Below are 144,179 nucleotides of genomic sequence, written 5' to 3' on the forward strand. Positions count from 1 at the left end.
TCTCATATAGTGGACGTTTTATAAAGGTGGATCAAACATTCAGGATTCCTCATATAGTGGACGTTTTATAAAGGTGGATCAAACATTCAGGATTCCTCATATAGTGGGCGTTTTATAAAGGTGAATCAAACATTCAGGAATCCTCATATAGTGGACGTTTTAAAAAGGTGGATCAAACATTCAGGATTCCTCATATAGTGGACGTTTTAAAAAGGTGGATCAAACATTCAGGATTCCTCATATAGTGGACGTTTTAAAAAGGTGGATCAAACATTCAGGATTCTTCATATAGTGGACGTTTTATAAAGGTGGATCAAACATTCAGGATTCCTCATATAGTGGACGTTTTAAAAAGGTGGATCAAACATTCAGGATTCCTCATATAGTGGACGTTTTATAAAGGTGGATCAAACATTCAGGATTCCTCATATAGTGGACGTTTTATAAAGGTGGATCAAACATTCAGGATTCCTCATATAGTGGACGTTTTAAAAAGGTGGATCAAACATTCAGGATTCCTCATATAGTGGACGTTTTATAAAGGTGGATCAAATCTTCAGGATTCCTCATATAGTGGACGTTTTATAAAGGTGGATCAAACATTCAGGATTCATCATATAATGGGCATTTTAAAAAGGTGGATCGAATCTTCAGGATCCATCATATAATGGGCATTTTATAAAGTTGAATCAAATCTTCAGGATCCATCATAGAATGGGCATTTTATAAAGGTGGATCAAACATTCAGGATTCCTCATATAGCGGACGTTTTATGAAGGTGGATCAAACATTCAGGATTCATCATATAATGGGCATTTTATAAAGGTGGATCAAACATTCAGGATCCATCATATCGTGGACGTTTTATGAAGGTGGATCAAACATTCAGGATTCATCATATAATGGGCATTTTATAAAGGTGGATCAAACATTCAGGATCCATCATATCGTGGACGTTTTATGAAGGTGGATCAAACATTCAGGATTCATCATATAATGGGCATTTTATAAAGGTGGATGAAACATTCAGGATTCCTCATATAGTGGACGTTTTATAAAGGTGGATCAAACATTCAGGATTCCTCATATAGTGGACGTTTTATAAAGGTGGATCAAACATTCAGGATTCCTCATATAGTGGACGTTTTATAAAGGTGGATCAAACATTCAGGATTCCTCATATAGTGGACGTTTTAAAAAGGTGGATCAAACATTCAGGATTCCTCATATAGTGGACGTTTTAAAAAGGTGGATCAAACATTCAGGATTCCTCATATAGTGGACGTTTTAAAAAGGTGGATCAAACATTCAGGATTCCTCATATAGTGGACGTTTTACAAAGGTGGATCAAACATTCAGGATTCCTCATATAGTGGACGTTTTAAAAAGGTGGATCAAACATTCAGGATTCCTCATATAGTGGACGTTTTACAAAGGTGGATCAAACATTCAGGATTCCTCATATAGTGGACGTTTTAAAAAGGTGGATCAAACATTCAGGATTCCTCATATAGTGGACGTTTTATAAAGGTGGATCAAACATTCAGGATTCCTCATATAGTGGACGTTTTAAAAAGGTGGATCAAACATTCAGGATTCCTCATATAGTGGACGTTTTAAAAAGGTGGATCAAACATTCAGGATTCCTCATATAGTGGACGTTTTACAAAGGTGGATCAAACATTCAGGATTCCTCATATAGTGGACGTTTTACAAAGGTGGATCAAATATTCAGGATTCCTCATATAGTGGACGTTTTACAAAGGTGGATCAAACATTCAGAATTCCTCATATAGTGGACGTTTTAAAAAGGTGGATCAAACATTCAGGATTCCTCATATAGTGGACGTTTTACAAAGGTGGATCAAACATTCAGGATTCCTCATATAGTGGACGTTTTAAAAAGGTGGATCAAACATTCAGGATTCCTCATATAGTGGACGTTTTAAAAAGGTGGATCAAACATTCAGGATTCCTCATATAGTGGACGTTTTAAAAAGGTGGCTCAAACATTCAGGATTCCTCATATAGTGGACGTTTTACAAAGGTGGATCAAACATTCAGGATTCCTAATATAGTGGACGTTTTATAAAGGTGGATCAAACATTCAAGATTCCTCATATAGTGGACGTTTTACAAAGGGGGATCAAACATTCAGGATTCCTCATATCGTGGACGTTTTATAAAGGTGGATCAAACATTCAGGATTCCTCATATAGTGGACGTTTTACAAAGATGGATCAAACATTCAGGATTCCTCATATAGTGGACGTTTTATAAAGGTGGATCAAACATTCAGGATTCCTCATATAGTGGACGTTTTATAAAGGTGGATCAAACATTCAGGATTTCTCATATAGTGGACGTTTTAAAAAGGTGGATCAAACATTCAGGATTCCTCATATAGTGGACGTTTTACAAAGGTGGATCAAACATTCAGGATTCTTCATATAGTGGACGTTTTAAAAAGGTGTATCAAACATTCAGGATTCCTCATATAGTGGACGTTTTACAAAGGTGGATCAAACATTCAGGATTCCTCATATAGTGGACGTTTTAAAAATGTGGATCAAACATTCAGGATTCCTCATATAGTGGACGTTTTAAAAAGGTGGATCAAACATTCAGGATTCCTCATATAGTGGACGTTTTAAAAAGGTGGATCAAACATTCAGGATTCCTCATATAGTGGACGTTTTACAAAGGTGGATCAAACATTCAGGATTCCTCATATAGTGGACGTTTTAAAAAGGTGTATCAAACATTCAGGATTCCTCATATAGTGGACATTTTATAAAGGTGGATCAAACATTCAGGATTCCTCATATAGTGGACGTTTTATAAAGGTGGATCAAACATTCAGGATTTCTCATATAGTGGACGTTTTAAAAAGGTGGATCAAACATTCAGGATTCCTCATATAGTGGACGTTTTACAAAGGTGGATCAAACATTCAGGATTCCTCATATAGTGGACGTTTTACAAAGGTGGATCAAACATTCAGGATTCCTCATATAGTGGACGTTTTATAAAGGTGGATCAAACATTCAGGATTCCTCATATAGTGGACGTTTTAAAAAGGTGGATCAAACATTCAGGATTCCTCATATAGTGGACGTTTTACAAAGGTGCATCAAACATTCAGGATTCCTCATATAGTGGACGTTTTAAAAAGGTGAATCAAACATTCAGGATTCCTCATATAGTGGACGTTTTAAAAAGGTGGATCAAACATTCAGGATTCCTCATATAGTGGACGTTTTACAAAGGTGGATCAAACATTCAGGATTCCTCATATAGTGGACGTTTTAAAAATGTGGATCAAACATTCAGGATTCCTCATATAGTGGACGTTTTATGAAGGTGGATCAAACATTCAGGATTCCTCATATAGTGGACGTTTTAAAAAGGTGGATCAAACATTCAGGATTCCTCATATAGTGGACGTTTTAAAAAGGTGGATCAAACATTCAGGATTCCTCATATAGTGGACGTTTTACAAAGGTGGATCAAACATTCAGGATTCCTCATATAGTGGACGTTTTACAAAGGTGGATCAAACATTCAGGATTCCTCATATAGTGGACGTTTTAAAAAGGTGGATCAAACATTCAGGATTCCTCATATAGTGGACGTTTTACAAAGGTGGATCAAACATTCAGGATTCCTCATATAGTGGACGTTTTAAAAAGGTGGATCAAACATTCAGGATTCCTCATATAGTGGACGTTTTATAAAGGTGGATCAAACATTCAGGATTCCTCATATAGTGGACGTTTTAAAAAGGTGGATCAAACATTCAGGATTCCTCATATAGTGGACGTTTTATAAAGGTGGATCAAACATTCAGGATTCCTCATATCGTGGACGTTTTATAAAGGTGGATCAAACATTCAGGATTCCTCATATAGTGGACGTTTTATAAAGGTGGATCAAACATTCAGGATTCCTCATATAGTGGACGTTTTATAAAGGTGGATCAAACATTCAGGATTCCTCATATAGTGGACGTTTTATAAAGGTGGATCAAACATTCAGGATTCCTCATATAGTGGACGTTTTATAAAGGTGGATCAAACATTCAGGAATTCCTCATATAGTGGACGTTTTATAAAGGTGGATCAAACATTCAGGATTCCTCATATCGTGGACGTTTTATAAAGGTGGATCAAACATTCAGGATTCCTCATATAGTGGACGTTTTATAAAGGTGGATCAAACATTCAGGATTCCTCATATAGTGGACGTTTTATAAAAGTGGATCAAACATTCAGGATTCCTCATATAGTGCACGTTTTATAAAGGTGGATCAAACATTCAGGATTCCTCATATAGTGGACGTTTTACAAAGGTGGATCAAACATTCAGGATTCCTCATATAGTGGACGTTTTACAAAGGTGGATCAAACATTCAGGATTCCTCATATAGTGGACGTTTTATAAAGGTGGATCAAACATTCAGGATTCCTCATATAGTGGACGTTTTACAAAGGTGGATCAAACATTCAGGATTCCTCATATAGTGGACGTTTTATAAAGGTGGATCAAACATTCAGGATTCCTCATATAGTGGACGTTTTATAAAGGTGGATCAAACATTCAGGATTCCTCATATCGTGGACGTTTTATAAAGGTGGATCAAACATTCAGGATTCCTCATATAGTGGACGTTTTACAAAGGTGGATCAAACATTCAGGATTCCTCATATAGTGGACGTTTTACAAAGGTGGATCAAACATTCAGGATTCCTCATATAGTGGACGTTTTATAAAGGTGGATCAAACATTCAGGATTCCTCATATAGTGGACGTTTTTATAAAGGTGTATCAAACATTCAGGATTCCTCATATAGTGGACGTTTTACAAAGGTGGATCAAACATTCAGGATTCCTCATATAGTGGACGTTTTATAAAGGTGGATCAAACATTCAGGATTCCTCATATAGTGGACGTTTTAAAAAGGTGGATCAAACATTCAGGATTCCTCATATAGTGGACGTTTTAAAAAGGTGGATCAAACATTCAGGATTCCTCATATAGTGCACGTTTTATAAAGGTGGATCAAACATTCAGGATTCCTCATATAGTGGACGTTTTATAAAGGTGGATCAAACATTCAGGATTCCTCATATAGTGGACGTTTTACAAAGGTGCATCAAACATTCAGGATTCCTCATATAGTGGACGTTTTACAAAGGTGGATCAAACATTCAGGATTCCTCATATAGTGGACGTTTAAAAAAGGTGGATCAAACATTCAGGATTCCTCATATAGTGGACGTTTTATAAAGGTGGATCAAACATTCAGGATTCCTCATATAGTGGACGTGTTATAAAGGTGGATCAAACATTCAGGATTCCTCATATAGTGGACGTTTTATAAAGGTGGATCAAACATTCAGGATTCCTCATATAGTGGACGTTTTATAAAGGTGGATCAAACATTCAGGATTCCTCATATAGTGGACGTTTTATAAAGGTGGATCAAACATTCAGGATTCCTCATATAGTGGACGTTTTATAAAGGTGGATCAAACATTCAGGATTCCTCATGTCGTGGACGTTTTATAAAGGTGGATCAAACATTCAGGATTCCTCATATAGTGGACGTTTTATAAAGGTGGATCAAACATTCAGGATTCCTCATATAGTGGACGTTTTATAAAGGTGGATCAAACATTCAGGATTCCTCATATAGTGGACGTTTAATAAAGGTGGATCAAACATTCAGCATTCCTCATATAGTGGACGTTTTAAAAAGGTGGATCAAACATTCAGGATTCCTCATATAGTGGACGTTTTATAAAGGTGGATCAAACATTCAGGATTCTTCATATAGTGGACGTTTTACAAAGGTGGATCAAACATTCAGGATTCCTCATATAGTGGACGTTTTATAAAGGTGGATCAAACATTCAGGATTCCTCATATAGTGGACGTTTTACAAAGGTGGATCAAACATTCAGGATTCCTCATATAGTGGACGTTTTATAAAGGTGGATCAAACATTCAGGATTCCTCATATAGTGGACGTTTTATAAAGGTGGATCAAACATTCAGGATTCCTCATATAGTGGACGTTTTATAAAGGTGGATCAAACATTCAGGATTCCTCATATAGTGGACGTTTTATAAAGGTGGATCAAACATTCAGGATTCTTCATATAGTGGACGTTTTACAAAGGTGGATCAAACATTCAGGATTCCTCATATAGTGGACGTTTTATAAAGGTGGATCAAACATTCAGGATTCCTCATATAGTGGACGTTTTATAAAGGTGGATCAAACATTCAGGATTCCTCATATAGTGGACGTTTTATAAAGGTGGATCAAACATTCAGGATTCCTCATATAGTGGACGTTTTACAAAGGTGGATCAAACATTCAGGATTCCTCATATAGTGGACGTTTTATAAAGGTGGATCAAACATTCAGGATTCCTCATATAGTGGACGTTTTAAAAAGGTGGATCAAACATTCAGGATTCCTCATATAGTGGACGTTTTAAAAAGGTGGATCAAACATTCAGGATTCCTCATATAGTGGACGTTTTAAAAAGGTGGATCAAACATTCAGGATTCCTCATATAGTGGACGTTTTACAAAGGTGGATCAAACATTCAGGATTCCTCATATAGTGGACGTTTTAAAAAGGTGGATCAAACATTCAGGATTCCTCATATAGTGGACGTTTTACAAAGGTGGATCAAACATTCAGGATTCCTCATATAGTGGACGTTTTAAAAAGGTGGATCAAACATTCAGGATTCCTCATATAGTGGACGTTTTATAAAGGTGGATCAAACATTCAGGATTCCTCATATAGTGGACGTTTTAAAAAGGTGGATCAAACATTCAGGATTCCTCATATAGTGGACGTTTTAAAAAGGTGGATCAAACATTCAGGATTCCTCATATAGTGGACGTTTTACAAAGGTGGATCAAACATTCAGGATTCCTCATATAGTGGACGTTTTACAAAGGTGGATCAAACATTCAGGATTCCTCATATAGTGGACGTTTTACAAAGGTGGATCAAACATTCAGGATTCTTCATATAGTGGACGTTTTAAAAAGGTGTATCAAACATTCAGGATTCCTCATATAGTGGACGTTTTACAAAGGTGGATCAAACATTCAGGATTCCTCATATAGTGGACGTTTTAAAAATGTGGATCAAACATTCAGGATTCCTCATATAGTGGACGTTTTAAAAAGGTGGATCAAACATTCAGGATTCCTCATATAGTGGACGTTTTAAAAAGGTGGATCAAACATTCAGGATTCCTCATATAGTGGACGTTTTACAAAGGTGGATCAAACATTCAGGATTCCTCATATAGTGGACGTTTTAAAAAGGTGTATCAAACATTCAGGATTCCTCATATAGTGGACATTTTATAAAGGTGGATCAAACATTCAGGATTCCTCATATAGTGGACGTTTTATAAAGGTGGATCAAACATTCAGGATTTCTCATATAGTGGACGTTTTAAAAAGGTGGATCAAACATTCAGGATTCCTCATATAGTGGACGTTTTACAAAGGTGGATCAAACATTCAGGATTCCTCATATAGTGGACGTTTTACAAAGGTGGATCAAACATTCAGGATTCCTCATATAGTGGACGTTTTATAAAGGTGGATCAAACATTCAGGATTCCTCATATAGTGGACGTTTTAAAAAGGTGGATCAAACATTCCGGATTCCTCATATAGTGGACGTTTTACAAAGGTGCATCAAACATTCAGGATTCCTCATATAGTGGACGTTTTAAAAAGGTGGATCAAACATTCAGGATTCCTCATATAGTGGACGTTTTAAAAAGGTGGATCAAACATTCAGGATTCCTCATATAGTGGACGTTTTACAAAGGTGGATCAAACATTCAGGATTCCTCATATAGTGGACGTTTTAAAAATGTGGATCAAACATTCAGGATTCCTCATATAGTGGACGTTTTATGAAGGTGGATCAAACATTCAGGATTCCTCATATAGTGGACGTTTTAAAAAGGTGGATCAAACATTCAGGATTCCTCATATAGTGGACGTTTTAAAAAGGTGGATCAAACATTCAGGATTCCTCATATAGTGGACGTTTTACAAAGGTGGATCAAACATTCAGGATTCCTCATATAGTGGACGTTTTACAAAGGTGGATCAAACATTCAGGATTCCTCATATAGTGGACGTTTTAAAAAGGTGGATCAAACATTCAGGATTCCTCATATAGTGGACGTTTTACAAAGGTGGATCAAACATTCAGGATTCCTCATATAGTGGACGTTTTAAAAAGGTGGATCAAACATTCAGGATTCCTCATATAGTGGACGTTTTATAAAGGTGGATCAAACATTCAGGATTCCTCATATAGTGGACGTTTTAAAAAGGTGGATCAAACATTCAGGATTCCTCATATAGTGGACGTTTTATAAAGGTGGATCAAACATTCAGGATTCCTCATATCGTGGACGTTTTATAAAGGTGGATCAAACATTCAGGATTCCTCATATAGTGGACGTTTTATAAAGGTGGATCAAACATTCAGGATTCCTCATATAGTGGACGTTTTATAAAGGTGGATCAAACATTCAGGATTCCTCATATAGTGGACGTTTTATAAAGGTGGATCAAACATTCAGGATTCCTCATATAGTGGACGTTTTATAAAGGTGGATCAAACATTCAGGAATTCCTCATATAGTGGACGTTTTATAAAGGTGGATCAAACATTCAGGATTCCTCATATCGTGGACGTTTTATAAAGGTGGATCAAACATTCAGGATTCCTCATATAGTGGACGTTTTATAAAGGTGGATCAAACATTCAGGATTCCTCATATAGTGGACGTTTTATAAAAGTGGATCAAACATTCAGGATTCCTCATATAGTGCACGTTTTATAAAGGTGGATCAAACATTCAGGATTCCTCATATAGTGGACGTTTTACAAAGGTGGATCAAACATTCAGGATTCCTCATATAGTGGACGTTTTACAAAGGTGGATCAAACATTCAGGATTCCTCATATAGTGGACGTTTTATAAAGGTGGATCAAACATTCAGGATTCCTCATATAGTGGACGTTTTACAAAGGTGGATCAAACATTCAGGATTCCTCATATAGTGGACGTTTTATAAAGGTGGATCAAACATTCAGGATTCCTCATATAGTGGACGTTTTATAAAGGTGGATCAAACATTCAGGATTCCTCATATCGTGGACGTTTTATAAAGGTGGATCAAACATTCAGGATTCCTCATATAGTGGACGTTTTACAAAGGTGGATCAAACATTCAGGATTCCTCATATAGTGGACGTTTTACAAAGGTGGATCAAACATTCAGGATTCCTCATATAGTGGACGTTTTATAAAGGTGGATCAAACATTCAGGATTCCTCATATAGTGGACGTTTTTATAAAGGTGTATCAAACATTCAGGATTCCTCATATAGTGGACGTTTTACAAAGGTGGATCAAACATTCAGGATTCCTCATATAGTGGACGTTTTATAAAGGTGGATCAAACATTCAGGATTCCTCATATAGTGGACGTTTTAAAAAGGTGGATCAAACATTCAGGATTCCTCATATAGTGGACGTTTTAAAAAGGTGGATCAAACATTCAGGATTCCTCATATAGTGCACGTTTTATAAAGGTGGATCAAACATTCAGGATTCCTCATATAGTGGACGTTTTATAAAGGTGGATCAAACATTCAGGATTCCTCATATAGTGGACGTTTTACAAAGGTGCATCAAACATTCAGGATTCCTCATATAGTGGACGTTTTACAAAGGTGGATCAAACATTCAGGATTCCTCATATAGTGGACGTTTTAAAAAGGTGGATCAAACATTCAGGATTCCTCATATAGTGGACGTTTTATAAAGGTGGATCAAACATTCAGGATTCCTCATATAGTGGACGTTTTATAAAGGTGGATCAAACATTCAGGATTCCTCATATAGTGGACGTTTTATAAAGGTGGATCAAACATTCAGGATTCCTCATATAGTGGACGTTTTATAAAGGTGGATCAAACATTCAGGATTCCTCATATAGTGGACGTTTTATAAAGGTGGATCAAACATTCAGGATTCCTCATATAGTGGACGTTTTATAAAGGTGGATCAAACATTCAGGATTCCTCATGTCGTGGACGTTTTATAAAGGTGGATCAAACATTCAGGATTCCTCATATAGTGGACGTTTTATAAAGGTGGATCAAACATTCAGGATTCCTCATATAGTGGACGTTTTATAAAGGTGGATCAAACATTCAGGATTCCTCATATAGTGGACGTTTAATAAAGGTGGATCAAACATTCAGCATTCCTCATATAGTGGACGTTTTAAAAAGGTGGATCAAACATTCAGGATTCCTCATATAGTGGACGTTTTATAAAGGTGGATCAAACATTCAGGATTCTTCATATAGTGGACGTTTTACAAAGGTGGATCAAACATTCAGGATTCCTCATATAGTGGACGTTTTATAAAGGTGGATCAAACATTCAGGATTCCTCATATAGTGGACGTTTTACAAAGGTGGATCAAACATTCAGGATTCCTCATATAGTGGACGTTTTATAAAGGTGGATCAAACATTCAGGATTCCTCATATAGTGGACGTTTTATAAAGGTGGATCAAACATTCAGGATTCCTCATATAGTGGACGTTTTATAAAGGTGGATCAAACATTCAGGATTCCTCATATAGTGGACGTTTTACAAAGGTGGATCAAACATTCAGGATTCCTCATATAGTGGACGTTTTATAAAGGTGGATCAAAGCCCCTGAATGTCTCGATTCACATGTCATGACATTTCCACCCCATGAGACCCCAAACTATCAGGGGTGAGCGGCTTCATCCTCGGTGTGATGTCGTCACGACACGCAAGGGAAGCCATTGTTAAAAAAAGGAGAAGAGTGAAGCCGTGAAAGTGGGAGTGAAATAGAGAGTGAAATGGAGAATGAGACGCGAAGGAGTTTAGGAGATGGAGATGTGCATTGTGAGGGTAAAATAACCAAGCTCCCTCCTCCCACGAGCATGCGCTTTGCCGTGCTCGGCCCGGATCATGGCTGCCCGGTGAAGCCATGCGGTGCGGCGCGGGATGCGCAAGCTCGCCCAACGAGGTGCGCCGCCTCCTCCTCCTCCTCTCGCCTCTCCCTCATCCTCATCCTCCCTCAAGGGTGCACCCGCACCGGCCCGGGGAACTAGCCGAGTCCGGGTGCTCGGACTGGGTCTGAGCTAAAGACAAAGCCTTAGGCCTGGGTTCGAGTGCGTTGTAATGATAAACACCTGATCGCACAGAATCGCTGGCTGTGCAGAGTTGCGCAACCTTTGACCTCCGGGGTGAGGAAGCTTTTCGGGGTCGCAAACGTTCCCAGGTGCGACGCGTAGTTTGGGGAAAGTTGTGACGTTTGTGTTCTCTGTGCAATGATTGCAATGGCGAGGTGTGAAGGAGACCCCGAATGACGTCATGATGTTTCACCCCGTGGTGTGTTACAGCAGTTATACTCGGTATGGTTCTGAGTGCAATATTGGGTGAGCAGCGGATGCAGCCAATCAGACGCTTCATTTGCGATGACCGGCTCATCGTTGCTATGGTGATGCAGGCCAAGATGGCGGTACTTGCTGCAGTAAGTGAACGCACCTTAACATGACGCACAGCACTCACCTCACAGCACACCTTTGTATATGCTTTACCTCACCACAGCACGTCTCACTACCTCGACAAGCAGCGTTCCTCACCATGGTATTAACATGATGATGCGCAGAACTCACCTCCATGTAGCAGCCTTCCTCACCATGGTATTCACATGACCCACAGAACTCACCTCCATGTAGCAGCCTTCCTCACCATGGTATTCACATGACCCACAGAACTCACCTCCATGTAGCAGCCTTCCTCACCATGGTATTCACATGACCCACAGAACTCACCTCTATGTAGCAGCCTTCCTCACCATGGTATTCACATGACCCACAGAACTCACCTCCATGTAGCAGCCTTCCTCACCATGGTATTCACATGACCCACAGAACTCACCTCCATGTAGCAGCGTTCCTCACCATGGTATTAACATGACCCACAGAACTCACCTCCATGTAGCAGCGTTCCTCACCATGGTATTCACATGACCCACAGAACTCACCTCCATGTAGCAGCCTTCCTCACCATGGTATTCACATGACCCACAGAACTCACCTCCATGTAGCAGCGTTCCTCACCATGGTATTCACATGACCCACAGAACTCACCTCCATGTAGCAGCCTTCCTCACCATGGTATTCACATGACCCACAGAACTCACCTCCATGTAGCAGCGTTCCTCACCATGGTATTAACATGACCCACAGAACTCACCTCGATGTAGGAGCCTTCCTCACCATGGTATTAACATGACCCACAGAACTCACCTCCATGTAGCAGCCCTCCTCACCATGGTATTCACATGACCCACAGAACTCACCTCCATGTAGCAGCCTTCATCACCATGGTATTAACATGTCCCACAGAACTCACCTCCATGTAGCAGCCTTCCTCACCATGGTATTAACATGACCCACAGAACTCACCTCCATGTAGCAGCCTTCCTCACCATGGTATTCACATGACCCACAGAACTCACCTCCATGTAGCAGCCTTCCTCACCATGGTATTAACATGTCCCACAGAACTCACCTCCATGTAGCAGCCTTCCTCACCATGGTATTCACATGACCCACAGAACTCACCTCGATGTAGCAGCCTTCCTCACCATGGTATTAACATGACGTGCAGGACTCACCTTGATGTAGCAGCCTTCCTCACCATGGTATTAACATGACGTGCAGAACTCACCTCCATGTAGCAGCCTTCCTCACCATGGTATTAACATGACCCACAGAACTCACCTCGATGTAGCAGCGTTCCTCACCATGGTATTAACATGACGTGCAGGACGCACATCTATGTAGCAGCCTTCCTCACCATGGTATTAACATGACGTGCAGAACGCACCTCTATGTAGCAGCCTTCCTCACCATGGTATTAACATGACCCACAGAACTCACCTCCATGTAGCAGCCTTCCTCACCATGGAATTCACATGACCCACAGAACTCACCTCCATGTAGCAGCCTTCCTCACCATGGTATTAACATGTCCCACAGAACTCACCTCCATGTAGCAGCCTTCCTCACCATGGTATTAACATGACCCACAGAACTCACCTCGATGTATCAGCGTTCCTCACCATGGTATTAACATGACGTGCAGAACGCACCTCTATGTAGCAGCCTTCCTCACCATGGTATTAACATGACGTGCAGAACGCACCTCTATGTAGCAGCCTTCCTCACCATGGTATTAACATGACCCACAGAACTCACCTCCATGTAGCAGCCGTCCTCACCATGGTATTCACATGACCCACAGAACTCACCTCCATGTAGCAGCCTTCCTCACCATGGTATTCACATGACTCACAGAACTCACCTCCATGTAGCAGCCTTCCTCACCATGGTATTAACATGGCCCACAGAACTCACCTCGATGTAGCAGCCTTCCTCACCATGGTATTAACATGACCCACAGAACTCACCTCCATGTAGCAGCCTTCCTCACCATGGTATTCACATGACCCACAGAACTCACCTCCATGTAGCAGCCTTCCTCAACATGGTATTAACATGTCCCACAGAACTCACCTCCATGTAGCAGCCTTCCTCACCATGGTATTAACATGACCCACAGAACTCACCTCGATGTAGCAGCCTTCCTCACCATGGTATTAACATGACGTGCAGGACTCATCTTGATGTAGCAGCGTTCCTCACCATGGTATTAACATGACGTGCAGAACTCACCTGCATGTAGCAGCCTTCCTCACCATGGTATTAACATGACGTGCAGGACTCATCTTGATGTAGCAGCCTTCCTCACCATGGTATTAACATGACCCACAGAACTCACCTCGATGTAGCAGCCTTCCTCACCATGGTATTAACATGACGTGCAGGACTTATCTTGATGTAGCAGCGTTCCTCACCATGGTATTAACATGACGTGCAGGACTCACCTCGATGTAGCAGCGTTCCTCACCATGGTATTAACATGATGTGCAGAACTCACCTCCATGTAGCAGCCTTCCTCACCATGGTATTAACATGATGTGCAGGACTCACCTTGATGTAGCAACGTTCCTCACCATGGTATTAACATGACGTGCAGAACTCACCTCCATGTAGCAGCCTTCCTCACCATGGTATTAACATGACCCACAGAACTCACCTCGATGTAGCAGCGTTCCTCACCATGGTATTAACATGATGTGCAGAACGCACCTCTATGTAGCAGCCTTCCTCACCATGGTATTAACATGACGTGCAGAACGCACCTCTATGTAGCAGCCTTCCTCACCATGGTATTAACATGACCCACAGAACTCACCTCCATGTAGCAGCCTTCCTCACCATGGTATTCACATGACCCACAGAACTCACCTCCATGTAGCAGCCTTCCTCACCATGGTATTAACATGTCCCACAGAACTCACCTCCATGTAGCAGCCTTCCTCACCATGGTATTAACATGACCCACAGAACTCACCTCGATGTAGCAGCGTTCCTCACCATGGTATTAACATGACGTGCAGAACGCACCTCTATGTAGCAGCCTTCCTCACCATGGTATTAACATGACGTGCAGAACGCACCTCTATGTAGCAGCCTTCCTCACCATGGTATTAACATGACCCACAGAACTCACCTCCATGTAGCAGCCTTCCTCACCATGGTATTCACATGACCCACAGAACTCACCTCCATGTAGCAGCCTTCCTCACCATGGTATTAACATGTCCCACAGAACTCACCTCCATGTAGCAGCCTTCCTCACCATGGTATTAACATGACCCACAGAACTCACCTCGATGTAGCAGCGTTCCTCACCATGGTATTAACATGACGTGCAGAACGCACCTCTATGTAGCAGCCTTCCTCACCATGGTATTAACATGACCCACAGAACGCACCTCTATGTAGCAGCGTGCCTCACCATGGTATTAACATGACGTGCAGAACTCACCTCCATGTAGCAGCCTTCCTCACCATGGTATTAACATGACGTGCAGGACTCACCTTGATGTAGCAGCGTTCCTCACCATAGTATTAACATGATGTGCAGGACTCACCTCGATGTAGCAGCGTTCCTCACCATGGTATTAACATGACGTGCAGAACTCACCTCCATGTAGCAGCCTTCCTCACCATGGTATTAACATGACGTGCAGAACTCACCTCCATGTAGCAGCCTTCCTCACCATGGTATTAACATGACGTGCAGGACTCACCTCGATGTAGCAGCGTTCCTCACCATGGTATTAACATGACGTGCAGAACTCACCTCCATGTAGCAGCCTTCCTCACCATGGTATTAACATGACGTGCAGGACTCACCTCTATGTAGCAGCCTTCCTCACCATGGTATTAACATGACGTGCAGAACGCACCTCTATGTAGTAGCCTTCCTCACCATGGTATTAACATGATGTGCAGGACTCACCTTGATGTAGCAACGTTCCTCACCATGGTATTAACATGACGTGCAGGACTCACCTCGATGTAGCAGCGTTCCTCACCATGGTATTAACATGACGTGCAGAACTCACCTCCATGTAGCAGCCTTCCTCACCATGGTATTAACATGACGTGCAGGACTCACCTCGATGTAGCAGCGTTCCTCACCATGGTATTAACATGACGTGCAGAACTCACCTCCATGTAGCAGCCTTCCTCACCATGGTATTAACATGACTTGCAGGACTCACCTCTATGTAGCAGCCTTCCTCACCATGGTATTAACATGACGTGCAGAACGCACCTCTATGTAGCAGCCTTCCTCACCATGGTATTAACATGACCCACAGAACTCACCTCCATGTAGCACCCTTCCTCACCATGGTATTCACATGACCCACAGAACTCACCTCCATGTAGCAGCCTTCCTCACCATGGTATTAACATGACCCACAGAACTCACCTCGATGTAGCAGCGTTCCTCACCATGGTATTAACATGATGTGCAGAACGCACCTCTATGTAGCAGCCTTCCTCACCATGGTATTAACATGATGTGCAGAACGCACCTCTATGTAGCAGCCTTCCTCACCATGGTATTGACATGATGATGCACAGAACTCACCTCGATGTAGCAGCCTTCCTCACCATGGTATTAACATGACCCACAGAACTCACCTCGATGTAGCAGCCTTCCTCACCATGGTATTCACATGACCCACAGAACTCACCTCCATGTAGCAGCCTTCCTCACCATGGTATTCACATGACCTACAGAACTCACCTCCATGTAGCAGCCTTACTCAGCATGGTATTATCATGTCCCACAGAACTCACCTCCATGTAGCAGCCTTCCTCACCATAGTATTAACATGACCCTCAGAACTCACCTCGATGTAGCAGCCTTCCTCACCATGGTATTAACATGACGTGCAGGACTCATCTTGATGTAGCAGCGTTCCTCACCATGGTATTAACATGACGTGCAGAACTCACCTCCATGTAGCAGCCTTCCTCACCATGGTATTAACATGACATGCAGGACTCATCTTGATGTAGCAGCCTTCCTCACCATGGTATTAACATGACCCACAGAACTCACCTCGATGTAGCAGCCTTCCTCACCATGGTATTAACATGACGTGCAGGACTCACCTCGATGTAGCAGCGTTCCTCACCATGGTATTAACATGACGTGCAGAACTCACCTCCATGTAGCAGCCTTCCTCACCATGGTATTAACATGACGTGCAGAACGCACCTCTATGTAGCAGCCTTCCTCACCATGGTATTAACATGACCCACAGAACTCACCTCGATGTAGAAGCCTTCCTCACCATGGTATTAACATGACGTGCAGGACTCACCTCGATGTAGCAGCGTTCCTCACCATGGTATTAACATGACGTGCAGAACTCACCTCCATGTAGCAGCCTTCCTCACCATGGTATTAACATGACCCACAGAACTCACCTCGATGTAGAAGCCTTCCTCACCATGGTATTAACATGACGTGCAGGACTCACCTCGATGTAGCAGCGTTCCTCACCATGGTATTAACATGACGTGCAGAACTCACCTCCATGTAGCAGCCTTCCTCACCATGGTATTAACCTGACGTGCAGGACTCATCTTGATGTAGCAACGTTCCTCACCATGGTATTAACATGACGTGCAGAACTCACCTCCATGTAGCAGCGTTCCTCACCATGGTATTAACATGACGTGCAGGACTCACCTCGATGTAGCAGCGTTCCTCACCATGGTATTAACATGACGTGCAGAACTCACCTCCATGTAGCAGCGTTCCTCACCATGGTATTAACATGACGTGCAGAACTCACCTCCATGTAGCAGCCTTCCTCACCATGGTATTAACATGACGTGCAGGACTCACCTTGATGTAGCAACGTTCCTCACCATGGTATTAACATGACGTGCAGAACTCACCTCCATGTAGCAGCCTTCCTCACCATGGTATTAACATGACCCACAGAACTCACCTCCATGTCGCAGCCTTCCTCACCATGGTATTCACATGACCCACAGAACTCACCTCCATGTAGCAGCCTTCCTCACCATGGTATTAACATGTCCCACAGAACTCACCTCCATGTAGCAGCCTTCCTCACCATAGTATTAACATGACCCACAGAACTCACCTCGATGTAGCAGCCTTCCTCACCATGGTATTAACATGACGTGCAGGACTCATCTTGATGTAGCAGCGTTCCTCACCATGGTATTAACATGACGTGCTGAACTCACCTCGATGTAGCAGCGTTCCTCACCATGGTATTAACATGACGTGCAGGACTCACCTTGATGTAGCAGCCTTCCTCACCATGGTATTAACATGACGTGCAGAACTCACCTCGATGTAGCAGCGTTCCTCACCATGGTATTAACATGACGTGCAGAACTCACCTCGATGTAGCAGCGTTCCTCACCATGGTATTAACATGACGTGCAGGACTCACCTTGATGTAGCAGCCTTCCTCACCATGGTATTAACATGACGTGCAGAACGCACCTCTATGTAGCAGCCTTCCTCACCATGGTATTAACATGACGTGCAGAACTCACCTCCATGTAGCAGCCTTCCTCACCATGGTATTAACATGACGTGCAGAACTCACCTCCATGTAGCCGACTTCCTCACCATGGTATTAACATGACGTGCAGAACTCACCTTGATGTAGCAGCCTTCCTCACTATGGTATTAACATGATGCGCAGAACTCACCTCGATGTAGCAGCGTTCCTCACCATGGTATTTACATGACCCATATAACTCACCTCCATGTAGCAGCATTCCTCACCATGGTATTAACATGACGTGCAGAACTCACTTTGATGTAGCAGCCTTCCTCACCATGGTATTACCATGATGCGCAGAACTCACCTTGATGTAGCAGCCTTCCTCACCATGGTATTAACATGATGTGCAGAACTCACCTCCATGTAGCAGCCTTCCTCACCATAGTATTAACATGACGTGCAGGACTCACCTCGATGTAGCAGCGTTCCTCACCATGGTATTAACATGACCCACACAACTCATCTCCATGTAGCAGCCTTCCTCACCATGGTATTAACATGATACGTGCAGAACTCACCTCCATGTAGCAACCTTCCTCACCATGGCATTAACATGACGTGCAGAACTCACCTCCATGTGGCAGCCTTCCTCACCATGGTATTCACATGACGCGCAGAAGTCACCTCCATGTAGCAGCCTTCCTCACCATGGTATTAACATGATGCGCAGAACTCACCTCCATGTAGCAGCCTTCCTCACCATGGTATTAACATGACGTGCAGAACTCACCTCTGTGTAGCAGCCTTCCTCACCATGGTATTAACATGACATGCAGAACTCACCTCTATGTAGCAGCCTTCCTCACAATGGTATTAACATAACGTGCAGACCCACCTCACCTCACATCACCTGGCCAACGGCGAATAAAAAACTATAACGGCACTCGGAGCGCATCCCTGCGTCAGGCTGAACAGTTTATGCTTTGTATCCCACTGATAGGCCGGATCTGGATTCGGACCTGAACCAAAATCTAATCGGCTTATTCTTGTTATCTAACTAACTCATTCCCCAAGTTTAGTCATAACTCGTCCATAACTTCTTCAAATATCATGTTGTATATCGGTTTTCACCTGATCTCTTAATGGTGAAGAATCATTTAAAAATTAAATGATTGTCGTATCCGAATCCATTTTCAGATCTTCACCAAAATCTAATCATTTCGTCCTGCTCACATACGCTACATCTATGCCAAATTTCATCCAAATCCGTCCACAACTTTTTGGAGATATCTTGTTCACAGACAAACAAACTAGAAATCGGTCAGAGACCGAGGACTTGCCGGAATGTACTTTTTTATCGGCCATTTTGGACAAATATGGCGGCCGAACCACATGACCGATGACATCATCATTATTTGTTTTCTAACCTAATTTATTCCTAGATTATGCTCAAGAAATTTCATCTTGACAGGATGAAGTTTTGTGCTTGTCGAATTAGGACGTCATAATAGAGGCACCTATGACATCATCATTAACATATTTTATTCCCCATGGAGAGTTCTTTACAATGAGCCATGTCTCAATTTTTTCTATTTAGCACTTTCGGAGATGTAGAGGTGCAAAGTTTTTTTCGTTTTTTCCAGGATGGCGGCCGAACCACGTGACTGATGACGTTATCATTATTTGTTTTCTAAACCAATTTATTCCTAGATTATGCTCAAGAAATTTCATCTTGATCGGATGAAGTTTTGTACTTGTCGAATTATGACGTCATAATGGAAGCACCTATGACATCATCATTAACATATTTTATTCCCCATGGAGAGTTATTTACGATGAGCCATGTCTCAATTTTTTTCTATTCAGCACTTTCGGAGATCTAGAGGTGCAAAGTTTTTCGGTTTTTCCAAGATGGCGGCCGAACCACATGACCGATGACATCATCATTTTTTTTTCTCCAACAGCCGACATAGCACTCAAGAAATTGCATCTTGATTGGATGAAGTTTTGTACTTGTCGAATTATCGAATTATGCCGTCATAATGGAGGCCTTGGACCGAGAGAGTTAAAAATTGGGCACAGTCTATTCCAGGGCAAGACAAATATGTGCGTAAAGTTTGGCAATTCAACGTGCAACGTAGGTGTAGACGTAGTACTGCGAACAAACAGACAGACAAACAGACAGATGAAAAATCGGTCAGAGACCGAGGACTTGCCGGAATGTACTTTTTTATCGGCCATTTTGGACAAATATGGTGGCCGAACCAGGTGACCGATGATGTCATCATTATTTGTTTTCTAAACTAATTTATTCTTTGATGATGCTCAAGAAATTTCATCTTGACATGATGAACTTTTGTGCTTGTCGAATTATGACGTCATAATGGAGGCACCTATGACATCATCATTAACATATTTTATTCCCCATGGAGAGTTCTTTGCAATGAGCCATGTCTCAATTTTTTCTATTTAGCACTTTCGGAGATATAGAGGTGCAATTCTTTCCGTTTTTCCAAGATGGCGGCCGAACCACGTGACCTATGACATCATCATTAACATATTTTATTCCTCATGGAGAGTTCTTTACAATGAGCCAGGTCTCAATTTTTTCTATTCAGCACTTTTGGAGATATAGGGGTGCAAAGTTTTCGGTTTTTCCAAGATGGCGGCCGAACCACGTGACCAATGACGTCATCAATTGGGAACAGTCTATTCCAGGGCAAGACAAATATGTGTGTAAAGTTTGGCGATTCTACGTGCAACGGTGTAGACGTAGTGCTGTGAACAGACAGACAAACAGACAGACAAACAGATGAAAAATCGGTCAGAGACCGAGGACTTGCCGAAATGTACTTTTTTATTGGCCATTTTGGACAAATATGGCGGCCGAACCAGGTGACCGATGATGTCATCATTATTTGTTTTCTAAACTAATTTATTCCTTGATGATGCTCAAGAAATTTCATCTTGATCGATGAAGTTTTCTACTTGCTGAATTATGACGTCATAACGGAGGCACCTATGACATCATCATTAACATATTTTATTCCCTATGGAGAGTTCTTTACAATGAGCCATGTCGCAATTTTTTCTATTCAGCAGTTTCGGAGATATAGAGGTGCAAAGTTTTTCGGTTTTTCCAAGAAGGCGGCCGAACCACGTGACCGATGACGTCATCAATTTGGCACAGTCTATTCCAGGGCAAGACAAATATGTGTGTAAAGTTTGGCGATTCTACGTGCAACGGTGTAGACGTAGTACTGTGAAAAGACAGACAAACAGACAAACCAACCGATCAACATACTTGTCGGAATCTTTTCCCGCAAGTAATAACGCACAAGACCATCCAATATACAGACAGGTGTGAAAACATAACCTCCATCCACCTGCGGTGGCGAAGGTAATGATCGCTTTCAAAGTTTTTATCAGTTTCCACTTTTGGAAACATCTCTTTTTTCATCTGAAAGTGAGATGGAAGTTTACACCTCACTCCCCACAAAGACCAAAAACACACTCATTGCCTTCACCCCTCTCTCAATCCAACATTCAATTCCTTTACTCTTCTCTCATTCCAATATTCAATCTTTTCATTTTTCTCTCATTCCAATATCAAATTCCTTCACTCTTCTCTCATTCCAATCGTCATTGCCTTCAATCCTCTCTCATTCCAATCTTCATTACTTTTTTGTTTCAAAGATCAAGGCTCGTGGAACAGCCATTACACTGAGCGGATCAGAAAAAAAAATCAATGGCAGGGGGTGTGGGGGTAGAGGGAAAGACATCAACAGCAGGGCTAAGGGACAAAAGAGAGGCAGACTTGAATAAATAAGAAATGTGGTTGAGAAATGAGGGGTACAGGAAGGCCCATGGGATGAAAAAGATGGATACAGAAACAAACTCTCAGGAAGGAAAAACTGGAAATTTGGAAGCAGGTGGGCTTGGGGTCAAATTTGGAAGCGGTGGGCCTTTCAGCTCCTGGATGGTGGGATTAACGGGGGTATAAAAGATCATGGTTTTGTATTGGGGATGATCTGATGTGGTGGTGAACAGCTAACTTAAAGACGTGGGAAAGAATGAGATTGAAGAGAGGCTGTGGAAGTTGGTTGCACAGGCCGGAAAAAAGAGGAACAAATCAGTGGAGGTGAGCAGTGATTATGGATATTGGGAGTTTCAACAAAAGGGGGTTGATGGTGGACCATGTGCACCCTGCAGAAACCTAGGGGTGAGACGGAGGGGGACAAAGCACGGAAATTGCAGGCAAGACCAGAAAGGAGGTGATAGAAGACAGAGAGACCACCGACCTGTCTGTGATGGAAAAGTGATAGGCCCATAGACTCGGCTTCAGTGCGGGAGATTCCAATAATCTTGAAAGCCTTGGTTTCCGCGACGTCAAACTGAGCAAGATGTGAGGCAGGGTCTCCAGGCCATTGGTGAGAACAGTACTCCGTGAAGCTGCAGATGAAGGCCTTGTAGGTGGATAGGAGTTATGGTGTGTCAAGGAAGGACTTTGTACGATGGAGGATGCCCAGTTGGCAGCTGGCTTTGGAGCCCAATTTTCAAATGTGGTTTACCCAAGAAAGATATTGGCTGATGTGAGACCCAGGAGTTTGAATGTCTGAACTTCTTCAAGGGGATTGCTAGGAAAGTGGATAGGAGAGTTTGTGAGATGGGACTTTCGGAGAGAGATAGTGAGAGTGTGAGATTTATCAGGATTGAAAGACACATTCGAAGTGTTTGACCATCTTGTGATTCCGTCAAGGTCTGAAGAGAGGGAAGTGGCTGCAGCCTGCCTGTCGTAAGGATGATGGATGTCACGGCAGAGAGTGAGGTCATCAGCAAATAGATAAGAGGATTTTCCAGAGAATCATAGAGATCGTTGTTGATGATCAGGAATAGAACTGGGTGCAGAACACTGCATTGGAGCACTCCAGCCTTAACAGGGAGGAGGGATGAAAGGAATCCATCAAGAGCTACACATTGGCTATGAGAGTAGAGTAATGAGGGGAGTTGGCCTTGGATTCCATAGGGAGAGAAGTTGGAGAGCAAGACAGGAAGCCAGACTTTATCAAAACCATGTTATATGGCCATTGAGATGGACCTGATCTCATGTCTGACATTGAGGGCCTTGCCTATTGTTGATGATGTCGAGTCTCCACGGGCAATGATGGCATTGCATTTTAATGGCTGGTACACATGGGTAAGTGTGTGGTATAGATGAAGGGTGGGGGGAGGGGGGTTGCCACTCCTCTCCGTCTCTCTGCTGGCCGTTGGGGAATTCACCTTCTTCCGCCCGTGCTGTTGGAGTCGGCTGGACTCTCATCCACCAGATGTGCACGGCCATCTGCCATTTAAACCGCATGGCTGCGGACCGTTACCCTGGCAGGGGGGGCTGACAGGTACTACACCTTGCCCACAGGTGACCTGGGGTTATGCAAGGCAGGGGCATCCATCTCCCTGAGGTATCAAAGACACCCGCATACCCATATTGTTCGGTGAGTAGAAGCAGCATGTCCAAGGTAGAGTAACCTGGTCTGAATCCAGATTGATGATTTCGGATGAGGTTTTAGGAGAAAAGGAATGATTTTATGTCAACTGCGATGATTGATTCCATGACCTTACTGATGTTTGGAAGTTAGGTGTGTGGTTTAGGGGATCGGTTTTTTCAGCTTTTTATGTAATGCAGAGATGCTGGCTGATTTCCAAGCAGATAGAAGATGACCCAGTGTAAATGACAGTGTAAACAGAGCAGAAAGAGGAAGTGCAAGAGCAGCAGAGTAGGTTTTTAGGACACGTGAGCTGATAATGTCAGGTTCAGGTGCAGAACAGAGTTGAGGTTCAAAAGAACCTTCTCTACCTTTCAGAAGCAAAAGATACAAGGTCCAGGAGCAGGTGGTTATGACTGGGTAGGGTGGGTACAGAGAGTGAGCGGTTCCTTCACTCTTCTATCCTCACAACCTTAATTTCCTCCAGTGCTTCCTCCCAACTTTCATTCCCTTCACTCTTCTCTTCCCATTCTTCATTCCCTCCACTCGCCATCAGCAACAGCTGGGATTTTGTGAATAAATGAAGTCATATTTTGTGCCAAATTTTGTCGACCATACCTTAATATCCACCTTACTCTATGACCTATAACCCTCAAGGGCAAAAGCAGTGCTGGTGACCTGATTGTGATGATCCCAAACTTCCTGCCGGATCCTCGCATCGCCTATGGATGGGCCAAGCTCCCGGTAGGCATTAGACGCAAATGGTGTCCCAATTCATTTGATGTTCAAAGCAAATGTGATTCCATCCCTCAACACAAGCCATTTCTGGCATTCCTTGATGGTCTCGAGTAGTCCCTGAGCTGCCAGTGAAAAATGTCTTCAAAAGCTCAATGCCAACTGGGAATTATCACGTTCTTCCTGCATACGTACTCTGTGCATAAATTTGCTGTATTCGGTGTCATGATCTACTCCACAGCAAATTTCCGGTGTCATGATCCAGTCAAAAGCACAAAGCACATTTCAACCAATCCGAATGCTTCGGTACAACACTTGCTTCTTGCCGAGGTCTGGTCAGTGGACACAATAAGCCAGGTTGAGGAGCCCTTTCCATCGTCTTTCATTTCATCTTAGTTTTTACTCCAAATGCTCCGATTTCATTTCCATTTCTCTACCAAGCTGCACACATCTTCTGTCTTCATCGATTCAAATCCTCTGTGCATGTCCATTCATTCGATCCACTTTAATTCCACCTGTGAAACATAACGTTTGTCCACACAATCCTGAAATTGAAACGAGGTGACCAGATGGCACGGAGAGTAACGGAATGGGGAAGAATCAGAGTGTGTCGAGGAGATGGTGGATGTGCATGGGAGAGCACATGAGGTATTGACGGGCAGGACATTTGAAAGAGTGAAGGAGAACGAGACGATGGGGTGAACAAGATGGATACAGAAGCAAACTCTCAGAAAGGAGACACTGGAAATTTGTGAGGGAGTTGGTGGTGGTGGTGAAGATGGGGGGAAGAGGGGTGGTTAACGAGAGTGGAGAAGATCATGGTTTGGGATGGGAGATTATCTGAGATGGTGGTGAACAGCTGCTTGAAGACCTGGAGGGAAGAATGAAATTGAGGAGAATGTGGAAGTTGCTTCAACAGGCGGGAGAAAGGAGGAACGAATGAGTGGAGGTGAGCAAAGATTCTGGATTTTGGGAATTTCACCACAGGGCGATTAATGGTGGACTGTGTGTGCCCTTGCAGAAGCTTGGGGGTGGGGGGGGAGGGGGTGGGGGACAAAGCACGGAAAGAGCATAAAGTGCAAGACTAGAAAGGAGGCGGTAGAAGACAGAGAGAGACCATCGACCCGTCTGCGATATGGAAGTGATAGGCCCATAGGGACTGGACCCAGAAGACTGCCTTGGAGAACTCCAATCTTTAAAGGGAGAGGACATGACAGGATTCCGTGGAGAGACACACGTTGGCTACGTGAGTAGAGGAAGTCAGTAAACCATATGCGGAGTTGGCTTTGAATGCCGTTGGCAGAGTTTGGAAAGTAAGTCGGGATGCCAGACTGTATCAAAAGCACAAGATACAGTCGTGGTCAAAAAAATTTCACCCCCGCACTTTTTTCAAATAACTCACAATTTTCCTAAAAAATAAGTTGAAATTGACAAAAGTATTTGGTCTGCAAAATTCTTTATTTCACTGTTAATATTACAGAAACTTTGTTTTTGGTTCAGAACTTAATAAATCCTTTTAAATCAGAAAATAAAAAGAAATGGTATTGACAAAATTATTGACACTCTCGACTTAATATTTGGTATCACAACCTTTGGACAAAATACCTGCAGTCAAGCACTTCCTATAGCCACGAATGAGCTTCCTCCACCTCTCTACTGGAAGTTTGTCCCACTCTTCTTGTGCAAACTGCTCCAGTTCCCCCAGATTTGAAGGGTGCCTTCTCCCAACTGCTGTTTTTAGATCTCCCCACAGGTGTTCAATGGGATTTATATCTGGACTCATTGCTGAACACTTCAGAACAGTCCAGAGTTTTATTTTGAACCATTCCTGGGTGCTTTTTGAAGTGTGTTTGGGGTCATTGTCCTGCTGCACGACCCATGATCTTCGACGGAGACCCAGCTTTCTGACACTGGGTTGAACATTGTGCTCCAAAATTCCTTAGTAATCTCCTGATTTCATGATGCCATACACACATTCAAGGTACCCAGTGCCGCACGCAGCACAGCAACCCCAAAATATCACTGAACCTCCTCCATGCTTGACTGTAGGGAAGGTGTTCTTTTCTTTGAAGGCTTCATTTTGTTTTCTGTAAACATAGAAATGATGTGCTTTACAAAAATGCTCTAATTTGGTCTCATCTGTCCACAGGACATTCTGCCACAAGGATTTTGGCTTGTTCAGGTGTTTTTTGGCAAACTTCAGTCGGGCTTTCTTATGTCTCTCTCTCAGCAGTGGGATCCTCCTGGGTCTCCTACCATAGAACCCCCTTTCATTGAGTTGGCGACGGATGGTGTGAGTTGAAACTGTCGTACCTATTGTCTGGAGGTCAGCTTGAATCTGTTTGACAGTTGATCGAGGTGTTTTCTCAATCATTCGAACAATCCATTGCTGCAATCTTCGATCAAGGTTTCTCTTCTCGCCACATCCAGGGAGGTTGGCCACAGTGCCATGGGCCTTAAACTTCCTGATAACATTGCGTACGGTGGACACAGGAACATCAAGGTCTCTGGAGATGGACTTGTAGCCTTGAGATTGTCCACACTTGGCTACAATCTTGTGTCTGATCTCCTCAGACAATTCCCTGGTTTTCTTTCTTTTCTCCATGCTCATTGCTGTACACACAGGGACACAAAACAGCAGAATGACTCCTTTTCTCTATACAAACTGGTTGAATGAGTGATTTTTATATTGCAGGCACCTGAAACTCACCACAGGTGCGTTCAATTCTAAGGTAAAGGAGAATCACCTGCTTGAAATCTAATTATTTCTAACAACTTCTAAAAGGTGCCAATAATATTGTCCGGGCCATTTTTGGATTTCTGTGTGGAATAAGCTAAGATTTAGTAATTTCTTCAGCTTTTTTTTGTTTTGTTCCACTGAAAACAAAAGAATACAAATGTGGAGACCAAAAAAAAATTTATTTCAACAATTTTCTGGAAGAAATGGTGAATTATTTGAAAAAAGTGCAAGACTGCCAATATTTCCGGACACGACTATATGTCCAGATAGACGGCCCTGATCTCATGTCTGGCACTGAGGGCCTGCATCCATTGTTGAGAGAGTGGAAGCAGCATGTCATAGGTAGAGTGACCTGCTCTCTATTATCGGTAGAATTGTCTGTTATTACCAATTGTCTATTTACTGCACCCATTTTCTCGTGATCCAAGGCTCAATGAGCAGCGTGTTCACCCATCGCATGTCGATGAGGACATTTGGAGATATTCACGTACTTTTACATGCGTTACAAGGAAATTGATCGACCAAGAACAAGTTTACTCTTTGATTACCTTCGATAATTGTGTAGTTCGGTATGTTGATTTATTTTATTTATTTGAATGCACTGTGTATCTATGTAAGTATATCTCATGGGTTCACTCTCTGTCCAACCAGGAAACGATGATAGCGGAAGAGATTTCTCAAGGATTGGCTGCTGTACTAGAGGTGCTGGAACCCGTGCCTCGACCAACTGTCGACTTTTTCTCTGCTGTATTGCGTCACCTTCGCACACTTTCCGCACTGGCCCGTCGTCTTTCCCAGGTTCCAATCGGTTTTCTCACCTCGAACATCAACTTCCATGGTGTTCTTTACCTGTTTCTTATGACACGGATCATACGCCCTAGTTTCTGTGCATACAAGTATGGATCCAGATCCATGACTGTGCTTCAGGTTCAGGAAGTTAGTTCAACTGTAGTTATCACCTCATCTGGCAGAACACACAGGCCTCCTCACTCAAATACACTGGTAAAACATTGGGGATGGTAAAGGAGTGGCAATGTAAGTCCAACTTGGACCCGGGAGTCTTTGTTGATGCAGGCTTTATGAGACGAGGAGGCAATGGCTTTATAGTCTTGGGGGGTTTGGAGGGGGGCGGCGATCGAGCAAGCCGTACTGTCCTCCCTTCAGACATTCGGGCTAACAATATGGCCGAGAGGTACACACACTCGCCTGTGAGCTGTGTAGACTAAATTCGACTCCAGACTCAACGATAAACTGTCGTCCTTGTGTTTCACAGTCACGGTGATTCGTCAATGTGTGTGTTGTCCGTTGCATGGGCGTTAAACGAGCGAAACGCCAGCATTCTTTGGTGAAAGTTGAAGATCTCGTGGTATCCTTCGCGAAGAGTCGGCGACCCATTGCTGGCAGTTAATGAAATTACCAAATCCTGGCCGAAGCAGTGGAAGTCATTGTATCAGCGGAATAGCCACCCCTCAGCCAATAATGCCACGTGCTGCATACGAATGAAGAAGAAGAAGAAGAAGCGGAGGAGGAAGAAAGCATTTACCTATCGTGTTCGGGTTGGAGATGCTAACAGACTAGACTGGACAGATCCAAACTGGGCACATGTGAGCTCGTGTTTGGGTTGGAGATGTTGACAGACTAGACGAGACAGATCCAAATTGGGCACCTGTGAGCTCGTGTTCGGGTTGGAGATGCTAACAGACTAGACTGGACAGATCCAAACTGGGCACCTGTGAGCTCGTGTTTGGGTTGGAGATGTTGACAGACTAGACGAGACAGATCCAAACTGGGCACCTGTGAGCTCGAGTTCGGGTTGGAGATGCTAACAGACTAGACTGGACAGATCCAAATTGGGCACCTGTGAGCTCGTGTTTGGGTTGGAGATGTTGACAGACTAGACTGGACAGATCCAAACTGGGCACCTGTGAGCTCGTGTTCGGGTTGGACATGCTGACAGACTAGACTGGACAGATCCAAACTGGGCACCTGTGAGCTCGTGTTCGTGTTGGACATGCTGACAGACTAGACTGGACAGATCCAAACTGGGCACCTGTGAGCTCGTGTTCGGGTTGGACATGCTGACAGACTAGACTGGACAGATCCAAACTGGGCACCTGTGAGCTCGTGTTCGTGTTGGAGATGCTGACAGACTAGATTGGACAAATCCAAACTGGGCACCTGTGAGCTCGTGTTCGGGCTGGACATGCTGACAGACTAGACTGGACAGATCCAAACTGGGCACCTGTGAGCTCGAGTTCGTGTTGGAGATGCCAACAGACGAGACGAGACAGATCCAAACTGGGCACCTGTGAGCTCATGTTCGTGTTGGAGATGCCGACAGACTTGACGAGACAGATCCAAACTGGGCACCTGTGAGCTCGGAGTTGGACATGCCAACAGACTAGACGAGACAGATCCAAATTGGGCACCTGTGAGCTCATGTTCGTGTTGGACATGCTGACAGACTAGACTGGACAGATCCAAACTGGGCACCTGTGAGCTCGTGTTCGTGTTGGACATGCTGACAGACGAGACAAGACAGATCCAAACTGGGCACCTGTGAGCTCGTGTTCGTGTTGGACATGCTGACAGACTAGACTGGACAGATCCAAACTGGGCACCTGTGAGCTCGTGTTCGTGTTGGAGATGCTGACAGACTTGACGAGACAGATCCAAACTGGGCACCTGTGAGCTCATGTTCGTGTTGGAGATGCCAACAGACTAGACTGGACAGATCCAAACTGGGCACCTGTGAGCTCATGTTCGTGTTGGACATGCTGACAGACTCGACTGGACAGATCCAAACTGGGCACCTGTGAGCTCGAGTTCGTGTTGGACATGCTGACAGTCTCGACTGGACAGATCCAAACTGGGCACCTGTGAGCTCGTGTTCGTGTTGGACATGCTGAGACTCGACTGGACAGATCTAAACTGGGCACCTGTGAGCTCGTGTTCGTGTTGGACATGCTGACAGACTAGACTGGACAGACCCAAACTGGGCACCTGTGAGCTCGTGTTCGGGTTGGAGATGCTGACAGACTAGACAAGACAGATCTAAACTGGGCACCCGTGACCTCATGTTCATGTTGGAGATGCTGACAGACTCGACTGGACAGATCCAAACTGGGCACCCGTGACCTCATGTTCGTGTTGGAGATGCTGACAGACTCGACTGGACAGATCCAAACTGGGCACCCGTGACCTCATGTTCGTGTTGGAGATGCTGACAGACTCGACAGGACAGATCCAAACTGAGCACCTGTGAGCTCGTGTTCGTGTTGGACATGCTGACAGACTAGACTGGACAGATCCAAACTGGGCACCTGTGACCTCATGTTCGTGTTGGAGATGCTGACAGATTAGACAAGACAGATCCAAACTGGGCACCTGTGAGCTCGTGTTTGTGTTGGACATGCTGACAGACGAGACAAGACAGATCCAAACTGGGCACCCGTGAGCACTCGTGTTCGTGTTGGAGATGCTAAGAGACAAGACGAGACAGATCCAAACTGGGCACCCATGAGCACTCGTGTTTGTGTTGGACATGCTGCCAGACTAGACGAGACTGATCCAAACTGGGCACCTGTGAGCTCATGTTCGTGTTGAAGATGCTGACAGATTAGACGAGACTGATCCAAACTGGGCACCTGTGAGCTCATGTTCGTGTTGGAGATGCTGACATCCTAGACGAGACAGAGCCAAACTGGGCACCTGTGAGCTCATGTTCGTGTTGGACATGCTGACAGACTAGACGAGACAGAGCAAAACTGGGCACCTGTGAGCTCATGTTCGTGTTGGTCATGCTGACATACTAGACGAGACAGAGCCAAACTGGGCACCTGTGAGCTCATGTTCGTGTTGGAGATGCTGACAGACTAGACGAGACAGAGCCAAACTGGGCACCTGTGAGCTCGAGTTCATGTTGGACATGCTGACAGACTCGACTGGGCAGATCCAAACTGGGCACCTGTGAGCTTGTGTTCGGGTTGGAGATGCTAACAGACTAGACGAGACATGTCCAACCTGGGCACCCGTGAGCTCATGTTCGTGTTGGAGATGCTGACAGATTAGACCCGACTGATCCAAACTGGGCACCTGTGAGCTCATGTTCTTGTTGAAGACGCTGACAGATTAGACTAGACAGATCCAAACTGGGCACCTGTGACCTCATGTTCGTGTTGGTGATGCTGACAGATTAGACAGGACAGATCCAAACTGAGCACCTGTGAGCTCGTGTTCGTGTTGGACATGCTGACAGACTAGACTGGACAGATCCAAACTGGGCACCTGTGACCTCATGTTCATGTTGGAGATGCTGACAGATTAGACTCGACTGATCCAAACTGGGCACCTGTGAGCTCATGTTCTTGTTGAAGACGCTGACAGATTAGACTAGACAGATCCAAACTGGGCACCTGTGACCTCATGTTCGTGTTGGTGATGCTGACAGATTAGACAGGACAGATCCAAACTGAGCACCTGTGAGCTCGTGTTCGTGTTGGACATGCTGACAGACTAGACTGGACAGATCCAAACTGGGCACCTGTGACCTCATGTTCGTGTTGGAGATGCTGACAGATTAGACAAGACAGATCCAAACTGGGCACCTGTGAGCTCGTGTTTGTGTTGGACATGCTGACAGACGAGACAAGACAGATCCAAATTGTGCACCCGTGAGCACTCGTGTTCGTGTTGGAGATGCTAAGAGACAAGACGAGACAGATCCAAACTGGGCACCCGTGAGCACTCGTGTTCGTGTTGGAGATGCTGACAGAAAAGACGAGACAGATCCAAACTGGGCACCTGTGAGCTCGTGTTCGTGTTGGAGATGCTGACAGACGAGACGAGACATGTCCAACCTGGGCACCCGTGAGCTCATGTTCGTGTTGGACATGCTGACAGATTAGACTAGACTGATCCAAACTGGGCACCTGTGAGCTCATGTTCTTGTTGAAGACGCTGACAGATTAGACTAGGCAGATCCAACCTGGGCACCTGTGAGCTCATGTTCGTGTTGGACATGCTGACAGACTAGACGAGACAGATCCAAACTGGGCGCCCGTGAGCTCATGTTCGTGTTGGACATGCTGACAGACTAGACAAGGTAGATTTAAACTGGGTACCCGTGAGCTGGTGTTGTCAGGTGCGACTTGCATTGTGCTCTCAGCTCTTTGCCTGACTTCCTGGTGAGTAAAAAGACCGATTCGACGATGGAAGCCCTCATTAGACACACTCTGTTCGTAATGCATTGGACATGCTTGTAGTGTAGTCAGGTGGGGTTACATTTCTGTGACACTGAAAATATTTTTAGTGGAGCGTGTTTTGAAGGTGGATTTAGTTACTCTGAGATTGTTTAAAGAAAATTATCTGTATATATATTTCACAAAATGGTGGTGAAATTTCACCAAGGGGGCGTTATTAAAAGTGGCCACCATGGGCACACTGTATGTTATGTTTGAGATTTTGACTTCTTACCCATGCAGTCCTGACCAAGGTATACGTATTTAAAATATATATATATATATATATTTAAATACAAGATCGAGGCTCGTGTAAGAGCTAACATTAATCACAAAAAACATAAACGGACACATAAAACCTATAATAAAGGGAGCTGGGAAGTCACTAAAGGGAGCTTTGGATGGGGGAAGATAAGAGATGGTGGTGAACAGAAGTTTTAAAGACCTGGAGGGAGGAGTGGGATTGAAGAGAGTGAGGGAGTTTGTTCCAGAGGTGGGAGAAAAGAGGAATGAAAGAGTGAAGGTGAGCAGAGAGTCTTGATTTTGGCAGTTTAACCATAAGAGGGTTGCAGGCAGATCTTGTGCAACCTGTAGGAGTATTTGGGGGACAGAGCACAGAGAGAGCTGGGGAAGCTAGGCCGGAGAGGAGTCGGTAGAAGACAGAAAGACCACCAACCTGCCTACGGTGAGATAGAGAAAGGCCCTCGGAATCAGTTTCATCGTGGGAGATTCCAATGAAGCGTGAAACCGAGCTAGGTGTGAGGCAGGAGCACCGGCCCAGAGGGGAGAGCAGTATTCCATTGAGCTGCGGATGAAAGCCTTGTATGTGGTGAGGAGCTCAGGTGTGCCTCGGAAGGACTTCGCACGACGGAGGATGCCCAGTCGGCGACTGGCTTTGGAGACCAGATTTGAAATGTGGTTTTCCCAGGAAAGATCACGGCAGATAGTGAGACCCAAAAGCTTGAGTGACAGAACTTCTTGGAGAGGATTGTTCAGAAAGTAGATGGGAGGGTTGTCCAGAGGGTCTTTTCGGAGAGACATGACATATTTTTGGAGAGTCATATTCGGATCGACGTTTTCATGGGTTTTTCAAGATGCCAATCTCATTTTACTATAAAAAGCAAGCCAAAGCAACACTAGAATGGCTTCGGAACAAGAATGTGAAAGTCCTTGAGTGGCCCAGCCAAATCCCAGACTTGAATCCCATTGAGAATCTGTTGAAAGACTTGAAGATTGCTGTTCACCGACGCTCTCCATCCAACTAGATCGAGCTTGAGCAAATCTGCAAGGAAGAATGGGAGAAACTCCCTAAATCCAGATGTGCAAAGCTGATACAGACAAACCCCCCAAAAAATCGAAGCTGTAGTCACTGCCAAAGGCGCTTCTGCGAAGTATGGACGCAGGGTTGAATACTAAAGTAAACTAGATATTTCTGTATTTCATTTTTAATTGTTTTGTAAAAATTTCTAAAAAAACAATTTCACTTTGACATTATGGGGTATGATGTGTAGATCAATGACAAAAAATCTCAGTTTAATCCATTTTAAATGCAGGCTGCAACAACAAAATGTGAAAAAAGTCAAGGGGTGTGAATACTTCCTGAAGGCCTATATCTGGTTGGCTTCGTATTCAGCCTGTGGCTGCTGGTTGCATCATTTTCTGAAGGCGTGGCTGCCGCTGATGCAGTGCCCCTGTTCCCAGCAAGCTGGTACTCATTTTTCCAACCTCAGAAAGATGACAGGATGAGTCAACCCACCTTGTGTTAATTCCAATGGCACGACAGGTGCTTGAACTCAGGGTTCTAAGATCTCAAGCCAGCCACCTTCACTGTCATGCCAACACCAGGCTTAGAAATATATCTTTACAACTTCTTTACAACATGGGCCTTGCAACACATTCACCAACCATCGATCATAAACACTCATCTGCAATAAGTTTGCAGGGTTTTATGGTATTTTAAAGGATAGGTACAAATTTAAAGGTTTTTATGGGTGCAGGTAGGTACAGGTGGGGAGTTTGATCACTCATGCCCAGTATTTGTGAAATGTTCCATTGCATGGCCACTTGAACATCCTAAAGAGCAATCTGATTAATAAGATGAAATTATTAAAATCTTCTACAAATCTCAATATTAACATAAAGTATAAAAATATGAAAAAGATGTTTAATAACATGCAGCCAAAAGCTTAAAGATTTTCTCTCCATTATAATTTCCCTTTATCTTTCACCCTTCCCTTTACCACCTTGCTGCCCCAGGTAAAGCTCAACAGAGAGCAAGTATCTGTGGGACTGTGCCGATTAGGGTGGGGAAAGGTATCGGGATTGGCGATGGAGATGGATTCCGATTCGGACATCTACGGAGATGAACAGCAAAAGGATGACAACAAAACAAACACAGGATGGGAGGAAATGCAGCATCATGTGAGAACAAGTAACGGAAGCAGCGAGGGGGTCGATGATGGAGAAGGTATCAGAGGAAAGGAGGAGATGAGCGAAGGGGTGATTGTAGGAGAAAGTGAGAGGGGAAGTGAAGATATAAGAAAAGGGAAGAATGACGATGCGGATGAGAAGGGATTAAGCGGCGGATTGAGTTTAGCTGAGAGGGACACAATGGGGGATGTGAGGTTGGAGGTGAGCGAGGATGCCAATGAGCAGGATTTGAAAGAGATGAGCGAGAGGATGAACGAGCGGACAGGTGAGACGAGTCGAAGCCTCGTTCAGGTGCTGCGGTTGTACTCACGTTTCCTCAAAGGCAAGGTTCGAATATACTTGCGCATGCATGCCCAGAACCTTTGCGTCCCCCAAGCAACCATAGTGACGAGTAGGACGTGAAGTGAATATTTCCTTTCACCTCTTATTTTATACCTTCACTACAACAAACAACATGCATTTTAAGGCCATTTTCCCTACTAGAGCGGGGGTTAGCCTTGCGGTCCCCATGACAATCTTCTCCATTTTGCCCTATTTTCTGCATCTCTCCTTGTTAACCCCCTTTGCCCGCATTTCTTCTTCCACCATCTTCAGCCAAGTCTTTCTCGGTCTTCCCCGTCCTCTACTTCCTTCTACATTCATTTCCATCACTCTTCTCAACCAGTCACTTTCATCCTTCCTAAACACATGACCAAACCATCTCAACCTGTTTCTCTTCACAGCATCCATCACAGGCTCTATTCCCATCATCTTTCATAATTCATCATTTGTCTTCCTCTCTCTCAACGATACTCCGCACATCCACCGAACCATTTGCATTTCCACCCTTTCCAGCCTTCGTTGCTGCTCTACGTTCATTACCCATGTCTCGCTCCCATAAATCATAACACTTCTCACACATGCAGCATACACCTTTCCCTTCAGCTTCAACGACACTCCCCACCTCGTCAGCACGCCACTCAGTTCCCGAAACTTCTTCCATGCACATCTCACTCGAGCAACCGTTGCCGAGTCTGATCCACCTTCTCCATTCAGCATGTCTCCTCGGTAGCAAAATGTTTTCACACCTTCCAGGTTCACGCCGTCTCCAAGATCCAACTCAACATTTCCTCCATCTGCAGCTCCCTCTGTGCACACCTTACACTTGAATGCAGCTGCCACACTGGTTAATGACCCTCTCAAACCACTACATTTTTGATGAACCCACTCGGCGCACATTGTACATTGAATGGAGTTCACTCCGACACCGTTCCTGCACACAGCACATGGCCACTTCCCAGTTCTTTCCACCTCACCACATGCTTTACCACTTGCCATCACCTTCGTTTTTCCGATATTCACCTTCAGACCTTTTGTCTCCATACATTCCTTCCACTTGTTCATCTTCTCCTTCAGTCCATCCATACTTTCCACAATCAACACCAGATCATCTGCACACAACAACTCCCACGGTAAACCCTCCTTTACATTCCGAGCCAGCACCTCCATCACAGCTCGGAATGTAAAGGTAGACATCACAGCTTGGAATAAATTTTATACCTTTATTATACCTTTTATACCTTTTTATACCTGTGTGATATAAAATGTTACTTCGCAAATCTCCGTCACTGCCTCTTTAAATATCGTAGACAATGCTCATGTGACTTGAGATAGACATTTTGTGCCACACCCAATCACACATAGTGTGAGGATAGGAGTGAGGTTTGGGCCCAGATATAGGCCTAACCCCTTGGTAGACGCTGGTACCTCGGCTTGTGTGAAAAATATGAATGAATGATCGTTTTAAGGCCATTTTCCCCACTAGAGCGGGGGTTAGCCTTGTGGGCCCCATGACAATCATGGTTCCCTGTTTGAGGCAATGTTTTTATGGACGGATGCCCTTCCTGTCGCCAACCCTTGGTCACGCTCTTACGATGCGCAGGGATACGGTGTACCTATTCTAAACCGGGGTACACACCGGGATCATTCATCCCAGCAAGCTGGTACTCAATTTGCCGACCTCGGAAGGATGACAGGCTGAGTCAACCCCCCTGGCGTTAATTCAGCGATCGACCGGGAGTCGAACCCAGGATCCTAGGATCCCAAGCCGGCACCCTAACCGCTAAGCCAACACCATAATGAATGTATAAAACTGAATGTATAGGTTCATGCTATGTGCAATTCTACCAATAATTTTAATGCTTTTTTAAACATGGTTTGCCTTATTAGGTTTAAAAACCAGGCTTAAACTTGTATCGTTAAGGAAATATTCGAGAGGATGAGGAGGATGTTGAAGCATTTTTATGACATCAGATTTGAAGGTGATTGCACAATATATCGGAGTGGCTGTAAAGCAGGGTTATAATAAAGATGCTATTTTTCTACCTCACTCCAGAAAACGGACTATTTGCTCCTCAGATCCCTCTTGGTTTATTCTGGAATCATTGTCAACTGTTTAAACTGCCGAGGAATAAGGAATGGAACATTTCGCACAAGTCTGATGTGAACGTGGCACAAATACCGTGAGGTCTCTCAAACTGACGACCCGGTCCTCCTACTCACTCTAAAATACACGTGCGGCCTGAGGTTTACAATCTTTACTCCACTACATCGCTGCAGCCAAGGAATGGAATTTTTTTGTTGCATTGAAAACTTGGGAGATCTTTTGAAGTTCATTACCCATCTCAATGAGAAAGATCCACAGCACAGGACATCAAGCACTCATGATCCTTTCAGCATGAAGACCACGATGTGGGGACGCAAAACTTCCTGCCATGCAGTGCGCAGGGTGTTGATAACATGCTATTTCAATTTTATTATTATTTTTTTGCATACAAGATCGAGGCTCGTGTAAGAGCTAACATTTGATCACAAAAAGACAAACTGCAACATAAAACACATGACTGGGAGACACGATGGAGAGCAGGGACATCGGGAGATCTGTGGAAGGGAGAGGGCTTGGGAAGGAGGAGGCAGGGGAAGGGGGTGGGGGGAGGTATAAAACACAAGGACACTGCAAGTACTTCCAGGAAAAAAGTCGGTATTTCAAAAAAGTGGATCTGGGGTGAATTAACGGGGGTAGAAAAGATCAAGGTTTTGGATGGGGGAAGATAAGAGATGGTGGTGAACAGCTGTTTTAAAGACCTGGAGGGAGGAGTGGGATTGAAGAGAGTGAGGGACTTTGTTCCACAGGTGGGAGAAAAGAGGAATGAAGGAGTGAAGGTGAATAGAGAGTCTAGATTTTGGCAGTTTAACCATAAAAGGGTTGCTGGCAGATCTTGTGTGACCTGTAGGAATATTTGGAGGAACAGCACAGATAGAGCTGGGGGAGCAAGGCCGGAGAGGAGTCGGTATAAGACAGAAAGACCACCAACCTGCCTGTGGTGAGTGAATGAAAAGCCCTCGGAGTTAGCTTCATCGCGGGAGATTCCAATGATTATGAAAGCTTTCGTTTCAACAGCGTGAAGCCGAGCTAGGTGTGAGGCAGGAGCACCGGCACAGAGGGGAGAACAGTATTCCATTGAGCTGCGGATGAAAGCCTTGTATGTGGTGAGGAGCTCAGGTGTGCCAAGGAAGGACTTCGCATGACGGAGGATGCCCAGTCGGCGACTGGCTTTGGAGGCCAGCTTGTAAATGTGGTTTTCCCAGGAAAGATCATGGCAGATAGTGAGACCCAAAAGCTTGAGTGACAGAACTTCTTGGAGAGGATTGTTGAGAAAGTAGATGGGAGGGGGTTGTCCAGTCGGTCTTTTCGAAGAGGCATAGTAAGAGTGTGAGATTTATCAGGTTTGTACCCTTCATCTTCATTTTTCATCTTCTTTTTTTTATTGCTCGGCTCTCACCTCACCTCATTCTGTCCTCACCTCCGTTTGTGCTCATTCTTCCCCTCACCCATTCTTCAATCGGGCCGCTGCTGTGTAAATGTACCATGCTGTTATTGTGTTTCCCCCCTCTCCATGGTGTTCTGTTCTATGCTCTTGCTCTTCCACGAGCTTCAACTTTTGTCTACAAAAATAAAACGCCCGGCGCATACAAATTGCACAGCATAACCATCAACCCAGCACACCCAGACCATCCGGCGTCACCAGACCATCCGGCGTCACCAGACCATCCCAAGTCACCAGACCATCCAGCATCACCAGACCATCCGGCATCACCCGACCATCCGGCATCACCAGACCATCCGGCGTCACCAGACCATCCGGCGTCACCAGACCATCCGGCGTCACCAGACCATCCGGCATCACCAAACCATCCAGAGTCACTAAATCATCCACCGTCACGAGACCATCCGGCGTCACCAAACCATCCGGCGTCACCAGACCATCCACCGTCACGAGACCATCCGGCGTCACCACACCATCCGGCATCACCAGACCATCCGGCGTCACCAGACCATCCGGCGTCACCAGACCATCCGGCGTCACCAGACCATCCGGCGTCACCAGACCATCCACCGTCACGAGACCATCCGGCCTCACCAAACCATCCGGCGTCACCTGACCATCCGGCGTCACCTGACCATCCGGCGTCACCAGACCATCCGGCGTCACCAGACCATCCGGCGTCACCAGACCATCCGGCGTCACCTGACCATCCGGCGTCACCTGACCATCCGGCGTCACCTGACCATCCGGCGTCACCTGACCATCCGGCGTCACCTGACCATCCGGCGTCACCAGACCATCCGGCGTAACCAGACCATCCGGCGTCACCTGACCATCCGGCGTCACCTGACCATCCGGCGTCACCTGACCATCCGGCGTCACCTGACCATCCGGCGTCACCTGACCATCCGGCGTCACCTGACCATCCGGCGTCACCTGACCATCCGGCGTCACCTGACCACCCGGTGTCACCAGACCGCTTGACGTATCTTGACCACGTGGCATCAGCAAAGCATCCAGGATATAACCATAGCACCCGGCATATCCCTTTTCCAGGAACTGCTTAATCAGGCCCAACGTGCTGCAAAGAAAGTCTGGTATTTGATGATAATTTTGATGGGAAGTTTAGCTTTCACCGCCATTGATGTAAGCACCTAGATTATGGTTATTTATTTACCGTCATGTGTGGATATTGTGCCTAAATTGTGGAATACCCTGATAATACTATCATTTCAATTCAAGCAGTAGATCTAAATATCAGGAAAATTAGATTGTGAAAAAATCCCCCATAAATGTTTTGAAATAACAAGCTTTATTTTATACATTCTGATGCAAAACTGGAAACGTGTTTTTTTACAGCCAAATCGAGTGGGCCCACCCAAAAGGTGAGAGCCATCGGCGGTGTAAATGTTACGATCTTGAATAACTCTAAATCCACACTTGTTGGATGATGGGTCAGTGGGTCACGGTTGTGGTTTTAAATTAGTTACATGTTTAAGGTAAGAACTGCAGGAGCGCTCCAGCAGAGTTAACCATGATAGAGCCTCGTATAGCAAGACCATGGATGGGCCTTCCCTGGAGCAGCAAAGATCGTATCAAGAATCCTCCTTCTCCTGGAACCTGCACAAGAGAGGATCACATTGCGTTATGACACAGCACGTCGTGCTTTCTCCATCGAGCCTCCAAACTCATCTCATTGCCATTGTAAAAAAAACAAAAAAACTCTCGAATATAAACAGGTCAATGATACAAATACGTGTAAATGAGTATGGCCTGTAACGCCCCTGATGAAGACTGTCCCATGACTGAAACGTGATTTCTACGCTGTCTGTTGTAGACAAAACCTCACATTCGTTGTGCTGGTGCAGGTGCTGACATGTTTCGTCAAAATCCCACAAATGACAAATAAAGACCGAGCAATGCACAGAAACAGCCAAGAACGACATAGCGCTGCTGTGTACTCGTACCCACAGCTGGCACACGCGTAGAAAACGGTCTGCCCTTCGTCTGCAGAGCGGGTCTGCTGGGTGTGGTACCGTGCCTGGTTGTGGCCACACTTCTTACACGAACGTTCCACCTACGACCATGACAAAACGAGGTGGTCATCACAGATTTAAATACCAATGGTAACGTGACGTGCACCCTCACAAGTGCAGACCTATGACCTAAGAAGTAACGAGAAAACAAACAAACCCAGTGGAAACAACCTACCAACAGTCCGGAGTCTTCATCTTTCGTGTCTTCAATCCGTACTGGCTTGGCCGAAGGGAAGGTCACACTGGAGGAGGTCATCACCTTCTGCAGTACTGGCACAGGTCACGGGAACTTGTAACACAAACTCGACAACTTCCCACATCTCCATGGACTTCCCCTCATTCTCTTCCCGTACCTGTGATGGGTTGTACCTTCCCGCAACGCCGACATACCAGCAAGTCCCCGAGCGTAGGCAGAGGTAGCACCGTGCCACATTCAGGGCACAGCTCCGGCCATGAATCGAATGCACCGTTCATGGTTCTACAAGCCAGACAATTAATTAAACAATTCATTAATTGATCATTAGACAGATAAAAGGAAGAGGAGAAGAAGAAGATAGACAGATAAAGAAACAAGAAGACGTCATGCGTAGCACGATACTTGCAAAATCCGCCCCCCCCCCCCCCCCAAAGTTTTCCATTGATACAGCAAATTGTCCATTTCATGAAGATTAAAAATGACAATCTTGATCAAAGCTCGGGTCAACAGGATGAAAAGTGACGATTTTTCAGATGAAAAATGATTTTAGAAGTTTGACCTTCAGTTGACCTTTGACCTTTTGACCTCCTAAATAGTTTGTTTCCCAATTCAGTGAGGCAATGCACAAATACTGTTCTATTTTCAGGTCAATCGGATGAAAATTGATGGTTTTTTAGATGAAAATTGATGATTTTGGAAGTTTGACCTTCAGTTGACCTTTGACCTTTTGACTTTAAAAATACATCGTTTGCTAATTCAGTGAGGCAATATGCAAATGCTGTTCAATTTTCAAGTCAATCGGATGAAAATTGACGGTTTTTCAGATGAAAAGTGATGATTTTGGAAGTTTGACCTTGAGTTGACCTTTGACCTTTTGGCCTCAAAAATAGTTCATTTCCCAATTGATTGACTCAATATACAAATGTTATTCAATTTTCAAGTCAATCAGATTTAAAATGGCGATTTTAGAAATTTGACCTCCAGATGACCTTTGACCTCAAAATCAATAGGCTTCTCAATTGGGACGACCTAGACAACTTGGTGAAGTTTCGTGACGATCGGTTTAGAATTGTGACAAACAGACAGACAAACAGACTAGAAATCGGTCAGAGACCGAGGACTTGCCGGATTGTACTTTTTTTTCAGGGGTGTTGGTTAGAAGGGAATCGGATAATGCTTGACAGTTATAAGTAAAAAAACAATTTTTGACCTTGAGTTTGACCTTTCAGGTCACTCAAGGTCAAAGGTCATGGTGCCAAATGAAATGTCATATGTGACTTTCTATATGTCAGTAACAGAAACTTGTCGTTTCTTGTCGCTCAAGAGACTTGTCGCTCAAGAAACACAAAGTGTATGCATGTCTCTTGTACTTTTAGAGTTATAGTGGTTTGAAATATATTTTAAATGAAAACTCGACCCCCCCTGATTTCACGTTTTGGGTGACCTTGAGCTCGACCTTGGGCCTAGATAGTTAAAAATTGGGCACAGTCTATTCCAGGGCAAGTCAAATACGTGTGCAAAGTTTGGCGATTCTACGTGCAACGGTGTAGACATAGTACTGCAAACAGACAGACAGACAGACAGACAGATGAAAAATCGGTCAGAGACTGAGAACTTGCCGGAATGTACTTTTTTTATCAACCATTTTGGACAAATATGGCGGCCGAACCACATGACCGATGACGTCATCATTATTTGTTTTCTAAACTAATTTATTCCTTGATGCTGCTCAAGAAATTTTATCCTGATCGGATGAAGTTTTGTACTTGTCGAATTATGACGTCATAATGGAGGGACCTATGACATCATCATTAACATATTTTATTCCCCATGGAGAGTTCTTTACAATGAGCCATGTCTCAATTTTTTCTGTTCAGCACTTTCGGAGATATAGAGATGCAAAAATTTTCCGTTTTTCCAAGATGGCGGCCGAACCACGTGACCGATGACGTCATCATTATTATCTTTTTCACCAGTTTATGCCGACATGGCGCTCAAGGAATTGCATCTTGATCGGATGAAGTTTTGTACTTGTCGAATTATGACGTCATAATGGAGGCACCAATGACATCATCATTAACATATTTTATTCCCCATGGAGAGTTCTTTATAATGAGCCATGTCTCAATTTTTTCTATTCAGCACTTTCGGAGATATAAAGGTGCAAAGTTTTTTGTTTTTTCCAAGATGGCGGCCGAACCACGTGACCAATGACGTCATCATTTTTTTTTTCCTCCACCAGTTTATGCCATCATGTCGCTCAAGAAATTGCATCTTGATTGGATGAAGTTTTGTACTTGTCGAATTATCAAATTATGACGTCATAATGGAGCCTTGGGCCGAGAGAGTTAAAAATTGGGCACAGTCTATTCCAGAGCAAGGCGAATATGTGTGTAAAGTTTGGCTATTCTATGTGTAATGGTGTAGACGTAGTACTGCGAACAAACAGACAGATAGACAGACAGATGAATGAAAAATCGGGTAGAGACCGAGGACTTGCCGGAATGTACTTTTTTATCGGCCATTTCGGACAAATATGGCGGCCGAAGCACGTGACCGATGACGTCATCATTAACATATTTTATTCCCCATGGAGAGTTCTTTACAATGAGCCATGTCTCAATTTTTTCTGTTCAGTACTTTCGGAGATATGGAGGTGCAAAATTTTTCGGTTTTTCCAAGATGGCGGCCGAACCACTTGACCTATGACGTCATCATTAACATATTTTATTCCCCATGGAGAGTTCTTTACAATGAGCCATGTCTCAATTTTTTCTGTTCAGTACTTTCGGAGATATGGAGGTGCAAAATTTTTCGCTTTTTCCAAGATGGCGGCCGAACCACTTGACCTATGACGTCATCATTAATATATTTTATTCCCCATGGAGAGTTCTTTACAATGAGCCATGTCTCAATTTTTTCTGTTCAGTACTTTCGGAGATATGGAGGTGCAAAATTTTTCGCTTTTTCCAAGATGGCGGCCGAACCACGTGACTGATGACGTCATCATTAACATGTTTTATTCCCCATGGAGAGTTCTTCACAATGAGCCATGTCTCAATTTTTTCTGTTCAGCACTTTGAGATATCGAGGTGCAAAATAGATATAGAGGTGCAAAGTTTTTCGGTTTTTCCAAGATGGCGGCCGAACCACGTCACCGATGACGTCATCAATTGGGCGCAGTCTATTCCAGGGCAAGACCAATATGTGTGCAAAGTTTGGCGATTCTACGTGCAACGGTGTAGACGCAGTGCTGCAAACAGAGAGACAAACAGACAGACAAACAGACAAATGAAAAATCGGTCAGAGACCGAGGACTTGCCGGAATGTACTTTTTATCGGCCATTTAGAACAAATATGGCGGCCGAACCACGTGACCGATGATATCATCATTAACATATTTTATTCCCCATGGAGAGTTCTTTACAATGAGCCATGTCTCAATTTTTTCTATTCAGCACTTTCGGAGATATGGAGGTGCAAAGTTTTTCGGTTTTTCCAAGATGGCGGCCGACCACGTGACATATGACGTCATCATTAACATATTTTATTCCCCATGGAGAGTTCTTACCAATGAGCCATGTCTCAATTTTTTCTGTTCAGCACTTCCGGAGATATGGAGGTGCAAAGTTTTTCGGTTTTTCCAAGATGGCGGCCGACCACGTGACATATGACGTCATCATTAACATATTTTATTCGCCATGGAGAGTTCTTTACAATGAGCCATGTCTCAATTTTTTCTGTTCAGCACTTTTGGAGATATCGTGGTGCAAAGTTTTGCCGTTTTTCCAAGATGGCGGCCGACCACGTGACTGATGATATCATCATTAACATATTTTATTCCCCATGGAGAGTTCTTTACAATGCGCCATGTCTCAATTTTTTCTGTTCAGCACTTTTGGAGATATAGTGGTGCAAAGTTTTGCCGTTTTTCCAAGATGGCGGCCGACCACGTGACATATGACATCATCATTAACATATTTTATTCCCCATGGAGAGTTCTTTACAATGAGCCATGTCTCAATTTTTTCTGTTCAGCACTTTTGGAGATTTCGTGGTGCAAAGTTTTGCCGTTTTTCCAAGATGGCGGCCGACCACGTGACTGATGACGTCATCATTAACATATTTTATTCCCCATGGAGAGTTCTTTACAATGAGCCATGTCTCAATTTTTTCTGTTCAGCACTTTTGGAGATATAGTGGTGCAAAGTTTTGCCGTTTTTCCAAAATGGCGGCCGACCACGTGACATATGACGTCATCATTAACATATTTTATTCCCCATGGAGAGTTCTTTACAATGAGCCATGTCTCAATTTTTTCTGTTCAGCACTTTTGGAGATATAGTGGTGCAAATTTTTGCTGTTTTTCCAAGATGGCGGCCGACCACGTGACTGATGACGTCATCATTAACATATTTTATTCCCCATGGAGAGTTCTTTACAATGAGCCATGTCTCAATTTTTTCTGTTCAGTACTTTCGGAGATATAGAGGTGCAAAGTTTTTCAGTTTTTCCAAGATGGCGGCCGAACCACGTCACCGATGACGTCATCAATTGGGCACAGTCTATTCCAGGGCAAGACCAATATGTGTGCAAAGTTTGGCGATTCTATGTGCAACGGTGTAGACGCAGTGCTGCAAACAGACAGACAAACAGACAAACAGACAAACAGACAAACGAACAGATCAACATACTTGCCGGAAAAATTTTTCCGGCAAGTAATGAAAAATCGGTCAGAGACCGAGGACTTGCCGGAATGTACTTTTTTATCGGCCATTTAGGACAAATATGGCGGCCGAACCACGTGACTGATGACGTCATCATTAACATATTTTATTCCCCATGGAGAGTTCTTTACAATGAGCCATGCCTCAATTTTTTCTATTCAGGACTTTTGGAGATGTGGAGGTGCAGAGTTTTTCGGTTTTTCCAAGATGGCGGCCGAACCACGTGACCGATGACATCATCATTAACATCTTTTATTCCCCATGGAGAGTTCTTTACAATGAGCCATGTCTCAATTTTTTCTATTCAGCACTTTCGGAGATGTTGAGGTGCTAGGTTTTTCGGTTTTTCCAAGATGGCGGCCGACCACGTGACTGATGACGTCATCATTAACATATTTTATTCCCCATGGAGAGTTCTTGACAATGAGCCATGTCTCAATTCTTTCTGTTCAGCACTTTTGGAGATATAGTGGCGCAACGTTTTGCCGTTTTTCCAAGATGGCGACCGAACCACGTGACTGATGACGTCATCATTATCACATTTTATTCCCCATGGAGAGTTCTTTACAATGAGCCATGTCTCAATTTTTTCTGTTCAGCACTTTTGGAGATATAGTGGTGCACATTTTTGCCGTTTTTCCAAGATGGCGGCCGAACCACGACACCGATGACGTCATCAATTGGGCACAGTCTATTCCAGGGCAAGACCAATATGTGTGCAAAGTTTGGCGATTCTCCATGCAACGGTGTAGACGCAGTGCTGCAAACAGACAGACAGACAGACAGACAAACAGACAGACAGACAAACAGACAAACGAACAGATCAACATACTTGCCAGAAATTTTTTTCCGGCAAGTAATGAAAAATCGGTCAGAGACCGAGGACTTGCCAGAATTTCCTTTTCTATCGGCCATTTAGGACAAATATGGCGGCCGAACCACATGGCCGATGACGTCATCATTAACATATTGTATTCTCCATGGAGAGTTCTTTGCAATGAGCCATGTCTCAATTTTTTCTATTCAGTACATTCAGAGATATGGATGTGCAAAGTTTTTCGGTTTTTCCAAGATGGCGGCCGAACCACGTGACTGATGACGTCATCATTAACATATTTTATTCCACATGGAGAGTTCTTCACAATGAGCCATGTCTCAATTTTTTCTGTTCAGTACTTTCGGAGATATAGAAGTGCAAAGTTTTTCGGTTTTTCCAAGATGGCGGCCGAACCACGTCACCGATGACGTCATCAATTGGGCACAGTCTATTCCAGGGCAAGACCAATATGTGTGCAAAGTTTGGCGATTCTCCGTGCAACGGTGTAGATGCAGTGCTGCAAACAGACAAACAGACAGATGAAAAATCGGTCAGAGACCGAGGACTTGCCGGAATGTACTTTTTTATCCGCCATTTAGGACAAATATGGCGGCCGAACCACGTGACCGATGACGTCATCATTAACATATTTTATTCCCCATGGAGAGTTCTTTACAATGAGCCATGCCTCAATTTTTTCTATTCAGGACTTTTGGAGATGTGGAGGTGCAGTTTTTCGGTTTTTCCAAGATGGCGGCCGACCACGTGACATATGACATCATTAACATATTTTATTCCCCATGGAGAGTTTTTTACAATGAGCCATGTCTCAATTTTTTCTGTTCAGCACTTTTGGAGATTTCGTAGTGCAAAGTTTTGCCGTTTTTCCAAGATGGCGGCCGACCACGTGACTGATGACGTCATCATTAACATATTTTATTCCCCATGTGGAGTTCTTTACAATGAGCCATGTCTCAATTTTTTCTGTTCAGCACTTTTGGCGATATAGTGGTGCAAAGTTTTGCCGTTTTTCCAAGATGGCGGCCGACCACGTGACATATGACGTCATCATTAACATATTTTATTCCCCATGGAGAGTTCTTTACAATGAGCCATGTCTCAATTTTTTCTGTTCAGCACTTTTGGAGATATCGTGGCGCAACGTTTTGCCGTTTTTCCAAGATGGCGACCGAACCACGTGACTGATGACGTCATCATTTACATATTTTATTCCGCATGGAGAGTTCTTTACAATGAGCCATGTCTCAATTTTTTCTGTTCAGTACTTTCGGAGATATAGAGGTGCAACGTTTTTCGGTTTTTCCAAGATGGCGGCCGAACCACGTCACCGATGACGTCATCAATTGGGCACAGTCTATTCCAGGGCAAGACCAATATGTGTGCAAAGTTTGGCGATTCTACGTGCAACGGTGTAGACGCAGTGCTGCAAACAGACAGACAGACAGACAGACAGATTAAAAATCGGTCAGAGACCGAGGACTTGCCGCAATGTACATTTTTATCGGCCATTTAGGACAAATATGGTGGCCGAACCACGTGACCGATGACGTCATCATAAACATTTATTCCCCATGGAGAGTTCTTTTCAATGAGCCATGTCTCAATTTTTTCAATTCAGCACTTTCGGAGATGTTGAGGTGCAAAGTTTTCGGTTTTTCCAAGATGGCGGCCGAACCACGTGACCGATGACGTCATCATTAACATATTTTATTCCCCATGGAGAGTTCTTTACAATGAGCCACGTTCCAATTTTTTCTATTCAGGACTTTCGGAGATATGGAGGTGTAAATTTTTCCGGTTTTTCCAAGATGGCGGCCGAACCACGTGACCAATGACGTAATCATTAACATATTTTATTCCCCATGGAGAGTTCTTTACAATGAGCCACGTTCCAATTTTTTCTATTCAGGACTTTCGGAGATATGGAGGTGCAAAGGTTTTCGGTTTTTCCAAGATGGCGGCCGAAACACCTGACCGATGACGTCATAAATTGGGCACAGTCTATTCCAGGGCAAGACGAATATGTGTGCAAAGTTTGGCGATTCTCCGTGCAACGGTGTAGACGCAGTGCTGCAAACAGACAGACAAACAGACAAACAGACAGACAGACAAACAGACAAACAAACGAACAGATCAACATACTTGCCGGAAATTTTTCCGGCAAGTAACAAACAGATGAAAAATCGGTCAGAGACCGAGGACTTGCCGGAATGTACTTTTTTATCGGCCATTTAGGACAAATATGGCGGCCGAACCACGTGACCGATGACGTCATCATTAACATATTTTATTCCCCATGGAGAGTTCTTTACAATGAGCCATGCCTCAATTTTTTCTATTCAGGACTTTTGGAGATGTGGAGGTGCAGAGTTTTTCGGTTTTTCCAAGATGGCGGCCGAACCACGTGACCGATGACATCATCATTAACATATTTTATTCCCCATGGAGAGTTCTTTACAATGAGCCATGTCTCAATTTTTTCTATTCAGCACTTTCGGAGATATGGAGGTGCTAAGTTTTTCGGTTTTTCCAAGATGGCGGCCGACCACGTAATTGATGACGTCATCATTAACATATTTTATTCCCCATGGAGAGTTCTTTGCAATGAGCCATGTCTCAATTTTTTCTGTTCAGCACTTTTGGAGATATAGTGGTGCAAATTTTTGCCGTTTTTCCAAGATGGCGGCCGACCACGTGACATATGACGTCATCATTAACATATTTTATTCCCCATGGAGAGTTCTTTACAATGAGCCATGTCTCAATTTTTTCTGTTCAGCACTTTTGGAGATATAGTGGCGCAACGTTTTGCCGTTTTTCCAAGATGGCGACCGAACCACGTGACCGATGACGTCATCATTTACATATTTTATTCCCCATGGAGTGTTCTTTACAATGAGCCATGTCTCAATTTTTTCCATTCTGCACTTTTGGAGATATAGTGGTGCAAAGTTTTTGCCGTTTTTCCAAGATGGCGGCCGAACCACGTGACATATGACGTCATTATTAACATATTTTATTCCCCATGGAGAGTTCTTTACAATGAGCCATGTCTCAATTTTTTCTGTTCAGCACTTTTGGAGATTTCGTGGTGCAAAGTTTTGCCGTTTTTCCAAGATGGCGGCCAACCACGTGACTGATGACGTCATCATTAACAAATTTTATTCCCCATGGAGAGTTCTTTACAATGAGCCATGTCTCAATTTTTTCTGTTCAGCATTTTTGGAGATATAGTGGTACAAAGTTTTGCCGTTTTTCCAAGATGGCGGCCGACCACGTGACATATGACGTCATCATTAACATATTTTATTCCCCATAGAGAGTTCTTTACAATGAGCCATGTCTCAATTTTTTCTGTTCAGCACTTTTGGAGATATAGCGGTGCAAAGTTTTGCCGTTTTTCTAAGATGGCGGCCGACCACGTGACATATGACATCATCATTAACATATTTTATTCCGCATGGGGAGTTCTTTACAATGAGCCATGTCTCAATTTTTTCTGTTCAGCACTTTTGGCGATATAGTGGTGCAAATTTTTGCCGTTTTTCCAAGATGGCGGCCGACCACGTGACTGATGATGTCATCATTAACATATTTTATTCCCCATGGAGAGTTCTTTACAATGAGCCATGTCTCAATTTTTTCTGTTCAGTACTTTCGGAGATATAGAGGTGCAACGTTTTTCGGTTTTTCCAAGATGGCGGCCGAACCACGTCACCGATGACGTCATCAATTGGGCACAGTCTATTCCAGGGCAAGACCAATATGTGTGCAAAGTTTGGCGATTCTCCGTGCAACGGTGTAGACGCAGTGCTGCAAACAGACAGACAGACAAACAGACAGACAAACAGACAGACAAACAAACGAACAGATCAACATACTTGCCGGAATCTTTTCCGGCAAGTAACAAACAGACAGATGAAAAATCGGTCAGAGACCGAGGACTTGCCGGAATTTACTTTTTTATCGGCCATTTAGGACAAATATGGCGGCCGAACCACGTGACCGATGATGTCATCATTAACATATTTTATTCCCCGTGGAGAGTTGTTTACAATGAGCCATGTCTCAATTTTTTCTGTTAAGCACTTTTGGAGATATAGTGGTGCAAAGTTTTGCCGTTTTTCCAAGATGGCGGCCGACCACGTGACTGATGACGTCAACATTAAGATATTTTATTCCCCATGGAGAGTTCTTTACAATGAGCCATGTCTCAATTTTTTCTGTTCAGTACTTTTGGAGATATAGCGGTGCAATTTTTTTGCCGTTTTTCCAAGATGGCGGCCGAATCACGTGACCTATGACGTCATCATTAACATATTTCATTCTCCATGGAGTGTTCTTTACAATGAGCCATGTCTCAATTTTTTCTGTTCAGCACTTTTGGAGATATAGTGGTGCAAAGTTTTGCCGTTTTTCCAAGATGGCGGCCGACCACGTGACTGATGACGTCATCATTAAGATATTTTATTCCCCATGGAGAGTTCTTTACAATGAGCCATGTCTCAATTTTTTCTGTTCAGTACTTTTGGAGATATAGCGGTGCAATTTTTTTGCCGTTTTTCCAAGATGGCGGCCGAATCACGTGACCTATGACGTCATCATTAACATATTTCATTCCCCATGGAGAATTCTTTACAATGAGCCATGTCTCAATTTTTTCTGTTCAGTACTTTTGGAGATATGGAGGTGCAAATTTTTTCGGTTTTTCCAAGATGGCGGCCGAACCACGTGACTGATGACGTCATCATTAACATGTTTTATTCCCCATGGAGAGTTCTTCACAATGAGCCATGTCTCAATTTTTTCTGTTCAGCACTTTGAGATATCGAGGTGCAAATTTTTTCGGTTTTTCCAAGATGGCGGCCGAACCACGTGACCGATGACGTCATCATTTGGGCACAGTATATTAGAGGGCAAGACCAATATGTGTGCCAAGTTTGGCGATTCTACGTGCAACGGTGTAGACGCAGTGCTGCAAACAGACAAACAGACAAACAGACAAACAGACAGACAGACAAATGAAAAATCGGTCAGAGACCGAGGACTTGCCGGAATTTACTTTTTTATCGGCCATTTCGGACAAATATGGTGGTCGAACCACGTGACCGATGACGTCATCATTAACATATTTTATTCCCCATGGAGAGTTCTTTACAATGAGCCATCTCTCAATTTTTTCCATTCTGCACTTTTGGAGATATAGTGGTGCAAAGTTTTCCCGTTTTTCCAAGATGGCGGCCGACCACGTGACATATGACGTCATCATTAACATATTTTATTCCCCCTGGAGAGTTCTTTCCAATGAGCCATGTCTCAATTTTTTCTGTTCAGCACTTTTGGAGCTATAGTGGTGCAAATTTTTGCCGTTTTTCCAAGATGGCGGCCGACCACGTGACATATGACGTCATCAGTAACATATTTTATTCCCCATGGAGAGTTCTTTACAATGAGCCATGTCTCAATTTTTTCTGTACAGTACTTTCGGAGATATAGAGGTGCCAAGTTTTTCGGTTTTTCCAAGATGGCGGCCGAACCACGTCACCGATGACGTCATCAATTGGGCACAGTCTATTCCAGGGCAAGACCAATATGTGTGCAAAGTTTGGCGATTCTCCGTGCAACGGTGTAGACGTAGTGCTGCAAACAGACAAACAGACAAACAGATGAAAAATCGGTCAGAGACCGAGGCCTTGCCGGAATGTACTTTTTTATCGGCCATTTAGGACAAATATGGCGGCCGAACCACGTGACCGATGATGTCATCATTAACATATTTTATTCCACGTGGAGAGTTGTTTACAATGAGCCATACCTCAATTTTTTATATTCAGGACTTTCGGAGATGTGGAGGTGCAGAGTTTTTCGGTTTTTCCAAGATGGCGGCAGAACCACGTGACTGATGACATCATCATTAACATATTTTATTCCCCATGGAGAGTTCTTTACAATGGGCCATGTCTCAATTTTTTCTATTCAGCACTTTCGGAGATATGGAGGTGCATAGTTTTTCGGATTTTCCAAGATGGCGGCCGAATCACGTGACCGATGACGTCATCATTAACATATTGTATTCTCCATGGAGAGTTCTTTGCAATGAGCCATGTCTCAATTTTTTCTATTCAGTACATTCAGAGATATGGATGTGCAAAGTTTTTCGGTTTTTACAAGATGGCGGCCGAACCACGTGACTGATGACGTCATCATTAACATATTTTATTCCACATGGAGAGTTCTTCACAATGAGCCATGTCTCCATTTTTTCTGTTCAGCACTTTTGGAGATATAGTGGTGCAAAGTTTTTCGGTTTTCCCAAGATGGCGGCCGAACCACGTGACTGATGACGTCATCATTAACATATTTTATTCCCCATGGAGAGTTCTTTACAATGAGCCATGTCTCAATTTTTTCTGTTCAGGACTTTCGGAGATATGGAGGTGCAAAAATTTTCGGTTTTTCCAAGATGGCGGCCGAACCACGTGACTGATGACGTCATCATTACCATATTTTATTCCCCATGGAGAGTTCTTTACAATGAGCCATGTCTCAATTTTTTCTGTCAGCACTTTGAGATATCGAGGTGCAAAAATTTTCGTTTTCCAAGATGGCGGCCGAACCACGTGACTGATGACGTCATCATTAACATATTTTATTCCCCATGGAGAGTTCTTTACAATGAGCCATACCTCAATTTTTTCTATTCAGCACTTTCAGAGATATGGAGGTGCAAAAATTTTCGGTTTTTCCAAGATGGCGGCCGAACCACGTGACATATGACGTCATCATTAACATATTTTATTCCCCATGGAGAGTTCTTTACAATGAGTCACATCTCAATTTTTTCTATTCAGCACTTTGGGAGATATGGAGGTGGTAGGTTTTTCGGTTTTTCCAAGATGTCGGCCGAACTACGTAACTGATGACATCATCATTAACATATTTTATTCCCCATCAAGAGTTCTTTACAATGAGCCATGTCTCAATTTTTTCTATTCAGTACTTTCAGAGATATGGAGGTGCAAAGTTTTTAGGTTTTTCCAAGATGGCGGCCGAACCACGTGACTGATGACGTCATCATTAACATATTTTATTCCCCATGGAGAGTTCTTTACAATGAGCCATGTCTCAATTTTTTCTGTTCAGCACTTTCGGAGATATAGAGTTGCAAACTTTTTCCAAGATGGCGGCCGAACCACGTGACCAATGACGTCATCACTAACATTTTATTCCCCATGGAGAGTTCTTTACAATGAGCTCAATTTTTTCTGTTCAGCACTTTTGGAGATATAGTGGTGCAAAATTTTGCCATTTTCCAAGATGGCGGCCGAACCACGTGACTGATGACGTCATCATTAACATATTTTATTACCCATGGAGAGTTCTTTACAATGAGCCACGTCTCAATTTTTTCTATTCAGCACTTCCGGAGATATATCGAGGTGCTAAGTTTTTTGGTTTTTCCAAGATGGCGGCCGAACCACGTGACCGATGACGTCATTATTAACATATTTTATTCCCCATGGAGAGTTCCTTACAATGAGCCACGTCTCAATTTTTTCTATTCAGCACTTCCGGAGATATATAGAGGTGCAAAGTTTTTCGGTTTTTCCAAGATGGCGGCCGAACCACGTCACCGATGACGTCATCAATTGGGCACAGTCTATTCCAGGGCAAGACCAATATGTGTGCAAAGTTTGGCGATTCTCCGTGCAACGGTGTAGACGCAGTGCTGCAAACAGACAAACAGACAAACAGACAAACAGACAAACAGACAAACGAACAGATCAACATACTTGCCGGAAAATTTTTCCGGCAAGTAACAAACAGACAAACGAACAGATCAACATACTTGCCGGAATCTTTTCCAGCAAGTAACAAACGAACAGATCAACATACTTGCCGGAATCTTTTCCGGCAAGTAACAAATGAAAAATCGGTCAGAGACCGAGGACTTGCCGGAATGTACTTTTTTGTCGGCCATTTAGGACAAATATGGCGGCCGAAACACGTGATAGATGACGTCATCATTAACTTATTTTATTCCCCATGGAGAGTTCTTTACAATGAGCCATGTCTCAATTTTTTCTGTTCAGTACTTTCGGAGATATAGAAGTGCAAAGTTTTTCGGTTTTTCCAAGATGGCGGCCGAACCACGTCACCGATGACGTCATCAATTGGGCACAGTCTATTCCAGGGCAAGACCAATATGTGTGCAAAGTTTGGCGATTCTCCGTGCAACGGTGTAGATGCAGTGCTGCAAACAGACAAACAGACAAACAGACAGATGAAAAATCGGTCAGAGACCGAGGACTTGCCGGAATGTACTTTTTTATCGGTCATTTAGGACAAATATGGCGGCTGAACCACGTGACCGATGACGTCATAATTAACATATTTTATTCCCCATGGAGAGTTCTTTACAATGAGCCATGTCTCAATTTTTTCTGTTCAGCACTTTTGGAAATATAGTGGTGCAAAGTTTTGCCGTTTTTCCAAGATGGCGGCCGACCACGTGACATATGACATCATCATTAACATATTTTATTCCCCATGGAGAGTTCTTTACAATGAGCCACGTCTCAATTTTTTCTGTTCAGCACTTTTGGAGATATAGTGGTGCAAAGTTTTGCTGTTTTTCCAAGATGGCGGCCGACCACGTGACTGATGACGTCATCATTAACATATTTTATTCCCCATGGAGAGTTCTTTACAATGAGCCATGTCTCACTTTTTTCTGGGCAGTACTTTCGGAGATATAGAGGTGCAAAGTTTTTCGGTTTTTCCAAGATGGCGGCCGAACCACGTCACCGATGACGTCATCAATTGGGCACAGTCTATTCCAGGGCAAGACCAATATGTGTGCAAAGTTTGGCGATTCTACGTGCAACGGTGTAGACGCAGTGCTGCAAACAGACAGACAGACAAACAGACAAACAGACAAACAAACGAACAGATCAACATACTTGCCGGAAATTTTTCCGGCAAGTAATGAAAAATCGGTCAGAGACCGAGGACTTGCCGGAATGTACTTTTTATTGGCCATTTAGAACAAATATGGCGGCCGAACTACGTGATAGATGACGTCATCATTAACATATTTTATTCCCCATAGAGAGTTCTTTACAATGAGCCATCTCTCAATTTTTTCCATTCTGCACTTTTGGAGATATAGTGGTGCAAAGTTTTCCCGTTTTTCCAAGATGGCTGCCAAACCACGTGACCAATGGCATCATCATTAACATATTTTATTCCCCATGGAGAGTTCTTTACAATGAACCATGTCTCAATTTTTTCTGTTCAGCACTTTTGGAGATATAGTGGTGCAACATTTTTCGGTTTTTCCAAGATGGCGGTCGACCACGTGACATATGACGTCATCATTAACATATTTTATTGCCCATGGAGAGTTCTTTACAATGAGCCATGTCTGAATTTTTTCTGTTCAGCACTTTTGGAGATATTGTGATGCAAAATTTTGCAGTTTTTCCAAGATGGCGGCCGACCACGTGACATATGACATCATCATTAACATATTTTATTCCCCATGGAGAGTTCTTTACAATAAGCCATGTCTCAATTTTTTCTGTTCAGCACTTTTGGAGATATAGTGGTGCAAATTTTTGCCGTTTTTCCAAGATGGCGGCCGACCACGTGACATATGACATCATCATTAACATATTTTATTCCCCATGGAGAGTTCTTTACAATGAGCCATGTCTCAATTTTTTCTATTCAGCACTTTCGGAGATGTCGAGGTGCAAAGTTTTTCGGTTTTTCCAAGATGGCGGCCGAACCACGTCACCGATGACATCATCAATTGGGCACAGTCTATTCCAGTGCAAGACCAATATGTGTGCAAAGTTTGGCGATTCTACGTGCAACGGTGTAGACGCAGTGCTGCAAACAGACAGACAAACAGACAAACAGACAGACAGACAAACAAACGAACAGATCAACATACTTGCCGGAATCTTTTCCGGCAAGTAACAAATGAAAAATCGGTCAGAGACCGAGGACTTGCCGGAATGTACTTTTTTGTCGGCCATTTAGGACAAATATGGCGGCCGAAACACGTGATAGATGACGTCATCATTAACTTATTTTATTCCCCATGGAGAGTTCTTTTCAATGAGCCATGTCTCAATTTTTTCTATTCAGCACTTTCAGAGATATGGACGTGCAATTTTTTTCCAAGATGGCGGCCGAACCACGTGACATATGACGTCATCATTAACAAATTTTATTCCCCATGGAGAGTTCTTTACAATGAGCCATGTCTCAATTTTTTCCATTCTGCACTTTTGGAGATATAGTGGTGCAAAGTTTTTGCCGTTTTTCCAAGATGGCGGCCGAACCACGTGACCGATGGCATCATCATTAACATATTTTATTCCCCATGGAGAGTTCTTTACAATGAGCCATGTCTCAATTTTTTCTATTCAGCACATTCAGAGATATGGAGGTGCAAAATTTTTCGGTTTTTCCAAGATGGCGGCCGAACCACGTGACATATGACGTCATCATTAACAAATTTTATTCCCCATGGAGAGTTCTTTACAATGAGCCATGTCTCAATTTTTTCTGATCAGCACTTTTGGAGATTTTGTGGTGCAAAGTTTTGCCGTTTTTCCAAGATGGCGGCCGACCACGTGACTGATGATGTCATCATTAACATATTTTATTCCGCATGGAGAGTTCTTTACAATGAGCCATGTCTCAATTTTTTCTGTTCAGCACTTTTGAAGATTTCGTGGTGTATTCAGCACTTTATAGGCCATTTAGGACAAATATGGCGGGCGAACCACGTGACCGATGACGTCATCATTAAAATATTTTATTCCCCATGGAGAGTTCTTTACAATGAGCCATGTCTCAATTTTTTATATTCAGCACTTTCAGAGATATAGAGGTGCAAAATTTTTCGGTTTTTCCAAGATGGCGGCCGAACCACGTGACTGATGACGTCATCATTAACATATTTTATTCCGCATGGAGAGTTCTTTACAATGAGCCATGTCTCAATTTTTTCTGTTCAGCACTTTTGGAGATATCGTGGTGCAACGTTTTGCCGTTTTTCCAAGATGGCGGCTGAACCACGTGACCTATGAAGTCAACATTAACATATTTTATTTCCCATGGAGAGTTCTTTACAATGAGCCATGTCTCAATTTTTTCTATTCAGCACTTTTGGAGATATGGAGGTGCTAAGCTTTTCGGTTTTTCCAAGATGGCGGCCGAACCACGTGACTGATGACGTCATAATTAACATATTTTATTCCCCATGGAGAGTTCTTTACAATGAGCCATGTCTCAATTTTTTCTGTTCAGCACTTTGAGATATCGAGGTGCAAAATTTTTCGGTTTTTCCAAGATGGCGGCCGAACCACGTGACCGATGACGTCATCATTTGGGCACAGTATATTAGAGGGCAAGACAAATACGTGTGCAAAGTTTGGCGATTCTATGTGCAACGGTGTAGACGTACTGCTGCAAACAGACAAACAAACGAACAGATCAACATACTTGCCGGAATTTTTTCCGGCAAGTAACAAACGAACAGATCAACATACTTGCCGGAATTTTTTTCCGGCAAGTCACAAACGAACAGATCAACATACTTGCCGGAATCTTTTCCGGCAAGTAACAAACCAACTGATCAACATACTTGCCAGAATCTTTTCCGGCAAGCAAAAAATCGGTCAGAGACCGAGGACTTGCCGGATTGTACTTTCTTATCATCCATTTTGGACAAATATGGCGACCGAACCACGTGACCGATGACGTCATCATTATTTGTTTTGTAAAGTAATTCATTCTTTGATGATGCTAAAAAAATTGCATCTTGATCGGATGAAGTTTTGTACTTGTCGAATTATGACGTCATAATGGAGGCACCAATGACATCATCGTTAAAGTATTTTATTCCCCATGGAGAGTTCTTTACAATGAGCCATGTCTCAATTTTTTCTATTCAGCACTTACAGAGAAATAGAGGTGCAAAGTTTTTCCATTTTTCCAAGGTGGCGGCCGAACCACGTGACCGATGACGTTATCATTTTTATTTTTTCTCCACCAGTTTATGCCGACATGGCGCTCAAGAAATTGCATCTTGATTGGATGAAGTTTTGTATTTGTCGAATTATGATGTCATAATGGAGGCACCTATGACATCATCATTAACATATTTTTTTCCCCATGGAGAGTTCTTTACAATGAGCCATGTCTCAATTTTTTCTATTCAGCACTTACAGAGAAATAGAGGTGCAAAGTTTTTCCATTTTTCCAAGGTGGCGGCCGAACCACGTGACCGATGACGTTATCATTTTTATTTTTTCTCCACCAGTTTATGCCGACATGGCGCTCAAGAAATTGCATCTTGATTGGATGAAGTTTTGTATTTGTCGAATTATGATGTCATAATGGAGGCACCTATGACATCATCATTAACATATTTTTTTCCCCATGGAGAGTTCTTTACAATGAGCCATGTCTCAATTTTTTCTATTCAGCACTTTCGGAGATATAGAGGTGCAAAGTTTTTCGGTTTTTCCAAGATGGCGGCCGAACCACGTGACCGATGACATCATCATTAACATATTTTATTCCCCATGGAGAGTTCTTTACAATGAGCCATGTCTCATTTTTTTTTTTATTCAGCACTTTCGGAGATATAGAGGTGCAAAGTTTTTCTGTTTTTCCAAGATGGCGGCCGAACCATGTGACCGATGACGTCATCAATTGGGCACAGTCTATTCCAGGGCAAGACAAATATGTGTGTAAAGTTTGGCGATTCTACGTGCAACGGTGTAGACGTAGTACTGCGAACAAACAGACAAACCAACCAATCAACATACTTGCCGGAATCTTTTCCGGCAAGTAACAAACAGACAGACAGCACCACAAACGCAACCGTCCAATATACTTGAAAAATCTTCGATTTTGCAAGTAATAAATAGGGTATTAAACTTCCCCAACAATTTCTCATCACTGTAAGTTGCGAGAATACACCATGCACATTGTACATGGTAACCCCATCATTTTGTATTTTCCTCTTGCATCTCCCTCCCAACATCATCATCATGTCCTGCACCTTTACTTCTCATCCCCCTCACCCTGTTCTCCAACCTCTTACCTTCCCCTCCATGTCCCCTTACCTTCCTCTCCTCCACTCCACTCCACCTATCCCTCCCTCCCCACTCCTCTCCTTCTATCCCTCCCTCCCCACCTATCCCTCACTCCCCACCCATCCCTCACTCCCCACTCCACCTATACCTCCCTCACACCCCCTTCCCCCAACCTCTCCCTCCCTAACCCCCCCCAACCTCTCCATCCCTTACCTCCCCCAACCTCTCCCTCACTTATCCCCCCCCCCAACCTATCTCTCCCTCACCCCTTCCCCACAAACTCTCCCTCCCTCACCCTCAAACTCTCCCTCCCTCACCCTCCCCAACCTCTCCCTCCCTCACCCTCCCCAACCTCTCCCTCCCTCACCCCCCATCTCTCCCTCCCTCACCCCCCTCTCCCTCACCCCCCAACCTCTCCCTCCCTCACTCCCTCCCCCAACCTCTCCCTTCCTCACTCCCCCTCCAACCTCTCCCTCCCTCATCCCCCCAACCTCTCCCTCCGGCCTCCATCCCCCCCAACCTCTCCCCCCTCCCCCACCAACCTCGCCCTCCCTCACCCCCCAACCCCTCCCTCTCTCCCCCCAACCTCTCCCACCCTCATCTCCCCAACCTCTCCCTCCCCCCAAACCTCTCCTACCCTCACCTCCCCAACCTCTAAACCTCTCCCTCCCTCCCCCCCCAACCTCTTCCCCTCTCCCCCAACCTCTTTCCTCCCTCACCCCCCAACCTCTCCCTGCCTCCCTCCCAACCTTTCCCTCCCTCCCTCCCCCAACCTCTCCATCCCTCCCCCAACCTCTCCATCCCTCCCTCCCCCAACCTCTCCCTCCTCCCCCCAACCTCTCCCTCCCTCCCCCCAAACCTCTCCCATCGTCCTCCCCAACCTCTCCCTCCCCCCAACCTCTCCCTCCCTCCCCCCCAACCTCCCCCCAACCTGCGTCTCCCTCCCCCCAACCTCTCCCCTCCTCACCCCCCCCAACCTCTCCACTCCTCACCCCCCCTCCACCCAATCTCTGCCTCCCTCACCACCCCCACCCAACCTCTCCCTCCCTCACCTCCCCAACCTCTCCCCTCCTCACCCCCCTCCACCCAATCTCTGCCTCCCTCACCACCCCCACCCAACCTCTCCCTCCCTCACCACCCCCACCCAATCTCTGCCTCCCTCACCACCCCCACCCAACCTCTCCCTCCCTCACCACCCCCACCCAACCTCTCCCTCCCTCACCACCCCCACCCAACCTCTCCCTCCCTCACCACCCCCACCCAACCTCTCCCTTTCTCTGCCCCAGCACAATCTGTCTACTCATTCATTACTCCCTTTTTCATTCGCTTATATCAACCCCAATTTCCAATTCATTCATTACTCATTCTGATTGAGCTTGGACTCAAACCCATTTACCTGGTTGTTTTACCCAGTTATCACGGTTGTTTTGAGGAGGGTGGGTTTGTTTTCCTGGACTCTAATTGAACTTTACAAAATAATGTTTTTGGTTTTGACTAAAATCCAGATTTAAATTTTACTCCTTTTACGATTTGTAACTCCCACACCTGGTCTGACAGCATACCTTGTATACGATGGGTTCAAACTTTACTCGCTGCTCAACGAACGCACGTTCAATACAAGTCCACGTGACTTAGCACTGCAATTCACTCAAGTCAAGTGCTTGAAACAAGAAAAACAACGTGCTTGGTGTAGTTGTTGTTGTTGTTGCAATAGTTCCTGTTATGACATTTTACAAATGGTTCGGGGAATTATTACTCACTTCTTCATCGCGTGACGTTACATCGTATTTGCGAAGGTTTTCACGTCTCAAACGACGAAAAACGTCTGACAAGGCGAAGCAACAACACAAAGGAATAAAATGCGAGGCACGTGATATCCGTTTGTCTTTCTAATCAAGGATAGTAATGGTTCTCAACCTATTACGTCACACCCAGGAATGATGGTCATTGGTTTGATTTATAACCCTTAACGTATGACGTCACATCCAGGAGTGACGAAATTGTTTTCCATTTATTCTCCTTAACGTATGACGTCACATCCGGGAATGACAGCTTTGTTTTGATTTATAATCCTTAACGTATGACGCCACGTCCGGGAGTGACGAATTTGTTTGCATTTATAATCCTTAACGTATAGACGTCACATCCGGGAGTGACAGCTTTGTTTGCATTTCGAATTTGTGAATTTACCGTGTTGTTTGGGGAATGTTTGTTGCTGCTATCGCGATAATCTGTGATGGAAGTTCGTGCCCCAATGAGAATCACTTTATGTTATTCCACCATAAACCCTTCATATACTGTAATGTTTCCCTAATGACTAATTGTTTAAACAACGATTGCCGTTTTCAACAAATTTTGTATTTGTTGGGGACAGGAAGTGCCTATCATTTAGGCATTAGCAAGTAGTTGTAGCTTATTTAAGATTTAACATGACATTTTTTTAAATGTAACGAATTTCCTAATCTTTGTCGGCCCGAACGAGATGAGACGTTGAAGTTGTAAGTGGTGTATTACCGTACTTTTATTCAGCAAGGCTGGGCTCCATTTTATTCCACGTTACGCAATATTTTAATTTTATATCTGATAAGACGAGCTCTTGCACAGTTTAGCACTGGCAGTCAATGCCGCAATAAAAATGCCGAGTCACGATCATCCTCACAGCACTTTTCGTGAAATGAGCCCACATCGGCGCGTGACGTCACGCTATGCGCATGCGTACCAAACGGCTCCGTGTTGCTGCTTGGGAAGAATCGTGTTTGGAGAGGGAAAAGGAAGTAGCGAGAAGCCGCAAGACAGATAAAAAGTGTTTTCTCGTTCGTTTTTAGTAACACGGGTCTGTTTTCGTGCAGGAAATGCAGCTTACGGTGTACGTGGAGCGCACAGGCCGTCCTGAATTGGCGTTCAGCCTCGACGTGGGTTCAGATCTCGATTTGGAGAACCTGAAAGCGCTTTGCGAGGCTGAGAGTGGGATTCCCAGCCAGGAAATGCAGGTAGGAATGAACTTACCGATTACTCGACTTACAACAATGACAACCTGTACTGTGCGTTGTACATTGCAGTACAGTGCAGTACAGTAAAGTAGTATTCAGCAAAGTCATGATTCGTTCTGTGCTTCAATATTATTTACTCATTACTGATCACGGTGAAAAATCGATATCTCTTAACCTGATCACCATGAACCTCGGTATCTCTAACCTGATCACCATGAACCTCGGTATCTCTTACCTGATCACCATGAACCTCGGTACTCTTACCTGATCACCATGGCATGAACCTCGGTATCTCTTACCTGATCACCATGAACCTCGGTATCTCTTACCTGATAACCATGAACCTCGGTATCTCTCACCTGATCACCATGACCCTTGGTATCTCTTTCCTGATCACCATGAACCTCGGTATCTCTTACCTGATCACCATGAACCTCGGTATCTCTTACCTGATCAGTGATCACCATGAACCTCGGTATCTCTTACCTGATCACCATGAACCTCGGTATCTCTTACCTGATCACCATGAACCTCGGTACTCTTACCTGATCACCATGAACCTCGGTATCTCTTACCTGATCACCATGAACCTTGGTATCTCTTACCTTATAACCATGAACCTCGGTATCTCTCACCTGATCACCATGAACCTTGGTATCTCTTTCCTGATCACCATGAACCTCGGTATCTCTTACCTGATCACCATGAACCTCGGTATCTCTTACCTGATCACCATGAACCTCGGTATCTCTTACCTGATCACCATGAACCTCGGTATCTCTTACCTGATCACCATGAACCTTGGTATCTCTTATCTGACACCATTTTATTTATTTATTTATTTATTTTTGTATACAAGATCGAGCGAGGCTCATGTAAGAGCTAACATTAATGACAAAAAAACAACATAAACGGACACATAAAACATAAGATAAAGGGAGCAGGAGACAAGATGGGGACAGAGAGGGAGGCACACAAGTACAACAGCAGAGAACAGGGACATCGGAAGATCTGTGGGTGGGAGAGGGCTTGGTTGTAAGGCGCAGGGGAAGGGAGGTGGGGAGAGGTATAAAACACAAGGAGACCAAGGACTTCAAGGAAAGAAGTTGGTATTTCAAAAAAGTGGATCTGGGGTGAATTAGCGCGGGTAGAAAAGATCAAGGTTTTGGACGGGGGAAGATAAGAGATGGTGGTGAACAGCTGTTTTAAAACCTGGAGGGAGGAGTGGGATTGAAGAGAGTGAGGGAGTTTGTTCCAGAGGCGGGAGAAACGAGGAATGAAAGAGTGAAGGTGAGCAGAGAGTCATGATTTTGGCAGTTTCACCATAAGAGGGTTGCAGGCAGATCTTGTGCGTCCTGTATAAATATTTGGGGGACAGAGCACAGACAGAGTTGGGGGAGCAAGGACGGATAGGAGTTGGTAGAAGACGGAAAGACCACCAACCTGCCTGCAGTGAGTGAGTGAAAGGCCCTCGGAGTTAGCTTCATCGCGGGAGATTCCAATGATTCTGAAAGCTTTGGTTTCTACAACATGAAGCCGAGCTATGTGTGAAGCAGGAGCACCAGCCCAGAGGGGAGAGCAGTATTCCAATGAGCTGCGGATGAAAGCCTTGTATGTGGTGAGGAGGTCATGTGTGCCAAGGAAGGACTTCGCACGACGGAGGATGCCCAGTCGGCGATTGGCTTTGGAGGCCAGATTTGAAATGTGGGTTTCCCAGGAAAGATCATGGCAGATAGTGAGACCCAAAAGCTTGAGTGACAGAACTTATTGGAGAGGATTATTCAGAAAGTGGATGGGAGTGTTGTCCAGTCGGTCTTTTCGGAGAGACATCGTAAGAGTGTGAGATTTGTCAGCATTGAAAGACATGTTCCACTTGTTTGCCCAGTCTGTGATTTTGTCCAGGTCTGCAGAGAGTGAGGAGGCTGCAGACTGCCGATCTGAGGGATGAGGAATGGAGCGACAGAGAGTAGAGTCATCAGCAAAGAGATAGAGAGGATTTTCAAGAGAGTCAGAGAGATCATTGATGAAGACCAGAAAAAAGCACAGGGCCCAGAACATTGCCTTGGGGAACTCCAGCCTGAACAGGAAGAGGAGATGAGAGAAACCCATTCAGGGCCACACGTTGACTTCGACTAGAGAGGACGTCCGCCAGCCATGCGTGGAGATTTCCATGGATACCAAAGGAGGAGAGTTTAGTGAGCAGAGCGGGGTGCCAGGCCGTATCGAAGGCATGTGAAATGTCAAGGGAGACAGCTCGAATTTCCTGTTTGGCGTTGAGGACCTCCATCCATTGTTGAGAAAGCAGAAGCAGCATGTCCAGAGTAGAGTGACCAGGTCTGAAACCAAATTGATGGTCAGAGATCAAGCCATTGGAGAAGAGGAAAGATTTCAATTCTGAAGCAATGATGGATTCCATGACTTTGCTGATAATTGGGAGAAGGCTGATTGGTCTGTAGTTGCAAGGATCTGTTTTTGCACCTTTTTGTGCAAAGCGGTGATGTTGGCTGATTTCCAAGCAGATGGCAGATGACCTTGAGAAAAAGAGAGGGTGAAGACAACAGAGAGAGGGAGTGAAAGAGCGGAAGAACATGATTTTAGGACTCGTGGGCTGATGCCGTCAGGACCAGTTGCAGAATCAGAGTCGAGGGTTGACAGAAACTTTTTCACCTTGTCAGGAGGAAAGGACACAGAGTCCAGGAGCAGCTGGGTACGACTGGGTACGGTGGGTACAGAGAGGGATGGGTTTGGGACACAAGATTTAGAGGCAAACACAGAGTTGAGGCATTCAGCTTTTTCACGTGCGGAGTCAGCCGTGTAGCCATTTGAGGTGAGAGAGGGGATTGAGGGGGAACAAACACCAGAAACAGATTTGACCAGACGCCACCAGGATTTGGAAGAGCGAGACAGATAAGAGAGTTCGGTCTTGAGAACGGAGAGATACTGTTTCCTGGCTCTCCTGAAGGTGGACACACACTTGTTTCGGGCTTTGTGAAAGGAAATGAGATTTCCTTCCGTTGGATTTGCTTTCCAGGAGACGAAAGCAAGTTGTTTCTGGGCAACAGCCTCACCACAAGATTCCCTGTACCACGGACGGGAGGAAGGGTATGACAACTGAAGACGAGATGGGATAAACCTGTGCATGAGAGAGAGCAATTTACTTTGGAAGAATTCCCAGGATGAGTTGATGTCAGAGGCGGTAGAGATGGGAGACCAGTCCAGATGATTGATGGCTGCTTGAAGACCGTGCCAGTTGGCCTGAATGAAATGCCAGACTCGTCGACGCTGAGGAGGCTCTCTGAGAATGGTCAGAGAGATGTCCACTTTAACAAGCACATGATCAGATGAGCCGATTGGAGCAGAAGAAGAGCAGCAGACATTTTCAGGGAAGTTAGTCATAACCAAGTCCAGAAGAGAAGATGCTCCGTTGACTGAGATCCGGGTCGGGAAATTGACAGATTGTGTCAGTCCCAGTGAGTCGCAGAAGTCCTTTGCTGAAGAGCCATGGCTGGTGAGAGAGGTACCCACACCCAGCCAACTGGCATGGTGACAATTGAAATCACCACATATGAGGAAGACAGAGTTGGGATGGGTAGATAGAAGTTGGTCCATATTATCAGACAGCGAGATGTAGATGGAGTCATCACTGTTTGGTGGACGGTACAACACACATATGAACAAAAGGTGGGAGCGAAGGGGAAGCCGAAGCCAAAGGTATTCCTGGGGGTGAGGTGGAGAGAGGGCAGTGGAGGGCGAGTGAGGAAGAGAGTTTTTTTTATAAAGATAGCAACCCCACCTCCAGGACGAGGCTCAGGTCTATCATACCGGAGGAGGGAGTAACCTGGGAGAGATACCAAGGAATCAGAGACATCATGAAGAAGGAAAGTTTCTGTTAAGCAGATCACATCTGGTTTGTCAGAAGCAACCTGTATGGAGAGATCAGTCAAGTTTGAGGGAAGGCCCCGGATGTTTGAGGTCCATACCGTTAATGAAGAGGAAGGGGGAGCATCGGATACAGAACAGGGGGGGGGGGGGGGGGAGAGGGGAAGGGTAAGATGTGGAAGAGGAGGAAGAGGTAGGGAGAGCTGTTGAAGGTGTGTCAGAGATTTCAGAGATTTCAGAATAGCTTGGAGAAAGGGAAGAATGGGGCGGACAAAAAGTTTGATGGAGATTGGGTGAGGCACAGTGAGGTGTTATTTGAGGAGGGGGAAGAGCGAGGCAGAAGGTTGGGGGAGATGAAGGTGAAAGTTGGAAGGGGGAAGAAGCAGGGAGGACGCTTTGAGGAGCAGGGGTGAGAGGGGAGGAGGAGGGGTGAGAGGGGAGGAGCGAGGGAGAGTCTCGGAGGGGAGAGGTGTGGGGGGGGGGGGGGGAGTTTAGGAGGGAGGGGAGGGAAGGGGCAAGGGAGGAGATTTGAAAGGGATGGGTGATGGGGAAGATTTGGAGGGGAGGGGCAAGGGGGTATATTTGGAGGGGAGGGGTGATGGGGAAGTTTTGGAGGGGAGGGGTGATGGGGAAGTTTTGGAGGGAAGGGGTGATGGGGAAGATTTGGAGGGGAGGGGCAAGGGGGAAGAATTGAAAGAGATGGGTGATGGGGAAGATTTGGAGGGGAGGGGCAAGGGTGTAGATTTGGAGGGGAGGGGAGATGGGGAAGTTTTGGAGGGGAGGGGTGATGGGGAAGTTTTGGAGGGAAGGGGTGATGGGGAAGATTTGGAGGGGAGGGGCAAGGGGGAAGATTTGAAAGGGATGGGTGATGGGGAAGATTTGGAGGGGAGGGGCAAGGGGGAATATTTGAAAGAGATGGGTGATGGGGAAGATTTGGAGGGGAGGGGAAAGGGGGTAGATTTGGAGGGGAGGGGAAAGGGGGTAGATTTGGAGGGGAGGGGTAATGGGGAAGTTTTGGAGGGGAGGGGAGGGGGGATGGGGAAGTTTTGGAGGGAAGGGGGGATGGGGAAGATTTGGAGGGGAGGGGTGAGATTGGATTTTGAAAAGTGTACGATTCATGGGAAACGAACATTTTTTGCAAATGAGTTTGAGACCTTCGAGTCAAAAATACGTTTGAGGACGCTGAAGGAGGGTTGGAGGGCTGGAGAGTTTTGGAAATGTAGAAAAGAGGAACTGTAAGAGATGGAATTTTTTTTGGAATGAATAGATTTGGTGAGCAAGGCGAAAGCATCCTTTTATAGGAGAAGAAGAAAAAGGTGTTATAATATATGACAGAATACAGTTCTTCAGGGGAAAGATTAAACATTTCTAACCACGTGATCGCGTGATCACGAACAACGTGAACGAAGAACGAACGAACAAATAAGAACAACAAATAAACGAATAAGAACTGAGAAGGAAATATTTTTTGGGGTTTTTTTTTTTTGAGTATTAAACAAGGAAGTATGGGGTGAACGACTGAGACGAAACAGAGAACGAAAGTAATTGCGGCGCATTCGACGAACCGCTGAGAGAAAACAAAACCACAAGGTCGGAGACGGTAGCCTAAGCCCACTAGTACTAGTATTTGGCCTCAGAATACGCGACACTAATTAACCGACGATTGTGTATACGTGTATGAAAAATTAACACCGAAAATCTTCCTAAAGGCACGATATAGGTACACACACCGAAAGATAGATACAGTCTCGACAAAAACACAATTGTGAAAAAATTACTTAGCTTCGAAAGCGTGAGCGCATGGAACAGCTTCGAAAAACGTGACCTCCAATCTTGCGCATGCGCAGATCAATTTTAAAGGTCACATTAACAAAATCTGGAATAATTTCAACATAATTCCAATGAACTTTTGGTTCTAAGACATCTTGAAAAGTAAGTTCACCCCCACAAAAAAAATATTCCATATTAAATGCCAACTGTGTGTGTGTGTGTGTGTGTGTGTGTGTGTGTGTGTGTGTGTGTGTGTGTGTGTGTGTGTGTGTGTGTGTGTGTGTGTGTGTGTGTGTGTGTGTGTGTGTGTGTGTGTGTGTGTGTGTGTGTGTGTGTGTGTGTGTGTGTGTGTGTGTGTGTGTGTGTGTGTGTGTAGTGGGGCGGCTTAGCCCAAATATTCAAAAGAATTGTGCATTTTGTGAAACAAGCACCAAATTTGGCACAAATGTACATTAATATGTTGCGAACATTTTCAGATATTGGGCCACTTGAAATTCCGTAATTTTTTTTTTCAAATTTCGTAATTTCAAATTTTTCGGGTGACACCGTCACAATTTCGGTCTTCGAGGCCGGCCGATAGGCAAAGTGTGACCGGAAGGGACGAGGTTCTCCTGACCACGTGGCCCTCGATCTGGGAAGCGAGAGGCGTTCCATTAGTGGACGCGCCCCTCACGCCCGACTTTTGGGCGGCCCCGGCAGGCCGTTTGTTTTGACGTTCCGTGACAGGCCCCGCACCCCCACCTCCGGGCCGACCGGAAGCTTGTGCTGAGTACATCATACCTGAACAACTCAGTGAGGCAGAACACAGCAGTGCACACCAGGGTGACCCCTTCAGTGCATAAACCAATTAACCTGTCCACTGCAGGGCATATAGAAATGAAGTTATTTTCTGCATATAATAATAATATAAGTTCAGTTCTATATAACAATTTCTGTTATCACCACTACCACTACAACTACCACTACTACAAGCTTTGTCTGGAATTTTGTGGACTAACAGACAAACAGACATACAGACAAGCTGGGATCAAAACATTACCTCCTTCCACCATTGAGTGTAGAGGTAAACATCATGGAAATTATATCATGCCCTAGATTTAATTCATGCTTACCCGTGTATTTGCTTCACTGGTTCACAAGGTCTTTTGCATACATGTAATTCAGACTCTCGTCTTCATTGCTGACCACACAATGTTCGCAACATATTAATGTACATTTGTGCCAAATTTGGTGCTTGTATCACAAAATGCACAATTCTTTTGAATATTTGGGCTAAGCCGCCCCACTATATCGGCCGGCCTCGAAGACTGAAATTGTGACGGTGTCACCCGAAAAATTTGAAATTACGAAATTTGAAAAAATTTGAAAAAAAAAATTACGGAATTTCAAGTGGCCCAATATCTGAAAATGTTCGCAACATATTAATGTACATTTGTGCCAAATTTGGTGCTTGTATCACAAAATGCACAACAGGTTTGCTATGCTGCTACACTAATATATCTATATATATATATATATATATATATATATATATATATATATATATATATATATATATATATATATATTTATATACTGTATATATATATATATTTATATATATATATATTTCTATATATATATATTTCTATATATATATATTTCTATATATATATATTTCTATATATATATATATTTCTACATATATATATTTCTATATATATATATATTTCTATATATATATATATTTCTATATATATATATATTTCTATATATATATATATATTTCTATATATATATATATTTCTATATATATATATATTTCTATATATATATATATTTCTATATATATATATATTTCTATATATATATATATATTTCTATATATATATATATATTTCTATATATATACAGTATATATATATATATATATTTCTATATATATTTATATATATATATATTTCTATATATATATATATATATATTTCTATATATATATATATATATATATATATTTCTATATATATATATATATATATATCTCTCTATATATATATATATATTTCTATATATATATACAGTGGTACCTCGGCTTACGAGTGCCCCAACGTACGAGTTTTTCGGGATACGAGCCGTCGCTCGGGCGGTTTGTTGCTTTGGGATACGAGCCGAGATCCGATGTACGAGCTCAAAAAATTTATTTTTTTGAATTTTCCGGTTGTGGCTTCCGGTTCCGGTCACGTGGTTATCTTGCCGTGAAAGCATCTCTGCTTGGATATAAAACACGCAATCGTCGAAATACATTAGCGAGGAATCTCCTTGCTCCAGCCGGTGACGTCATCGGCGGGGATCCCCGCCTCCAGAGTGGCTGGTCACGTGACCGCCAAAGCGTGTCGCGCGTGCGGGTATAATGAGCTACACCTGTGGATCACGTGACCACGGAAGCACGCCTCGCTTGAGAGGCATGGCTTTCGGTTTGCGTTTTGCTTTATAAGGCGCGATAAATGGGCTTTTGAGTGTTAGCGGTTCATGGCGTTGACGGTTCATGGCGGTTCATGGCGTTGACGGTCAAAAACCCATTACATCAATTTTACCAGGCACTGTACAGTAAGTACAGTGGACACCAAATGCACGGTGGAAGGCTAGAAGTAGAAGATCGTCCAAGACAAGTGAGAATAAGCCATACTTTGGAGATGACGTCATTCGCTGGTCCGATAACCAAAGATGTGGTATAAAAAACCAGGTGAGCTAACAATGCAGCAATGAAGGAATTCGGCCAAGGCACCGGCACACAACGACCTACCTACATCGAAAGACTCAATGCCAATGGTGACAGAAGCCAAGACGGCCGGCTTAAACACCGCCGAAAGACCACGGTGTACCAACTTACGATGCAGAACATCTTGCACTTAATATGATGACAACAGGTGCCATCCTCTGACGTACCATTACAGGTACAGGTACAGTACACGTGAGCACAGAGCAAAAGTTCACTGAAACCGAGATTAAGAAAAAAGAAAAAACACCTCGTGGTCCGTGCTCGATATCCGAGTTTCAATCTTTTCAAACACATGATGCTCTCGGTCACGGTATCTCCTGCGAGCTGCTTCTCCTTCAACCACACAAACAACAACTTCTCCATATCTTCATGGATAGAGGTCCGGAGCTTTGAAATAATCGTAACGCCCTTGGCTGGCGTTATAGCCTTTATGGACTCCTTCTGCTTCAAAATCGTACATATCGTAGAAGGAGTACGATCGTACTGCCTCGCCAAGTCGACAACACGCACACCTCACCTGGCATGCTCTTCTCCTCTGCTTAATAAAACCAGTTTATTTCTTTACATTCTCTTGTATTATGTACAGTATATACGAGGTCGTGCTTGTTTATACATTATTTGTTATTTATAAAGTACATTTTTGTTATTTAAAAGCACCTAACAAAAAAAATTGGTGTTTTTTTTTTGAGGCTGGAACGGATTAATAGCATTTCAATGCATTTGAATGGGAAAATTTGCTTTGACTTACGAGCGATTTGGCTTACGAGCTCCGTCACGGAACGGATTAAACTCGTAAGCCGAGGTACCACTGTATATACAACAACATGCATTTTAAGGCCATTTTCCCTGCTAGAGCGGGGGTTAGCCTTGCGGTCCCCATGACAATCTTCTCCATTTTGCGCTATTTTCTGCATCTCTCCTTGTTAACCCCCTTGCCCACATTTCTTCTTCCACCATCTTTAGCCAAGTCTTTCTCGGTCTACCCCGTCCTCTACTTCCTTCTACATTAATTTCCATCACTCTTCTCAACCAGTCACTTTCATCCTTCCTCAACACATGACCAAACCATCTCAACCTGTTCCTCTTCACAGCATCAATCACGGGCAATATTCCCATCATCTTTCGCAATTCATCATTTGTCTTCCTCTCTCTCAACGATACTCCGCACATCCATCGAACCATTCGCATTTCCACCCTTTCCAGCCTTCGTTGCTGCTCTACGTTCATTACCCATGTCTCGCTCCCATAAATCATAACACTTCTCACACATGCAGCATACACCTTTTCCTTCAGCTTCAGCGACGCTCTCCTCCTCATCAGCACGCCACTCAGTTCCCGAAACTTCTTCCATGCACATCTCACTCGAGCAACCGTTGCCGAGTCTGATCCACCTTCTCCATTCAGCATGTCTCCGAGGTAGCAAAATGTTTTCACACCTTCCAGCTTCACGCCGTCTCCAAGATCCAACTCAACATTTCCTCCATCTGCAGCTCCCTCTGTGCACACCTTACATTTGAATGTAGCTGCCACACTGGTAAATGACCCTCTCAGACCACTACATTTTTGATGAACCCACTCAGCGCACATAGTACATTGCATGGAGTTCACTCCGACACCCTTCCTGCACACAGCACACGGCCACTTCCCAGTTCTTTCCACCTCACCACATGCTTTACCACTTGCCATCACCTTCGTCTTTCCGATATTCACCTTCAGACCTTTTGTCTCCATACATTCCTTCCACTTGTTCATCTTTTCCTTCAGTCCATCCATACTTTCCGCAATCAACACCAGATCATCTGCATGCAACAACTCCCACGGTAAACCCTCCTTTACGTTCTGAGCCAGCACCTCCATCACAGCTACAAATAGTAGTGGACTTAGTACCGACCCCTGATGCACTCCCACCTTCACCTCAAACTCACCACTGTTCCCATCCTTCGTCCTTACAGCTGTGCACGCTCTTTTGTACATTGCCATCACTACTCTGATCAACCATTCCTCCACTCCTAACTTCCTCAATGCCCATGTCAATACTTTGCGGGGAACCCTATCGAATGCTTTCTCCAGATCAACAAACCCAAAAAACAACTTCTTCCTCCTCTCCATGTACTTCTCCTGCAACTGCCTCACAATGAAAAGCGCATCTGTCGTTCCACTTCCTGGCATAAATCCAAACTGCATTTAGTCGATCTTCACTTTCTTCCTTATCCTCCTCTCTAACACCCTTTCCAATACCTTCATTCCATGCTCCAATAACTTTATCGCTCGGTACGAGCCACACTCCAGAGGGTCACCTTTCCCCTTGTATAGAGGGACGAGGGTACTCAGTTCCCAAGCCACTGGAATGCGGCCTTCTTTCACCACCAGATTACAGATCTCTGTCATTCTCTTCACACCCCAAATTCCTGCTGCCTTCAACATATCTCCCACAACTCCTGTCGGCCCTCCCGCTTTTCCACTCTTCATTGCTTTTATCGCTTCCTCAACTTCCTTCTCAGTTATCTTCTCTGCCGGTCCTAAAACTGGGTTACTCTCTATGTTGCCATCCCATTCATTCTCTGTGTTCAACAGCATTTCCATATATCTTTTCCATCTTCCTTTAATTCCATCTGGGTCGACAACGATTTGTCCCACTTCATCCTTCAAGCAACTCACCCCCATCACATCACACCTCTCTTTCGCTATGTGCTTTGCAATCCTGAATACTGCTTTCTGACCCTCTTCCGAATCCAAGCGTTCTCCGAACATTTTCCTACATGCCTCCTGTGCCTTTGCTACCTCTTTCTTTGCAGCCTTCCTGGCTGCCTTATAACTTTCATGCTCTGCTGTTTCTGCTCCCGTACCCTTTGCCTTCTGCCACTCCTTGAACTTCTTCCTCTTCTCGTCAATCCTCTTTCCAACTTCATCATCCCACCACCATGTTTCCGAGTGCCTCGGTGGTCCTTTTGTCCATCACATACCTCACCAACGGCTCCCAACAGACTAGCTTTCATTGACATCCAACCACTTTCAAGCTCAACCACATCATCCTCTACCCTACTCAGCCTCTCTTTTAATGCCTCCCTTACTGTCACCTCTTTCAACCTCCACACCTTCATTCTCGGTTGGTATTTCACCCGCCGAGCTCTCCTCGCACCTTTCACCCTTATTTCGCAGACAACCAAGTGGTGCTGTGAAACAGCCTCCTCCCCCGGGAACACCTTTGTGTCCCGGAGGTGCCCCTATCTCGCCTACGCACCATCAGGTAGTCAACGGTTGTCGTCGACCCACCTGACGTGTATGTAACAAGCTTATTATCCTCTTTCTGGAACTGAGTATTACAAATCAACAAATCAGCTCCATCAGAAAACTCCAAAATCCTTTCACCTCTCCATTTCTCACACCATATCCGTAACCCCCATGAACTCCCTCAAAACCATCCATACTCCTTCCCACATGTCATTCAGGTCTCCTCCCACCACAACAACTTCCTCATCTTTCACGTTTTCATCAGCTTCTCTATCGCACACCAGAACTTGTCCTTCTCTTCATTGCTTCGACCAACCTGCGGAGCATATCCCGAGATGACGTTCACCAAGAGCTTTCCAATCATCATTTTCACCATCATCACCTATCACTCACTCTAGTCACACTCACCACACTGTCTACAAACTCCTCAGAAAACAGGACACCAACACCATTCACGCCCTCCGGGCACCCTTGCCACACAAACTTGTATTTCTGTCCCTGCCTACCCTTCGCCATTCTCACACCACTTCCCTTCCATCTCGTCTCTTGCACACAACATATGTCCACTCTTCTTCTGACCAATACTTCACCACTTCTCCTGATCTCCCTGTCATTGTCCCTACATTCCATGTCCCAAACCTCAGAAACCGATCTCCACTTCGGGCTGCACCCTGCCCATATGTAGTTGTAATTGTCATGGTTCTCTTTTTGAGGCAATGTTTTTATGGCCGGATGCCCTTCCTGACGCCAACCCTCTTAGTCGTCTCTTACGACACGCAGGGATACGGTGTACCTATTCTGACCAGGGTACACACTGGGAAACGTTTAAACATGGAAATTCGGGGGGGTGGGGGGGGGGGCGGCGTCAGCATCACGGCTGCGGTTTAAACATATTCCAACAATATCCAACAGAACCATGAAAACCATGAAAAACAATCTGGGAAAAGTCTCCAAGCGAGAACGTGGATTTGAGAAAGAAGGAGCAGAGGCGGAAGAAAAACGAGATACAGGGGGCGGGGCACAAGCCGAGACGAGGAGGAGAGCGAACAAGCACGTGTCCGGGAGGAGAGAAAGAATCAATATAGAATTATTTGTCTAGGGAGGTGAGGTGAGGGGGGAGAAAATAAAATAAAAGAAACAAGCAATACAGTGAAGGAAAGAACCCAAATCGACAAAACCCCGACGGGGGGGAGGGAAGCCCCAAGTTACCAGGCCGCGCACGAGGTACGACCCAGAAAACGATTAATTACACACAAGTTTGTACGAATTACAAACCAATACCAACCAGAAACACACAATAACACGTACACAGCAAAATAACCAGTGGAAATTTGACAAAGACAAGAATGGGAAAACACTTAAACTTCGATGCCGTGGAGAGCTCGAAGTACGCTTCACTCGCCAGAGGAACCGGAAGTCGGAAGTATATATATATATACTTCAGCCCCTCAGTACCTCAGTCAGAAGTCGGAAGTATATATATGTATATGTATATATATATATATATATATATATATATATATATATATATATATATATATATATATATATATATACACACCTCAGTCAGAAGTCGGAAGTATATATATATAGATATATATATATATATATATATATATATATAGATATATATATATATAGATATATATATATATATAGATATATATATATATATATATATGTATATATATATATATATATATATATATATATATATATATATATATAAATAAATAAAATATATATATATATGTATATATATATATATATATATTAAAAAAAAAAATATATATATATATATATATATATAATTTTATAAACAGGAATCAAATTCCTGCGAGGGGCTAAGTGTGAAAAAATTCTGACTCAATGCGGGGCTCGAACCAAGGACCTCCGTTGATAACGCGTCAACAGCCATACAGAACAGCCTACTGCACTATTGAGCCAGCCGCAATCTCCTCAGAACTTTTCCACACTTAACATTGCGATATATATATATAATTATATATATATATACATATATATACATATATATATGTATATATATACAGGGTGGTCCAGAAGAAACCCTTGGCACATTTTGAAGAACGATACCTGCAACAAACAACTAAGTTTATTATTGTTCTTTGGTGCAAAACAAAACATCCGACAGATGCCACCTTTCCAACAAGTCAGTTCTTAAACTTTCTGCCCTGCTAGACCTGCCCCGGTCAACTGCAAATGCTGTTATTGTGAAGTGGAAACGTCTAGGAGCAACAACAGCTCGGCCGCGAAGTGGTAGGCCACACAAGCTCACAGAACGGGACCGCCGAGTGCTGGAGCGCGTAGCACGTAAAAATCGTCTGTCCTCAGTTGCAGCACTCACTACCGAGTTCCAAACTGCCTCTGAAAGCAACGTCAGCACAACAACTGTTTGTTGGGAGCTTCAGGAAATGGGCTTCCATGCCGCACGCAAGCCTAAGATCACCATGCGCAATGCCAAGCGTCAGCTGGAGTGGTGTGAAGCTCGCCGCCATTGGACTCTGGAGCAGTGGAAATGTGTTCTCTGGAATGATGAATCACGCTTCACCATCTGGCAGTCCGACGGACGAATCTGGGTTTGGCGGATGCCAGGAGAACGCAACCTGCCCGAATGCATAGTGCCAACTGTAAAGTTTGGTGGAGGAGGAATAATGGTCTGGGGCTGTTTTTCATGGTTTGGGCTAGGCCCCTTAGTTCCAGTGAAGGGAAATCTTAACGCTACAGCATGCAATGACATTCCAGACGATTGTGTGCTTCCAACTTTGTGGCAACAGTTTGGGGAAGGCCCTTTCCTGTTTCAGCATGACTGTGCCCCCGTGCACAAAGCGAGGTCCATACAGAAATGGTTTGTCGAGATTGGTGTGGAAGAACTTGACTGGCCTGCACAGGGCCCTGACCTCAACCCGATCGAACACCTTTGGGATGAATTGGAACGCCGACCGTGAGCCAGGCCTAATCTCCCAACATCAGTGCCCAACCTCACTCATGCTCTTGTGGGTGAATGGAAGCAAACCCCTGCAACAATGTCCCAACATCGAGTGGAAAGCCTTCCCGGAAGAGTGGAGGCTGTTATCTATCTATAATTCCATTAATCTCTGTGTGTATGTGTGTATGTGTGTATGTGTGTATGTTTGTCTGTGACCGCTGTTTCTCGACAACCACGGGTCCGATATACTTTAAACTTGCCAGGTATATTGCTGGGGACCCGAGGATGTGCCTTTTCAAGGTTTCATATTAATCGGACAATTACTTACCGAGCTATGTCCAAAAAACGATTCAACCAATCAGAGAGCAGCGAGCTATCGCGTGTGCCGAACGTGGCGAACACACTCTGCCTCGGACGGCACATTTGAGAGCGTATTCATTTATTTCACGTTGGAAAACTATGTTGCCGTTAAACTATGTTTTAAAACTAATTAAAACTACTATCTATAATTCCACGGGTCCGATAAAAAACACCGTACTCGCAAGCCGTTCGCTTTGGACCAAACCATTTCATGTAAATAGAGGGGGGGGATTGTCACCACTCGCAAGCCGTTCGCTTTGGACCAAACCATTTCATGTAAATAGAGGGGGGGGATATAATTTTAGATATATATATAGTACGGGCATGCCCTAGTCTATCTATAATTCCAGTAATCTCTGTGTGTGTGTATGCGACCGCTGTTTCTCGACAACCACGGGTCCGATATACTTTAAACTTGCCAGGTATATTGCTGGGGACCCGAGGATGTGCCTTTTCAAGGTTTCATATTAATCGGACAATTACTTACCGAGCTATGTCCAAAAAACGATTCAACCAATCAGAGAGCAGCGAGCTATCGCGTGTGCCGAACGTGGCGAACACACTCTGCCTCGGACGGCACATTTGAGAGCGTATTCATTTATTTCACGTTGGCAAACTATGTTGCCGCTATGTTGGCGTTAAACTATGTTTTAAAACTAATTAAAACCATTTCATGTAAATAGAGGGGGGGGGGGGGGGATTGTCACTGTACTCGCAAGCCGTTCGCCGTTCGCTTTGGCGTTGCGAATGGACCAAAACATTTCATGAACCAAACCATTTCATGTAAAGCGTTCGCCGTTCGCTTTGGCGTTGCGAATGGACCAAAACATTTCATGGACCAAACCATTTCATGTAAATAGAGGGGGGGGGGATATAATTTTAGATATAGATATAGTACGGGCATGCCCTAGTAGCAGCAAAGGGGGGACCTACTCCATATTAATGCCCATTATTTTGGAATGAGATGTTCGATGTTCGGGCGTCCACATACTTTTGGTCATGTAGTGTATGTATATGTACGGACACGTGTTTCGGGCTGTTGACCCTCGTCAGTGTGGAGAGGACGCTCCGGTCCCTTGTGAACCGATCAAACCCGACTGGACATTAAGTCAAGCTCCGATCTCTGAGGTCTACAAATATCGATATTCACGCAATTTTGAGTTATGTGAGTTTTGTGGCTAGATTGTGCACGTGGGCAGTGTATAGGCTCAGAGTTGCTGGTTCACGCACATACCGGAAATAATACATACCGGAAGTGTGTGTGTGTGTGTGTGTGTGTGTGTGTGTGTGTGTGTGTGTGTGTGTGTGTGTGTGTGTGTGTGTGTGTGTGTGTGTGCGTGCGTGCGTGCGTGCGTGCGGGCGGATGGATGGATGGATGTGTGCATGAATGGTAAGACCCCTCCCCCCCCATACCCCATATATAGTACGTTCAAGACAAATTGTCCCATCACAGCCCTTGCATGACTTGTGACCAACAAGAGTCGTCTGCCACATGAGCGCATTGTCTGTTGCCTCACTCACAATAGTACGGTTAGGAGGATGATGAACGTTCAATTTTGCAGTTGGGAATAAAGATTATTATAATCAGCTCTCCAATCTACAGCTATACCGTGATGTCACCGTCACGTTATGTTATACAGTGACCCCCAGGGAGCATCTCACAGTGTGCACGAAGCCTTACAGACAAAGGTTGAAGAATACACAAGCAGACGAAATGGCAAGGTCACTCAAACTTTTGGGCCTCACGATCAGCTGTGATCTTTCTTGGATAGACCGCGTTTCCAAGACGGTCTCCAATGTCAGCCGCCGACTGGGCATCCTACATCGAGCAACGTCTTTCCTTAACCAATCTGAACTTTTAATAACCTGCACGGCCTTCATTCGCAGCTTGATGGAGTAGTGCTCTCCCCTTTGGCCTGGACCTCCTGCCTCACACCTTGCCCTTCTTGATTCCGTGGAAAGCAAGGCCCTCACATTCATTGGGATCTCCCGTGACTAGCTGAGTGTCTCGGCCTGTTATTCTCATATATCAGACGGGTTGGTGGCCTCTATTTTACCACCTTCTTTTTGTTTTTGCACCCTGTGCCCTCTCTTGGTTCTGTCCTTCACAGGTTTCTGCAGGGTGCACATGGTCTGCCACGGGAACACTCTTCTTGTTAAACTCACAAAATCCAGTCTCACTGCTCACCTCCACTCATTTGTTCATCTTTTCTCTCACCCGTGGAACCAACCTTCTCACTCTGTTCATTCTCATTCTTCCCTCTGGAACTTCAAGGCAGCTGATCACCAATACCTCAGGTCATCTCCTATCCCTACTCATTATCTCTTCTACCCCAAATTACCCCATTCCGAAACCCTCCAGGTTATTGTGATTTCCCCCCTCTCCCTCATCGATTAGTTTGTTCGTTGTCGGTTGGTTTGTTCCTCTTCTGTTTCATCCCCACCTTCCCCTTCCTCTTCTTGGTGTGTTTCATTCAGCTTGTGTGCAGATTGTTCACCCCATGTGTCCTGCTCCTCCTCCCATTGATGTCACTCTCACCTCGACTCTGCTGTTGGTGTTTCCCCTTTTCCATTTTGTTCCCTTCCAGTCTGCTCTCACTCCACCACGAGCCTTAACCATGTATCCAAAAAAACATCATTAGCAAGTGAGTCACAGGTAATGCTTGTGCACCTGTGGCCTGGTTTTGGTCTGGTGGCCTGCCAATAGGGACACTGCATCCACATGACTCAAGGTTGACTGTTGACACGTAAACACAATGATGTTATGTCATGACCTAATTGTGCTCCAGTTACAGTACCAATTCAACATGACTGATCTGGCACGTTTTTCAATTAGTTTTCCTTTGGTTCGGAACTAGTTCTTGCACCATTCTGGTGAGTGGGTCCTCACTGTAGTTATGTTGGCATAGAGTGGACCTGCTCGTGGAGATGTGGCATTAAACTTCCGCCTTCTGCAGGAACGAGAGAATTAACTTGGATCAATAGAGTTTCTGGAGTGGAGATCATCATCATCCATATCATATTTTCCTAAATCCAGTGCTGGGACATCGAGCCACCCATTCCTTCTTGTCGAATGCAGACTGCCGCAACCGTTGTGCCTGTGTCTTGTGGTCTACCTCAAGCTGATGTAGCTACAAGGTGCTGTGGCGGTAGCCACTCTCCGAACATGCTCAAAAAGGGAGTGGCGCATATGCGAAATGGTGTTGCAGATGTCATCGACACCGGGGCTTTGTGGTATTGTCTTGTTGGTGACAAAGTCAATCCATTGGCCTCCAAGGATTCGACACTGACGCCTTATGTGTGCGGGCTTGGAACTTTCGCCCATCCTCTGCGAGCAACATCCAGGTTTCGGACCCGTAGTAGCCCAGGAGCATTAGCCAAAAATGAAGGGGAAACCTAGAAGAAATTAGTAGAAAGCTGATTTTTTGCACAGAGCTCCAGAATGTCATGTGGATACCCACAGTACAAAGTCCCACGAGTCCCACCTTGTGGCATTTTCAAAATTCAAAATCGGCTTGTTCTTGTCACCTAACCAACTCCTCCCCCAAATGTTGTCCAAATCCGTCCATACCTTTTAAAACATTGTGCTATATGTATTTTTTGTCCCTATATCTCAATTATGGCGAATCACTTTGAAAACTAAGAAAATATCTTCCCGAAACCTTAAAGTAAGGATAATATTGAACACAAATTGTCGACGTATCGAAAAGTTTATTCACCTTGATAAAAGGATTTGTAACCCAGGACGTGATATATGCATTCTCTTTGAAACATTTATCATTAAAATATCACCTCATTATTAGCTTTCACATAATGTAGGCATTGTAACACAGCTTTAGCAAAATATCACGACCTTTTAATATTGCATTCAGTGCAAACCCTCTCCGAGAGTACTGTATTCCTATATTTTTCCACCCTTCATTACCTCCGCCTCCAAAGGTGTATGGAGGATTGGAGGTCATGTTTTCACCCCTGTCTGTTTGTTTGTGAACAAAATATCTCAAAAGGTTGTGGACGGATTCGGACGAAATTTGGCAGAGTTTTAGCGTTTGTCACAAGGACGAAATGATTAGATTTTGGTGAAGATCCGGATCCGGCTAGTAGAATTTTTAAAGTGATTCTTCATCATTGGGAGATTGGGCCAAAAACGTTACATATCAGGATATCTGAAAAAGTTGTGGATGGATTTGGACAAAACTTGGTGGACCAAGTTTCATTGGGTGTGTGACAAGGATAAATAGATTCGATTTTGGTGAATATCTGAATATGGATTCGGATATGAGAATTATTTAAATTTTCACAGAGTTTTGTGGCACGAATTGTGGCACGAAAATGCCACAAGGTGGGACTCGTGGGACTTTATATTGTGGGCATCCACATGGTATTCTGAAGCTCTGTGCAAAAAATCAGCTTTCTACTAATTTATTCTAGGTCCTAACCTAATGCTCCTGGGCTATAGAGGAGCACTGACAATATACAGCCATACTCTGAGTTTTGTTGACAGATCAAGTCATTTATTACGCCACACATGGTTCAGCTGATCAAAAGTTGATGAGATTGAGACCCATATGTCAGTAAATGTCAGATGAGGAGCAGCCAGTGGAGTCTATATCACATCCAAGGTATCTGAACCTCTCTGTTGCTGCAATGCTCTGGCCCACATTGATGACTGATGTCGGAGGTGGGCTGGGGCCTATGTTCTGAACCTTGGCTTTTGTCCAGCAAATGTGCATTCCCATTTTCCCGGCCTCTTCCTCAAACTTCTGTAGCGACTTTTAATGTGACCGATGCAACAATATTCTCAAACTACTGTATACTAGCAGAGTACCCACTCAACGGGCGATTTTGCTCTAAACATGCACGCTCTTCTGGCACATACCTTTATTTAGCCAGTGTATAGGCAGCTGACTGCTCCCTGAATATCTCCCCAAAAAAACCCCAGGTTATGTGCATGAAGCAAAAACATGCCTACTGCTTATAATTCAAAACACCTCACTGTATTGCCCTGGAAAATGTAAGGACAGGGGGGACATGTAATACCTTCTTCCAGATGGAGGTGGTGCTACACGATACACATTTACATTTAGAATTTGTGACTCCGAAGACCACTGGCAAAGATAAAAACACATCTATACACTAATCAGGGTCGTGCTGATCCTATGTAGCAAGTATGGATGTAATCGGGCCAGAACTGTAGGAGTAGCGTGTCAAACAAACACACACACACACACACACACACGCACACGCACACGCACGCACACACACCATGAATTATAGCAAGGATATCTGTTTTGCCCAACTCACACTCTCGCTCTCATCATAATCGCAATGATCATAATTAGCCTCATCCATTCCCAAAAGTGTATGTGTACGCGTGTGCGCACGTGCACATGTGCCTCGTTGGTCGTTATCTCCACACGTGCGCGGCTTTTAGGAGACGGAACGGAGACCAACAGGTCTCAAAATATCCAACGCCATAGTTTGGAAATGTGGAAGCCATTTTGTACCTCACCACGCACTATCAGTGGTGTGTCATTGACAAGCATATACAGTGCCTATATATAGCCTACACCCCCCCCCCCCCCCTTTTGTTGCCTTATAACCTGTAATTAAATTGCTTTAAATCAGACTTTCCCCACCTTTATTTACACATGGTAACCCACAACTTCCAAGTGAAAAACAAATTCGACAAGTTTCAGAAAATTATTTAAAAATACAAAACGATAATATCTTGGTTGGATAAGTGTCCACCCCCCTTATAATAGCAATTGTAAATTAGCTCAGGTGTAACCAATCACTGGCAAAATCACACACCAAGTTTATTGGCCCACACCTGTGCTAAATTGTAGTGATTCTGATTATTTCAGCATAAAATCTGCTGTTCCTTTAGGTTTCCTCTGCTGGGTAGTGCATTTCACAGAAAAGACTCAACCATGAGCACCAAGGAGCTTTCAAAAGACCTCCGGGATAAGGTTGTGGAAAGGGACAAATCAGGTGATGGGTATAAAAAATATTTCAAAGGCCTTGAATATCCCTTGGAGCACAGTCAAGACAATCATCAATAAGTGGAAGGCGTATGGTACCACCAAGACCCTGCCTAGATCAGGCCGTCCCTCCAAACTGGATGACCAAGCAAGGAAGAGACTTATCAGAGAGGTCACCAAGAGACCAATGGCAACTTTGATAGAGCTACAGGCCTTTATGGCAAAGACCGGTCACTGTGTGCATGTGACAACAATATCCCAAGCATTCCACAAGTCTGGCATGTACGGTAGGGTGGCAAAAAGGAAGCCATTACTCAAAAAAGCTCACCTTGAGTCCCGTTTGAGGTACGCAAAATGCACTCCGGAGATTCTGAAGCCATGTGGCAGAAAGGTTTGTGGTCTGACGAAACTTTTTGGCCTAAATGCAAAATGTTACATTTGGCGCAAACCCAACACAGCACATCACCCAAAGAACACCATCCACACTGTGGTGGCAGCATCATGTTATGAGGATGTTCCTCATCAGCAGGGGCTGGGGTACGTGTCAGGATAGAAGGGAAAATGGATGGAGCAAAATACAAAATAATCCTAGAGGAAAAACTGCTGCCCTCTGCAAGAAAGCTGAAATTGGGACGGAAGGTCACCTTTCAGCATAACTACGACCTGAAGCACACAACTAAAGCTGCACTGGAGTTGCTATGGTACGAAAAGATAAATGTCCTTGAGTGGACCAATCAGAGCCTCGACCTAAGTCCAATCGAAAATCTGTGGCAAGACTTCAAGATTGCTGTTCATCAACGTTCCCCACGTAACTTAACTGAGTTTGAACAGTTTTGTACAGAAGAATGGGCAAATATTGCCCAATCAAGGTAGAGACCTATCCCCACAGATTCACAGCTGTAATTGCTGTCAAAGGTGCTTCCACCAAGTATCAACGAGGGGGAGGGAGGAAGGGGTGGATATTTATCCAACCAATATATTGTAGTTTTGTATTTTTGATAAATTTTATTAAATTTTGAAGTTGTGGGTTATGATGGGCAAATAAAGGTGGAAAAGCGTAAAAAGCCTGATTTAATGCAATTTAAATCCAGGTTATAAGGCAACAAAAGGTGTTAATTTTGAAAGGGCTGGTAGACTTTCTATAGGCCCTGTAACCATGAACCGTCACTTTCAATGGGTGAGAATCGGATGCACTGCCCTGACGAAAGCCCAAGAAGGCCTAACCTGGTCAGTAGCTTCTCCTTTTCAGCTACTGCATGGGGACATTCACCATCTGAACTGCAAGGCCACAGTCTTGGTGAAATAGGTTGCTAGTTCGTAACGAGAAATATGCTACTGATGTGTCATGTCATTCCTTTAAATCGCTTTAACATAATTTATATATAAATTTTCCAATACGTTACCAGGATTACCTTCTTTCTTTTTTGTCACGTCTTGCACTTATGTGAGTATCGTGTTTGTAACGTTTTTTAACGTCCCACGTGTGACCCCTTGTTTATTATTCCCGCATTGCTAACAAACGTGACAATTGTTTCAGAAAGACGTAAAAGTGCAGACGTTCATTATTTTGTCTCCTGCATATCGAGGGTATGTAACTGGTGTCGAGACAAGATAAGACGAGCGTATTGAGGTAAGCACCAATAAAATGTGTGAAGATAAAACAGAACGGTCATCAACTCAGTTCCGTGCCACCGTCCATGTTTCAACCATTTACACATCACATGGTACATGACAGAAGTATTTCACACCATCTACTCTTTCAGTTGGGCTAGCGGCTAGGGTGCCGGCTTAGGATCCAAGGATCCTGGGTTCGAATCCCGGCCGATCGCTGAATTAACGCTAGGGGGGTTGACTCAGCCTGTCATCCTTCCGAGGTCGGCTAATTGAGTACCAGTTCACTGGTAATTCCCTGTGTGTCGTAAAAAGGCGACAAACAGGGTTGGCGGCAGGAAGGGCATCCGGCCGTAAAACATTGCTTCAAAAAGGGAACCAAAAAACAACAACAACCACGGTCCCCGAAAAAGGCCAACCCCCACTTTGCGGGGAAAAATGGCCTCTAAACGGTGTTTTTTTTTACTCTTTGAGTGCAATTAAAGAAAAGTACATGAATTGATAGACGAATACAAAGTATTATGCGTTTGAACAATAAAGATTTCTCAGGATTGAAGTATGAAAGTTTGAGAGTGATATGTGAGAAAGTTTGAACAGTGTTCGGAGAAAGGAAAATCGAACTAACTAGTTAACGTAACATCTGTACGTATTAAAGGAAAACAGCAATGTAATTCATTCTGAGAAGAAGAAGAAGAAGAATAATGTATGTATATGTAAGAGTGGTAACTCTTCAGATATCATCGGCGAAGGGAAATATGGGAGGGTTGAGGAAGTTAGTGCAGTGAGTGGAACAGAAGGAAGACGAGGAAGATTGGTAGTGATGAGTGGAACAGGATGAGGAAGAGGAAGATATGTATGTAGATTCAGGAACAGTAGTGAACAAGGAAAGTCAGGCTCTGAAGTGTCGACTCTTCATGCATCCGACATTTACCATTATTGTCTCGGATAAGTTCATTCTTTTACGTGTCGTGTTGTAAAAATATTGAGAATAAGTGAAAAACAAATCTGAAACGTGTTACGCTTGGTATCGATCTGCCTCACAAAATGTGTTAAAAATCAAAGGGATTAATAATAATAATAATAATTCATTTATTTTGTGTAGCGCTTTTCAAGAAGCCCAAAGGCGCTTTGACAGAGTGGAAAACATAATGCATAACAATACATGAAAACAACAATTGCAAAAAGACAAGAATCAATAGGGAAATATTTAAAGCAAAAGGAGGGAGAAGGAGAGGAGATAGTCAGGGGTTAAATGCTGTGGGTTGAATGTTGAATGCAGTGTTGAACAGGTGGGTCTTTAGTGATGTTTTGAATGTGGTGAGTGAGGAGGAGTCTCTGATGGTGTGAGGTAGTGAGTTCCAGAGGGTGGGAGCAGCGATGGAGAAGGCCCTGTCCCCCCAGGAACTGAATTTGGTCCGGATGGAGGGGGTCAGGAGGTTGGTACCAGCAGAGCGGAGGTTGTGGGTGGGAGTGTGTCTGGAGAGGAGGTCAGCCAGGTAGGATGGGGCCAGGTTATGGAGGGCTTTGTATGTCAAGAGGAGGATTTTGTACTGGATTCTCTGGGGGATGGGGAGCCAGTGAAGCTTGTAAAGGACGGGGGTGATGTGGTCACGGGTCCGGGAATGGGTGAGTAGACGGGCAGCGGAGTTCTGAATGTATTGGAGTTTATTGGTGATTTTTGAGGGTGAACCATAGAGGAGGCTATTGCAGTAGTCCAGACGGGAGGTGATGAAGGCGTGGATGAGGGTTTCTGCAGCCGTGGAGGAGAGGGATGAGCGGAGACGGGCAATGTTTTTCAGGTGAAAGAAGGCTGACTTTGTGATCTGTTTAGTGTATTTGTCGAAGGAGAGGGTTTGGTCAAAGATGACGCCAGGATTCCGGATGTGAGGGGAGGTGGATACTGGGATACCGTCGATGTTGAGGGCAAAGTTATGGGTGGATGATATTTTAAAAGTTAATGAAGTTAATGATATTAACTAAATTATAACTTGTATTGTTGTGCGTTTGGTAAATGTGAATTATTTTCGTTCTTGGTTTTTGCAGTCAGGGGTTTCTCTATGACTTACCAACCGTTTTCCTCGTTTTGTACGAGTCTCGCATGCTTTGTGTTTGTGATTTGAACTTTGACAGCTGTTCCACGGAGAGCGGGTGATTCAAGGTGGGAACTCCACCCTGCTGCAATTTGGCCTACGAGATGGTGACATGGTGGTGCTAAAGCAGAGCAGAACGCCAGCTGGGCTCGGTACCAGGCATGCCTTGACACAATCCACTGCTGGTACATTCTTACTATCAGTATCTTTCTTACTTTTCCCTTCCTTCTGCAGTATGACATGGCGCTGCCTTCCACCCAGCATGGTTTCTGACGCCCATTTCCACCCGGTGTGGGGCAGGCCTCAGTGGCCCCTTCCCTGGGTACCGTGGTCATGCGGTGCCTCCCCACCTTCTACCCAACATTGCTTGGCATGACCCAGCAGTGCCACCTTCCTTCATATGTAGCATGTTCCAGTAGCATCCCCCTTCATCCTTGCATGGCATAACCCAGCATTGTCCCCAGGCCTCCCTGGGTAGTGTGCAATGGTTCAGCAGCATCCACTTCCATATATGATGACCTGGTTTGCCATTGTGTCCTTCCTTTCATCATATCACTATAAACTTGTATTTTAGATTTCAAATTTGTGTTCCTAATGTTCTTCTCATTGCTTATCGTTGTTTTTGTGTTGTTGTTTTTAATCTTCTTCCTTGCCCCCACCAAAGAGCTCCCAAATATTGACTTTGGCTCCATCAATGTGCCCAGCACATCCCGAGGCAGTCGGCTGGCACAAAGGAACCAGTCGGCGAGTCGTTCTCATGCCCCTGCTGAACCGATCTCTAACCAGACCCAATCTCCCACCATCGCATCTCGGAGATCTTCAGCACACTCGCCAAGTAGAGAGTTGGTCGAAGACCCAGTTGCACTGCGCGAGACGTTGCTGGCATCCCCTCATGACCTTGCACTACTCCGGGAAAGGAATCCACCACTGGCTGATGCCCTTCTTAGCGGGGATTTGGGTGAGATTCCGAATGCTTTGCTGTTGGTGGCTGCTCATTAGTACGCAACATCCAGCCTCACTCAGGGTACTCCGCTTGCTCATTAACGAAGGGGGAGGGTGGAAGATGCCTTTATTTGTGGAAATTGTGTAAATTTGTGTCATTTCTTCATTCTGTCAATAGAGAGGTTCAGCACAGTGTTGAGAGAGCAGGGAGCAGAACGAGCGAAGAGGCAGGCCGAACGCATCCGCCTCTTCAACGCTGACCCATTTGATATCGATGCACAGGCTCGCATTGCAGAGGACATCCGGTACGCACAATTCCAAGACTGCCATGACTCCGTTCACTTCCCCTGATGCTTCTCACCTAGATCTGTTTGCAGATCTTCAAAATTATGATGGGGGAGGGTTGTACTTCATTGATGTACTTTTTGTTTTATTCGCACAAACTGCCATGGCTTCCACCATGATATTGTCGTGTCCCCAGGATTAACACCCCTCGGTGACGGATGGCCAACCGAGCTTTAACTCTGAGGTGTATACCCAAACTATGGCGGTGTTATCTCTTCAGCACGTGCGTGGGGTAATGGAGGGCAGCGAGGTTCTTACCTGTACGGCCGGACAGGATGGTTTTCCGGATGGTTTTCCGAACCACAAACAAATAAACGTACCACCTTTTAGAGGCCATTTTTCCCCGCAAGCGGGGGTTGGCCTTTTTCGGCACTGTGGTTGTTGTTGTTTTTCGGTCCCCTTTTTGAAGCAATGTTTTACGGCCGGATGCCCTTCCTGACGCCAACCCTTTTTGCCGCCTTTAACGACAAACAGGGAATTACCAGTGAACTGGTACTCAATTTGCCGACCTCGGAAGGATGACAGGCTGAGTCAACCCCCCTGGCGTTAATTCAGCGATTGACCGGGATTCAAACCCAGGATCCTAGGATCCTAAGCCGGCACCCTAGCCGCTAGCCCAACACCAGGGACTGGTGAACTGGACTAGACTAGCCCAACACTAATGACACCTCATTATCAAAATAAACGTACAAGACACAGAAATTGAAAGTCACCAAATAAAGGTTTAATGAACATAATGCAATACAATAATAAAAAGGTAACACTAAATTCCTAACTGAGGGACCCTCCATGTGGACTCAAATACAGACACAGGGAGAAATAAATGAAAGTAAAAATGTGTGTAATGTTAGCTGGTACTCAGCTCCTCAAGCGGCCCTCGAACCCCGCCAGCCGCCGACGTGAAGCGAACAGGCCCACGCTCCCTCCTCGACCTTCCTGCTCGGCTGCACCAAGCCCCGATGTTCCTCTCAGGCGCACACGGCTCCAAGCGCAACTGCCACGAGCCAACACCAAGAGAGAGAGAGAGAGTTGCGTCCGCCTTTCCCGCAGCCCGCAACAGGGAGAGGGCAAATGCGACCAGGAAAAGAGAGAGCAGACAACTGTGACCGCTCGCCGGGAAGGCCAGACCAAGAGAGAATGTAAATAATAAGCGCAAGTGCTCGTAATGAATACCTTATCCTGTGCTCGTAATGAATGTCGGAGCCAAAAGTGCGTCCGCTCGTAATGAAACCCAGCGCAAGAGAGAGCGAAAATGGCAGGACGTGTCCTTTTTGTCCCTGGCGCTAGAATGTTCTCTGATGTCACCCGCGCTCCAATCACCGAGTGCCGTCGCATCGCTCTATGGCCATTCTGACCAATCGTTCCTCTCGGGGCGGGGCCTCATGGCCTTTCTTGATGCCCCTTGAGATGACTCGGCTGGGTGGCGTTGGTGGTAGAATGTCCGGATCCGGTCGGTGATTATGTGGTTTATTTTAGGCGCTGATTGCATTGCTGTGGTGTGTGTGTCATAAGGAATGAAGGGAAAAATACAGAGGCGACTACACACAGGTAATGTTACCTTTATACCCCAACCAATTAGCATAGCTCTCTTGAAAATCTCGACCTTTCGATAGTCTGGCATCATGCCTTGCTCTCCAAACTGTCTGCCTATGGAATCCAAGGCCAACTTCATGCTTGGATTACCAACTTCCTCCACTCCCGTAGCCAACATGTGCCTCTTAACGGCTCAACCAATCCTTTCTTCTACTCTCACTATCAAGGCTTGAGTACCCCAATGCAGTGTTCTGGGTGCCATCCTATTCCTAATCTTCATTAAATATCTCACCGACTCTGGAAAATCATTTTTATCTCTTTGCTGATGACTCCACTCTCTACCGTGTCATCCCTCATCCTTCTGGTAGACAGGCCGCAGCCTCTTCCCTCTCGTCGTACCTTGACAAAATCACAAACTGATCAAACAAAAGGAAAAAAAAAATTCAATTCTGAGAAATCCCACACAATCACTCTCTCTCCAAAAGGACCATTCCGCAAATCCTCCCATGTACTTTTCTCAACAACCCTCTCGAAGAGGTTGTCACTCAAACTGTTGGGTCTCACTCTCAGCCATGATGTTTCTTGGGAAAGTCACATTTCAAAGTTGGCCTCCAAAACCAGCTGCCGACTGGGCATCCTTTGTCGTGCCGAGTCTTGCCTTGGCACACCTGAGCTCCTATCCACCTACAAGGTCTTCATCTGCAGCTTGATGGAGTACTGCTCTCCCCTCTGGGCCGGTGCACCTGCTTCACATCTTGCTCAGCTTGACGCCATAGAAACCAAGGCTTTCAAGATTATTTGAATCTCTCACTGAGGCGGATTCTATGGACCTATCAATTCACTATCTCCGAGAGGTCGGTGGTCTCTCTGTCTTCTTCCGCCTCATTTATGGTCTTGCACCCTCTGCCCTCTCTATGCTCTGTCCCCCCCAAGTATCTTCAGGACGCACTTGATCCACCAGCAACCCCCTCCTGGTGAAACTGCCTAAATCCAGAACCACCGCTCACCTCCACTCATTTATTCCTCTTTTTCTCCCCCTGCAGAACCACCTTTCACATCCTCTTCAATCTCATTCTTCCCTCAAGGTCTTCAAGACAACTGTTCACTATCATCTTGTGTCATCCCCCATCCAAAGCCATGATCTTTTCTACACCCGTTAAACCACCCCCATGCTTATCTATCCATCTTGTTCGTCCTTTGCTTTCCCCACAACCACTCATCGTTACCTACATCCCCTGATTATCCGACTTTCTCCCTCTCTCCTGGTGTTGGCGTTTCCCCTTTCTCCTGCTGTTCCTTTTGCTCTGTTGTGGCCTGATCTGTTCTGTATCTTAGCTCTTCCACGAGCCTAGACCTTGAAGCTATAAAAATTGAATAGCTTCCACCATAAACCTCTGGAAGAAGGCCAAAGCTTGAACCTCCTGGTTATCACCACAAGCTACATTTTCTCCTGGGTGGACATTTTCCAAATTGAACTCCAAATCCAATCAGAAATAGAAAATGATCTGCCATGCCTTATTAGCCCCCGTTGGACTTAGTCCGAAACGTGGTCTAATGGATTGGGTCTCATTTGTCCGTCCATGCATGCGTCCGCAACCATATCTCGGAGATGTATGGACCGATTTTGGTCATACTTGGTACAAAGACGATACACAATGGTGTACATATGCACCTCATTTTGTTTTGTGATGTGATCAAAGATGGCCGACTGGCGGCCATGTTAGTTGTAAAATCCCGATGTTGAACACATCCTCAACCGCTTTTCGGACATGCATTTGCGGATGTTCAAACTTGGCACACAGATAATGAATGATGGGTTACATATGCACTTCATTTTTTTCTAGACCAGATCCAAAATGGCCCGACTGGCGGCCATTTTGTTACTTAATCGTGACCCCAACCATTTATTGAACATGCATGGTCCAATTTTGTTTAAACTTGGCAAAAGCACAGCACATGACTGCATATACATGCACCTCACTTTATTTTGTGATCTGATCAAAATTGGCCGACTGGTAGACTGGCGGCTATTTTAGTTGTAAAGAACCTGATACTGACCAAGTCCTCAACCATTTCTCGGACATGCATTTACCGAACTTGTTCAAACTTGGCACACAGATAAGGAATGATGGCTTACATATGCAGGTCATTTCTTTTTTGAGATCAGATCCAAGATGGCCGACTGGTGGCCATTGTGTTACTCAAACCTGTCCCCAACCATTTATTGACATGCATGGACCGATTTTGTTCAAACTTGGTACAAAGACACCACATAAGAGTATACATATGCAAAGGTTTTGTTTTGTAATCTGACCAAAGATGGCCGACTGGCGGCCTTTAACACCGTACAGCAAAATTACTAAAACCACAGGGGCGATGACATTTTATGTCTTTTTCTTCTTCTTCTTCTTCTTCTTCTTCCTCATTATCAAACTTTATGCCCACAAGGAAACTACTATTAAAAGGAGAAGTGTCTGTCCATCCATGTGTCACGTTTCATTCTCAATGGTTCCTTCTGTCGTAGAATAATAAAAAAATGGTACTGTTGGAAAGCTAATCAATACACATTACTTGATTGGAAAGCTAATAATTATTTAAAGCTAATAAAAGCTAATAAACTTTAAAGCTAATAAAACAGGCATCTTTAAAATTAATCTAGCAATTTTTGTTCCCAATCTATATAATCGATTGGGAACAAAAATTGATAGATTAATTTTAAAGATGCCTGTTTTAAAAGATTTATTTCTGGTATTAAAAAAGAAGGGGGTTACATTTATTATTCTGTGAGAGCAGGAACCCTTTAGAAGGACTCGGAAGGTGTGCACAAGCAACAAAAACAACCACCACAACAGCAGCAACAACAACGTGTTATAAAAGATCAATTTTTCACGTGTTTTACTTCATTTCGCATCCTCATTGAGAATTGGAGATAGACATGCAATATATTTGTGAAGTATAACATTCTGTATTTTGATTAAACCTTTCAGCGAAGCGCCAGGTAGACATGCCTAGTTGTAGGAAGTACAATTGCAATTGTAGCACATCCCTCCGACGTCCTACTCTTGCTTCTCGTCGCTTGGCGGACTATAGTTGTAACCATCAGTGTTAACCACCAATATGTCGACCTGCAGGGCCTGCTGCAGTTGGCAGACAAGTTAGTAGCCTTTCGATCTTCTAGCACGTCCCATCTAATTTCACACCTCCTTCACCTTCATGTCTTCATCGCTCCTCAGCTTCATAAGGATGCGCATGTTCGTCCAGTAACCCCACACAATGTGGACGTTCAAGAATGGATTTTTCAATCTCTACTCCTTCTTTGTCCACCATTTGTCCTGCCTGTAAAGTCCAATTCCAATCGTACCGACATTGCTTCAGAATATGCTCAAGACCATCTCACATCATATTCCATCCTTACTCCTAACCTTATGTTCCCATTCCATGTTCTGGATGGAAACAAACTACCTCTGTTTCTGATGAGCACTACAAACTTGGATGATTCTTTGTGTTTGCATGTGGCATTCTCGAAAATGTGTGGTGTTAATGGTGGTTTTTCATTGGTTACAATATGGTACCTCCACCTCGTGCCTGTAGGCAACAGAATGTGGAAGAGAACATGACAATGGCGATGGAAGAAGCCCCAGAGAGCTTTGGCCAGGTTGTCATGTTGTACATCAACTGCACTGTTAATGGGCATCCAGTGCAAGCCTTTGTCGATTCGGGTATGTACCTCCTTGTTCCATGAGGAAGTGCTACAAGCACCAAAGCTGTAGGCCTCCCTTTTCCCCCAACATCTCTTCATCCGTTGTCCTCCCCTACACCTCTCGGCCCAATCCCTCCGCCACCCACTTTCCTCCCCCCTCTCTACTTCCATCCCACCTGTGGTGAGAGGTGCCATCCCATCCCATCCATCGTCCCTCCTCCACCATTTCTTCTAAGTTTGTTCCATCCCCCTTGCCTCCTGCTGGAAGTTTAAGAAACATTCTTGTTATTCTGATGTGATTGAATGTAATTGTGTGTACAATAAAAGTGTACTTGGTGTCTTTAAGCAAGTGTGCTTCTGCCTCAAGTTTGCAGGAGTGCAACGCATAAGGTTCAAAGAGGTGAAAAATGTCCGTATGTGCACGTTGCTGATCCAGGAGCCCAGATGACCATCATGAGTCAGGCTGCTGCCGAGAGGTGCAACATCATGCGGCTGGTAGATCGACGCTGGGCCGGAATTGCAAAGGGCGTTGGTACTCAGAGAATCATTGGCAGAGTGCACCTTGGTATGACCTTCAACCCCCTGAAACTTCACCTCCACCAATCCCCAAGTAGTTTGTGGAGTGGTGAGCTTTGTAATTAACTCGCAATGGCGGGCCTTGCAGGACAAATCCAGATAGAGCGTGACTTCCTCCCTTCATCATTTTCAATCCTTGAGGAACAGCCCATGGATATGCTGCTAGGCCTTGACATGCTAAAACGTCACCAGGTACATGTTTCCAGCAAAACATGTGACACGAACATGTGTCAAACACGGGGAACTTCCTGACCTATTCGGGTTAAGGTGTCTGATTGGGTGTGTTACTCATACCGTGCACCTTCTCTTGGTTTATTTTCCGCAATGAATGGTCTGCGTGGTGGTTTGGATTTGACTACATCAAACATGCCTGTCTGTTGTATGCAGTGTGTCATAGACCTCCGGCGTAACCTGCTCGTCATCGGCACTACAGGAACAGAGACACGCTTTTTGACAGAGTCAGAACTGCCGGAGTGTGCTCGACTAGCCCTCGTCGGGGGGTCAGATCCCCGGTCTCTTTCGGGCGGATATTCCCCATCGCCAGGTCCCACACAGGCCCCTCCTGTCACGGACGTGGAGGATCGTGAACTCGCCGAGGCGCTCCAACAGTCCGCATACGAGTCTGGTGAGTGTGCATTACCTTCGAGATCGGATTTTAGTGAAGATGTTTGATTTTCTTTTTCTCCTCAATTTTAGCAAGATGGTAGCGAGGAGTTTGGGGGTGACATTGAAAAATATGGGAGGAAGTACTTTTCAGGACAAACCCTTAAATAAAATTAAACGGGTTTATAAGCTTTTCTCCATTAAACGTCAGTTGAGTTAGTTGGCCGCTGTTTTTTCGAAGGACCCGAACAGTAAAGATAAATACCGATCGACAGAAATGTCAAAAACTTTCTTCCTGTTCACTGACGAGAGCCTCTCAAGTTTGTCCTTCTTGCTTTGGATTGATCAAATCAGACGACCTGACATTTCATGAGATTTATTCCGATCCAGTTACTTGCATCAAAAACTTGTTACCTGCCACCGAAGGTGGAAGGATGTTAGATTTTTTTTTTTTTTTTTTTTTAGTATACGAACTCAAGGCTCGTGTAAGAGCTGACACATGAAACACGTAAAAGCATAAACAGAAACACACATGAAACATATAATAAAAGGAATAGTAGACAAGAGGGGGAGAGAGGAAAGCACAACAGTGGAGAACAGGGACATCGGTATATCTGTGGGAGGCAGAGGGCTGGGGTGGTGTACACGGGATAAACACGATGGACACGACAAGGACTTTCAGAAAGGAAAACGGAATTTGAAAAAGGTGGATCTGCGGTGTATTAACGGGGGTAGAAAAGATCAAGGTTTTGGATGAGGGAAGATAAGAGATGGTGGTAAACAGCTGTTTTAAAGACCTGGAGGGAGGAGTGGGATTGAAGAGAGTGAGAGAGTTTGTTCCAGAGGCAGGAAAAAGAGGAATGAAGGAGTGAAGGTGAGCAGAGAGTCTTGATTTTGGCAAGTTAACCAGAAGAGGGTTGCTGGCAGATCTTGTGCGACCTGTAGGAGTATTTGGGGGACAGAGCACAGAGAGAGCTGGGGGAGCAAGGCCGGAGAGGAGTCGGTAGAAGACAGAAAGACCACCTACCTACCTGTGGTGAGCGAGTGAAAGGCCCTCAGAATCAGCTCCATCGCGGGAGATTCCAATGATCCCGAAAGCTTTGGATTCAACAGCGTGAAGCCGAGCTAGGTGTGAGGCAGGTGCACCAGCCCAGAGGGGAGAACAGTACTCCATACATACATGTGGATGAAGGTCTTGTAGGTGGATAGGAGTTCAGGTGTGCCAAAGAAGGACTTTGCATGATGGAGGATGTCCAGCCAGCGTTTGGCTTTGGAGGCCAACTTGGAAATGTTTGCCCAAGAGAGATCATGGCTGATGGTGAAGTCACATGAGTTTGAGTGGTTGAACTTCCTCAAGAGGATTGTTAAGAAAGTAGATGGGAGGGTTTGTCAAATGGTCCTATTGAGGAGAGATTGTGAGATTTGTCAGGATTGGAAGAGATATTCAAGGTGTCTGACGATCTTGTGATTTTATCAAGGTCTGAAGAGGGGGAAGAAGGCCGCAGCCTGCCTGTCCAAAGGATGATGGATGTCACGGCAGAGAGTGAAGTCATCAGCAAATAGATAAAGAGGATTTTACAGAGAGTCAGAGAGATCATTGATGAAGATTAGGAATAGGACTGGGCCCAGAACACTGCCTTGGGGCACTCCAGCCTTGACAGGGAGAGGACAGGATTCCGTTGAGAACCACACGTTGTCGACGAGAGTAGACGGTCAGTAAGCCATGTGTGGAGTTCAACCTGGACGCCAAAGGGAGAGAGTTTGGAGAGCAAGGCAGGATGCCAGACTGTATCAAAAGCATGAGATATGTGCAGAATGATCTCATGTCTGACAATGAGGGCCTTCATCCATTGTTGAGTGAGTACAAGCAGGATGCCCAAGGTGGAGGTGGAGCCGTGGAGGATTCTCTGAATCCTAATTGGTGATCTGAGACGAGGCTGTTGGAGAAAAGGAAAGATTTCATATCAACAGAAGCTTCGCTTTGTTGTGGTGGAGGGAGGGAACTCATGAACCATCAACACACATGAAGCAACCCAGAACCGCAAATCGGGGCCTAGCTCTCAAGTGCCATGACATCACATGTCGGAACCCTCACTAGGCCTTGAGGCCTCGCGCACCATTGCACAAAGCACGATTAATTAAGTAAGGGGACATTAGAGGAAAGGAAAGACATGTAATCGGTGGAAATACTGTTAAAGTCGCTCAGTTTGTCCCAGTTACCCGGTTCAAATCCGACAAGTCACTTCAATGCGACCGCAACAGTCAACCGCTTCGGGTTCTTCCCCGCTGGATTACGCATCTAAATTCCGCAATACCATACGGAATGGAAGTCTGAATCGCCCCAATGTTAAGCTGATTAGGTGTTGCGGCGGCTTATGCTAATTAGTCCGAGAAATAACAATACAAAAGGTGTGGAGGGAAAGTCGAGCAGCTGTATGAGAGGTAATGAAAAGACAACTGTGCTGACACTGATTAGGAAATAACTGTCTAATTAATTAATCCCCAATATATTACCCTTGTGATGTCCATGTACCTAACCCACTGTTCACGATACCTCAGTGCATTTAACTTGATAAACTGACTGATTAAATCATGATGCTGTTAATATGGCACAGGCATGATGGGCCAAATGGCTTCTTCCTGCTGTGCCAAACTTTGTGTGTATCCTCATATCAGCGATTGACCTCGTTTGTAGTCTTTAGCGTTTATCTACGTATCATGTGTGTGCGAGGGAAAGGAGCGTGTTTAAAATTAAGGAAACGAAACTTCGATTGATTAACCATGTAAAATACATCACCTGGTAACCTCGAGTTATTGGGATCATAACCGCTCAATAGGAAGTGTTGAGGACTGAGTAAGAGCATGTGGTGTTTGTTTACAAACTGAACGAAGCATTTGCCATCCAACAAGGTGAGCTCGTTTCTAATTCCCAATTTGTGCAGTTCTGATAAACGTGACGTATTGTGCTGAAATACTTACAACACTAACAAAATGGTTTGAGTTGTATTGTGCTTCCATAGAAAATAACATTTTGTCATTTAAGCATAAACAACCTTCACGTGTGCTGTTTCAAACTTACCACTAACACCCCGCAGAGTTACAACTAACACGAGAGAGAGAGAGAGAGAGAGAGAGAGAGAGAGAGAGAGAGAGAGAGAGAGAGAGAGAACGAGAGAGAGAGAACGAGAACGAGAGAGAGAGAGAGAGAGAGAGAACGAGAGAACGAACGAGAGAGAGAGAGAGAGAGAGAGAGAGAGAGAGAGAGAGAGAGAGAGAGAGAGAGAGAGAGAGAGAGAACGAGAGAGAGAGAACGAGAACGAGAGAGAGAGAGAACGAGAGAGAACGAGAACGAGAGAGAGAGAGAACGAGAGAGAACGAGAACGAGAGAGAGAGAGAACGAGAACGAGAGAGAGAGAACGAGAGAGAGAGAGAGAACGAGAGAGAGAGAGAGAACGAGAGAGAGAGAGAGAGAGAACGAGAGAGAGAGAACGAGAACGAGAGAGAGAGAACGAGAACGAGAGAGAGAGAGACAGAGAGAGAGAGAGAACGAGAACGAGAGAGAGAGAGAGAGAGAACGAGAACGAGAGAGAGAGAGAGAGAACGAGAGAGAGAGAACGAGAGAGAGAGAGAACGAGAGAGAGAGAACGAGAGAGAGAGAACGAGAGAGAGAGAACGAGAACGAGAGAGAGAGAACGAGAACGAGAGAGAGAGAGAGAACGAGAACGAGAGAGAGAGAGAGAGAGAGAACGAGAACGAGAGAGAGAGAACGAGAGAGAGAGAACGAGAGAGAGAGAAAGAGAGAACGAGAAAGAGAGAACGAGAAAGAACGAGAGAGAGAGAACGAGAATGTAAGTGCTCTCGTACTTAATTGTTTGCATCTGCTGCCGTGCATGCCGTTTTCTGTGTGTCTAATACCAGATCGACATGGAGACTGACTGCTGGCCATGGTTTTGTCTTCCTTGGCGCTAAAACCACAACAATAAGGTAATGTCTACCTATTTGAGAAAGTAATCTATCCTCACTGCAGAGTGAGTGTGTGTGTGTGTGTGTGTGTGTGTGTGTGTGTGTGTGTGTGTGTGTGTGTGTGTGTGTGTGTGTGTGTGTGTGTGTGTGTGTGTGTGTGTGTGTGTGTTCGTGTGTTGGTGTGTTGGTGTGTTGAGTAAACTGATGTTATGTTACACTAATATTACTTATTGTACTAAGTATTGCGAGCAGCAGTCCAATGTGGATGAAATGTTTTTAATGTAAAGATTGATTTAAAGGCTTTGATGCACTTTATCAGTGAAGGCAAATGATGGCTTCTTCCTAACAATGGACATCTCCATGGTGATAAACGCCACACTTAATACATTTATCACAAAGTACTTGTTCCTGCCAAGAGGGGGCACCACTATCTCAAACCCAAAATATTAAACAGGAAAAGTTTCAATTAGATAAGCTTCAATTACCGCAGAAACTCTACAAAGAGGTTGTAGCACTTGTGTCAACGAGGACTGCTTGTTTCGCTTTAGATGATAATTTAGTTTCACATTCGGAATCTCAAAAGATTGTTTCTCTTTAGTAAGAGAAATCCAGAACCTTTTTATCCTTTCATTTTCCCTCTCATGTCCATTCCTCCCTAGAACTCAAAATTGCAATTCCTCCCATCTCAAACCTTCCACAAGGACAAATTTCACCAAGTGCGGCCCATCATCATATCTCTCCACCACAACCTCATGCCCATGATGTCAGAACGCCGGGGAACGCAGCCGGAGAACAAGCCAGTGTGTTGGAAACGTTAACGACTATGTCCCCGTCGGAAGTTGAACTCGTACGAACGGTTCGCTCTGACGAGGTTGATTTTGGAGTGCAGGCTTCAAACCAACCTGCTGGTGTATCTGCTGAGGCAAGTGCTGCTCCTGCGATTGCCGCTGAGGCAAGTGCAGTAGAAATTCCGAAATCATCAGCTGAAGGCGATTGTTTTAGGATTACAAGCAGGTCTGCAGATCATAGCCAAGCAGAAGAAATATGCCTTCCCATAGAAAGAAAGCGCCGTCGGTTTCAGGAGCCTTATGATGTTCCAAGTAGGAATTCACATTTTGCCATAGTCGGTGAGGAGAGTTTGTTGATGCAATCAAAAGGTAGTAAAGAAAGACTCTTTGTTTTGTCCTCCCAGTCGCAGGTTTCCACAGGTAGTTTGCAATCTTTTGGATCGGGAGATGAATTTGAAAGCTCGCCATTTCAATTAGAGCAAATGGAAACCCAAAGTGATTTTTCAGCTGAGCCTCCTCACGATCCATCATCGAATTGCCATGCCTTCAATGATCTTTCTTTAAATACCGATGAGAATATCACGGATCTAATTTTGGCTCCTCGTATTTTGCCAGAAACCTCGATGTCAATTACTCTCGAGCCATCGTGGAGACCAGAACATTGTGAGATTTTGGACAAATTGGAGACAACAGCCAAATTGGATCCAGAGGTCTCTGGTGGAGACGGAGAAAAACAAGCTTCGAGTCCTGGTGGAGACGGAGAAAAACAAGCTTCGAGTCCTGGTGGAGACGGAGAAAAACAAGCTTCGAGTCCTGGTGGAGACGGAGAAAAACAAGCTTCGAGTCCCAGCTTTGATAGCGCCGGCCATTCCTCCATTCCCTGCTCTTCAGCATGCTCTCGTAATTCGGATTTTAGTCTTGGGGGAAACTCTTGTCTTGTTACAGAGTTACGGCGAGCTGCGGTTCAGACTGCTCCGAAGGAGGACTGAAGTGAGATTAATGTAAGAGGTTTGTTTGTTTTGATTTACCTCTAGAGGTGTGATTAATTGAACCATTTAGTGGCACAGACCCCGTGCCAAGCAATGATGCAGCCAGCATCTCTCTCCCCTTTGTTTCTCCCCCCCCTTTGTTTGTCTCTCCCCTTTGTTTGTCTCTCCCTTTTGTTTGTCTCCCCTTTGTTTGTCTCTCCCCTTTGTTTGTCTCTCCCCTTTGTTTGTCTCTCCCCTTTGTTTGTCTCTCCCCTTTGTTTGTCTCTCCCCTTTGTTTGTCTCTCCCCTTTGTTTGTCTCTCCCCTTTGTTTGTCTCTCCCCTTTGTTTGTCTCTCCCCTTTGTTTCTCCCCCCCTTTGTTTGTCTCTCCCTTTTGTTTGTCTCCCCTTTGTTTGTCTCTCCCCTTTGTTTCTCCCCCCCCTTTGTTTGTCTCTCCCTTTTGTTTATCTCCCCTTTGTTTGTCTCTCCATTTTGTTTCTCCCCCCCTTTGTTTGTCTCTCCCTTTTGTTTGTCTCCCCTTTGTTTGTCTCTCCCCTTTGTTTCCCCCCGCCCCCTTTGTTTGTCTCTCCCTTTTGTTTATCTCCCCTTTGTTTGTCTCTCCCCATTTGTTTGTCTCTCCCCTTTGTTTGTCTCTCCCCTTTGTTTGTCTCTCCCCTTTGTTAGTCTCTCCCCTTTGTTTGTCTCTCCCCTTTGTTTGTCTCTCCCCTTTGTTTGTCTCTTTTCTTTTGTTTGTCTCTCCCCTTTGTCTCTCCCCTTTGTTTGTCTCTCCCCTTCGTTTCCCCCCTTTGTTTGTCTCTCCCCTTCGTTTCCCCCCTGTTTGTCTCTCCCCTTCGTTTCCTCCCTTTGTTTTTCTCTCCCCTTTCTTTAAGGGGATGCAGGTAGAGGGGTCTGCACAAGTGCATTTGTTTTTTGGACAAGGGGAGCCACTGTGTTTTGGATGTGTGTTGCCTTTTCTCGATCTTCCTCGGCTCTTCTTTTACAGCTTCATCTTGATTGGGCTTGGGCCTTATTTACCTGCTCCTCTCTTGTCTGCGTTGTCCCTCTAACCGTTTTATGTGTGCTAACCTTTCACTTGGTTTTGTATATTTTAACAAAACCTACAAACAATCCAGTCCCACACACTCATTTTTGTGCCTGTCCTATCCACTTACCTACTGATCGACTGACTTACCCTAACGACCTCCTCCTTTGCATCGAAAATCTTCTCTGCATCTGCATCGAAAATCCCTGTCATTCCCACTCTGTTCTCTCCCTCATGTTGGCTGACAAGTGTCTGTCCCACTCAGCAAGAAGACAACACCGTTAGTTTCGGTTAGAATCCGAGCCAGGTAAAAAAAACATCGATCATTTGCTGAACGAGCCATCTAGTAAGGCATCGACGGATGTTTGTACAGACAGGTTTCGGACGGCATTCACTGTTATCTCCTGTGTTAGAAGAGCACATTTCATTTCCACTCAAAAGTACTATTTATTTAAAACATTCACAAATATTGTTTTTCTTCGATTTCCCTTCCATTTACCCTGTTTGTCAGCTTTTCCTGTCTATTTACACGTTTCCCGTCTCCGCAGCTCACTCACTTCTCTTGTCCTGTCTGTACATCCCAACTTGTGCTGCCTATACATTCATTACTTCCTCCTTCGGGCCTCCCTCGTGTGCAAACTCCCTCCGCTCTCTCACCGTGTCAACATTGCTCCTTTGCCCTTCAGCTCTTCATTGGGCCTCGGCCTCTGTAAACAAAAAATAAACCAAAAACGAACTTTTATTACAATCCCAAAAACTTTATTTGCAATGATCATCTGTAACCGAGGTTCTGTGAGCACCTCGTTTGTCCCTGTTTGTTGATTTGTTTCATTAATGTGTTAATTCTAGTGGTTAACCAACACCACAGTTTGAAATTTGCACAGTAATTTGAGATTTATTTTAAATCTTGTTTTTTTTCCTGACTGTGTGCCTTCCTTTACCGGGTAAATCAAATGGTGGAGAGTGTGGAGTGTGCGTTTGGAGCTTCAGATGCAATGGGACCTCGTTCTTCATCCTCATTCAGCTTATCGAGAGCGGTGCTCATTTCACTCGGATTATCGAGAGAGTTGCTCATTTCACTACTCGGTGTGCGACAGCAACGGCAAGTCTTGTTTCCGATGAACATCCAGTTCATTACTCGTACCTGTGGGTAATGCACGACTCGTCCGAGATGAAGGGCACGTGCTGGGGTTGAAATCTGTTCGATTGACAGTTATTGACGATTGGTTTTATTAAAGCCTTTCTGGAAATGCACGAAACATCCATTGTGTAGTGATCGATGCAAGGAGAAGTCACGTGAGCACTGGGCTGTGGTGAGAGTTGCAGATGTGGTAGCCTTCCTTTGATTTGTTGTAACAGTCATCACTTTTTATAATGGTGAGACTGTGGCTGATTTTGTGTGTCATGACGTGTGACGTGTATCTAATCATGTTAAGTGCGAACGGGGTGTGGGAGAGGAGAACGGGGCGTGGGAGAGGAGAACGGGGCGTGGGAGAGGAGAACGGGGCGTGGGAGAGGAGAACGGGGCGTGGGAGAGGAGAACGGGGCGTGGGAGAGGAGAACGGGGCGTGGGAGAGGAGAACGGGGCGTGGGAGAGGAGAACGGGGCGTGGGAGAGGAGAACGGGGCGTGGGAGAGGAGAACGGGGCGTGGGAGAGGAGAACGGGGCGTGGCAGAGGAGAACGGGGCGTGGCAGAGGAGAACGGGGCGTGGCAGAGGAGAACGGGGCGTGGCAGAGGAGAACGGGGCGTGGCAGAGGAGAACGGGGCGTGGGAGAGGAGAACGGGGCGTGGGAGAGGAGAACGGGGCGTGGGAGAGGAGAACGGGGCGTGGGAGAGGAGAACGGGGCGTGGGAGAGGAGAACGGGTTGTGGGAGAGGAGAACGGGGCGTGGGAGAGGAGAACGGGGCGTGGGAGAGGAGAACGGGGCGTGGGAGAGGAGAACGGGGCGTGGGAGAGGAGAACGGGGCGTGGGAGAGGAGAACGGGGCGTGGGAGAGGAGAACGGGGCGTGGGAGAGGAGAACGGGGCGTGGGAGAGGAGAACGGGGCGTGGGAGAGGAGAACGGGGCGTGGGAGAGGAGAACGGGGCGTGGGAGAGGAGAACGGGGCGTGGGAGAGGAGAACGGGGCGTGGCAGAGGAGAACGGGGCGTGGCAGAGGAGAACGGGGCGTGGCAGAGGAGAACGGGGCGTGGGAGAGGAGAACGGGGCGTGGGAGAGGAGAACGGGGCGTGGGAGAGGAGAACGGGGCGTGGGAGAGGAGAACGGGGCGTGGGAGAGGAGAACGGGGCGTGGGAGAGGAGAACGGGGCGTGGGAGAGGAGAACGGGGTGGCGATGGGAGCAGGAGATGGTCGGGAAAATGGAGGGAGAGGAGCAAACCTATGGGATCTGTATTGTTGCCTTTCTTGTGATCTTGTATAACCATCACAGTGTGGATAAATGGTGGACATCAACAAAGAGAGAAGTTGGGAAACCAAAGAAGAGCGGATTCCTTTTTTTGCAAAGGAAGATTGAGAACATAATGTGGGTTTTAATGCCAGACGGAAACACGTCGGAGAGGGATCTACCATCACCATCGTTTCCATGCTTGCATGTGTAAGCCGTGATTACCCTAACGGCCGCTTTCCAGTCTGCACGATCCCTTGCTGACCTTCTTCATCGGCCTTTAACTCTAAGATCATGTCTCAGCAACTCATTCCATGTTTTCCTTGGACGGCCTCTCGCTCTCCTTCCATTCACATTTATACACCTCTTCACACAGCTGCCCTCCCCCATCATTTTCATGTGTCCGAACCTCAACCTCCCCCTACCCATCACCTTACTAATGCTCTCTATCCCTTACCTACCTCTTAATTCCACATTTGGTTTCCTATCCTTCAGTGTCACATGACACATTCATCTCGCCATCCACATTTCATTTCCTCCTTTTTGATCGCCCAGGTTTCACTGCCATACAACATCGCGCTTCTAACGCAAGCTGCATAAAGTTTTCCCTATAGTTGGATAGAGATCCCCCTTGATGTCAATAGGGAGGAACACCAACTCCCTAAACCTCCTCGAACCACTTCTAATTCCTGCAATCACCGCTGCCTCAACACCACCACCTGCACCAATCATATTACCAATGTAACAACATTTATCTACACATTCCAGGGATACGTCCCCATAAACTAATCTTTCCACTCTGACTGGTGCCACTTGTTTACCTGAGCAGACAGCACATTTAAAATCGGGAACCACCTGCAGTCTACCCCTCGTGCCACTTGCTTACCTGTGCAGGTAGCACATTTAAAGTCAAGAATCACCTGCAGTCTACCACTGGTGCTACTTGTTTGCCTGTGCAGGTAGCACATTTAAAGTCAAGAACCCCACCTGCAGTCTACTCCTGGTGCCACTTGATTACCTGCACAGACAGCACATTTCAAATCGGGAACCACCTGCAGTAGTCTACCCCTGGTGCCACTTGTTTACCTGCGCAGACCACATTTAAAATCAGGAACTACCTGCAGTCTACACCTGATGGCACTGCACCTCGTGTGCACCCATCTGTTGTATCTACACAATATTGAGTTGCTACCTGCACCTTTCTTACACACAGCACAAGGCCGACCACCTCCACCTTTTTCCACAGTTCCTTCTCCCAACCCACTAATCGGTGATCTTGTTTTTGTTGTATTCACTTTCAATGCTCTGGCCTCCATACCCTCCTTCCATATTGTATGTTTACCCATGAACTCTTCCACACTCTCGGCTATCAGCCCAAAGTCATCAGTATACAGGAGCTCCCAAGGTAAGTCTCTAAGTTCCTGTGACATGTCCTCAAGAACCGTGATTAACAAGATTGGACTTAAGACTGACCCCCTGGTGAACCTCCACTTGCTCTTCAAAATCCTCACTCTGCACCCTCACATTTACCCTCACAGAAATTTCATCACACATTGCCATGACTACCCTGGCTAACCAATCCTCCACAGGTAACTTTCTCATTGATCATTGCACCATGTCCGAGGCACCCTGTAGTCAGGTTCACTATGTTTTTTCGTTCAAAATTTTGGTAGATTAGCAAAACTATACATTTTTGGAATATTCAGAGCATGAGCAATCCAAAAATTAATGTTTACATTTGCGTAGAAACCTTTGCAAAAATGACTCTCAGGACAGTGATGAAGATCTGTAAAAGCATATTCCTGAACGGTATAGACCTCGTAGATCCTGTGTATAGGACTTATAGTTCAATCTGATACTACCTATAACTTCCTATAACAACCTATAACTTCAAAGGACTTGCAATATCATGTATTATGTAATACAGTTATATCACAAATATAAAGACAATGGTTTTCAATTACCTTTGTTTGTTGCTTTTCTATAATCCTGAGCACTATTTTGAGGCCTTTATTGGATTCCTTGACCCAGAAAACATAGGATTAGCATATTTAATTAAATTTCTAGGTTGACTAGAAGCCGAGTTCGCACAAAATATGTATTTTATGGCGGCCATTTTCAAAATCCATAATGGCGGCCATGCAGGTGTCTGTGCAAATGCCAACATTGATTTTCGGATTCTCCATGCTCTGATGATTCCAAAAATGTACAGGTTTGCTAATCTCCCAAAATTTTGAACGAAATTATATTTGTTAACATAGTGAACCTGACTCTTCATCACTGTCCTGAGTGTCATTTTCGCAAAGGTGTCTATGCAAATGCAAACATTAATTTTTGGATTCCTCATGCTCCGAATATTCCAAAAATGTACAGGTTTGCTAATCTACCAAAATTTTGAACGAAATTATATTTGTTAACATAGTGAACCTGACTACTGTCGAACACCTCCAAATCCATAAATACAAAATTGTCTCTTCTTCCCAGATATTTTTCCTGCATTTTCCTAATTATAAAAACTGCATCTAACTTGCCCCTTCCTGGTATAAAGCCAAATTGCATTTCATGTTTATTAACACTCCGTCTTATCAATTTATCTGTGATTCTCTCCACCACCTTCATTCCATGGTCCAGCAGCTTCAAACCCCTCTAATTTCCCCTGATGAAGGTATCACCTTTCCCTTTATAAATATTCACTATTACACTCTTCAACCTGTCACCTGGGGCACATGTATCCCTTGTAATTACATTTACCAACTTTGTGAATAAATTTACTCCAATATCAACAGATGCCTTCAGCATCACTGCGACAACACCAGAGCTGCCCACCACTTTACCATTCTTCATTTCATCGATGGCTTCCTTCAATCATTCATTCTTAATCTCAGGTGGTGGACCCACTCTACTGCCTCCAGGATATCCCGATTCCATGGAACGCCTCATTTAGCAGGCACTCCTCCAAGTATCATAGTACCTCCTCCAAGCATTTCTAATCTTCCGATGGTCAACTAGTAATTTCCCATATCATCCTTCACACAATGTTCTCCTAAAAGATCCTTACTTTGACCGATAATTTGCTTGGCTATCCTAAATATGTCTCCTCTACTACCTGCATTATTTATCACATCTGAAAGTGAATTTCATATTATGGTTAAACAATCCGTGATCGTGTGTCGAATCAGTTGTTCTGATATAACCGTGGGGAGGGCGTCATGGATAACAGGTGTCGAGTTAATTACTTAATAACGCATTAAATGTGTTTCCTGATGCAAGGAGATGTTGACCATCAATGGAAGTATCTCGGTGACAAAATCTGTCAAACTTCCTTTTCATTTCAAGTGTCGATGAACTTCAAAGGTTTGGACAACTTCCAGTCCAAGAAGATCTAGGAAGTGTATGTACCAAGTACGGCACAACAGTGAAGCGCACGAAAGGAACTACAAGATGGGAAGGCTCCTGGATTAGATGGTATTCCTTCAGAAATTCTTACACACTGGGACATTGCTATCAAGAGGCAATTGCTGGGAGATGTACAAACATTCCATAGGAATTTAAAGATAACATTATCCGGATCTACAAAAGGAAGGATGACTGAAAAGAATGTGGAAATTGTTGTGGTATCTCTTGTCTAAAGCTGGGAAAATTATCCTGAAACACACGTACAAGTTATTGCAAACTAGGAAGAGTATTCGTCTCAAGTGAGGGGGAAAGTTTTAAAGTGAATATATCAATTTAAATTGTTTTGTGGAATTTTAAAAGATTAATTGTGTTGCCCTTTTGGTTTCACTGAGCTAAATCTCTGAGCTGCTTGTACCACCCACCGCAAAATGGCGGTGCAACATCGGGCGGCGAAGGTTGCATATATTTATTTGTATAAATATCAGGGGTGGATCTAGGAATTTGTAGATTGGGGGGGGGAGGAAACCAGGCCATAGCGCTAAAGGGCAGGAGCGGTCTGAGGGGTCTTCCCCCAATAAATTATGAGAAATGTATTGTCAGAAACGGCATTTCCTGCGTTCTTGGAAGTTTCTGCAGTTCTTTGCGTTCTTCCCTGGCCCAACATTTCAGCAGATTTGCGATGACTGATGGGCCAAAGTGGCGAACTGGTGAGCTGACTTCCCCAGCTATTCCTTCGTCAAAACAAGAATGACGCACTGTGGTCACAATCTGTGACAAAATCCAGTAACAGGCCTGTTGGGAAACGCACATTTAATGCACTCTTAAAAGATGAACAGCACGACTGGGAAAAACACATTTAATGCGCTTAATTAAAAATAATTAACTTGTCACCCCTTACCATGCCAGCATCCCCCACCGTTATATCAGAACGAACTGATTCGTCATGTGGGCAACGATTTATTTAATCCCAATATGAAGCCGTTCAAAAATTACATAACGCGATTTTTTTTTAGTAATTTGTGTAACGTAATGTAATGCGAGATTACCGTACGTTCTGACGTGCCGATTAGGAAATGCGCATTTAAAGCACTCTTAAAAGACTAGAATGGCACTCAGTGGAGAGCATAACTCCGCCAGGCTGAACAGTTTGTTTTGTTTCCACTGATAGGCCGGATCTGGATTTGGACCTGAACCAAAATCTAATCGGCTTGTTCTTGTCACCGAACCAATTCATTTTCCAAGTTTCAGTCATAACTCGTCCACAACTTTTTAAAATATCATGTTATATGTCGCTTTTCATCCGATCTCTCAATGGCGAAGAATCACTTAAAAATTTAAATAACTCTCGTATCTGACTCCATATTCAGATCTTCACCAAAATCTAATCAATTCATCTTTATCACACACCCAAACTGTCCACCAAGTTTAGTCCAAATCCGTCCACAACTTTGAGATATTGTGCTATATATCTGTTTTTGGCCTCTAACTCAATAGTGAAGAATCACTTAAAAGTTATACTAGCCGGATCCGAATCCGCATCTTCACCAAAGTCTAATCATTTCGTCCTTGTCACATACGCTACCTCTCTGCCAAATGTCCGAATCCGTCCACAACTTTTTGAGATATTTTGTTCACAACCTGACAGACGGACAAACAGACAGACAGGGGTGAAAACATAACCTCCATTCACCTTTGTTGGCGGAGGTAATGATGATGTGTGATGACTTGTGTAAAACTAGAACAACACTCGGTTGAACGCAGGGATGAACAGTTTATGTTTTGTCATGCAGAGAAGACGAGCACGATGCTTGCACGATACTTCACAAACAAACAAGAAGACGTCATGCAGAGCACGATACTTGCAAAATCCACACTCACCCCCCGAAAAAGAGGTTGCAATTGATCAAGCAAATTGTCCATTTCATCAAGATCAAAATTGACGATCTTGATCAAAGCTCGGGTCAATAGGATGAAAAGTGATGATTTTGGAAGTATTACGTTGAGTTGACCTTTTGACCTCAAAAATAGTTGGTTTCCCAATTCAGTGAGGCACTATGCAAATGCTGTTAAATTTACAAGCCAATCGGATGAAAATTTGGTTTTTTAGATGAAAATTGATGATTTTGGAAGTTTGACCTTGAGTTCACCTTTGACCTCAAATATCTGGTTTCCATTTTATTGACTCAATATACAAATGCTGTTAAATTTTCAAGTCAATCGGATTAAAAATGGCGATTTTAGAAATTTGACCTCCAGATGACCTTTGACCTCAAAATCAATGGGCTTCTCAATTGTGACGACCTCTACAACTTGGTAAAGTTTCGTGAAGATCGGTTAAAAATTGTGACCTGTAGGCAAGTATAAGTGAGCGGACAGACAGACAAATGAATAATCGGTCAGAGACCGAGGACTTGCCGAAATGTACTTTTGTATTGGCCATTTTGGACAAATATGGCGGCGGAACCACGCGACCGATGACGTCATCATTATTTGTTTTCTAAACTAATTTATTCCTTGATGATGCTCAAGAAATTTCATCTTGATCGATGAAGTTTTGTACTTGTCGAATTATGACGTCATAATGGAGGCACCTATGACATCATAAAAATATTTTATTCCCCAAGGAGAGTTCTTTACAATGAGCCATGTCTCAATTTTTCCGATTCAGCACTTTCGGAGATAGAGGAGCAAAATTTTTCGGTTTTTCCAAGATGGCGGCCGAACCACGTGACCGATGACGTCATCATTATTTTTTTCTCTCCACCAGTTTATGCCGTCATGTCGCTCAAGAAGTTGCATCTCATTGGATGAAGTTTTGTACTTGTCAAATTATCAAATTATGACGTCATAATGGAGGCCTTGGGCCGAGAGAGTTAAAAATTGGGCACAGTCTCCAGGGCAAGACAAATATGTGTGTAAAGTTTGGCGATTCTACGTGCAACGGTGTAGATGTAGTACTGCGAACAGTAGATAGATGTAGTACTGCGAACAGACAAACAGACAGACAAACCAACCGATCAACATACTTGCCGGAATCTTTTCCGGCAAGTGACAAACACACACAAGCAAACATACACTCACACACACAAACACTCAAACTGGAGTGATTAACATACTTGTCAAAAAAATTCCAAGTAATAATGCACAAGACCAACCAATACAGTTGAAAAATCTGCGATTTTGCAAGTAACAGACAGACAGGTGAAAACATAACGTCCATCCACCTTTGGTGGCGGAGGTAACAATAAATGGCTCAGAGGATTAGGATGGGCGTTGTTGTAACACTATGGTATTCAAACTACATGAGTTCAGCTCTCCTCGAAGCCTTTAGGGTCCAATGGGCACAATGCACATTAAAGTTTATTCAAGAAACACCCAAGAAAGGCACACAAGGTAAGATCTTCGGTGTTCCAAACCAGACTTGGGATCCTGTACAGTTGCAGACAGTCAAAACGAACACATAATTATCTATCTATAATTCCAGTAATCTCTGTCTGTCTGTACGTTTGTTTGTTTGTCTGTGACCGCTGTTTCTCGACAACCACGGGTCCGATATACTTTTAACTTGCCAGGTATATTGCTGGGGACCCGAGGATGTGCCTTTTCAAGGTTTCATATTAATCGGACAATTACTTACCGAGCTATGTCCAAAAAACGATTCAACCAATCAGAGAGCAGCGAACGATCGCGTGTGCCGAACGTGGCGGGCACACTCTGCCTCGGATGGCACATTTGAGAGCGTATTCATTTATTTCACGTTTGCAAACTATGTTGGCGTTAAACTATGTTTTACAACTAATAAAAACGAATTTGCGATTCATTCGCTTTCCTGCGCGTTTGTGTACGCGATGGCGATTTCTTTACCAAACTCCGGAAGCCGTTCGCTTTGGACCGAACCATTTCATGTAAATAGAGGGGGGGGATTGTCACCACTCGCAAGCCGTTCGCTTTGGACCAAACCATTTCATGTAAATAGAGGGGGGGGATATAATTTTAGATATATATATAGTACGGGCATGCCCTAGTCTATCTATAATTCCAGTAATCTCTGTACGTCTGTACGTTTGTACGTCTGTTTGTCTGTGACCGCTGTTTCTCGACAACCACGGGTCCGATATACTTTTAACTTGCCAGGTATATTGCTGGGGACCCGAGGATGTGCCTTTTCAAGGTTTCATATTAATCGGACAATTACTTACCGAGCTATGTCCAAAAAACGATTCAACCAATCAGAGAGCAGCGAACGATCGCGTGTGCCGAACGTGGAGGACACACTCTGCCTCGGATGGCACATTTGAGAGCGTATTCATTTATTTCACGTTTGCAAACTATGTTGGCGTTAAACTATGTTTTAAAACTAATAAAACCGAATTTGCGATTCATTCGCTTTCCTGCGCGTTTGTGCACGCGATGGCGATTTCTTTACCAAACTCCGGAAGCCGTTCGCTTTGGACCAAACCATTGCATGTAAATAGAGGGGGGGGATTGTCACCGTACTCGCAAGCCGTTCGCTTTGGACCAAACCATTTCATGTAAATAGAGGGGGGGGATATAATTTTAGATATAGATATAGTACGGGCAATGCCCTAGTAATACAAACACCCTGATACCATTCACCGAAAAAGGTAAAGGAATGTGGTAAGGTGATACCATTCACCGAGCTAGAATGTGGTAAGATTATCTTGGTTATTTTGCTTGAGTAGGGTACAATTACTCTTGTGTTTGGGATCTGTCAGATAAGTCGCACATAATATGTGCACTGAGGCAGGGAACATCCTTTATGGAGCATACTATGGTTGGGTTGTATTGTGTAAAACTCAAATGATTTAGGAAGTTTGACGTCACAGGCACAGTACATCGTAACACACATCCAGCCATAACACACATCCACCCTGTTTACACATCGAGCCATAACACACATTCACCCTGTTTACACATCCAGCCATAACACACATTCACCCTGTTTGCACATCGAGCCATAACACACATTCACCCAGTTTACACATCGAGCCATAACACACATTCACCCTGTTTACACATCGAGCCATAACACACATTCACCCTGTTTACACATCGAGCCATAACACACATTCACCCAGTTTGCACATCGAGCCATAACACACATTCACCCTGTTTGCACATCGAGCCATAACACACATTCACCCTGTTTACACATCGAGCCATAACACACAGTCACCCTGTTTGCACATCGAGCCATAACACACATTCACCCTGTTTACACATCGAGCCATAACACACAGTCACCCTGTTTGCACATGGAGCCATAACACACATTCACCCTGTTTACACATCGAGCCATAACACACAGTCACCCTGTTTACACATCGAGCCATAACACACAGTCACCCTGTTTGCACATCGAGCCATAACACACATTCACCCTGTTTGCACATCGAGCCATAACACACATTCACCCTGTTTGCACATCGAGCCATAATACACAGTCACCCTGTTTGCACATCGAGCCATAACACACATTCACCCTGTTTACACATCGAGCCATAACACACATATTCACCCTGTTTGCACATCGAGCCATAACACACATTCACCCTGTTTACACATCGAGCCATAACACACAGTCACCCTGTTTGCACATCGAGCCATAACACACATTCACCCTGTTTACACATCGAGCCATAACACACATTCACCCTGTTTACACATCGAGCCATAACACACAGTCACCCTGTTTGCACATCGAGCCATAACACACATTCACCCTGTTTGCACATCGAGCCATAACACACATTCACCCTGTTTGCACATCGAGCCATAACACACATTCACCCTGTTTGCACATCGAGCCATAACACACATTCACCCTGTTTACACATCGAGCCATAACACCCAAGTGAGCATCGTGACCGCCAAAACCAGGCTAACCCACCAACCCTCACTCGAGAGTTAAACATCTGTATCCGGCGGGACCGTTCGCTAGATCTTCAGGTAGAGTCAGGGAAAAACAGGTCTAAGGGCAAGAGGGTCGGGGAGGACAAAAAAAAAAAGGTTGGAAGATCTGCGACCGTTCACTCGCCACAGAATTTGGCTCTGACGCGAAAACCGAAATGTAAAACATTTAATAAATAAACGCGGACTTCGTCGGAAACATGGTTCAGGTTTTGCGACCGTTTTGTGTTTTCTCTTGAACTTCTCCCGCCGCTGGTCGCGTCGTTTGACCTCGCGGGAGTTCAATGAATTGAAGTGATTTTCCCTGAAATCTCGGTGAGTAATCCTCAACCGATCCCTCGTTATTATTTACACGGATTTCAACAACAACATTTACCTCAGATGAGGGAGGGAAGCCATAACGAGAATTTCGCGCCTTCCGCAGGTTCTTGGAATACTGACCACGCCCATCAGGGGAATTCTTGTGTTTTGGAGAACTCGTCCCGGTTTTAACAATGTTTTATTTCCAATTCAACCATTCTGAACGACATCTGCGATAACACTCACATTTCATCTTTCGCCAAGTAACCTTCACCCCTGATCGTCTCCTCCACTTCCGCCCCTTCTGTTGCCGAGGAACCGTCTTGAGCCTGAGGTAAGGGAGTTCGTGGTCCGACAAAATCCTATATATTTGAGGTCAAAAGGTCAACATAGGCCAAAGGTCAACCACTTTGTTTCAAACTTCTAAAATCCTCAATTTTCATCCGATTGACTTGAAATTTGAATAGGATTTTCCTGTCAGCAAACTGAATTCAACCACCAACTATTTTTGAGATCAACATAGGCCAAAAGGTCAAAATAGGCCAAAGGTCAACAACAATTTATAATTGATAAAATCCTCAATTTTCATCTGATTCACTTGAAATTTGAATGGGATTTACATCTCAGTTAACTGAATTCAACCAATAACTATTTTTGAGATCAACAAAGGTCAAAATAGGCCAAAGGTCAAACTTTTTTCTAATTTCTAAAAGCCTCAATTTTCATCCAATTGACTTGCAAACTCAATTCAACCACCAATTATTTGTGAGGTCAAAAGGATGCTCTACCGAGTGCCATTCTGCTTCATTCTCTTTTGCCAAGTGTCGCTCGATGAGTGATTTTTCATGTCTTCGTTTGTTACTTGGCAAAATGTATTTTGCAAGTATGTTGATCACTTCTGCTTGTGTGTGTGTTTGTGTGTTTGTTACTTGCTGGAAAAGATTCCGGCAAGTATGTTGATCTGTTCGTTACTTGGCGGAAAAAAATTCCGGCAAGTATGTTGATCTGTTCGTTTGTTACTTGCCGGAAAAAGATTCCGGCAAGTATGTTGATCTGTTCGTTTGTTACTTGCCGGAAAAGATTCCGGCAAGTATGTTGATCTGTTCGTTTGTTTGTCTGTTTGACATCCAAGTTTGAATGACATCACTCCAGTCATTCTCAAGTTATAGACCTATGACAGACTTTCACCTTTGACCTTGCCCCCAAAATTTAATCAGTTGATCTTTAAAGCATTATATATACCTGCACCAAGCTTGAATTAGATCACTTCAGCCATTCTCAAGTTATAGACATACTAGTGGGGTCACCCGTGGGATTCCCACGGGTATGGACGTGTGTGACATTTGGACATCTTGATTTAGATGCTGCACATTAAATTTTACAAAATGGTTACTGGCAATTCATCAGATCCAGAAATGGTGTAATGAACACAATTTATTTATTTCACATAATATGTGACCCCTCACTCCTCTCTACCCTCACGCCTCTCCAATGCCACTCCTCCTCACACTCCTCTCCAATACCTCCTCAGACTCCTCTCCAATACCTCCTCACACTCTCCAATACCTCCTCACACTCCTCTCCAATACCTCCTCACACTCCTCTCCAATACCTCCTCACACTCCTCTCCAATACCTCCTCACACTCCTCTCCAATACCTCCTCGCACTCCTCTCCAATACCTCCTCGCACTCCTCTCCAATACCTCCTCTCCAATACCTCCTCGCACTCCTCTCCAATACCTCCTCGCACTCCTCTCCAATACCTCCTCGCACTCCTCTCCAATACCTCCTCGCACTCCTCTCCAATACCTCCTCGCACTCCTCTCCAATACCTCCTCGCACTCCTCTCCAATACCTCCTCGCACTCCTCTCCAATACCTCCTCGCACTCCTCTCCAATACCTCCTCGCACTCCTCTCCAATACCTCCTCGCACTCCTCTCCAATACCTCCTCGCACTCCTCTCCAATACCTCCTCGCACTCCTCCCCAATACCTCCTCGCACTCCTCCCCAATACCTCCTCGCACTCCTCTCCAATACTTCCTCGCACTCCTCTCCAATACTTCCTCGCACACTCCTCACCAACCCCTCACACTCCTCTCCAACCCCTCACACTCCTCTCCAACCCCTCACACTCCTCTCCAACCCCTCACACTCCTCTCCAACCCCTCACACTCCTCTCCAACCCCTCACACTCCTCTCCAACCCCTCACACTCCTCTCCAACCCCTCACACTCCTCTCCAACCCCTCACACTCCTCTCCAATCCCTCACACTCCTCGCCGACTCCTCACACTCCTCGCCGACCCCTCACACTCCTCGCCGACCCCTCACACTCCTCGCCGACCCCTCACACTCCTCGCCGACCCCTCACACTCCTCGCCGACCCCTCACACTCCTCGCCGACCCCTCACACTCCTCTCCGACCCCTCACACTCCTCTCCGACTCCTCACACTCCTCTCCGACCCCTCACACTCCTCTCCGACCCCTCACACTCCTCTCCGACCCCTCACACTCCTCTCCGACCCCTCACACTCCTCTCCGACCCCTCACACTCCTCTCCGACCCCTCACACTCCTCTCCGACCCCTCACACTCCTCTCCGACCCCTCACACTCCTCTCCGACCCCTCACACTCCTCTCCGACCCCTCACACTCCTCTCCGACCCCTCACACTCCTCTCCGACCCCTCACACTCCTCTCCGACCCCTCACACTCCTCTCCGACCCCTCACACTCCTCTCCGACCCCTCACACTCCTCTCCGACCCCTCACACTCCTCTCCGACCCCTCACACTCCTCTCCGACCCCTCACACTCCTCTCCGACCCCTCACTCTCCTCTCCGACCCCTCACACTCCTCTCCAATCCCTCACACTCCTCTCCAATCCCTCACACTCCTCTCAAATCCCTCACACTCCTCTCAAATCCCTCACACTCCTCTCAAATCCCTCACACTCCTCTCAAATCCCTCACACTCCTCTCAAATCCCTCACACTCCTCTCAAATCCCTCACACTCCTCTCAAATCCCTCACACTCCTCTCAAATCCTTCACACTCCTCTTCAATTCCTCATACTCCCCTCCAATCGCGCCTCACTCGCCTCTCCAATCGCGCCTCACTCTCCTCTCCAATCGCTCCTCACTCGCCTCTCCAATCGCTCCTCTCCAATACCGCCTCGCACTCCTCTCCAATACCGCCTCGCACTCCTCTCCAATACCTCCTCGCACTCCTCTCCAATAGCTCCTCACACTCCTCTCCAATAGCTCCTCACACTCCTCTCCAATACCTCCTCACACTCCTCTCCAATACCTCCTCACTCGCCTCTCCAATACCTCCTCACTCGCCTCTCCAATCACGCCTCACTCGCCTCTCCAATCGCTCCTCACCCGCCTCTCCAATCGATCCTCACCCACCTCTCCAATCGCTCCTCACACTCCTCTCCAATCGCTCCTCACACTCCTCTCCAATACCTCCTCACACTCCTCTCCAATACCTCCTCACACTCCTCTCCAATACCTCCTCACACTCCTCTACAATACCTCCTCACTCGCCTCTCCAATCGCGCCTCACTCGCCTCTCCAATCGCTCCTCACCCGCCTCTCCAATCGATCCTCACCCGCCTCTCCAATAGATCCTCACCCGTCTCTCCAATCGCTCCTCACTCTCCTCTCCAATCGGCTTTTTCCCGTCTCGTTTCTCTCCCGTCTCGTTCGTTTTCTTGCTGCATCCTGTTCAAGTCTGCGTTCTTCATCGAGCGTCTCATTCATTTTGGAAAATAATGGAAGTTTCCACGCAGCGCATGAATTGTCACGATCCTCAAGAGGAAGTGTCTCGTAATCATCAAATGACAAATGGCAAGTAAATTACATTGTGAAAATTAAAGATTTCAAATAAACCTATTTAAAGTGTATGCGCACATAACTAATAAAAAAAAAACGAAGAAATATCTGTCGGCAATTTCCTGAAACATTTTACTTCCGGATAATAATGTTGAATAAAAATAAGAACGAAGAAATATCTGTCGGCAATTTCCCGTCTGTGGCGATACGTGAACGAAGCTATGCTCCTCTCTCCACATTATTGTGACGACGTAAAAATTAAATATTTAATCGTGACGATTGTCATCAAATGGAAATATATCTCGCCATTTTCCCGTCTGTTATTTTAGGCGGTGTATGCCGCGATTTTTAAACAATATATCTCGGCAATTTCCCGTGTGTGCGTGAATGTTCTCAATTATTTCTGACACCAAGTCTAAAACCATCGATAAAAATTAAATCAGATGGTGAATGCAGGATAAAATCGTGAGGGTGACTCAATGAATGGGCTTTTGTTACAGGCCTTTGAGAAATCATTTCGTTCTATAAACGGAAATTTTCATGGGATTCTCTTCCCATTTTTTTTTCAACCGAGTCTAAAACTATGTTAGCGACTGTAAAAAATGAAATGCGTTACGCGCGCTGCTTGTGAGCAAGGAGGAAGCGGACAAGCGGTAACATATAAACGTCTTTATTGTAAGACTACACTGTAACACTGAACTCCTCCGGGCTGGTCGCCCGGTGTATATCATGAGGCCACGCCTACCCCTCGGGCGTGGCCACCGCCCACTTGGTGCGTGGAATGATGTCACCACGCCAGTGGGCTTTTGTGTCCGCCACACGCGCCCCCCCCAGAATTCCCGCGCACCTGTAGGGCCAGTTTGCGGGGCAGACGAATGACCCGGCCGAAGCGCCCCCTGGCGATCGGCGGCGTCCGGGGTGCAGGGATGCCAGGTGGGATGCCCCTGGCTGCCCCTGGGATGGGTGCAGGACCGGGGGGCGGCGTGGCGGCGGGGCTGGGCGGTGCCGGGGGTCGGCCCGCAGGAGGGCGGCCCCGACGTGGGGGTCAGGCCACTGGCGGTGGATGGTCCACATCGAGGTGGGCCGGCTTGAGGCGGTCTACCGAAACGCGGTCAGGAGTACCGCCGATGTCCAGGGTGAAGTGCTTCGCCCCGGTCTCCAGCACGCGGAAAGGCCCGTCGTACGGGGGCCGCAGTGGTGTCCGATGGGCATCGTGGCGGACGAAGACGTACTCCGCCGTGCGAAGCTCCAGGGCGACGTGCGTCGGTGGGTGCCCGTGGCATGCCGTTGGCACCGGGGCGAACCTCTGGGCGGTCTCTTGCAGAGCGGAGCGCTGCTGTGCCGCGGACCATGGTGCCGTGGAGTCGGGGAGGAACTCGCCCGGCACCCGCAGCGGTTGCCCGAAGACCAACTCCGCCGCGGATGCACGCAGGTCCTCCTTGGGCGCCGTCCGGAGGCCCAGCAGGACCCAGGGGAGCCTGTCGACCCAGCCGCCGTCGCGGAGGGTGGCCCGGAGCGCGGCCTTCAATGAGCGGTGAAATCGCTCACACAGGCCATTAGCCTGGGGGTGGTAGGCCGTGGTTCGGTGCAGCCGGACCCCGAGCCCCTGCGCAACCGCCCCCCAGAGCTCCGAGGTGAACTGGGGGCCGCGGTCGGATGAGATGTCTGAGGGGGCGCCGAACCGGGCGACCCAGGTGGCGATGAAAGCCTGCGCGACATCGGCCGCCGTTGTCGACGCCAAGGGCACGGCCTCCGGCCACCGGGTGGTGCGGTCCACCATGGTGAGGACGTAGGTGAAACCCCGCGAGGGGGGCAGAGGTCCCACCAGGTCCACGTGGACGTGGTCAAACCGGCGTTCCGGCACCGTGGACGGGGCCAACGGGGCCTGGGTGTGCCGGTGCACCTTGGCGCGCTGGCACACGAGGCACGTCCTGGCCCAGCCGCGGACGGCCTTCCGGAGGCCATGCCAGATGAACTTGTCGGCGATCAACCTTTGGGAGGCCCTCGCGCCCGGGTGGGACAGGCCGTGGATGGCGTCAAACACCTGGCGCTGCCAGCCCGCGGGCACAATGGGGCGAGGACGCCCGAGGGAGACGTCGCACAAGAGGGCCGCGTCCGCGCCGTCGAACGGCACCGCGGTGACGCGGAGGCCCGTGACGGCGGTCCGCAAGGCCTGGACGTCGGGGTCAGCGGCCTGGTCCGCTGCCATCCGGGCATAGTCGATGCCGAGGTGGACTGCGTGGGCGACGGCCCGGGAAAGGCAATCCGCCACCGGGTTGTCCTTCCCCGCGACATGCTGGATGTCCGTCGTGTACTCCGACACGGCCGAGAGGTGATGCTGCTGCCGGGCCGACCACGGCTCGGTGACCTTGCCCATCGCGAAGATCAGCGGCTTGTGGTCGACGAAGGCAGTGAACGCCCGGCCCTCGAGCAGATGGCGGAAGTGCCTGACCGCCAAGTGAAGTCCGAGCAACTCGCGGTCGAAGGTACTGTAACGGCGTTCGGGCGGGCGAAGCTGCCGGCTAAAGAACGCCAGCGGTTGCCAAGCTCCACGCACCCATTGCTCGTGCACCGCGCCCACCGCGTAGTCCGAGGCATCGGTGGTGAGGGCGATCGGTGCATCGGGCGCCGGGTGCGCGAGCATGGTGGCGTTAGCCAAGGCGAGCTTCGCGCCCGTGAACGCCGTGTCCATCTGCTCGGTCCAGGTAACGTCGCCTTTGCCCGGCTTACCTCGGAGAGCTTCGTGCAGGGGGCGCAGGAGCTGGGCGATACGGGGCAGGAACCGATGGTAAAAGTTCACCATGCCCAGGAACTCCTGCAGCCCTCTGATCGTGCAGGGGCGCGGAAACCCCTTCACCGCCTCCACCTTGGCCGGCAGGGGGACGGCTCCGTGCCTGGTGACACGGTGCCCCAGAAAATCGATTGTGGCGGCGCCGAACCGGCACTTTGCGGGGTTCACAATCAGGCCATGCTGGCCCAGGCGTTCGAAGAGCGTGCGGAGGTGGCGTAGGTGCTCTTCGCGGGACGTGCTGGCGACGAGGATATCGTCCAGGTAGACGTAGACAAAATCCAAGTCGCGCAGGACGCTGTCCATCAGTCGCTGGAACGCCTGAGCCGCATTCTTCAGAACGAAGGGCATGCGCAGGAACTCGAAGAGTCCGAATGGTGTGATGACCGCCGTCTTCGGGACGTCCTCCGGCCTGACGGGGACCTGATGGTAGCCGCGTATGAGGTCCACCTTCGAGAAGAAGGACCTGCCCGCCAAACGGGCGGAAAAGTCCTGAATGTGGGGGACGGGGTAGCGGTCGGGAGTCGTGGCGTCATTGAGACGGCGATAGTCCCCGCACGGTCGCCATCCCCCGCCGGGCTTCGGCACGATGTGCAGCGGCGACGCCCAAGCGCTCTCTGAGCGCCGAACGATGCCGAGTCGCTCCAGGGTAGCGAACGCCGCTTTTGCCACCGCCAGCTTCGTCGGCTCGAGGCGGCGTGCCCGGGCGTAGACCGGTGGCCCGACGGTGGGGATGTGATGGGCCACCCCGTGCTTGACGGCCCCCGCCGAGAAGGTGGGCCGCGTGAGGGCCGGGAAGCCGGCGAGGAGGCGGGTGAATGCGTCCGCTGCCGGAAGCGTACAGACCAACGTGGCCGGAACCGAATCGTTCGGCAAGCCGCTTGGCAAGCCGCTCGTTGAGCTGGGCAACGCACAAGCAAGCGAGCTGAACGTCTCGGCCTGGACAAGCCGTCTGCGCTTGACGTCGACCAGGAGCCCATTAGCGCACAGGAAGTCCGCGCCAAGCAGTGCCATGGGCACGTCGGCGGTGACGAACGTCCATCGGAAAACCTGCCCTCCAAACCGCAGAGAGAGGCAGCGTTTTCCGTACGTACGGATGGGCGTCCCGTTCGCGGCAAGCAGCGCGGGGCCCCCACCCGCGGCGTGCTTGTCTGACGTGCCGGCGGGAATGACACTCACCTGCGCTCCCGTGTCGCACAGGTAACGGCGCCCGGAGAAGGTGTCCGTTATGAACAGCAGGCTGCTCGAACGGCCGGCGCTCATCGCCACTATTGAGCGCCGGCCCGGGCGTTTCCCGACCCGTTGAAGGAGCACGGCGGATGACACCGCCGAGCTTCATGGCCGAACTTGGCGTGGAACCAGCACCAGGTGGTGGAGCTGGAGGAGCGCGGCTGGCTCCGCCAGGCCGGTGGAGTCGACGGGTTTCCCCGCGGTGGCGGTTTTCGCCGCGGCGATGGGCGGGGCGTGGCGGCGTTCACGAGGTGCATATCAGCATGCTGCTGAACATCAGCGTGCTGCTCAACATCAGCGTGCTGTAGAAGATGATGCTGTGGAACATGCTGCTGAACATCAGCGTCGAAGGCCGTGACGGCGACGCCGACGCTCGCCCGCGTGTCCGAAGCGGCGAAGTACTTGTCCGCCTCGGCCGCGAATGCTCGGGGTTCCGTTAGCCCGGTCCCGGCCAACGCGAGGCGAACCTGCGCTGGAAGTTGGCGACGGAAAAGCGCCCGGAATAGCGAACCGGGAGCTTCGTCGCCCAACAGTGACAGCATATGGTCCATTCGGACCGACGGGCACGTCTCACCGAGCTCGGGGAGATCCAGGAGGCGGTCGGCCCGTGCGTCGTCCGTGAGGATGAACGTGGCTAGGAGTAGCCGCTTGAGTGCCTCGTACTTGTGGCCTTTCGGTGGGTGGCGAAGGACGGACACAACTCGAGCGGCCGTGCCGGGCCCGAGGGAGGCGACGACGTGGCAATAGCGCGTGTCATCGCCGGTGAGGTGCCGAAGCTGAAATTGGGCTTCGGCCTGGACGAACCAGACTTCGGCCTGAGCCTCCCAAAATTCCGGAAGTTTGACGAAGTCGGCCATGGCGATGGCGTCGCGTGTGGAAGGATCGCTCCGGCAGATCCAACGTCGAGGGTCACCAGTAAAGCGCGGCGTTACGCGCGCTGCTTGTGAGCAAGGAGGAAGCGGACAAGCGGTAACATATAAACGTCTTTATTGTAAGACTACACTGTAACACTGAACTCCTCCGGGCTGGTCGTCCGGTGTATATCATGAGGCCACGCCTACCCCTCGGGCGTGGCCACCGCCCACTTGGTGCGTGGAATGATGTCACCACGCCAGTGGGCTTTTGTGTCCGCCACATCTCGCCATTTTCCCGTCTGTTATTTTAGGCGGTGTATGCCGCGATTTTTAAACAATATATCTCGGCAATTTCCCGTGTGTGCGTGAATGTTCTCAATTATTTCTGACACCAAGTCTAAAACCATCGATAAAAATTAAATCAGATGGTGAATGCAGGATAAAATCGTGAGGGTGACTCAATGAATGGGCTTTTGTTACAGGCCTTTGAGAAATCATTTCGTTCTATAAACGGAAATTTTCATGGGATTCTCTTCCCATTTTTTTTTCAACCGAGTCTAAAACTATGTTAGCGACTGTAAAAAATGAAATGATATATCGAATTTGAGTTGAAATAAACCTGTGTAAGAGAGAAAGACAGCACGGGCCTAACTAAACAGGCCTCAAAGCTATTCGAGTTAATAAAATGGTGGATATTTGTTTACATGAAGCCTCTCCAAGAATGGGTGGAGCTACTCTGCAAACGCACGAAGCCACACCCAGGACAGACAGACAGACAGAATCACCATAGTGAAGTGTGGTGCTGCGCACACAACTTTCTTGCCAAAGAGGTAGGCCACAACGCGTTTGATAAAACCAAGAGTCTTTATTATGAAAGCTCGAACTGCAGCACTGGGTGGAGCTCGAGCTTAGAGCCCGCATATATGTGCCGAGGCCACGCCTCGTCCCCGGGCGTGGCCGATCGGTCGATAGGCGGGGCATGCATTCCAGTTCCCCGCCTGGATGTTCGCGCCACCTGCTGGTGCACTGAATTCGTGTACCTTGCTTGTGTCCACCACACGCGCCCCCCCAGAATTCCTGCGCACCTGAAGGGTGAGTTTGTGGGGAAGCCGGATGACCCGGCCGAAACGCCCCCTGGCGATGGGTGCCGGTCTGGGGGGTGGCGGGACGGCAGGGCTGGGGGGTGCCGGGGGTCCGACCACCGGGGGGCGGCCTCGACGCGGAGGCAGAGCTGCTGGCGGGGGGTGGTCCGGATTGAGGTGGGCTGGCTTGAAGCGGTCCACGGAAATGCGATCCGGGGCACCGCCGATGTCGACCGTGAAAAACTTGTCCCCGGCCTCCAACACGCGGAAGGGCCCGTCGTACGGGGGCCGTAGCGGTGCCCGGTGGGCGTCGTGCCGGATGAACACGTACTTTGCCGTGCGAAGCTCCCGGGCGACGTGGGAAGGCGGGCAACCGTGGTGTGCCGTTGGCACCGGGGCAAACCTCCGGGCGGTCTCCTGAAGGGCGGAGCGCTGTTGTGCCGCGGACCAAGGAGCCGTGGAGTCGGGGATAAATTCACCCGGTACGCGCAGTGGTTGCCCGAAGACCAGCTCCGCCGAGGACGTGCGCAGGTCGTCCTTGGGCGCCGTCCTGAGGCCCAGCAGGACCCAGGGGAGTCTCTCGACCCAGCCGCCGTCGCAGAGGCTGGCCCGGAGCGCGGCCTTCATGGAGCGATGAAAGCGCTCGCACAGGCCATTGGCCTGGGGGTGGTAGGGCGTGGTGTGGTGTAGCTTCACCCGGAGTCCTTGCGCCACCGTGGCCCAGAGCTCCGAGGTGAACTGGGGGCCGCGGTCGGATGAGATGTCCGAGGGGGCACCGAACCGGGCAACCCAAGTGGCGACAAAGGCTTGCGCCACCTCAGCCGCAGACGTCGCCGCCAATGGGACGGCCTCCGGCCACCGTGTGGTGCGGTCGACCATGGTGAGGAGGTGGGTGAAACCTCGCGAGGGGGGCAGAGGTCCCACCAAGTCGACGTGCACGTGGTCGAACCGCCGATCGGGCACCGTAAACGCAGCCAACGGTGCCTGGGTGTGGCGGTGGACCTTGGCGCGCTGGCACGCAAGGCACATCCTGGCCCAGTCGTGGATGTCCTTCCGGAGGCCATGCCAGACGAACTTTGCCCCGACGAGTTTCTGGGATGCCCTCGCGCCAGGGTGGGACAGGCCGTGGATGGCGTCGAACACCGGGCGCTGCCAGCCAGCGGGCACGATGGGGCGAGGCCGGCCGAGGGAGACGTCACATAGGAGGGCCGTGCCCGCGGCGTCGAACGGCACCTCGGTGACGCGGAGGCCCGTGATGGCGGTCCGCAAGGCCTGGACGCCGGGGTCGTCGGTCTGGGCCTCCGCCATCTGGGCATAGTCGACCCCGAGGTGGACCGCGTGCACGACGGACCGGGAAAGGCAATCCGCCACCGGGTTGTCCTTACCCGCCGCGTGATGGATGTCCGTCGTGTACTCGGACACGGCAGAGAGGTGGCGCTGCTGCCGTGCCGACCACATCTCGGTGACCTTGCCCATCGCGAAGATCAGCGGCTTGTGGTCGACGAAGGCAGTGAACGCATGGCCCTCGAGCAGATGGCGGAAGTGCCTGACCGCCAAGTGAAGCCCGAGCAACTCGCGGTCGAAGGTGCTGTACCGGCGTTCGTGCGGGTGAAGCTGCCGGCTGAAAAACGCCAGCGGTTGCCCAGCACCACGCACCCATTGCTCGTGCACCGCACCCACCGCGTAATCCGACGCGTCAGTGGTGAGGGCGATCGGTGCATCGGCCGCCGGGTGCGCCAGCATGGTGGCGTCGGCCAGAGCCAGCTCTGCGCCCGCGAACGCCGTGGCCATCGGCTCCGACCACGCAATGTCACCTTTGCCCGGCTTGCCCCGGAGGGCCTCGTGCAAGGGGCGGAGGAGCTGGGCGACCTGGGGCACGAAGCGGTGGTAAAAGTTTACCATGCCCAGGAACTCCTGGAGCCCCTTGATCGTGCGGGGCCGCGGGAAATCCCTGACCGCCTCCACCTTGGCCGGTAAAGGGACGGCCCCGTGCTCGGTGATGCGGTGCCCCGAGAAGTCGATGGTAGTGACACCGAAACGGCACTTGGCACGGTTGATCATTAGGCCATGCTGGCCCAGGCGTTCGAACAGCGTGCAGAGGTGGAGCAGGTGGTCCTCCCGGGACGCGCTTGCGACTAGGATGTCGTCCAGGTAGACGAACAGGAAAGGTAAGTCGCGCAAGACGCTATCCATAAGCCGCTGGAACGCCTGAGCCGCATTCTTCAACCCGAAGGGCATCCTTAGAAATTCGAAGAGGCCAAAAGGGGTGATGACGGCCGTCTTCGCGACGTTGTCCGGTTGGACAGGGACCTGATGGTAGCCCCGGATGAGGTCCACCTTCGAAAACATGGTAGTGTTGGCCAATCGGGCGGAAAAGTCCTGAATGTGTGGGACCGGGTAGCGGTCGGGGGTGGTGGCATCGTTGAGCCGGCGGTAGTCCCCGGACGGCCGCCATCCCCCGCCGGGCTTCGGCACGATGTGCAGCGGGGAAGCCCACGTGCTGTTGGAGCGCCGCACGATCCCCAGCCACTCCAGCGTGGCGAACTCCGCTTTCGCCACCGCGAGCTTCGTGGGCTCGAGTCGGCGTGCCCAGGCATAGACCGGCGGCCCGACCGTGGGGATGTGGTGCTCCACCCCATGTTTAATGGCCACCGCTGAAAAGGTGGGCCGCATGAGGGCCGGGAAACTGGCGAGGAGGCAGGTAAAGTCGTCCGCTGTCGGAAGCGTGCAAACCAAACTCGCCGGGATGGAACCGTCCAGCAAGCCGCTTGGCAAGCCGCTCGGTGAGCCGCTCAGTGAGCCACTCAACGAGCTGCTCAGCGAACAAGCGAGCGAGCTAAAGGTTTCGGCCTGGACGAGCCGTCTGCGCTTTACGTCGACCAACAACCCATGCGCACATAGGAAGTCCACACCGAGCAATGCCATGGGCACGCTAGCGGTCACGAACGACCATTGAAAGCGCTGCCCTCCGAACCGCAGGGAGAGGCAGCGCTTCCTGAACGTGCGGATGGGTGTACCGTTGGCGGCAAGCAAAGCGGGGCCCCGGCCCGCGGTTCGCTTGTCGGACGTGTCGGCTGGGATGACGCTTACCTGCGCTCCTTTATCGCAGAGGAAACGGTGCCCGGACAAGGTGTCCATGATGAATAGGAGGCTGCCGGAATGGCCGACGCTCAGGGCCGCTACCGAGCACCGGCCTGGTCATTTCCCGACCTGCCAAACGAGCACGGCAGGGAACACTTCTTAGCCTTGTGGCCGAACCTGGCGTGGAAATAGCACCAGGCTTGCGGCGGCGAGGGCGGTGGCGGCCGTGGTTTTCTCGGCGGCGGTGGTGGTGGGTGGGGCGTGGCAGCGGCCACGAGGGACGCAGTAGCATCAGCCTCAGGATCCACGACGGCCGCACCGTAACTCACCCGCGTGTCGCAAGCCGCGAAGAACTTGTCGGCCTCTACGGCCAGGGCGCGGGGTTCCCTTATGTTGGAACCGGCCAGCGCGAGGCATACCTGTAGAGGTAGCTGGCGTAGGAAAAGCGCCCGGAATAAGAAATCCGGGGCTTGGTCACCCAGCAGCGACAGCATATAATCCACCCGCACGGATGGTCGTGTGTCGCCGAGTTCGGGAAGGTCCAGGAGGCGGTCGGCCCATTCGATCTCAGTGAGGCCGAACGTGGCGATGAGGAGACGTTTGAGCGCCCCGTACTTGTGGTCGGCCGGCGGGTGCTGCAGGATGGACACGACTCTGGCGGCAGTGCCGGGCCCGAGGGAGGCGACCACGTGGTAGTAACGGGTCTTGTCCGCCGTTATGCCTCGAAGCTGGAATTGCGCTTCGGCCTGCACGAACCACACATCGGCCTGTGCTTCCCAAAACTCTGGGAGTTTTACCGCGACAGCGTTGTTGGCCATGGCGCGTTCGGTGGTCAGCAACGGCTGAACCAATCGGGGTCACCAGTGAAGTGTGGTGCTGCGCACACAACTTGCTTGCCAAAGAGGTAGGCCACAATGCGTTTGATAAAACCAAGAGTCTTTATTATGAAAGCTCGAACTGCAGCACTGGGCGGGCCCGAGCTTAGAGCCTGCATATATGTGCCGAGGCCACGCCTCGTCCCCGGGCGTGGCCGATCGGTCGATAGGCGGGGCATGCATTCCAGTTCCTGCCTGGACGTTCGCGCCACCTGCTGGTGCGCTGAATTCGTGTACCTTGCTTGTGTCCGCCACAATAGCCTATTATAATATAGATTACAGACTTTGACCTTTGCCCTTTGACCTCTTGACCCCAAAATATAATCAGTTCATCTTTACATCATTCTACATAATTGTACCAAATTTGGTCAGAATCCCATGGACGGTTCACAAGTTATCGTGGTAACTATTTTTACCCTACATGATCTTTGACCTTGTGATCCCAAAATCTAATCAGTTCATCTTTACCTCATTATGCATACCTGCACCAAGTTTGACTAAGATCCTTTCAGCCATTCTCAAGTTATCGCGGAAACGAAAACCTATCACCGGCGGACGGAGGGGAGGGATGGATGGACAGCCGGACGGACAACCTGAAAACATAACGCCTTCGGCAACTTTATCGACGGAGACATAAAAAATTTCGAATCGGAAATCGGATCTTAACCAAAATTAAATAAATTCGTCCTTGTCACTCTCCCAATCTGTCCACAAATGTTTGAGATATCGTGATACATATCAGTTTAGCCCGATCACTCAATGGTAAAGAATCAGGATCCAGATCCAGATCTTCACCAAAATCGAATCAATTCTTCCTTGTCACACACTCACCCCGTCCACCAAGTTTCGTCCAAATCCGTGCACAACCTTTTGAGATAACGTTTTATATATCGTTTTTAGCCCTATCTCTCAATGGTGAAGAATCACATTAAAGATTCTCCAAGATATAATCATTTCGTCCTTGCCACACACCCATCCTCTCCACCAAGTTTTGTCCAAATCCGTGCACAACTTTTTGAGATATCCTGTTCACAAACAGATGGGTGAAAACATAACCTCCGCTCACCTTCGGTGGTGAATGTAACGAGCTGAAAAAACAGGAAAAATTAAACGAAACTTGAAATAAATCCTGCCATCTCACAAATTATGACTTGTAATGAACAGAAAAATAGGGGAAATACCCCTGGGCACTCACCTGGTAGAATGAAGCAGTATAAACAACAACAAAAACAACAACAGGCGTTTTAAGGCCATTTTCCCTGCATTTTCCCGGGGAAAATGGCCTTAAAACGATCATTCATTCATTTTTCATTTCCCTGCTAGAGCAGGGGTTAGCCTTGCGGGCACCATGACATTCTTCTCCATTTTGCCCTATTTTCTGCATCTCCTCTTGTTAACCCCCTTGCCCGCATTTCTTCCACCACCCCCTTTAGCCAAGTCTTTCTCGGTCTTCCCAGTCCTCTACTTCCTTCTACATTCATTTCCTTCACTCTTCTCAACCAGTCACTTTCATCCTTCCTCAACACATGACCAAACCATCTCAAACTGTTTCTCTTCACAGCATCAATCACAGGCTCTATTCCCGTCATCTTTCACAATTCATCATTTGTCTTCCTCTCTCTCAACGATACTCCACACATCCACCGAACCATTCGCATTTCCACCCTTTCCAGCCTTCATTGCTGCTCTACGTTCATTACCCATGTCTCGCTCCAATAAATCATAACACTTCTCACACATGCAGCATACACCTTTCCCTTCAGCTTCAGTTTTTTTGCATATGTCCAGATGCTACTTTATGCATGGCTGGTGAAAGATGGGTTTTATAAATGTGTCAAGCCAACAACTCATGAAATTTTTTTTTTGAGCTCCTGAAAAACTGCGAATTTGTGGAACGCAACCACGAATAGGAAAAAAAAACTCACAATTTCATGGAACACGGCCACGGATAGAAATATAAAAAAAGCGAATACGTGGGACACTTTTCCACGAACAGAGAAACAGCTCGCATTTTATAAACTGTGAATACGCGGAACCTGCGAATAGCAGAACCGCGAATAGCGGGGTCCGACTGCATATAAATTATTATGAAGCTTTACAGTCGGAGGAGAACGAGCAACAACACAAAGGAAGACGGTGAAGGAAAGCAAACAGCAGCATTCCACATGACATCAAAAGCCAAACAAAAGCACCAAGGATTAAAATAATATGCAGATTGTTACATATTTATGTGAATGTATGTGAATTACCATTCAGGTCTTTGCTTATCAATGTGTAGTAGATTAAGGGTTGTTGTGGTTGGAGGGTCAGGAGCCCTTCTGAAAAAGAGACCGGAAACGGAAGAGGAAAAGACACGAGGAAGAAAAGCGACGAGGATTCTTCTTCCTCGCCCCGCTCCGACGAGAGGTGGGATCGATATTAAGCCGTGTGGAAAAGCGGCGTTCCCAAGCCCGTCTGGCGAGAGGAGTTACCGGGACATGTACCTACCCGGTGGACGCGTCAAGTTGCCGTGGGGCCGTGCACCGACCCAGCTTCCGGCACCGTTCGCGGCACCGTCTACAAAGACGCGTACGGGTCGCACGTTGGGGCCTAAAACGCGGTGCAAGCGGCGTGTGGCTTTTGCTTGCTTTACAGTACCCGCTTCGCGTGGCCACGAGGGGGCTGCAGTCGTGGTCCCCGGTACGATACCTGCCCGGTGGAAACACGTCCACCCGGGGTTCGTTCAACCGCCCGAGTGTGGCGAAGCCGACCATCATATTGGTCAGGAGGGGCCCAGAGACATTGTGAGGGACAGAGACCAAAAGGGGGTCGTGAGTACAAAAGGGGACACACATATATAAGATGGCCATCTTAATCATCTAGGGGATTGATTGTGGATTGTGAATTGTTGATGGTGGATTGCTCGGGGAAAATATCCTTGATTGTAGCATTGCAATTGTATGGTATCATTACCCTTGAAATATATCATTGAAACTCAGTTTTCTCTTGGGTGGAATTCATATGGATTGCGTGGCGAAAGCGCATATGTGATACAACTTTCTGGCGAAGTTCCTCTCACGGTCCGGGGGTCACCGAGACCAGGTAGTCACCGAGGGGACCACATAACAGAATTGGGGGCTCGTCCAAATTACGATTTGCGGATTCGCAATTGGGTCTACGTCCGGGATTTAAAATTGTATAACATAATAAAATAATAATTTTATTAAGTAAAATTTATTAATTAATTATTAATTGGTAAATTTTTGAGAAATTGTGGTAAAGTCTTGGGTGAAGGTTAACAGGTGTTAACGATAGTCACCATGGCGTTTGTTGCACAGAACTTTGCGGTAACACCTAGTGAGGCACAGTTCCGAGCGTTACTAAAAGCGGACCTCTTGAAATTGGCCAAACATTTTAACTTGGAGGTCCGAACTAATTTGAGGAAGGCAGAGTTGCAGACCACGGTGATACAGTCTATGGTGGGATTAGGAACATGGGACGAGTTAGCCTGGCAGTGGCTACCCGAAGAACCAGAAGACGTTGAGCTCCGGAAACTGGAGTTGCAATTACGGAGCCAGGAACGGATTAAAGAAGAAGAAAGGAAAGCAGAAAAGGAAAGAGCAGAAGAAGAAAGGAAAGCAGAAGAGAGGAGAGAAGAGAAACAAGCAGAGGAAAGGAGAGTGGAACGAGAACTCCAGGAAAGGTTAGCAGAAGAAGAAAGGAAAGCAGAAAAGGAAAGAGCAGAAGAAGAAAGGAAAGCAGAAAAGGAAAGAGCAGAAGAAGAAAGAAAAGCAGAAAAGGAAAGAGCAGAAGCAGAAAGGAAAGCAGAAGAGAGGAGAGAGGAGAAACAAGCAGAGGAGAGGAGAGCTGCAAGGGAACTCGAAGCAGAGGAGAGAAAAGCAGAAAGGGAATTAAAGGAACGTGACATGGAGCTTCGGCAGGAAATTAAATTCAAGGAGCTGGAGTTAATGAGAGAACGGGGAGAGGCACCACCCTTGCTGACGGGGTCGACACCTAACCAGAAAACCTGGGATGTGGGCAGACATGTGAGGCTGGTTCCACCGTTCAGTGAAAAGGAAGTCGCGAAATTTTTTCCACACTTTGAGAAAGTGGCTCGACAATTAAACTGGCCGGAGGAGGCCTGGACCATACTAGTGCAAAGTGTGCTGGTGGGAAAAGCTCAAGAGATTTATTCGGCGCTACCAATGGACCAATGTGCAGATTATGAGGTACTGAAGAAGCACATCCTCAAAGCCTATGAGTTGGTTCCGGAAGCTTACAGGCAAAAAATTCAGGAATGCCAGGAAGAGGGAGAGTGAGACCCATGTGGAGTTTGCCAGAGTGAAAGAAAACATGTTTGATCGGTGGTGTGAGTCAAAAGGAGTCGGGAAAGACTTCGAAACATTGCGTGACTTGATCCTGGTGGAGGAATTTCAGCAGTGTGTCCACGAGGACATCAAAGTGTACCTGCAGGAAAAGAAAGTACCAAAGTTGTGGGATGCAGCCACCATGGCAGATGATTATGCCTTAACCCACCGAATAGGGGTCCACGAACTTAACTCCTCGCCTAGATCTCCACAGGGGAGGTGGGGAACAGCAGGTGCGGAGAACGACAATACATGGCGGCGGCCTCGAGAGGATTATGGGGACAACGCGGATACCCCACCTGTTCGAAATCAGAGGGATGCGGGCCCAAGACAAACTTATATTTCGGGGGGCCCGAGGCAGACCACGAGGTTTTCCTCCGGGCCTACTTGCGCTTTTTGCAAGAAACCTGGACACTTGATGTCCAGTTGTTACCGCATGAAAAGGGAAGACCCAGAGCGGAGTCCGACTATTACGACTCCAAATGCAATGGCCATTGTGAGAAATCGCCATCAAAAGGGTTACCAACCATTTATTTCAGAGGGGTTTGTGTCACTGGAGGGAGCCTCGACTAACCGGAGACCGGTTAGGATATTGAGGGACACAGGAGCACATCAATCTTTAATGCTTGAAGGCATTTTGCCATGGTCCGAGGAGACGGCAACGGGGGATAGTGTTCGTTTACAGGGGATCGGGGGCGGTGTTAGTGCTCCACTTCATGTCATCCATTTGGAGTCCGATTTGGTGTCAGGACCGGTCACCGTCGGTTTACAAGCCACACTTCCTGTAGAGGGTGTATCTGTGGTTATCGGGAATGATTTGGCCGGGGGTCAAGTTTATGGTAACCTGAGGGTTGGTAAAGAGCCCAGCAGGGAAAATAACACCACACCAGCTCGGGATGGCGACAAAAGTACCAAGTTATTTGTAGGGGGACTGAACTTCAAAACACAGGAAGAAGTTCTGACCTCTGTCTTCAACAGATATGGGCCGCTGGTGGAAGTGCGGTTGGTAAGAGACAGGGAAACGCAACAGTCAAGAGGGTTCGGCTTTGTCACGTTTGCAAGCACAAACGACGCCAGAGAGGCAGAGAAGAATTGGAATGGCAAGGATTTGGAGGGTCGGACCATAACAGTAGGGAAGGCATTTCGTAGGCGTCGAGAGGTCTACAGGAGAGTACAACTGGGCGGTAATTTTGGTGGTGGCCGCAATCAATATTATTATGGAGGCTCCCTGAGTTACGGCAGCTCCCGAAGGAAGGATTGTCAAAGTAGTGGCCGAGAAGGAGACCGCTATTCATGGGACTACAGTGACAAGCGGTCCCCCCATAATTATTAGGGAAGTTCTGAAAAGCTGAAGCACTGAAGGCGGCGGAGCCGCCGAGCCAAGATTCCTACATGGATTAACCGTGAACGCCCCGTTCCTAAAGGCGTCCATGTAGTGAACTTTCATGCACGGACTAACCGTGAACTCCACGTTCCTCAAGGCGTCCATGTATAGAACTTTCCTGCACGGACTAACCGTGAACTCCACGTTCCTAAAGGCATCCATGTAGTGAATACTCGGCTTGGCCTCCCGGAAAAAGTGCTATCGAGTTGCTTAACTTTGGATCTTTGATCAACCCCTTAACCTTCATTCACAAGAAACTGACAGTCAAAGTCAGAGGGTCATGAGATGGAGTTTGGCTTGGTAGGAGTCCAACGGGAAATTGAACATGTAAAGGGCAGGGACAATGTCGTTGCTGGTGCTTTGTCCAGAGTGAATTACCTTTGAAAATCTCTGGGGGTTTTGTGAAATTTTGTTGCTTTATTTTTGAGTTGTGATAATTGTTGCCCAGGGGAACTGATGATTTGGGGGTTGAGTTACCTGGTTTGTTTATCCAAGTTGGCCGGCAAAGAAAGTTTTCGCTGGGTTCAAACTTTCTTTCTTGAAGGGGGGGAGTGTTACATATTTATGTGAATGTATGTGAATTACCATTCAGGTCTTTGCTTATCAATGTGTAGTAGATTAAGGGTTGTTGTGGTTGGAGGGTCAGGAGCCCTTCTGAAAAAGAGACCGGAAACGGAAGAGGAAAAGACACGAGGAAGAAAAGCGACGAGGATTCTTCTTCCTCGCCCCGCTCCGACGAGAGGTGGGATCGATATTAAGCCGTGTGGAAAAGCGGCGTTCCCAAGCCCGTCTGGCGAGAGGAGTTACCGGGACGTGTACCTACCCGGTGGACGCGTCAAGTTGCCGTGGGGCCGTGCACCGACCCAGCTTCTGGCACCGTTCGCGGCACCGTCTACAAAGACGCGTACGGGTCGCACATTGGGGCCTAAAACGCGGTGCAAGCGGCGTGTGGCTTTTGCTTGCTTTACAGTACCCGCTTCGCGTGGCCACGAGGGGGCTGCAGTCGTGGTCCCCGGTACGATACCTGCCCGGTGGAAACACGTCCACCCGGGGTTCGTTCAACTGCCCGAGTGCGGCGAAGCCGACCATCATCTTGGTCAGGAGGGGCCCAGAGACATTGTGAGGGACAGAGACCAAAAGGGGGTCATGAGTACAAAAGGGGACACACATATATAAGATGGCCATCTTAATCATCTAGGGGATTGATTGTGGATTGTGAATTGTTGATGGTGGATTGCTCGGGGAAAATATCCTTGATTGTAGCATTGCAATTGTATGGTATCATTACCCTTGAAATATATCATTGAAACTCAGTTTTCTCTTGGGTGGAATTCATATGGATTGCGTGGCGAAAGCGCATATGTGATACAACTTTCTGGCGAAGTTCCTCTCACGGTCCGGGGGTCACTGAGACCAGGTAGTCACCGAGGGGACCACGTAACAGAATAAACAAGTCGTGAAGGATAGCCTTCACAGACCATGCACGCGTTCAACTTTAAAAGTTTGCATTTGAAGAACCAGAGAGAAATAAAAAGGAAGAGTATGGCTGTACCTGTAGTTTTGAAGGCTTCGTTTTGAAGTTGGCAGGCGAACAAGAGAAGCAAATATGTCTTCAAGTATGAGCTGTCTGTGTTTTTCATATCGAGAAAACACCTGAAGCCAATCGCAAAAGCAGAGTAAGGAGTTTGGATGACTGTATCAAGCAATTAGTACAAAACACAAAGACTATATAGACACGTCAATTGTATTAAAAGTCAGTTCAACCAGTTGTTGATCTTAAATGAGCACAAAGCTCATGACGTTTGAATCCCAGGTTCAAATCACAACGTACGATATACATCGGTCCAGTGTATCCTAATAACTTTGCAATTGATGAAAAACAAGCATTGAGTATTGCGCTGCAATACACGTCCCCTATCGGCAGTCTGTCGTCCGGAAAACTGTTGGGGAAATTACCAAGGGTTATTCACCCACATGTTCTGAATCGTTCCCAATCGCTAATTACCTCAGGACGTGCTCACCTGTGATTCGCACTCGGGACTTCGATTTATACACCTTGCAGACAGGTCAGCAAAAGCACGAGAAAATAAGTTGTTGATAAAGAACCTTTTGAGTCGCTAAATATCAGTAATTTATTATATTTTCCGGTTCACGATCAATGATCGATGTGTATATATATATGTTGCTCGGCGTGGCTCCGCCCCTCCCGAAAGCGCGTGCTGTCGTGCTTTTGATGTTCGCGAGACGAGGCTGAGGGCGCGTGTTGCGGCTTGAGGAGAACTCTAGAATAAACAAGAGATATCCATTTTAAAAATATTTTCGTTTAATTAACGATATCTGCCAAACCACGTGCCCTATCACAAATTCCAAAAGGACATTTTAGTGTTGAACAGATCTGTGAAGTTTCCCCTCAATTGGATCAAAAATGAGGGAGGAGCTCGGTTTTAAAGGTTCATGCTTAAAAACGTCATAACTCTGAAACCATGTGACGCATGACATCATGCTCGCTGACTTTTTTGTTCGTCATGGGTATGCGATTCTGCCTGCAAAGTTTGGCCTCGATCTGTTCAGCCGTTGCAGAGAAAAAGGGGTTTTCGTGTTTTCACGAAAAACAATATGGCAGCCGAACCACGTGACCTGTGACGTCATAATTAGCATTAAAATATTCTACAGACAGAGTCCTCCCTGCGGTGAAAATTTGATCTCAATCGGTCCTATTATTGCAGAGAAATTGTTTTTTAAAGGAAATTAAAAGTTAAAATGGCACAGTTAAGGATCATCAGAATTACCAAAGTTCAAAGTGCCATAACTTTGTCAAAAATGATCAAAACGTCGTGAAGTGTTCTTGTGTATGTTGTGTTTGTGCTTTCCCCATCTCTCCCCATATTGTCTACCGCTACCCTTATAAATAATTTTATAAATTGCCGTTTTCAACATTGTCCAGCATTTTTCTTGCAAAGTACACAAGCAAATCATTTTATAAATGTTTCAAACAACATAAAGCTTTGGAAATACTTATCAGGCGGATGGTGTCATCAATTTATCATGGCAGACATGAGCAGAGCTATAGCAGGAGTAATCTTTCTTACTCTTCTTTTCCGACTTTACAATTACATGATCTCAACAATTCTCACCCTGCTTATAACTCCCATCGACTTCAACTTTGCTGATTCGCTAGCCAATTCTGCAAGTTGATGTTTGGACAGAAGGAATTCTTGGGGTATTTCTCCATCATCAGCTGTGTGAATATAAATGGAAACAAACATTCAGCATGAGAGAAAAAATGGAGGGCAAAATAAATTCCACAATAGGAATTGCATATTAAGAGAAAAAATGGACATTTAAATTAAACCATAGTAAGAGCGCAAGTCAATAAGTGACATCATTTTGATCTCCACAGCTCTCGCCGAGGAATGAAATGCATTTGGCCCATTTGAATGCCAGCTTCCCAATACCTCAAGGGTAGAAATGATTCAGGTTGGCATTTGGCAAACTCAGACAACCTTGCTGACATCCTCGTGCCACAGGAAGTGCTTGCCACATCGGGCATAGACGAGGGGATCAAATACCGGGCCTTCAGAAAGTATTCACACCCTTGACTTTTTCACATTTTGTTGTTACAGCCTGAATTTAAAATGGGTTAAATTGAGATTTTTTTTGTCACTAATCTACACATAATACCCCATAATGTCAAATTGGAATTTTGCTTTTAGAAATCTCGACAATATAATTACAAAAGAAATACAGAAATATCGAATTTACATAAGTGTTCAACCCCTTGAATCAATACTTCGCAGAAATGCCTTTGGCAACGATTACAACTTCGAGTCTTCTTGGGCACGTCTGTATCAGCTTTGCACATCTGGATTTGGGGAGTTTCTCCCATTCTTCCTTGCAGATTTGCTCAAGCTCTGTCAAGTTGGATGGGGAGCGTCGGTGAACAGCAATCTTCAAGTATTTCAACAGATTCTCAATGAGATTCAAGTCTGGGCTTTGGCTGCACTACTCAAGGTCTTTCACATTCTTGTTCTGAAGCTATTCCAGTGTCACTTTGGCTGTATGCTTGGGGTCATCGTCCTGTTGGAACGTAAATCTTCGCCGCAATCTCATCAGGTCTTTTGCACTCTGGAGCAGGTTCTCCTCAAGGATTTGCCTGTATTTGGCTCCATTCATTGTTCCCTCAATCTGTACAAGTCTCCCAGTCCCTTCCACTAAAAAGCAACCCCATTGCATGATGATGCCACCAACATGCCTCATGGTAGGGATGGTGTTAGATGGGTGATGAGCTGCGCTCGGTTTTCGCCAGATCTATCGCTTTGCATTCAGGCCAAAGAGTTCAATTTTCGTCTCATCAAACCACAGAATCTTTGTCTCATGCTCTCAGTCTTTCATGTGCCTTTTTGCAAACTCCAGGCATGCTGTCGTGTGCCTTTCTCTCAGGAGTGGATTCCTTCTGACCACTCTCCCGTAAAGCATACATTTGTGAAGTGTCGCAGAGAGACTGTTGTCCTTCCGGCAGGTTGTGCCATCTCATCCAAGTAACTCTGTAGTTCTGTCAGAGTGGTCATTGGGTTATTTGGTCACCTCCCTGACAAAGGTCCTCCTTGCCCGGTTGCTCAGTTTGGTCGGACGGCCAGCTCGAGGAAGAGTCTGGATATAGCTCCATATTCTTTCCATTTCCTAATGATTTTGCTCACTGTGCTCTTGGGAACTTTCAACACTATAAATTGTTTTATGCCCTTTTCCAGATTGATACCTCCTCACAATTTTATCTCCGAGTTCTACGGACAGTTCCTTGGACTTCATGGTAGAGTTTCTGCTCTGACATGCTCTGTCAACTGTGGGACATTATATAGAAAGGTGTGTTTCTTTCTAAATCATGTCCAATCAATTGAGTTGGACACACAATGACTCCAATCAAGTTGTGGAGACTTCTCAAGGATGATCAAAGGAAATTGGATGCACTGCGCTTAATTTAGAGTGTCGCAGCAAAGGGGTTGAATACTTATTAACTCAAGACATTTCAGCTTTTCATTTTTAATTATTTTGGAAAATATTCTAAAAAGAAAATCAAAAAAATCCACTTTTACATTATGGGGAATTATGTGTGGATCAGTGACAAAAAAAATCTCATTTTAATCCATTTCAAATTCAGGCTGAAACACAACAAAATGTGAAAAAGTCAAGGGGTGTGAATACTTTCTGAAGGAACTGTAGCTGGTGATCAGATAGTCGATGTCTGGACTGAACGCTGGGTGATGCCACTGTCTGGCCTTATGGGCCCAGCATTTTTGGCATCCACTTGATGGACATCTATCTATAATTCCAGTAATCTCTGTGTGTATGTGTGTGTGTATGTGTGTGTGTCTGTGTGTCTGTGACCGCTGTTTCTCGACAACCACGGGTCCGATATACTTGAAACTTGCCAGGTATATTGCTGGGGACCCGAGGATGTGCCTTTTCAAGGTTTGAAATTAATCGGACAAGTGGTTCCCAAGGTATGGTCACCGTACTCGCAAGCCGTTCGCTTTGGCTTTGCGAATGAACCAAACCATTTCATGTAAATAGAGGGGGGGGGGGGTTCTACCGTACTCGCAAGCCGTTCGCTTTGGCTTTGCGAATGGACCAAACCATTTCATGTAAATAGAGGGGGGGGGGGGGTTCTGTGGTCGTTACTGCCACGTGGTTTCAAAGTTTTTTTTTGTTGTTGTTGTTTGCACGCATGTTTTTTTGCACCCACGTACGGGCACGCCCTAGTCTTTCAAAAGTGGAGTTGGTCGTGGACAATTGTGTGCATGGTACTGTGGTTGATGCCACTTGTATTGGGTAATGTCATCTAACATCAAGTATCGATCACAACGGGTAAGTTCATCCACACAGGTGATGTTCTGTATGGATGTGACCTCACAGGTTACTGTTCATCATGCACACGTTGTCTGCCTTCTCAAACTTTTCAATCCTCCTGTTTACATTTCTTCTGTACAGGTATGATATTCCATACTGTAAACTCGTTTGCTTGTCACTAACACCTGCCACCCATAGCAAAAGATAACTCCTCATTGTACCTCAAATGTATAACTTTGCAATGACACTCTCATCTTGGTCACGTGATTCAGAGCTGCCAATCTGCAACCACAGATTTATTTGCCAATGAGCACACAATGCAGGGGTGCGAATCTACATTGCTGGATGAAGTCAGACAGGTATACCGTCACGTGTGTGTTGCTGCAATTGAAAGTGGGGGTAATCTATTGACTCGCCCTTGTTAAATATGCACTATGTAGAACATGAGATTAGATTCGTCATGGTAAGGGCCAACTTTTTATAAGTTCCTCCCTCTACACCCCACGTGTGCCATACCTGTCTCCTCATATATCCCCACAACCCACTTCCCTTTATATCCAAATTCTGACCACTGCAACCACCCCCAACCCCCCCTCCTCCACCTCATCCCCTCCCAACCCACTTCCCAACATTTTCTCTTCATTTTTCTTGATTTTTTATTTTTTTGTATTCTTTGCCTCCGTATATAGCAGGTAGAGAGTCATCGATAATAAATCCTAAATCGGTGTACCCCTGGGTATACCCATTTTGTATGGATGCACATACCCAGTGGTACACCTATCTAGGGTTAACAAAAACTCAACTTCACTGCTTTTCTTCCTTAAAACACAAAAACCCCTTCGATCACGAATCCACAACACTCCTTAATGCCCTTCCACCAATATCCTCTCCACGAATAGCACACCTTCCACCTGTTTACACAACCTTTTAATCCTGTGTACCTTACCCATGGCTGCAGAGATGTCCATGTCTTCCAGATTTTCAAAAATCTCCACGAGAGAACGGTTGAACGACTGAAATGTTGATGTTTCCATCGACTCTGGAAAAAGAAAAAACAAAAAAGGATAAACCGCAATTATTACGGCAAGTGTGATGCAAGGAGAAATAAAGCGTGGACGATGAAGAAAGAATAAAGACACAGAAGGTTTTCAAGGAAACGGACACCTTGTGTAGTGAGCTGCACAACTACCTGCAGTCCTCGAAGGAACTGCCTGCAGAGCTCAGAGACAGGATTGTGTAGAAGCACAGATCTGGGGAAGCCTACAAAAAAATTTATACTGCATTGAAGGTTCCCAAGAGCACAGTGGCCTCCATAATTCTTAAATGGAAGAAGTTTGGAACAACCAGGACTCTTCCTCGAGCTGGCCTCCCGGCTAAACTGAGCAATCGGGGGAGAAGGGCCTTGGTAAGAGAGGTGAACAAGAACCCGATGGTCACTCTGGCTGAGCTCCAGAGATCCTGTGTGGAGATGGGAGAAACTTCCAGAAGGACAACCTTCAAAGAAGAAACACTCCACCGATCTGGGCTTTATGGCAGAGTGGCCAGACTGAAGCCAAACAGTTCAATCTTGGTTTCATCAGACCACAGAATCTTGTTTCTCACAGTCTGAGAGTCCTTTCGGTGTTTTTTTTGCAAACTCCAAGCGGGCTTTCATTTGTCTTTCACTGAGGAGACTTTGAGGACTTTGAGGATTGAGGACACTTCATTCACAACTTTTTGAGATATTGTGCTAAATATCGTTTTTGGCCCGATCTCTCAATGGTAAAGAATCACTAAAAAATATTAAAATTCTAGTGTCTGGATCCGGATCTTCACCAAAATATAATCATTCCGTCCTTGTCACAACACCAACCCATCCACCAAGTTTCGTCCGAATCCGACCACAGGTTGAGATATTCTGCTCACACAGGGATGAAAACATAACCTCCATTCACTTTCCGTGATTGAGGTAATTATGGTAGGCTCGGTGGTTTTCAGGAGTAGCAAAAGATCGAGGCGAGACGGGTGATGTCAGTCAGGCCGATCACCATGACAATATAATATAGAGTACAAGATAATCCATAACTGCTTTGCTTTGCAGTCTGGGGTGTAGTGACCGGTGCAGGATTTATATATTTATTTTTTTGGGAAACAAGATCGAGGCTCATGTAAGAGCAAACATTAATGACAAAAAAACAAACTGACAAATTAAACATATAATAAGGGGAGCGGGAGACAAGATGGGGAGAGAGGGGGAAGCACACAAGAAAACATTTGAGAGCAGGGACATCGGGAGATCTGTGCGAGGGAGAGGGCTTGTGAGGGAGGAGGCATGGGAAGGGAAGGGGAGGGGGGAAGAGGTATTTCATGGCCTACCCCCCCCCACCCCCCCCCACAAACGTAACACATACAGTCACGTGAAAAAGTAAGTACACCCCATGTAAAGTTTTGACTTTTTCAACATATTTCAACATACAGCTATTTGATCCTCATTTCAACAATATTGATAGATAAAGGTGATATAATATAACAAATATCATGAAACATTTACATTTTGTCATCCCTAAACATGTATGTATATTTAAGATGTATCTTTAACATATATGTATTTGTATATCTATTTATCTATTTAACATGTATATGTATAGATGTTGTATAGATAACATGTATATGTACAGATATACATGTATAGATATACGTAACTATACATGTATATGTATAGATAACATGTATAGATGTATATCTATTCAACATAGATGTATATTATATACTACATGTATATTTAAGAAGGCGTCAGGAAAGGCATCCGGCCATAAAAACATTGCCTCAAACAGGGAACCATGATTGTCACGGGGCCCGCAAGGCTAACCCCCGCTTTAGCGGGGCAAAATGGCCTTAAAACGATCATTCATTCATTCATATTCATATTTACATTTTGTAGTCCATTGTATAATTTAAATAAACATAAATGCAAATTTCGCATGTGGAAAAAGTAAGCACACCCTTGGCTCTAATAGGTGGTATTGCCCCCTTTGGCAGAAACAACCTAAAGTATGCGTTTCTTATAACTGTCTACAAGTCTCTCACATCGACTGGGAGAAATTTTTGCGCACTCCTCCATGCAGAATTCATTCAGCTGTGCGATGTTTGAGGGGTATCCTGCATGCACAGCTCGTTTCAAATCCCCCCACAACATCTCGATGGGATTTAGATCCGGGCTTTGACTTGGCCAATCCAGAACCCTCCATTTCTTTCTTTTCAGCCATTCCTTGGTGGATTTACTGGTATGTTTAGGGTTATTGTCCTGTTGCAAGGTCCACCTTCGGTTGAGCTTCAACTCTCCGACAGATGGCCTCACATTATCCTCAAGCACCCTCTGGTACAATGAAGAATTCATAGTGGATTCTATGATGGTGAGCTGCCCAGGCCCTGATGCAGCAAAGCTGCCCCAAACCATAATATTTCCACCACCATGCTTTACAGTTGGTATCAGGTTCTTGTGGTGAAATGCTGTCTTTGGTTTTCGCCAAACATGTCTTCTGGTACTGTGGCCAAAGAGCTCTACCTTTGACTCATCTGTCCAGAGCACATTGTTCCAGAAGTGCTGGTCTTTGCCTTGGTGTTCATTGGCAAACTTTAGTCTTGCCCTGATGTTCTTTCTGGACAGCAAAGGTTTCCTCCTGGCACACCTCCCATGTAGATCAAATTTGTGCAGCCTCTTTCTAATGGTAGACTCGTGCACTTTGACATCAACAGTGGCAAGAGCTACCTGTAGGTCCCGTGATGACATTCTGGGGTTCTTAGAGACTTCTTTCAGCACCTTGCGGTCTGCTCTCGGACTGAACTTGCTGGGGCGGCCTGACCTGAGCAAGTTGGCAGTTCTTTGGAATCTTCTCCACTTGTAGATGATCTTCCGGACAGTCAAATGATTGATTTCAAATTGTTTGGAGATCTTTTTAAATCCCTTCCCAGACTCGTAGACATCTATAACCTTCTTTCTGAAGGCCTCAGAGAGCTCTTTTGATCTAGGCATGGTGACGCCGCACACTTCAACAACAAAGAGCAAACCAAACGAAATGTCTGAGGTTTAAATAAGACAGGTTCCTCCAAGATCCTCTCTAACGATGTTCTAATCATTTGCACCTGAGCTGGTGCACCTGATTCTAATTTTAGGTATTTGAAGTAGTGATAAATGTAGGGGTGTACTTACTTTTTCCACATGCGAAATTTGCATTTATGTTTATTTAAATTATACAATGGACTACAAAATGTAAATGTTTCATGGTATTTGTTATATTATATCACCTTTATCTATCAATATTGTTGAAATGAAGATCAAATAGCTGTATGTTGAAATATGTTGAAAATTCAAAATTTACATGGGGTGTACTTACTTTTTCACGTGACTGTACATACACACACACACACATAGACACGCACACACACAAATACACATACATACACACACAACCACACAAATACATACACACACATACACACATTCACACAATAACACATACATTCACACTCACACACACACACACACACGTGAGAAGAATAGAACCATGTTCCACACCTTGAGTTCAAGAGATAACAAGATTTAATGATGAACCAATATCACAGCGCTGTGGAGGGTGTAAGAGTCATACCATTCACAATTGAACAGCATGGCCACATACACTCCTAGAAAATTGGCAACCCAGAGTTTCTTTATATACACAAAATTATACAAAAAATCTCCGCTGAAAAATGAGCACGGACAAAGGAAAACTGGCTCGACATCTCCCACCGAGACCCTATCTTCTTTGGCATGAGCACAAGAGCACCGTGACATTCTCAAAACTTATCTTCCATGCTGGCTTTTGGTCAAGGACAGACAGACGCGTTTTCACGAGGGGGTCTAACAGAGCAAGCAGTTTCACTATCTTTCTACATTCCTTGGCACAGTTGGAAAATATAGCATAGTTAAAAAGCAAGAGGGAACATAGTAAGCTTAATCCTTTTCACAAAGCAACCATTATTAAATGCAAACCACAATTACATAAGGCACAATAAAAGGCATGATCTCGACATTCCCCCATTTGGTCTCTACGAGACTACGTATCACAGAGACCAGGCCACATCGGCTTTATTTGCAAAGCAAAAGAGAATAGTGTTATATGTGGCCACATCGGGCTTTATTGAGTGTTGTATGTGTGTCCTCCCAAGGGCATGCCACGCACATAAAGTACCCCGCATGCACGCTTGAAAGGTGTGT

General features: G+C 45.9%; 3 protein-coding genes across 17 annotated transcripts; 2 read left to right on the forward strand and 1 right to left on the reverse strand.

Moving 5' to 3' along the window:
* Nucleotides 1-10,880: 10,880 nt before the first annotated feature.
* LOC137421340 (uncharacterized) lies at nt 10,881-37,112 on the forward strand. Of its 9 annotated transcripts, none has more exons than XM_068107299.2 (5): nt 10,987-11,402; nt 11,524-11,654; nt 24,257-24,343; nt 27,726-27,872; nt 34,571-37,112. In XM_068107299.2, exons 2-5 carry the CDS (start codon nt 11,538-11,540, stop codon nt 35,144-35,146), a joined length of 927 nt encoding a protein of 308 aa, XP_067963400.2. In that variant the 5' UTR covers nt 10,987-11,402; nt 11,524-11,537; the 3' UTR covers nt 35,147-37,112. The 9 variants fall into 9 exon arrangements, with proteins under 9 accessions (XP_078627681.1, XP_067963400.2, XP_067963398.2 ...); XM_068107297.2 differs by having other exon boundaries at nt 10,987-11,147; XM_068107298.2 differs by having other exon boundaries at nt 11,011-11,147; nt 11,527-11,654.
* Nucleotides 37,113-39,903: 2,791 nt separating this feature from the next.
* Nucleotides 39,904-61,470, reverse strand: POLR1H (RNA polymerase I subunit H). Of its 2 annotated transcripts, none has more exons than XM_068109298.2 (5): nt 61,094-61,470; nt 41,000-41,124; nt 40,822-40,916; nt 40,578-40,687; nt 39,904-40,230 (listed from the first exon to the last, which is right to left on the reverse strand). In XM_068109298.2, the coding sequence occupies exons 2-5, from the start codon at nt 41,118-41,120 to the stop codon at nt 40,206-40,208; spliced, it is 351 nt and encodes a 116-aa protein (XP_067965399.1). In that variant the 5' UTR covers nt 41,121-41,124; nt 61,094-61,470; the 3' UTR covers nt 39,904-40,205. The 2 variants fall into 2 exon arrangements, with proteins under 2 accessions (XP_067965399.1, XP_067965398.1); XM_068109297.2 differs by having other exon boundaries at nt 40,582-40,687; nt 61,094-61,235.
* A 743-nt stretch (nt 61,471-62,213) lies between these two features.
* Nucleotides 62,214-102,871, forward strand: DDI2 (DDI proteasomal shuttling factor 2). 6 transcript variants are annotated; one of them, XM_068107295.2, is made up of 10 exons: nt 62,214-62,521; nt 87,192-87,336; nt 87,816-88,109; nt 88,272-88,398; nt 93,563-93,690; nt 94,108-94,236; nt 94,336-94,439; nt 94,635-94,872; nt 98,769-98,834; nt 102,573-102,871. In XM_068107295.2, the coding sequence occupies exons 1-9, from the start codon at nt 62,384-62,386 to the stop codon at nt 98,783-98,785; spliced, it is 1,320 nt and encodes a 439-aa protein (XP_067963396.1). In that variant the 5' UTR covers nt 62,214-62,383; the 3' UTR covers nt 98,786-98,834; nt 102,573-102,871. The 6 variants fall into 6 exon arrangements, with proteins under 6 accessions (XP_067963396.1, XP_067963394.1, XP_067963392.2 ...); XM_068107292.2 differs by lacking the exons at nt 98,769-98,834; nt 102,573-102,871 and adding exons at nt 99,473-99,735; nt 100,217-102,352 and having other exon boundaries at nt 62,257-62,521; XM_068107296.2 differs by lacking the exon at nt 102,573-102,871 and adding an exon at nt 100,217-100,331 and having other exon boundaries at nt 62,257-62,521.
* Nucleotides 102,872-144,179: the final 41,308 nt, after the last annotated feature.

This window comes from Myxine glutinosa, chromosome 2 (assembly GCF_964187855.1).
Source record: "Myxine glutinosa chromosome 2, kmMyxGlut1.1, whole genome shotgun sequence".
Taxonomy (NCBI): domain Eukaryota; kingdom Metazoa; phylum Chordata; class Myxini; order Myxiniformes; family Myxinidae; genus Myxine; species Myxine glutinosa.

Coding starts and splice junctions, on each gene's coding strand:
- LOC137421340 (XM_068107297.2), top strand. CDS start 11,126: ATGCGCAAGCTCGCCCAACGAG. Junction 24,344..27,725: donor ATGGATGGGCCAAGCTCCCG/GTAGGCATTAGA, acceptor CTGTCCAACCAG/GAAACGATGATAGCGGAAGA. Junction 27,873..34,570: donor TGGCCCGTCGTCTTTCCCAG/GTTCCAATCGGT, acceptor TTGCTGCCCCAG/GTAAAGCTCAACAGAGAGCA.
- POLR1H (XM_068109297.2), bottom strand. CDS start 41,120: ATGAACGGTGCATTCGATTCATGGCCGGAGCTGTGCCCTGAATGTGGC. Junction 40,688..40,821: donor ATGAAGACTCCGGACTGTTG/GTAGGTTGTTTC, acceptor TCATGGTCGTAG/GTGGAACGTTCGTGTAAGAA. Junction 40,231..40,581: donor TTTCTACGCGTGTGCCAGCT/GTGGGTACGAGT, acceptor TCTCTTGTGCAG/GTTCCAGGAGAAGGAGGATT.
- DDI2 (XM_068107291.2), top strand. CDS start 62,384: ATGCAGCTTACGGTGTACGTGGAGCGCACAGGCCGTCCTGAATTGGCG. Junction 93,691..94,107: donor GCAAGCCTTTGTCGATTCGG/GTATGTACCTCC, acceptor TTGCTGATCCAG/GAGCCCAGATGACCATCATG. Junction 94,440..94,634: donor ACATGCTAAAACGTCACCAG/GTACATGTTTCC, acceptor TGTTGTATGCAG/TGTGTCATAGACCTCCGGCG.